Source organism: Prionailurus viverrinus, chromosome D1 (assembly GCF_022837055.1).
Source record: "Prionailurus viverrinus isolate Anna chromosome D1, UM_Priviv_1.0, whole genome shotgun sequence".
Classification (NCBI taxonomy): domain Eukaryota; kingdom Metazoa; phylum Chordata; class Mammalia; order Carnivora; family Felidae; genus Prionailurus; species Prionailurus viverrinus.
The window spans coordinates 107,314,913-107,418,096 of NC_062570.1; the positions used below are offsets into that span (position 1 = coordinate 107,314,913).

The following is a 103,184-nucleotide window of genomic DNA, read 5'->3' on the forward strand; positions in this document are numbered from 1 at the left end:
AGTGGAAGAGAGCCAAAGCATAAGAGACTCTTAAAAATTGAGAACAAACTGAGGGTTGATAGGGGGTGGGAGGGAGGGGAGGGTGGGTGATGGGTATTGAGGAGGGCACCTTTTGGGATGAGCACTGCATGTTGTATGGAAACCAATTTGACAATAAACTTCATATATTGAAACAAAAAAAATAAAAAAATAAAAATAATGCTGCTTTTTTTTTTTTTAAATACACAACCCCTAGCTTAGAAACATCTCAGGGGCAGTTCTGTGGCTCTGCAAAACCCTAGTTAAAAACTTTGCCCTAAAAGGAAGGAAGGAAGGAAGGAAGGAAGGAAGGAAGAAAAAGAAAGAAAGAAAAAGAAAGAAAGAAAGAAAGAAAGAAAGAAAGAAAGAGAGAGAGAGAGAAAAAAAGAAAAAAGAAAACTTTGCCCTAGAGTGTTGATCCTATCTGCTTCTTATATCCACACTCTAGTCCTTGGGAAGGGGGAAAACGGAGGTTTACATACCCAGCACAGGGCTGGATCCCACAATGACCTGGGATCATGACCTGATCCGAAACCGACTAACCACTCAGGTGCCCCTGCCCAACACTTTAAATCCAAGACTGGGAAGTTCTCACATTGTCTCTGCTCTCTTTAGCCACACCTAGATGAAAAGCTCACTGGGAAATGTACTGTCTAGTTGGGAAGCCATGTTCCCAGGAAGAAGAGGAGAATGGATATTTGCTACAACTAGCAGTCCTACCACAAACTCTTTCCTTGTCTGCTGTTAGCAATAGATGCTGAGCTCCTTGAGTCCAGGGACCATGTCTCTTTCATTACCGGGAACACGGTACCCAATGCCGCTGTGCACCTGGCTGTGCCCAAGCACTCAGGAAAGCAGCTGTAGTCAAGAGTGATCCATGAGCTTCCAGAAGAGCTGCACCAAGCAGAATGAATTCAGTGTGTGTGAGAAGTAAGGGAGATGATTCATTTTTGGAAGTACCAACTAAAAGCTGTACTGTCTAATTAACAATAGGCTTGCAACCTATTGGAAATATGTACGACGCCCCCCCACCACCACAATGGAGTGAGTCCCAAACCCTTAGACACTTCACTTCCTGGTTCTTCCTCTCTCCGTTTTGCGAGCTTGTTTTGGGGGGCTTTGCAATGAGCATGCACCAAAGAACAGCAGGAGGAGGACTGAAAGTCTCTGCACCACCTCAGGGAATGTTTATTTGTTCCGATCAGATTACTCTTTGCCTTACATGGACATAGGCGCCCTCTGGGTGAGGCTGGAACCCCTGTAGTACTCAGCCAATGAGGAACCAGGGGAGGGACTTACATGCTAGGAGATAAATGGTCTGTTGTGGCTGCCCCCAGTGTGCCTGTCCATCAGACATCCTCTCTTGCAAGAACGTTGATTAAAGCCTCACTTCATTGTGCTCCAAGTCTCCATGTCCCTCCTTTAATTGGGTCAGTGGGCTTGTTTCTCAGTGTACAGGAAAAGGTTTGCAGTGACTTTCATCAGGAAGACAGGACAGCATGGTGGTTAAGGGGAAAGACTTTGGAGTTAGCACTGACTTGAAATTCGTATTCACTGGGAACTCATATATACTGAGCCACAGCACCTTCCTCTGTAAAATGGAGAAAAAAAAATATCCATCATGTGGGATTATTGTGAAGATTAAATTAAAGTACATGAAGTAGGTGCTCAATAAATAATGGCTGATAGTTTTATTTTAGTAATAATGTAAGAGGGAGGTTTCCATCATTGTTAAGGATGGAGAGAATAGTAATACCAATTAACATTTATTGTGCTTTAGTAACTTAACTTTTTGATCCTATGAAATAGGTGTTATTATCTCCATTTTACAGAAGAAGAAACTGAGGCATAGGAATATTAAGCAATTAGCCCAAGGTCACATACCTATTTACACTGGAGCTAAGCAGTTTGAACCCAGAGCCAACTGGTATCTAGGTAGGACTGCGAGCCACATGGCCTCTTAAAGTTCTTTCCACCAACAAGGCTAACCCACTGAACCACCCGAAGCCCCCCTTTTCTTTTTATTAATTTAATTTTTACAATCATGATAAGTATATTCTTTAATCTCTGTCATCTATTTAATGCATCACCCTACCCACCTCCCCTCTTGTAATCATCAGTTTTGTCCTCTGTAGTTAAGAGTCTATTTCTTGGTTTGTCTCTCTCTCTCTTTTTTTCCTTTACTTGTTTGCTTTGTTTCTTAAATCCCACATACGAGTGAGATTATATATTTGTCTTTCTCTGAATGACTTGTTTTGTTTAGCACTCTCTTCTCTAGCTCTATCCATATCGTTGTGAAATAGCAAGACTTCATTCTTTTTTATATCTTTTTTATATAGTATCCCATTATATTTATACCACATATCCTTGTCCATTCATCTGTCAATGGACACTGGGTTGCTTCCATAGTTTGACTATTATAAATAATGCTGCAATAAATATAGGGATGTAGGAATCCTTTTTAACTAATGCTTTTGTATTTTGGGGGTGAATACCCAGTACTGCAATTACTGGGTCATAGGGTAGTTCTATTTTTAATTTTTTGAGGAACTTCTTCCTATACTGCTTCCCATAGTGACTGTACCAGTGTGCATGCCCACCAAGAGAGCATGAGGACTTCTTTTTCTCCACCTCCTAACCAACACTGCTGGAAGCCGAGCTATCCCAGCCTGAGTGGCAAGGCCTGGGCTGTGGACCGATTGGTGACTGCAGGGTGGCCCTCCGACAATGAAGCTTCTTGTACTCCTGCTTTTAGGTAATTCGGCCTTAAGACTACCTGGGGTACTGTCTGCTGGGGAATTGCCCCCGGCAGGCCCCCTGGGAAAAGAACCATTAGGGAAGAAAGTAAGGTTCTGCAAGAAATTGTGCGGCCTTACATTTAGCCCTTGCCATCCCCTATGGAGACTCCTCTACTTACAGGAAGGATAGCCTCATACCTTTGCCAGCAAAGAGGGCCTGTAAAGAAGAGACATACGGATTTGAAAGCCCCACTCTGGCAACTAAGGAGTGTATCTCTGGGCACAGGTGACTTCAATCCCTAGGCCCACCTAGCCGAGGCATTCCAGATGGTGACTGAACCTAGTCGGTTCATTGGCTCCTAGGTGCATTGTCTCTCTGAGAATGTATGAGGCATGGGTTTCTAAGGCTTTTTCAGCCCCTTTGTGGCACCTCGGAAGGAGGCAAACACATTGTTCTTCTGGCCTCATGTGGTTAGGAGGTCATGTCCCTGTAACTCTTCCACTTGAGGTGTTGAGAAATGGAGGGCCTTTCACAAGAACAGCAAAGCAAATGCTTTGTAGATGATAGATAAACGCAGATGCATAGTGGAATAATGTAAGAAATTAATCTATAATCAAAGGGTATGCAGGAAAGTTAGGGGAAAATCGCCATGTTATTTCTTAAATGTTGTTTACACATAGGAACATTTTCAAAATTAGGTAATGTTAGAAAAACACAGATGACATATGCTCCAAGGAAATCACTAGCATATCTAATCCCACGTTTACTGCAATAAACCGGCCAGTTCAACACACTGCTGTTGTCTGTGTCCATTTTTATCTCAGTTTTAGTTTTTTATTTTAGTTTTGTTTTATTTTCACCGACGCTGTTCTTCCTTCCACGCTGTTCTTCCTGGATCTGCTGGTGCTGGACTCCGGCACAACACGTGTTTCTTATTTTAGCCATTCTGACAGGTGTGAGGTGACATCTTATTCTAATAGGTATGAGGTTTTGACTTGCATTTCTCTGATGATGAGTGATGTTGAGCATCTTTTCATGTGTCTGTCGGCCATCTGTGTGTCTTCTCTGAAGCAATGTCTGTTCATGTCTTCTGCCCATTTTTTAATTGATTGCTTGTTTTTTTGGGTGTTGAGCTGTCTCAGTTATTTCTATATTTTGGATACTAACCCTTTATTAGGTCTGTCATTTGCAAATATCTTCTCCCATTCGGTGGGTTTTCTTTTAGTTTTGTTGATTGTTTCCTTCGCTATGCAGAAATTTTTTATTCTGATGTATTCCCAATAGTTTATTTTTACTTTTATTTCCTTTGCCTCAGGAGACACATCTAGAAAAATGTTGCTATGGTTGAGGTCAAAGAAATTACTGCCTGTGCTCTCTTCAAGGATTTTTATGGTTTCAGTCCTCACATTTAGGTATTTAATTCATTTTGACTTTATTTTTGTGTATGTAGTTTCATTCTTTCACATGTTGCTGTGCCGAGGTCCAGCCCCAACACCATTGGTTGAAAAGACTGTATTTTCCCCATCATATATTCATTCCTCATTGGTTGAAGATTAATTGACCTATAATTGTGGGTTTCTTTCTGAGTTTTCTATTCTATTCCATTTATTACGTGTCTATTTCCATGCCAGTTCCATAGTTTTAATTACTACTACTTTGTAATATAACTTGAAATGTGAAATTGTGATACCTCCAGTTTCGTTTTTCTTTCTGAAGATTGCTTTGGCTTTTCGGGATCTTTGTGGTTCCATACAAATTTTAGAATTATTTCATCCAGTTCGGTGAAAAATGCTGTTGGTATTTTGATAGGGATTGCATTAAATCTAGATTGCTTTGGGTAGTAGACATTTTAACAATATTTGTTCTTCTAACCCATGAGTGTGGAATGTCTTTTCATTTCTTTGACATTTCTTGAATTTCTTTCATCAGTGTTTTATAGTTTTCAGAGTACAGGTCTTTCACCTCTTTGGTTAAGTTTATTCCTAGATATTTTATTGTTCTCAGTGCAATTGTAAATGGGATTGTTTTCTTGATTTCACTTTCTGCTGCTTCATAATTGGTATATAGGAATGCAACAGATTTCTGTATATTGATTTTGAATCCTGTGACTTAATGCATTCATTTATCAGTTCTAGTATTTTTTTGATGGGGTTTTTAGGATTTTCTATATATGATATGTCATTTGCATATAGAGTTTTGCTTCTTCCTTACCAACTTGGATGCCTTGTATTTCTTTTAGTTGCCTGATCACTATGGCTAGGACTTCTACTACTATGTGGAATAAAAGTGATGAGAGTGTGCACTTGTCTTGTTCCTGATCTTAGGAGGAAAGCTTTTAGTTTTTCACCATTGAATATGATGTTGGCTGTGGGTTTTTCATAGAAGGACTTTATTACGTTTGGTATGTTTCCTCAAAACCTACTTTGCAGGGTTTAAAAAAATTTTTTTTAATGTTTACTTATTTTTGACAGAGAGAGAGAGAGAGACAGAACATGAGCAGGGGAGAGGCAGAGAGAGAGGGAGATGCAGAATCCGAAGAAGGCTCCAGGCTCTGAGCTGCACAGAGCCCGACATGGGGCTCGAACTCACGAACTGTGAGATCATGACCTGAGCTGAATTCAGACATTTAACCGACTGAGCCACCCAGGCGCCCCTGCAGGTTTTTATCATGAATGGATGTTGTACTTTGCGAAATGCTTTTTCTGCATCTATTGAAATGATCATATGGTGTTTAATCCTTTCTCTTATTGATGTGACATATCACGTTGTTTTGTAAATATTGACTCACCCTTGCATCCTGGGAATAAACCCCACTTGATTGTTGTGTACACTTTTTAAAAATATGTTGTTTGTCGGGTGCCTGGGTGGTTCAGTCAGTTGAGCATCTGATTTCGGTTCAGGTCATGATCTCACAGTTCATGACTTCGAGCCCTGCGATGGACTCTATGTTGACATCTAAGAGTCTAGAAACTCCTTCGGATTCTGTGTCTCCCTCTCTCTCTGCCTCTCCTCCACTAGCATCCTGTCTTCCTGTCTCTCTCAAAAAAAATAAACATTTAAAAAATATATTGTTGGATTTGGTTTGCTAATACTGTGTTGAAGATATTTGCATCTATACTCATCAGAGATATTGGCATCCTGTAGCTCTCTTTTGTGTGTGTGTGTGTGTGTGTGGTGTCTTTATCTGGTTTTGGTGTCAGAATACCTCATGAAATGAATTCAGAAGTGTTCCTTCCTCTTCTATTTTTTGGAATAATTTGAGAAGAATAGGTATTAACTCTTCTTTAAATGTTTGGTAAAATTTGCCTGTGAAGCTGCCTGCTCCTGGACTTTTGTTTTGGGGGAGTTTTTATTATTATTATTATTATTATTATTATTATTATTATTCTGCTTCAATTTAATTGCTGGTAATTGATGTGTTCAAATTTTCTATTTCTTCCTGCTTTAGTTTAGGTAGGTTAACGTTTCTCGGAATTTATCCATTTCTTTTAAGTTGTCCAATTTGTTGACATGTAGGTTTCCATAATATTCTATTACAATTGTTTGTATTTTTGTGGTGTTGGTTGTTATTTCTCCTTTTTCATTAATGATTTTGTTTATTTGGGTCCCCTCTTTTTCCCTTTCTCTCTATCTCTCTTTCTCTCTCTAGCTAGAAGTTTATCAATTTTGTTGATCTTTTCAAGGAACCAGTCCCTGGTTTCATGGATGTTCTATTGTTTTGTTTTGTTTTTAGTTTCTATATCATTTATTATTTCCTTCCTTTTGCTGGGTTTGGATTTTGTTTGTCCTTCTCTCCTAGCTCCTTTAGGTATAAGGTTTGGTTACTTGAGATTTTTCTTGCTTCTTGAGGTAGACCTGTAGTGCTACCCTCTACACCCTCTTAGAAACACTTTCCCTCTTAGAAACACTTTTGCTGCATCCCAAAGATTTTGGACCATTGTGTTTTCATTTCCATTTGTTTCCATGTATTATTTTTTAGTTTCTTTCTTTCTTTTTAGTAATCTCTACACCTAACATGGGGCTCAAACACAACTCTGAGATCAAGAGTCACACACTCTTGATTGAGCCAGCTAGGTGCCCCTGTATGTATTTTTGCTTCTTTTTTTTATGTTTATTTATTTTGAAAGAAAGAGAGAATGAGCAGGGAAGGGGCAGAGAGACAGAGAGAGAATCTCACGCAGACTGCACTGTCAGTGTAGAGACCAACCTGGGGCTCAAACTCATAAACCGTGAAATCATGATGTGAACTGAAATCCAGAGTCAGATGCTCAACCAGCTGAGCCACCCAGGTGTCCCTTTTATTTATTTTTTGATTTCTTGGCTGATACATTCATTGTTTATTAGCATTTTATTTATCTCTAGGTTATTTGTGGTCTTTCTAGATTTTTTTTCCTGTAGTTGATTTCTAGTTTCATAGTTTGTGGTCAGAAAAGATACATGATATGACTTCAATTTTTTTTTGCATTTGTTGACACTTGTTTTGTGGCCTAATATGTGATCTATTCTCAGGGATGCTCCATGTGCACTTGAAAATAATGTCTATTCTGCTGTTTTATGATGGAATGTCCTAAATATGTCTGTAAAATTCATCTGATCTAGTGTGTCATTCAAAGCCATCGTTTCCTTGTTGATTTTCTGTTTGGATGATCTGTCCATCAATATAAGTGAGGTGTTAGGGAACCTGGGTGGCTCAGTCAGTTAAGTGTCCAACTTCAGCTCAGGTCATGATCTCGTGGTTTGTGGGTTTGAACCCCACATCGGGCTCTGTGCTGACTCCTCAGGGCCTGGAGTCTGCTTTGGATTCTGTGTCTCCATCTCTCTGCCTCTCCCCCACTCACCCTCTGTATCTCTCTGTCTCTCTCTCTCTCAAAAGTAAATAAAACATTAAAAAGAATTTAAATATAAGTGGGGTGTTAAAGTGTCCTACTATTATTGTATTACTGTCAATTATTTCCTTTGTGTTTGTTATTAACTGTTCCTTTTCTTTATTTTTTAATGTTTATTTATCTTAGAGAGAAAGAGAGACAGACTGTGAGCAGGGGAGGGGCAGAGAGAGAGGGAGACACAGAAACCAAAACAGGTTCCAGGCCCTGAGCTGTCAAGCACTGAGCCTGACACAGGATTCAAACCCACCAGCCATGAGATCATGGCCTGAGCCAAAGTCAGAGGCTTAACCAACTGAGCCACCCAGGCGTCCCTGTTATTAACTGTTTTATGTATTTAGGTGCTTCCACTGGGTGCATAAATATTTACAGTTTTATATCCTTTTGTTGGATTGTCCTCTTTATTATTATATAGTGTCCTTCTTTGTCTCTTGTCACAGTCCTTGTTTTAAAATCTCTTTGGCCCAATGTAAGTATTGTTACTTCAACTTTCTTTTGATATCCATTTGCATGATAAATGTTCCTCCATCCCTTCACTTTCTTTCTTTCTTTTTTTTAAAAGCTTCTATTTTTAAGTAATCTTTATACCCCATGTGGGGCTCAAATCCACAACTTCAAGATCAAGAGGTGCATCTTCAAGATCAAGCTCTTCCAACTGAGCTGCCCCTCCATCCCTTGCCTTCAATCTGCAAGCGTCTTTTGGTGTGAAATGAGTCTCTTATAGGCAGCACATAGATAGGTCTTGTTTTTTTATCCACTGTCATCCTATGTCTTTTTTAATAAATCACCCTATGTCTTTTGTTTGGAGCATTTAGTCCATTTACATTCCAAGTAATTATTGATAGATACGTATTTATTGCCATTTTGTTACTTGTTTTATGGCTGTTTCTATAGATTTTTTCTGATCCTTCCTGCTCTCTTTCATGGTTTGTTGACTTTCTTTAGTGATATACTTGGATTCCTTTCTCTTCATTCTTTGTATAACGACTACTGGTTTTTTGATTTGTGGTTACCTTTTGGTATATAACTATCTTCTGCATATACCAGTCCATGTTCAGTTGATTGTCACTTAAGTTTGAACCCATCCTTTACTCCTCTCCCCAACACATTTTAGGTATATAGTATCATATTTTACATCCCCCCCCCTCATTTTTTTATGGATCCCTTGACTGATTTTTACAGAAATACTTATTTTCACTGCTTTTATGTTTGTTTGTGTTTTTTTGTAGGGCTGGTTTAGTGGTCATGAATTCCTTTAGTTTTCGTTTGTCTGAGAAACCCTTTATCTCTCCTTCTGTTCTAATTGATAGCTTTTCTGGATAGAGTATTCTTGGCTGAAGATTTTTCCCTTTCAGTACTTTGAATGTATCATGCCACTCCCTTCTGGCCTGCAAAGCGTCTGCTGAAAAATCTACTGCTAGCCTGATGGGGTTTCCCTAGTGTGTAACTGTCTTCATGTCTTTTACTGCTTAAAAATTTTTTTTTCTTTATCACTACTTTCACCATTTTAATTACCATGTGTCTTGGTGTGGACCTCCTTGGTTGAATTTTGGGGTGATATCTGTGCCTCCTGGATCTGGCTATCTGTTTCCTTCCCCAGATTAGGGAAATTTTCAGCTATTTCTGCCCCCTTTTCTCTCTTCTTCTTATGAGATCCCTATAATGCAAATGTCATTACCCTTGATACCCTTGATGGAGTCACTAAGTTCCCTAAGACTATTCTCAATTTGCATAATTTTCCTTCCTCTCCTTTGCTCAGCTTGGCTACTTTCCTTGACTCTGCCATCCAGGTCACCAATTCATTCCTCTGCTTCATCTAGTCTGCTATTTATTCCATCAAGTGTATTTTTAATTTCATTTATTGTGTTCTTGATCTCTGATTGCTTCTTTTTTATCTCTGTGTTAAGGGTCTTACTGATGTCCTCCACTCTTTTCTCAAGTGCAGTAAGTATCTTTATGATCATTACTTTAAATTCTCTATCAGGTATATTACTTATATCCTTTTTGTTTAGGTCTCTAGCTGTGATTTGGTCCTGTTCTTGCATTTGGAACACATTTCTCTGTCTCCTTGTTTTGTATAACTCTCTGTGTCTGTTTCTGTGTGTAAGGAAACTCTGCTACTTCTCTTGCCTTTAACAGTAATAGCCTTCTGAAGAAAAGGTCTGTAGTGCCCTGCAAGTGGAGTGTCCCATTCCCTAGGGCTTGGAGCTTCAGGGAGTAGGATCTCCTATGTGTGTTGTGTGTGCTCTGCTTATTGAGTCCTGGCCTCTTTTTCCCTCAGTTCAGTTGTCTGCACAGGTTCTCTTTGCCTATTATTGGTAGTGTTTGGTCTCCAGCAGGAGTGGGGCACGTTTTAACAAGGTGTGAAGTGGTCTGCTTGCAAAATGAAAAGTTCCCCTGCTGTGACTGGACCCAAGGTCCAAAAAAATGTGCAGGTAGGGAGATGAGGTATTGGTGGGGTTTGCACTGGTCTCCTGGGGGATGGGGCACACATCAGGAGCATTAAGGTCAGTGTATCTGGGAAGGGCAGATTCACCAAAGTGTGAGGCGGTGGGGCTTGGTATAAGCAATGTAGGTAGTGAGTGTTGGCTGCGCTGGTTCCCACAGGTGTCTGTTGTTTATGCTGAGGAGTTGGGAGAGGGAAATTACACCTTCCAGCCCCTTTGTTCCTGGAGGGGTCTCCCTGTGATCCCTGTGTCTCTGGGTCATGCTCTGAAGTGAGCAAATCACTCTCCCTCCCATCTGCCCCCCAACCACTGGTACTTTTTCAAGCTTCTGTATCTGCATGGACTCTTTGTCGTGCTGTCTCTTTAAGGGCAGGGACTCCACTTCCTAATGCCCTCCAGGTTCTCCCAGAGCAGAGCCTGCTGATTTTTAAAACACCCCAGATTTGGGGTGTTTGGATGGCTCAGTTGGTTGAGCTTCTGATTCTTGATTTTGGCTCAGGTCATGATCCCAGGGTCATGGGACTGAGCCCTGCATCAGGCTCTGTACTGAGAGTGGAACCTACTTAGGATTCTCTCTCTCTCTCTCTCTCTCTCTCTCTCTCTCTCTCTCTCTCTCCTCCCTTCTGTGGCCATGCACTGAAGAAGAAGTTCTCAGACACCAGATTGAGCAGATGTGCAGGACTGCCTCTGTGAGACAGCAGCAGCAGCTGGGGTCTGGGGTCTACGCATAGCCTTTATTTCATGCTTTCATTAGATATAAGTATCAAAGCATATCAAAGCATGGAAAGAGAACACAAAGGATCTTTAGACATAAACCAGACATGCACCTGCTGACTACATGAAGACATTCAGGGAGTGGGTGTAGTTTCAAGGAATGTCAGGGAGTTACAACGGGTTTTGTATCTTAACTGTCCTCTGGGGGGATCAAGGGGCTCTGTATCTCATAATGTTATCACATTTGACAGCCTTGAGACATTGCGGATGTTTCAGTTATTGCCCCATTCACCCTCTAGGACTTACAATACATTCTAGAAATAACTCCACACTCTCCCTCTGCCCCTCTCCCCCACTGGTGTTCTCTCTCTCCCTCTCTAAAAACAAACAAACACCAAAACAAACAAACACCCAAAAATTCCAGGCTTTTAGTCCCAATTGTTGTAAGAACTCATGAAATTTGGCACCTCTTGCTTTCTAGGACAAATATCATGGGGATTCATGCTCTCTGTTCATGGGCTCCCTGGTGTGAAAGTCTGTTTTCACCCTTCTCTGCACCACTGGTTGTCTCCCCACCATTGATGGCTATGGTCTGTTTCACTCTCAAATCATGTCTTCATCCTTCCTAACTTCTTTGATGTGGCCTCTTCTCTACCTTTAGTTGTGAGTTTGTTCTGCCAGGCTTCAGCTTGTTTTCTGGGTGATTTACCCTGATGTGAGTGTTATTTAGTTGTACCTTTATCATGAGGTGAGCCTAGGGACCTCCTATTCTGCCATCTTCCCAGCTGACCCTGCGGAAATAACCCCTTCCCTTTTCTTGACCTCAGTTTCCTCATTTTACAATGAAAAGACTAGACACAATGATCCTTGATTCTGAACTATAATGTTAAGGAGGAGACATTTTGGAATTAGACCTGGGAAGGGGCTTGCTGGTGACATCATAAAGGGAGAATTCCGTGTGAAGACTCGGGCTTTCCTAGAAACCCCAGTGCCACAGCTTAGGTGGGAGGAACAATTCAGGAAGGAGTCTTTTGGCCCACATCTTGAGCTCTCCTCATTCCAGAGGTCCCAGCATAGTCATGGATCAACACTCGTTGGCTAAAACAGCTCAAAATGAGGCAGACACCAATAATTTGGATGTGTTATCTCACCCCAACTCACCAACGCCACAGCACAGACCAGGCCATAGTGGAGTCCACCACCATCGTGGGTCTCATTACCACGGTGGGTCCCACCACTATGGTGAGTCCCACCACTACAGTGGGTCCCACCACCATGGCGGGTCCCACCATCAAGGCATAGTCCACCATCATCATGGGTCCTCCCATCACATGGGGCCCCACCACCATGGTGAGTCCCACCACCACGGTGAGTCCCACCATCACGATGGGTCCTCCCATCACAGTAGGTCCCACCATCAGGACAAGTCCCGCCATCATGGCACATCCCAGCATTATGGCATATCCCACCATCATAGTGGATCTCACCACCTTGGTGAATATCCAGACTCCCATGACAATGCCTCCTCTCACGATTCTGGCAATTCCCACCACCCCCGCCATTCCCACCACCATGGTGAGGCCCACCATCATGGTGGAGCCCACCACTCCACATCCCTTGCCCTGGCTCCTTCTCATGGCACTGTTCATGGTGATTACCACCATGGTAGCAGGAGACATCATGATAGGCCCCGCCACCGTGGTGATTCCTACCACCATGATGGGCAGTCTCACCACCATAGGGGGTCCCACCACCATGGTGGATCTCACCACCATGGCGAAGTTTCCCATCATAGTGGGCTCTATCACCAAGGTGAGCCTTACCACCGTAAGGATTCCAACCCCTATGGTGGCTCTCACCATCACAGTGAGGTCCATCAGCATGGTAAGCATCATCTTGAAGTCCACCACCACAGAGGGCCTCTTCATCATGGAGAGACCTATTCCCACCATTCCTATGCGGGGTCCCACCAGGATCGCATACCTCGCTCCGGCAGACACCACAGTGAGCACCACCACGGCCACCATAGCAAACGCCACCATGGCCACCATGCAGAGCGCCACCATGGTGAGCACCACCACAAGGAGCATCACCATGGCAAGCACCACCATGCTGTACGTCGTCATGATCATCTCCCTGGTGATCACCGCTATGGGGAGCACCATCATGGTAGCTCCCAAGTCTTTGGCCCACACAGGTCTCACAGTGTGGCCAGACCGTCTTTCCATTCTAGCGTAATAGCCCTCCGCCCCAGCATGGCACAAATACAGCACTCAGCCTTCAGCTTGAGACGTTCCCTCAGTGTAGTGTACTCGTGTGCATCCCAGATATCCAACAAAGTCCATCCTCAGGATTCCTCCTCTACAACTTCCTTGGAAACCTGGTCCAAAGAAGATGAGCAATTTCAGAAGCGTAAAAGTGAGTCGCTGCTCCCCGCAGCCCCAACTCCCGCTGCCTGGCCCAGATTTCAGGCCTGACTCGGGCCCTGCACTGACCTTCGGCGGATCATGAGGCATGACTCTAACCTGCACGCATATTCCATTGGCTATCCGCTCACCTGGCTGTCCATCATCCATCTTTTGTTCCTTGAACGATGCACCTCTTGAGGCCACCTGCTACTTGTTCATCCAGTCATTGCCTTGCATATGTACACTCCCTGATTGAACATTTCTTCTTGTGTCGTACGGGTGCCTGGCCTGCCTGGGCCCTGGAAGCACAGAGAAAAAGAATCCTGCCCTCAAGGGGCTCCAAGACTGGGGGTGGTCACTTAGACAACCAATCCTAGACTAGCCCACCATATCAGGGCAGTTACCACTGTGGATTCTATTTGTCCACATTTGCCCCCACTCAACCATGAGCATCTTGACAGAGATTGGGAACCGCTGTCTGAATGAGGGCCTTGAGGGCAGGAGGGACCTTAGCTATTAATTCACAGTCCCCCAAGCTTGGCCTCTAATGGTTCAGTAAACAGAGCAACAGCCTCACAAACAAGCAGAGAGGGGCAGGTGCCTAACTGGATAGCAGTAGGGAAGGCAGCTAAAAGGAGGGGATGTTCCAGCAGGATCTCAGAGGGAGAGGGAGAGTTTACCCAGACGATGGGTTAGGGACGAGCATGGGGTTTTCCGTGCTTAAGTTGCCATGTGGGTAGAGAAAGGCCTGGAGGTGTAGAAGCATGAGCCTGCAAGATGCGCCTGAGTAGACCACAAATCCCAAACAGGCCGGCATCTGCCACGGAAGAGGTCAGGACGGTGGCCGCAGGACCAGCACAGGACTAGTCTACGGGCACTTCAGTGAGTCAATGGTAGGCAAGCAGGCAGGCATGAAGACGAACCCCAAGTCAGTCTGGGAGTATGCCTCCTCCTCCAACACAGACTTGACTTTCTGTCCCCCTTATAGCCGCCAGAACTCAGCGGGCCCACAAGAAGCTGCACACCGTGAATCTCTTCTACAGGCTGTGGGAAAAATTAAGCCACCTCACTCAGCGCCTCCGGGGAATGCTTAGGAACCTGACTGAGTCCTTACCCTTTGAAGCCTTCATCTTCCTCGTCGTCAGCCTCAACACTATCATGCTTGTGGCCCAGACTTTTGCCGAAGTCGAGGTCCGGGGTGGTAAGAGTTGGGGAATCCCCTTTCACATGGAGCCGGCCATAGATCTTGTTCCAGGCCTCCTGTGGGCCTAATCTAGTGTCGGGCGGTTTATGTAACTTAGCTCATTTGATTCTGACCCGTGGGAAGTCGACAGCATTGCCCAGTATTCAAGATGAGCCTCAGAGATTTTGCTGAGGTCAACCAGTCAGCCACAGACAGGCCCGCAAAACTGGAGGACGTGCTGTTCGTGATACAGACACCAGGTGGCGCGCCAACCCTAAACACGCCGCTTTGCGGGACAGCTGGTGGAACCCAGGTCGCCCAGAAGGGCCCGGAGACCCTGGAATGCGGTGGAAGGGTGAGGGTGGAAAACTGGGGAAGGTGGGCCCTAGGACTCCTGGTAGCAAGGTGAAAGAAAGGCCTGCCACAGCACACATTACCTAAAGAGAGAATAAAAGTGGCTGCATTCTTATTCTGTGTGAAATGAATGTAATATTCACAAAAATGCTACGAGACAGACCGGTATCGTCACCGGACCAACGTGGGTCTGCTGCTTGGTGAGTTACAGGCAGACTACACCAGGCTGAGTTAACTCACAAGGTCATCTTTATCTGTAGAAATAAGGACATCAAGGGGAATACTTTCTTTTCTTTTCTTTTTTTTAACATTTATTCCTTTTTTGAGAGACAGAGAGAGAGAGAGAGACAGCGTGAGCGGGGGAAGGACATAGAGAGAGGGAGGCACAGAATCTGAAGCAGGCTCCAGGCTCCGAGCTGAGCCGTCAGCACAGAGCCGGATGCGGGGCTCAAACCCCCCAACCACCGTGAGATCCTGACCTGAGCCACCCAGGAGGCCCCAAGGGAAATACTTTCTAAAGCTGTGATTCCCCTAACAAGGGAAAGCAGACTCCTTTTACTGGGGCTGGGGATGAATATTCAGAGGAGGATTTTAACATTATAATGAGGGTGAGAGGAACTTTCTGGCAACTCTCGGATTCTGTGCCGGCAGTCTTTCTCAAATGTTTCTTTTTTCGGTTCCGGCAGTTCCTTCCTTAGTCTCTAAAAGGTAAGACTGACTGACAGGTAGAAGCTTCTAGAAGTTTCCTGAATTCCGAAGATCAGTCCTGAGTTCAGGGGGGGTCAGGCCAGGGACGGTGTTATCACTGCTTTACAGACAAGAAAACTGAGGCACAGAGCAGTGAAGACACACAGCCATCAGGGCAGAGCCGGGTGCTCCCTGCAGGGCTGTGTGAGATTCCAGAGGGGAGGTGGGGAGAGGGGCTAAGGTTGCTGGGGGGTGGCCCCCAGTGAGCCGCTTGTGTCCGTGCAGAGTGGTACTTCATGGCCTTGGACTCCGTTTTCCTCTGCATCTACGTAGTGGAAGCTGTGCTCAAGATCATTGCTCTAGGCCTCAAGTATTTTTCTGACTCTTGGAACATTCTGGGTGAGTGAGGATGGTGTGTGTGTCTGTGTGTGTGTGTGTGGAGGGAGCCACGGGACTGCTAGAGGAGGCTGAGGACGAAAGCGGACTGGCGGAGGGCGTTGGTGTCGGGAGGACAGGGGGTCTGGGAGCCAGGTGCCTGGGCAGGAGTCAGTGACACCCAGCCCCCCCGCTGTGCCCTCAGACTTCTTCATCATGATCATGGCTATGCTGGACTTCATGCTTTTGCAGTTCAACTCCTTCTCCTTCGTCTACCACCAAAGCGTCTTCCGGATCTTCAAGGTCTTCAAGAGCCTGCGGGCCCTGAGGGCCATCCGGGTCCTGCGGAGGCTCAGGTCAGCTGGGGCCATGGTTGCCCACCCTGGTGTGGGGACTCCGCAGGAGATGGGGACACAGGCCCGGGCAACCAGCGTGTCTCCTGTGACCTGTTTAAGGGATGGGGGATGAAGAGACTACAGGCTCCAGCCCACTTCTTTTTTTTTTTTAATTTTTTTTTTTTCAACGCTTATTTATTTTTTGGGACAGAGAGAGACAGAGCATGAACGGGGGAGGGGCAGAGAGAGAGGGAGACACAGAATCGGAAACAGGCTCCAGGCTCCGAGCCATCAGCCCAGAGCCCGATGCGGGGCTCGAACTCCCGGACCGCGAGATCGTGACCTGAGCTGAAGTCGGACGCTTAACCGACTGCGCCACCCAGGCGCCCCTCCAGCCCACTTCTGATAAGCCTCCTGCCATCTGCTCAGACCAGTCATTTTCCAGAGAGGGCTGGACTGTCCCAAGCCCCGGGCAAAACGGGGACCTCCTGCCCGCCCTTGCAGTCTCCGGCTGCTGGGCACAGATCCCCACCCCTGCTCCTTCGTTCGGCCTCGCTCTCAACTTCTGCCCACAGCTTCTTGACCAGCCTCCAGGAAGTGACTGGGACTCTGGTCCGGTCCTTGCCGTCCGTCACTGCTATCCTTATCCTCATGTTTACCTGCCTCTGTATCCTGTGCTGTGGGGCCTGGGGTGGGAGCCTGAGGTGCTGCGGTGGAAGGGTTTGTAGCGGTGGGGGGGGGGGGGGGGGGGACGGGACCCTGTGAGCCTGGTTTGGCCCTGAACAGCCAGTCCTCTTCTCCGTGGTGCTCCGGGCTCTGTTCCGTCAATCTGACCCCAAGCGCTTTCAGAACATCTTCACCACCGTCTTCACTCTCTTCACCATGCTCACCCTGGACGACTGGTCCCTCATCTACCTGGACAGCCGGGCCCAGGGTGGGACAGGCCCCAGGCTGGGTGCAGGGCAGGGGCTTGGCTGGGAGGGCAGACCCCGAGGGCTCCGTTACCCCGTATGCGAAGTGGGGCTTCTGATGCTGGCAGGGGTGTAGGGAGGGCCGTCAAGGAGCTCACGGCTCGAACGACGCCCTCTCTCCCAGGCGCCTGGTACATCATCCCTATTCTCATGATTTACATCATCATCCAATACTTCATCTTCCTCAAGTAAGGACTCCACCCCTACCTTGCTCCCCAGCTTCACCCCCAATCCCCACCTAACCTGGGGCACCCCTGCCCAGCCTCTCCAGCCATCTCCCCTTGGTTGTGCCACAAGGAACCCGGAGGAGGGTTGCAGGGCCCCTCCTACATACAGCCTCCTCCTTGAGAGTACCCGCCCCCACTACCCACCCCCACCATCCCCAGCCTGGTGATCGCCGTCCTGGTGGATAACTTCCAGATGGCTCTGCTCAAAGGCCTGGAGAAAATAAAGCAGGAGGTACTGAGTGCGGTGGGGCAGGTGGGCCAGTGAGGGAAGCCAGAAGGGGTGGGCACAGAGGCTGGAGGGAAGGGTGGAGGGTGTTCCAGAAAAAGGCAGACAGGGGACTCTGGCAGGACAAAAGCCTTTTCTTCCCAGAGGGCAGCCCGGATCCATGAGAATCTACTGGATGACTCACTGACCGAACTCCGAAAATCAGGTGCTGGCCCTCCTTCCACGGTCAGACACAGAATTCCGGTCTCAGTGGCAGAGTTTGAGAATCTGAGACTCGGGAGAACTTACAGAGCTTAGACCTTTGGTCCAAAGAGCTCTAAGGCGATCCTCTAAAAGCCAATTAAGCGGATAGTCAATTCTTGAAAGCCCCCTTTATGAAATGACTAATTAGCCAGATTATGATTTGCCAAACAGTCATTTCTTCTAATAACTTATAAAGGTTATAGCGGTTGGTTTTACATGGGATGGTTTTGACTGCCTACGCACTTGTCCAGACCCACTCAAAGTGGATTGAGAGTAAAAATTGAAGTTTCCTGTACGTGTTCATTTTTACAAAGCCGATTTCCTGAACGATGGACGTTGAGACAGTTGATTTGCTTCCTGCTTAAAGATCTTCAGAACTTTAGAATCTGAGCTCCAAGAATCCCACTCTTGGGCTCATCAACACTAGAGGACTAAGGATCCCCAGGGGTCACCTGGTCCCTCACCTGCCCCCTCCATCAGGGTTAGACGCTCAGGGCAAAAGTGCTTAAGGAGAAAGAGGAATTAATTGGCTCAAATTACTTAGCAAGTTCAGGGTGTGGGGGTTTTCAGGAATGGCTGGATCCAGGACTCGAATGCTGGTCAGGAGCTCGTCTCCTTCTACCTCTCTGCTCTGTAGTCCTCTGTGTGGTTTTGTGCTTCGGGTGGTTCTTCCCTTGTGTTAGGAAAAGGGCCACCTGCCACTCTAGCCCCAAATCCTTGCAAATTAGCATCCCTAGCATGCCCAGCAGAGAGGTCCTCTTCTTCCAACTGTTCCAACAAGGACCCAGAAATGAGGCTTCTTTTCTTTGATCATCTGACGATTTTGGAGCCAATCACTATAGCCAAAAGAATAGGCTGTTCTGATTGGTCAGGTCTGGGTCACATGTCCTTGGAGGTCGGGGGACAGGGTCAACCCCTGCTGGATGGTGTGGACCCAAAAGGCGCAGGAGTGGTTCCTCAGGAAAACCGGGGGACTTTTTCCAGAAGGAGAGACAAACGAACAAACAAAACTGATACCCACTCTGCGTGGAGAGGCCATCTCTTTGGGGCCATCATGGACAAAAACTCCTTTAGCCCCATTTGATTTTTGTTTTTGAATGTTTATTTTTTGAGAGAAAGAGAGAGAGAGCGCGCGCGAGTGAGGGGAGGGGAAGAGAGAAAGGGAGACACAGAATCCGAAGCAGGCTCCAGGCTCTGAGCTGTCGGCACAGAGCCCGACACAGGGCCTGAACTCACTAACCGTGAGATCATGACCAAGTTAGACGCTTAACCGACTGAGCCACCCAGGCGCCCCATCCTTTAGCCCCATTTGAACATCTCTGTGACACACAAGGTTCCTTCTACCTCCTCTCGATCCAGGCATCTCTTGGACGTTCCCCTTTTTTACATCCAGAGCCTGAAGAGGTGGTGAGTGAACATACCAAACAGAAGCAGCTCATTGAGAAGAAATTTGGGACCATGACTGAGAAGTAAGGAGGCGCAAAGGGAGGGGCGGCCATGGTCTGGCAGGGAAAGGGACATCGCCCACCTCTCTGGAAGGGGGGGTGGAGCGCCAAGGCTCAGGTAGAGCCCACGGGTGGAGGTGGAGACCACAAGTGACCTCTGCTCACCCCAGAGCCATCTTGTGTCGCCAAGAGAATCCCACGAGCGGTGCCTAGAGGGCCATGAGAGCTCCTCGAGGCTGAGGACAAGCGCAGGGCATCGGAGAGGTCCCAGAGAAACAGCGATCCTGCTCATCTGTTTACTCAAGGAGCATCCCTGACCCTTGCTCTGGGTCAGGCCCTGCGAGGGTTCCAGGGACCCAAAGATGACACGGACGAGGCCCGCCCACGACAACCCTATTGCTAAGGACCTGTGCTGGGCCATGGAGAGCAGTGGTCGGTTAGGTGGAGGGATGAGAAGGATAGGTCGAGGAGCGGCTTGGGAGAAGGCCTGGGAGGCAGATGGTCAACACCCCATTCTCGTCGAATCAATTAGCCAATTGGTCCAGGACGGCTGGGGACTTGTGGCTGTGCTCCTGGCTGGGGGACCTCGGCACAGACTCCCGCTTCCTGGCTCCCCAGAGAACCTTCTCTCCGAAAGCTGGGCCCCCCTCTACCTCAGCCAGTCTGGCTCTAAGCCAGCCGACAGGGCAGCCTGACTCCTGGAAGCCTCCAGCCTCTCCTCACCCACCATCAGAGCTCAAGCCCCAACAGGCCCTCTGTGATCAAGCCTTTGCCAGCCTCCCTCGTTGCCTCATGGCCACTCCCATGCTGGCACATCTAGGCCTTTGCCCACACTGTCCTCTCTAACTGGAGTGTCCTCTGGCTGCCAGTGCCAGGCTCAAGTGACCAAGATTTGGGAGAGCTGAGTTCCAATCCGGCTCGCTTCACCTCCCGGCCCTCCCGGCCCCTCCCCCCACGTTCCAGCAACTTGGCCCCTGGCACAGCGGACCCTTGGCACCTCTGTAACACTCTCCTTGGGGGTTTCTTGGCCTCCAGACTCTTCCCCACTGGTCCACCTCCACTACGAGTGCTCTCTGTTTGTGTTTGTGTTGTTGTCGTTCATTTGTTTTCCTCTTTCCTTTCTTAGTGGTCTGTGTTAAAAGTAGTTTGGGCTTTTCCTTCATCGTCAGCATTTAAGACGCTACAAGACGCTTGCCTCCTTTAGGCATCCACTCTCTACAGCCTCCTTCCCTGAGGCCTGCCCTGGCCCCCAGCGTAACCCCGTTCTTCTGGAGTAGGGGACCAGGAACCTTGCCGAAGCCTGGCAAACCCTCACGTGTCTTTCAAACTCAGCTCCATGGCACTTCCTCTGGAAGCCTTTTCTGATCCCCGGTACTGGATGGGGTTTTCCTCCTCGGGCACCCTCAGCACTCTGTGTTTGCACTTATCCCGAGTGGAAGCACTCAGTTTGCTTTCCTGGCTCTGCTACAGGCTGAGCTGCTTAAGGGCGAGGAGGGTTTCTTGTTCATTTCTGTGTCCTCAGAGCACCTGGCAGTGTGCATTTATTTCAGTGTCATTTGGTGGATGGATTTATAAAACAGGCAGGTGATGAGGGGGTTGATGGGTGGGTAGTCGGCTGGATGCATGGTTGGGGAGGGGGGTTGTGAGGTGGATGACTGACTGCACAACACGGCGAAGGGGTGGGTGGCTGGGTCCAGGGACGAGCAGGTAGATGGGGGCGCGGGTGAGCAACTACAAGGTTGGGGTGGTCGGATGAGTGAGTGGATGGCTGGGTAGGTGGGGGCATGAATGGGCCGATGGGTGAGTGGGTGCCTAGAGAGGTATGGGGTAGTTGGAGGGGCAAGCAGACGGGTGGGTGGAGGGAGGGAGGGATAATCGGGAGGGTTAGCGTCCTCCGTGGCACAGGCACGCGCGGGGCTTTTTACTCGTGGAAGAGAAGCACCACGAAAGGCCACGCTCAGAAGAGCCGTGAGGGCGGGCTGGTGGGTGTCAAGCACGAGGAGCTGGAGTGGGGGGAGGGCTCTGGCAGCCCAAAGGGCCCTGCCAGACAGGTCAACTCAGCCTCTCCTCTGCCCCCCTCCCGCCCCCAGGCAGCGAGAGCTCCTGTTCCGCTTCCTGCAACTGGTGGCCGGGGTGGAACATCATCAGCAGAAATTCCGCTCCCAGGCATCCGTCCTGGACGAGATTGTGGACACAGCGTTTGAGGTGAACAGGGCAGGACCAGAGGAGAGGGGCCGGCATGGGAGGACCCCTGAAGGCAAGGCATGGGAGGCTCGCCCCCAGACGTGCCCCTAAGGGTCACAGGGGCAGGTGAGAGGACAGAGGCCAGTACTGGCTCAGTCAGCCTCCCATCCTACCCCTGCAGACTGGAGAAGAGGACTTCAGGAAGTGACCCCTCGATGGAGAGAGACATGGGATGAAAGCCTTCGGCCTCTGGCAAGCTGCCCACCAGGGTGGGCCAGGACAAGTTCCTACATCTGCTGGAGTGGTTGTCGGGCCCACAGGGCTGGGCCCTAACAGAGTTTTAAAACCCCAAGTGGCTCTGTGTCCTCCCTGGGTAAGCCAAGGCACAGGGCAGGGGAACTGTGTGCACTGGCGGGTGTGCATGTGTGTGTGTGAGTGTTGTGTGTGACAGGCGCTGTTCATGGTCCCCTCCGGCCCCCCACCCCCACCCCCAGGGCCTGTATCCTGGCTTGGGCCCACAGTGCATTAGCAGCAGCCAGAGAGGTGACTCAGAAAGGGGGCCGGGCTCGGTGCTGGAGGGGTGAGTGGGCAGTCACCTTGCTTCGGGGAGGAAGGTCCATCTGGCCCCAGAGTTGGGAGAAAAAGAACCAGCTGGACCAGCCCCTGGTTGTGAGGGCCTGGGGGATCAGTAGGTTCCAGGGGCTCAGAGTCCAGGAAGCCGGGCCTACCGAGACCTTCAGAATCCAGTACAAGAGTGCCGACCTGATGGCGATAACATGCACTCAGAGGTCAGAGGTCATTGCCATACCCTGCCCTGCCTGGGGTCACATTAAAGAACCCAAGTGAGGGGAAGCTGGGTGGTGGCTGTTCAAGTCCTCCTGGCCTCAGGCTATTGGTAGGAGTGCAGGTGGGGGTGGGTGGGAACACAATGTATGTGTATATGTGAGTGTGAGTGTGTGTGTGTGTGTGTGTGTGTGTATTGAGGGGATAGATGAGCCTCTGTTGGAGGAAAACAGAGAATGAGACTAATGGCCGCCCCCACCCCCAACCCTGCCTGGTCTAGGGCTTAGATGAGTCCCCTTACTTTCAGCCTGAACCTGGGCAAAATGCCCAGAGCCCGTCCCCATGGTCTTGTTGGAGGTAAGGCTCTGACCCAGGTCCCCAAGGGCCTGGGCCCGGTGCCGGAGACCTAGCGCTGAGTCAGGCTCGAGCCCAGCCTTGGCACTTCACAACCGGAGTGGGGCGTTGCACCGTCTACGGCAGCCACCTCGTCCCTGGTAGAGAGAGGCCAGGGCACAGTACGGGCTGGAGGGGGTCAAGTGCAGGATGGTTTTGCCAGTCTCCCTCCCCCTCCACCACCTCTAGGCTGGGCCAGACAGAGGTGAAGACTCCAGGCCCTCGGGCAGAAGCAGAGCCTCACTCCCTGGCCCGGCCCGGGGTACCGCCTGGCCCGAGGCCCGGGAATAGACTGTGCAGACGAGATGCCATCTGGGATCCGGGCACTGATTCCGGGGGTGGAGAGGCCACCTGGCAGATATCCGCAGGCCTCGCCTCACCCACCACCTCACACATTCATTGAGTAAGCATTTCCTGCCACTTCCCCTGCCCAGTGTCAGAGGCTCCTGCTAGGTGGCCCACGGGAGCCCTTCCAAGCAGAGGCCGACCTCCACACTCCATGGCCCTGGGCTGTCTGAGCTGTCTCGTCTGACAGGCTCAAGCAGGGCTGAGGTTTTCCGTTGCACCCCTAGTTCCCATCAAACTCAGCCCCTTCGCTCCTCAGTGTTCCAGGTGGAAGTTACCTCTATTTTCCGCCTCCCCATCCCTACCCCTACATAGCCTCTGGGAGCAGAGGGCAGGGCCTGGCACCGGGGGCTGCTCCTCATTCGGTCCTAGCACTGGGCAGGGGACTGGAGGCAGGCACGATGGGGGCGGTGAGGGACAGAAGACCGGGGCAGGGGCATTCCCCAGGTCCACAGCCACCAAAGTTCAGCCCGCCAGGGCCTGCTGGGGCCCACACCTAGTGCTCCCAAGGGATCTAGTTACTGCTCGTCCTGTTCCAGGCGTGTGCGTGTGTGCGTGTGTGCGTGTGTGTGTGTGTGTGTGTGTGTGTGTCTGAGGCACAGCTCCCGGTGGGGGATGTGGGTCTCTGGGGTTATGTGTTTGGAGGTCTGTATACATGTCCAGGCTGCTTGGGGTAGAGGGTGTTACTTCTGTGTGCACCTGTGTTTCTGGAGCATCCAAGTGTGAATTGTGGTGTGTGTGTGTGTGTGTGTGTGCGTGTGTATACAGTGAGGACGAATGGTAGCCACATATGCAGTTGTGCATAAAATGTTGCAGTTCCATTTGCTTTAAACGACATCAAATTGCCTCTGTCCCCTCATCCCTCCTGTGGGCAGATGTGACCTCGGTCCCCTTGGGGCTTCCTGTCTGTCCCCTTCCAGGAGTCTTGCCTGGGGCAAAGCACTGGGGAGTCCCTCTGGCGTATAGCCCACAGTGTATACTTGAAAGCCACTGTCCCTGCCCTCAAGGTCTCATGGCCTGTGGGGACTCTGCCATCTCTGGCCCACGTGCGGGGATGGGATGGTCACAGGCTGGGAACTCTGAGTCCTGGGCGGCGGGGAGTGAAGCACTCAGGAGAGTCCAATGTGAGAAGCCGGCAGCACTTTATTGTGACAGATACATCCATGGATGTGTGCCTTCCGCGCTGCACCTGCTCCTTCCGGTTCCCGTGCCTGAAGGGGTCTAGGTTATGGTCACACAGTTATGCTTTAGAAGTTGGGAGGAATTCTGCCAGGGGACCACCAGGATCTCGAAGTCACAGCGCAGTTTCTGCGGGGAGAGAAGGAGAGGTGGGTGGGGCCCCAGGCCTGACTCCTGGCAACTGCCATCCTCAGCCTGCGACGCTGTGCTCTGGGGTTCGAGAGCAGCGGTCACTGGCCCAAAGGGACAATGACTCAGATGGCCGGGACCAGATCCCAGATCTTGCTAGCCCGCTCCTGTGAGGGAGAAGCCCCAGTCTCCTCCTCTGTGTACCCCACCCTGGCCTGGTGAGTGAGTCATCCAGGTGACAGGGACAGGTTCAGCCAGACATCAGCCTGGCCAACCAGACCAGTTCGGGCCGGACAATCGAGGGCCTTGCGTGCTGGGCAGTGGGGTGCGGGGCTGTTACCTCCTCCTGCACGCCTGTGGCCAGGGGGCAGGTAGTGACATCTACGCCATCTCCGGTGGCCACGTTCTTCCGGCAGGCTGTGCTCCCCATCTCCAGGGTCAGGTAGTACTTGATGCCGGCCACCAGCTGGGGAGGGAGGGCAGGAGCGGGTGAGGGGCACCGGAAAACTACCCCAGACCCAGACCTCTCCCCTCTCTCCACATTCGGCATGCTGGGCTGGGCCTCGGGATTCAGACCCTGGATGGGGAAGTTCTGGTGGCGACCCCTGGGGAGAGGGGCGGAGGCCCGGGCCACACAGGAAGCTGAGACCCAGGTGTGCACATGTCCTGAAGCCCACCGCCCCATCTCCCTCACTCCCCTCTCCCCAGTCCGCCCCTCAGGGCGGGGGGCTACCGTGAGGCTAGTGAGACAGGGCTGGATCCCGTCCACCGAAAGCTGGATAGGTCGTTCATAATGAATTCTTGGCATGAATCCGATTTAAAAAATACATCGTATGAAAATGTTCCGATTACTCTCGTGGCACCCCCTCAACCTGGCCACCGGCTGAAAGCCCTGCTGGCCTGGTGGGAGGCTGCCTCTCGCCCCTGACCCGCCCGCCCGTCCACACCTGACTCTGGGCCTTGAGGATCCTGGTGTCGCGGAAGTAGTAGAGGCTGTTGCTGCCCATGTTGTAGCTGGCCACGGCCGCCTGCGCTGCCTTCTGCACCTGCGGGTCACTGAGTGACAGGTTCTGGCGTTCTCCGACTCTGCGTTCCGCCGGGCGGGCACGGGCGTCACCGGGCAGCGCCAGGAGGCAGAGCGCGAGCAGGCCCAGGCCCAGAGCCCGCGAGAGGCTCGGGGGCGCCATGGCCACGGTCGGTCGTCAGTGTCAGGCCCTCAGGGGCGCGCCGTTTTTATAGGCTAGCGGCCCCGCCCGCCCCGCCCACCCCGCGGCAGAGGCAGAGCCGGGGAGGGATGGGAGCCTGGGCGATCTGAGAGGCCGCCGTCCTCGCGCCAAAGGGGGCAGTCCGTGGCCCCAGCATACCTGTGTCCCCCGCGATGCTGCCCTGCCCTCCAGGGACACACCCAGTTCGAGAAAGGACCGTGACAGTCCCCGACAAGTGCCACCATTCAAACAGTTTCATGGAAAGCTCAGCCGGCATGAAATACCGACAACCATTGGCGAGGTCTTACTATTGCCACCGTTTGCTACCTGTGTTACCTGGAAGGAATGCCTTAATCGCTCAGTTCCTCAGTTTCCCTCTCTGTAAAATGGGTTGCTGTGAGAACTCAACAGGCAAAGTGCTTGGAGAAGCCCTGGTCCTATGAATATGACAGGAAAGGAGACCAGTGCACTGAGCTGGGCACCGTTTGACCCTCCCGGCCAGCATGAAATGGGAATTGGTAATGTTTCCACCTTACGCAGCGAGCCACAGGACGCAGAGGGGAGAACTGATTTGCCCCAGGATGTCAGCTAGTAAATAGTAAGTGATGATGCTGGCTTTTGAGCCCAGGCAGTCGAACTCAAATCTCAGACCACCATGAGCCCAAAAGATGAAGACGGGCCAGAAAGAGGGGTGTGTGTCGTACCAGCTCTGCCCTTTACTGACTGGTGACTTGGACAAGTCCCATGGCCTCCCAAGGCCTCTGTGTCATCATCGAGGATAGGTGACCACTCTTACCTGCTAAGGTTACACTGGCATTAACACCCGGGACTGGGCCACCCATAGGTAAAACTGTGCGTGCTGGAGGTAGCAGCCAAATAGGGCACTAGGAGTTTTTTTTTTAGAAAAATCTGGTAATCAATGAACAGCACTGAAGCAGCTAACACGGCAAAAGTCTGAATCTTGGTGGACTTCCTTATTTGTGTTTTAGAGGTCAGTGTAGCTTGTACTTTTAATCACGAGTTGTGGGGGGTAGGGGTGCATTTTGCTCTGGGGCACGAAGATCTTGTTAGTGCTTAGGGCCTCCAGGGATCTCGCTTGGGGCTTGTAAGGGGTAGTGGGTTATAGTACCTGACAAACCGTTGGGGGCTATTTCGATGGTGAATATTACGAGCAGGTACAATTCCCGGTCGGTCGCAGAATCCCAGGGCCAGGAAGGGCCGTGATGTCCTCCCAGGGAGACCCAGACCAGCTGCTCCCCACCCCCTCAGCCCAGCTGTGAAAACCAATCTGGGATTCCAAGGAACAGTCACACAGTCACAGGGTAGGCTCAGGTGTCTGCCTTAAAGGGACAGATGCCCGTTTGTGGGAGAGCCGGCTCACTTGTGGCTTAATGAGGCAGAAACCCAACCTGAGAGAACCTGGGAGGGGGTGGAGTAAGAGGCTCAGGGCAGAGGAGGGAGAGGCAGCCCCAGGGGGCCAGGAGCCTCCCCAGGCTCTCCCGGTCCCGCTCTGCCATTACTTGGAGCTCAGCCATGGCCACACTTACCTCCAACAGCTCCTTGGAAAACTAGCCAAGGCCTCGTCTCTGACCCACCAAGGGCCGGTGGGTCCCTAGCTCGCTGGCCCCTACCCTCCCCCCCACTCCTTTGCACCGGTGCGAATGAGTGCCACAGGTTGCACCACAACCTAACAGTCTCCGAAGATCTTTCACCCACTGGTCTATCCCAAGCACTCTTAGGTAGTAAGCATCGAGCTTGTTTTTCAGATGAAGAAAGTGAATCAGAGAGCTCAGGTCATTTGCCTAGGGTCACACAGCTAGAAGCGGTGTCTTGGTGGGAAAAGAGGGATGGGGAAGGCTAAGTAACAATTGCTGGGCTTCTGGTGTGTGCCGGGCCTTGCACCGGGGCCTCGACACACTCTCATCCTCATAACTGCTCTGCGGAAGCCGTTTTACTAGGGAGAAATGGGGGAGGTCAAAGGAAAAGTGTCAGGGGTGGAGCCCGGTGCGTGCCAGCGTCCTGGTGCGTGAGTCCTGGACGTGAGTCCCACGTCTCCACGGGGATATGAGGTCTGCTGTGTAGGCGGAGGCTCCCTGGAGGCAGGGGGACCCCAAAAGGATTTTCCCAGGGCTGGGTCTCATCTGGAGAAGAGCCCTCGGCCTGGGCTCCATCCTGTCGGGACCACTCTGGCTTCCAGAAGGAGGCATGGGCCAGGTGTGAGCTCAGGGTTGGCCCTCCCTACCGGCCACAGGGCACAGTCTTCATTTTTGCTGTGGCCCAGGGATCCCAATCCAGGTTGCCCGTGGCACCACCCTCTTGCCTCTGGCCGATGGGTCTTGCTGACCAGGGTGGGCTCTCGACATCTTCACCCTGGGATCGGCCTACTCGGGCCCTCGGTGCTGCCCCCAGAACCCTCTTCCCTGGACTTCCAGTTGGGCCACGGATATTCCCTCCCCCAGGGCTTCGCTCCCCTTGCCCTAAGCACATCTGGGAAAAGAGACGTTAAGGCAAAGAAAGCTGAGATCCAGGAAGCTCCCATCGGTGGAGGAGTGCCCCAGAGTGCCCGGGGCTTCAGGTTCATTAGCTGGTTGAACCTTTACCAACCTATACCAGGTGACAGAGGAGAGAAGTCAGGCTCAGAACAGTGAGCAGCTGGCCCCAGGTCACACGGCAAGTCGAGGAGGCCCTGATTCAGAGGCGGGTCTGGCTGGCTCCTTCAGGCTGTCAGCAGTCGAGGCCACGAGTGACAGTAGAAAGAGCCTTGGGTCCCTGAGGGGGTGTGGGCAACGGGGAAGGGGGTTGATAGGCAAGAATGTATCCTCTGAGCCTTTCACACCGTCTGGGCTGCCACTGGGCCAGAGTGGGGAGGCATGTCTCAGGCTGGGGTTCATCCCGTAGCCTCCCATTTCCCTCCGGGGACAGCAGGACCCCTTCCGGACTCCAGAGCGTGGAAGTTGGGTTCACCCCAAGCTCTGGCCACATCTGAGTACTCATAACTAGAGTGGCCGAGCGGGTCAAGCTCTGGCTGGGTACCGCAGGGGAGGGAGGAACAGGGGGCAGTATCTGCTGACTCCCGTGCCCACCCATGCCCCCTGGCCGGGCACATCCTGTTGAGCAGTTTGGGTTGACATTTAGATAACCTCCTACCCGTCCCCACTCGGGTCTGCTTTCTCCAACATTACAGGCCTTGGTCCCTACGTCCTGCAGGCTAAGTTGGGGCTGGATCTCCGAAGCCACCCTGTCACAAAGTACATTCTAGATGCCTTCTGTCTCCTGCTGCTCTAGGACTGAACCAGGAACTTGTGTGGGATGCACTAAGGGACCCAGATAAAGGGTTTCGACCTTTAACGTGTCACAGACGCTGCCTGAGCCCCAAGTGAGAGGTGAGATAGCAGGTCCCAGCCGCTTCAGAGACAAAGACTGTGGGTGAGGCAGGGAAGGGCCCACGAGACTGTGGGTGAGGAGGAAGCAGAGCGGGCAGTGCGGCCCACGAGCTTCTGCTGGGCGGGCCCCCTTGCCAGAACCATGAGAGGCAAGACCTGCCAACCGGCATGGGCAGGAGCCATTGGAAGGGTGTTGTGGGGGAGGAGGGAGTCTCCACTGCCTCCCGAGCGTCAGCAGCCATCTGGCAGCGTCAGGATTGAGGTAGGGGGAGGGCATGGCCCTGCCGAGCCCCTGCCTGAGCACCCCAGGCCCGTGTGGCAGTGTCACACCGCAAAGGGTTGAGGCTGAGGGGACTCTGAGGTGACCCTGGACCCATCCAGGAAAACATCTGAAACTTAGCCTGAAACTCCACGGACGGCCTGAATTACCACCGCGGTCTGGGAGTCAGGCTGGCATCCTCCCAGAAAGTGGTCTGTAACACAAGCTGGGCCCTGCTCTGGCCACCTGGTGCCCTTCCAGGAGGGCTGCTCACTTTCCAGACCCAGCCCCGCACTCACCCCTTACCCCGACCAATAACCACCCTGTTTTCCAAGTAATCACATACTTGCTCTATCCCTGGGGCCTTACTTCTGGTTTCCTTTTTATCCTTCCACTGTTCTGAGATGTAGCTTATACCGGAAAAGCACACAGTGCGTATGTGTTAACAAATTAGTGAATGCCTGTATTGCCACCCCCGCCCCCAAGCCCCCCGCTCCTCACACCTCCTTCCCCCCAAGGGAACTACTCCGCTTCTGCTATTGACTTTTACGATAAGCATTTCCTCGTCTTTTTTCTAGAGTCTTACCACCTATACAGGGATCCCTGAGCAGGGATCCACTTAACTTTACGTGAACGGCATCACGGCATTTGACATTTGGGGCGCTCGGTTCACCTGTCATTTGTTCACGTTCACTGGTACCGACAGCCGTTACGGTTGGTCCAGTTGGGGGTTGTTATAAATAAAGCTGCGGTGAACACGCATCCGTGAACGCGCATTCAGGTACGGATATGCGAGAGTCCTTGGCAGTGGCCCCGGGAGCAGACGTGCAGGGTCACAGGATGGGTCTTATCTTTAGTTTTACTAGAAAACGCCCAACTGTTTCCCCAAGGGCTCATACCAATTTACACTCCCACCAGCTGGATGGAAACTGTTGCTTCACTCCCTCATCAGCACTTAGTATTGTTTGACTTTGGAATTTTTGCCAGGGAGTGGACAACGGCATCTCATTTGCGTTTCCGACTCCTGTGATCGAGCACCTTTTCCTAAGCTTATCCGCCATTTGGGGTATTCCTTTCATGGCTGCCATTCAAGTCTTTTACTCTTTTTCTGTCTTGTCTGCTTCGTCTTCATCATAGTCAAGTTCTCTGCATGCAGCCCTGTTGTGTATGTGTGTGGCCCGTATCCTTTCCCACCCTGGGGTAGCACTGCCCCTCTCTTTGGTACTTCAGACAAAGTTGCTATTAGCGGAGTTGAGTTTCTCAACTTTTCCTTCATTTTTCCCTTCCCCGGGATCACGAGAACCTTCACATAGTATCCCAATTTTTTGCATTTAATACCTGTCACGCTCCCTTCACCAGACTGTAAGTCCTGCGGGGAGAAGTCTGCAAGCAAGGAGTTCCTCATTAGTGGTCCGGGGAAAGAAACAAAGCCAAGCAGGGCTGGGTGCCACACAGCTAGCGTTATACCTGCTCCTTACAACCACCTCATTTGCCAAGTGGGAAAACAGAGGCTTGGAGAGGCCAAGTGACGTGACCAGGGAACAAAGGGCCCTCAGGTACGTGGGTTTTGAGCTACATTTTGAGGGCCAATCTGGCACCTTCCGAGCAGGAAGTCCATGGTCAAATTACTTAGTCTCTCTGAGCCTCTGGTTTCCTCACCTACAAAAGAAAAAACAATGACCTCTTACCAGGGGAGAAAAATATGTTTGCAAAGATCTTAGCTGCGGGCCTGGTTAACACTGAGCGTTCAACAAAGACCAGGACAAAAATATACCCAACAAAAGTATAACTCACTCAAGCCCGCGTAGTTGTGATGTCCATGTTCTGGCTCCCTAACCTCCCTAAGAGAGCCAGAGGCCTGGCCACTCCTCCCAAAGGCCAGGAAAGCACCCGATGATTGGCAGGTGAACTCTTACCTACATCTGATTCACCCTCTTCCCGGTACCCTGGACTCCCACTGACTTTTCCACCAGGTGCTGCCTAGCCCAGATGTTGACTCGGATGACATCTGGAACATCACAGCCCACCCAGATCCCAGGGAGATATCAGCCCACACTCCCTGCCAGGTTACTAAGGGACACGCCAAAGCACCTGGCTGAGGCCTACGTGGCTAGGGTGGCTACCCTCCCGGGTAGGAAGGAAGCCGCCAGTTTCGATCTGCGCTGATAAGGAGTGTCGCAGACCTGGTCAGTCTGTGGGGAAGTCCCAGCCCACCTGCTTTTCAACGCACAACGCCCAGTCAGGAAGGCCACTGACTTTATTGATTTAAAAAACTTTACAAGGACAGTGACTGTTTTGCCAAAAAAGAGCCAAATAGCATAAAACAGACCAGAGGTGGGGGTGGGAGTGGGGGTCAGGGAAGGGCCTGGAATCCACTCGGAGAAGCTGGTAATTGTTGACATGAAACTGGCAGGGGAAGGCGAAGGGAAATGCATGCAAGGGCGAGAATTTCAAAAAGTTGAAATGGCGAGTGGAGAGAACTCCCAAAAGACCTTGGAGTACATCAGAGGTGGAGCACGACGACAGCAATCTCTTCCTTTGTAGAGGACAGGGGAGGAGTCCCCACGCGGCTGCAAACTCTGGAGACTCCATGCTGGGGCCAGGGGCTGGGGGCTCCCCGGAGAGCCTCACAAGAAGGCGTCGCACCACTCCCGAAGGCACCCGAAGCAGTCCCGGGACTGCTTGGCATTGGCACCGCACGTGTCCTTCAGCCATTCCCGGAAGAGATCTTCGTCTTTCTTTAGCACCAGGAACTGGCCAAGGACCACGTAGGCCTGCACAACGGGCAAAGTAAAGGGCATGCTGCTCAGTGCTCGAAGGCCACTACTGCGGCTTCAAAGCACGCGAGGCTGGCAGGTCCGACAGGCTCTGGCTACCCCTTCAGACCACACACCGCTGTCCACCCCCAACAGTTACTCTCGCTTTCCTCACCCCTAACTGCCAGGAAACATGGTAGTCTGCCCTACCCACGCCCCCCCCCCCAGATGCATGCAGTCACCCCGCACCTTGTCAAAGCCCCTTTCCTCCAGCTTCTTGCCCAAGACTTCACCAATCCCGGCCAGGCTCCCCACTGGCTTTTCCCCCATGGGCTCTGCCACGAAGTCTCGGTGCTTTTGGGAGGTTGTCATCTTGATCAGCTTAATCTAGGAATCCCAAGAAAAGGGAGTTAGGGCTGAAAACCGGGAACTCCCAAGGGCCCAGGGGCCCTGTTCTAGTAAGAGAACGCGAAACCAGCCATTGCGGCGGCTAACCCGATCCTCCTCCTTTCACGGAGGAGAGAACGGGGGTCCAAGAAGAGTGTTTTCCCCGCCAGGCAAAAGAACCTTTCCCTGCGGGATCTGGGTTTTAGCGCTGCCCAGGAGGAAAAAAAACTCTCCTGCCCTCACAGGTGGCGCACTCGGGGCAGCGGGAGGATTCCCAGAGTCGGTGGCCGGGGCCCTCCCTGAGCTGTCACTCCCTGTGTGACCTTGGCTGGGCTAAGAAGGCACTGACCCCGCCAGGAGCGGCTCCCCTGGGCCGAAAAGCAAACCAAGGGTCGCTCGGCCCCCACTCGCCCGCGCACGCCGCTCACAGAGCGAACGCGCTGGCCGGAGCGCGCGCACCCGCTCCTCCCGCGCGGCGGGGTCCACGCACGCGCTCCCGCCCCGCCCTCCGGCCCCGCCCCACGCGCGCCGCCCCGCCCCCTCCACGCGCCGCCGCGCCCCGCCCCGCCCTCTCCCCGCCCGGCGGCCGAGCCCTCTCCGAGGGCGCATCCTCTAGGCCGCTCCAGCGCTCGGGCTCCTCTCCACCCCTCCTCCCCGCGCCTCCTCCCGCCTCCGGCTCCGGCCCTGCTCCGCAGCTAGCGCTCACCGGCAGCTCCCGCTCCCGTAACGGCTCCTCCCGCCACCCGGCTGCTCCGAGCGATACCTCAACCCACTAGAACTTTCTTCCACTTCCGCTTCCGGGTCGCCTCAAGAGCCGCCTGTGAAAAAAAATTCCGAATTGGGCACTTCTAGCCGCCTCGAGCCATAGAGATGAGGCGCTCTCGACCTCAGTGGCGCCTTTTAGTAGGCTTGGCTTTCGGGTTGCCTCTCGGGAAGCCCGGCTGCCTTCTGTGGTCTCGCTTCTCGGGCAGGATGTCCGGTCTCAGGAAGCTGGGGCGTCGGAGAAAACTCCATTCCCCGCTGCCCGCATCGGGAACTTAAAAACTTAGCCTCGGCTGACCTGGCGGTGGGAAGAGTTAAAGAGACGGACGAGGCGGGGGAGGGTAGCCAGGAGGCTTCCGAGGTAGCACCGGAAGTACGGTGCTCGGAAGGATCCGACCCAGGAGGGCTCGCGTAGTCCTCGTCGTCACTGGGCTTGGAGGAGTCGGCTAGAAGTCAGAGGCGCGGGGGACCTGAGTATACGTCCACACCATCGTCGTGACCGCCGGCAGGCCCCTTTTCTGTGCCTTCGTTGGCTTAGCTGCGAAGTGAGTCGTGGGCGAGCTGCTCTCAGCGTCCCGGAGAACGAGGTCGTTCGGGCAGCGCCCGCGGGAGACGAAGGCCAGAGAGTAAGTGTGGGTCTCGCTCTCAGCGTCTTTCCTCCGGGAGAGGGAGGGAGGAGGGCAGGGGACAGCGGCTAGAGGTGACACTTTGGAGTTTCCTTTGGAAACCTTCAGCCTTGGTGGAACGAGCCCTGCCTTCTCAGTACCCAAGTCGGAAATCAGATGCCGCAGACCCAGCCGGCTTACCCGGCCTTTTATGAACTTGTTCCTGGCTCGGACCATCGGTCTCTGACTGTAGTGTGTTGAACAATTGAGCATCTGTGTTGTGTGGCTGTGCTAGGGATGTACGGATGTGTTGAGGGACATACAGTTAGGTCCTCTCACACTCCTTCCCCGGGCCGTTGCTGGAGTGACTTCTTTCTGTAGGACATGTATTTAGTTTCTGATTGTGCCCGCACATGTGGTAACAGGAGGGGTTTTTTTATATTTACTTAAAAATGTTTACTTAAAGTGTTTATTTCCGGGGGCGCCTGCGTGGCTCAGTCGGTGGAGCGTACAACTTTGGCTCCGGTCATGATCTCGCGGTCCCTGAGTTCGAGTCCCTGAGTTCGAGCCCTGCGGCGGGGCTCTGTGCTGACAGCTGGGAGCCTGGAGCCTGCTTCAGATTTTGTGTCTTCTCTCCCTGCCTCTCTCTTGCTCGTGCTCTCTCTCGGTTTTAAAAGTAAATAAACATACATACATACATAGTTAATTAATTAAATGTTTATTTAGAGAGAGAGAATGAATCCCAAGCAGACTCCTAAATAAGTAAGTAAATAAATAGAATGTTTATTTAGAGAGAGAGAGATTGAATCCCAAGCAGACTCCATGCTCAGCACAGAGCCAGACTCCCGGCTTGATCTCACAGCTGCGAGATGAGGACCTTAGACGATCTCAAGAGTTGGACACTTAATCTACTGAGCCACACAAGCACCCCAGTCAGTTGTTTTTATGTGTCATATGCTGTGCTAAGTACTTTGCTTGCCTTCTTTTATTCTACTAACGGTGATCAGAGTTAGCTATTATTGTTCTCTGAAACTAGGGAAGTTGAACAGCCGGGACATAGCCAAGATAGAATTTGAACCCTAGTAATTAGATTTTAAAGGTCATGTTCTTAACCAGGACATAGTCACTCGTCAGTAAAAGGTCTTTCTCCGTCTTCAGAACAGTCCTGGGTTCTGAACTTGCCATCGAAGAAACCCGGGAGGAGGAGTTGGCAGTCTCCCCATCCCTCACCCCCCTGGGACGGGCCCCAGCATGTCTCAGGCCACCAAGAGGAAGCATGTGGTGAAGGAGGTGCTGGGGGAGCATATGGTGCCCTCTGACCAGCAGCAGATCGTGAGGGTGAGTGGCATTGGGCATAAGCGGCTCTGCCTCCCCATCCTTCTGTTCCCCTTGGGCCCCTAGCACGGCGGTAAGGTGCAGCACAGCTCACTGAGTATTTGAGCTGGCTGATGAGGCTGACTGGTTCTTGGTCTCTCTTGGACCAGGTACTCAGGACCCCAGGGAACAATCTGCATGAGGTGGAGACAGCCCAGGGGCAGCGCTTCCTGGTGAGCATGCCCTCCAAATACCGGAAGAACATCTGGATCAAGAGAGGTGAGAGAGGTAGCCCTGTAGGAGACAACTGTTTCCTGGGGGCTTGGTTTCCCCCGCTGCGAGCAGGATTTATTGTGTCTTTTCTCCTGTCTTACCTGCAGGCGACTTTCTCATTGTTGACCCGATTGAAGAGGGAGAAAAAGTGAAGGCTGAGATCTCCTTCGTGCTCTGCAAAGACCATGTGCGCTCTCTGCAGAAGGAAGGGCTCTGGTAGGGTGGTCCCCTTGGTCACTGCCTGTCTCATTTTGGGGGATATTGACTTCCTAGCTGTGGAGGTGGGGGAGGGAAGATGGCATCCCAGGCAGGGACAGCTGGAAACAGCTTTTTTGCTGATAGATTTTTCTGTCTTTTCTGACCCTGGTTCTTCTCTTGGTACAGGCCTGAGGCCTTCTCAGAAGTGGCTGAGAAGCACAACAACAGTAGGAACAGGTGAGGAACAAGCCTTAGGACAGAAAATAGGGGCTAAGGCCTTGGAGACTTGAGGGGAAAATAGAGACCTTCTTTCTGTCTGTGTAGAGTCCCTGGTGAGAGCTCCAGGATATGTGTTTGCGAGTGTGGCTTGAAAGTCAGATGCCTGGGGTTAAAATCATGGCAATTGCACTTGTAAATGACTGGTTTAAGCAGGTTACTTCATCTCTTAGGCTTGGATTTCCCCGCCTGTAAGATGGGAGCTTTGTGAGGATTAAAGGAGTTAATGCTTGTAAAATTGGTTAGTATAGCACTTGGTATGTAGTGTGAGTCCATTGAGTGTTGGTGATTGGACTCCTTATTAAAACCAGTGGTTCTTGCAGACTTTTGATGTGAGGTGGGAGGCGGTCTTCAGACAATTTTTCTTGGCCTTATGCCCTCCTTTTTATGGGGCTCCTTGATTGCCAGTCTAGTTTTTCCAGAAGCCATTGGGTTAACCCTGTCCCTTTCCCCCATGCAGACAGACTCCGCCAGAACTCCCAGTGGAGCCACAGTCATCAGGAGAAGAGTCCAGCTCTGAAGATGATTCTGACCTCTTTGTTAACACCAATCGCAGACAGTATCATGAGAGCGAGGAGGAGAGCGAAGAGGAAGAGGCAGCCTGAGTCCCTCCACCCGCTTCTCTTGCCCAGAGACTAGGATTGGCTCCTCTGAGCTCAGACATTCCTGGGGTGCTCTGCAGATCTTCCCCCTCTGGATGGGGGACAAGGCAGGGCCCCTCTCTGAACTGACCTTCTGCTCAAGGAGAATTAAACCCCTGGTGGGTGACGACTTGTGCTGGTGTCTGAGTGGCTCTCTGGAGGGAGGAGGGATTCGTGAAGTTACAGACTGCTCCTTGGCGCAGGTCCTAAACGGGCAGGAAATGGAAATGGCTGGAACCTTTCCTAGATTCTCACTGGGCACTCAGTAAGCGCCAGGCCCTGTGCTGTGCCTTCATGCATGTATTTACTAACTGGGAGCAATCCTTCTCTGTTGCCTGCTGCCAAGTAATACTGAGTCAGGCATTCAGGAGCACGGCGGAAGGATCTAGTGCCTCCGCCTCTAAGAGACACTCAGGACAAATTTCACAGTGCCTCGTAAGCTGTTTTCCTGGCATGCCAGTCACCACGACTGCAGGAATGCCCACCTCCGTGCTGCGGTGTACATCCTCTGCCTGGTGGCGGCCTTGTGGCTACACAGACCATTACTCCTCAGCCCTCTTGCAAACCATCCCACTTGTCCTTTGAAGCTCATACTTCTGGCCATGCACTCCCTCTTCACTATTGGCCTTGACCTAATCACTGTTCAGACGTTGAAGAGTTTAACCCCCTGGCTCAGAGTCTTCTATTCCTGCTTCTGTCGTCATTTTCTACCTCCTGGGGGTGGGTCTCTTCAACACTGTGTGTGGCCCCCTACTTCTTTGTCTTCCACTTCAGGCCTGCTGCCTGTGTCTTCGGTCCCTCCCTGGATCCCTGTCATTGGTAGGAATTGCCCTTCTTGAATTCATACATCTGTGCAGTCACCACCTCCTGGCTTGCTTGCTTGCTTGCTCAACTACCTCCTCTTTATCTTTATCTGCAGGCCTCCCCCCACCCCCCACCCCGCTCCTTTCCCTTCTTACTGTTACTCTCCTATCTCCACTTCCCTACACCCTCCCGCTGCCTTGTTTCCCTCCACTGTGTTCATCTAGTAAAACCTAACCCTGGCCAACCCGTTTACCTCTCTGCTTATGCTCAAGTAACTGCTAGAGAAAACAGCCAACCTAGCTCACTAGTTCTACCTTAAATTCATAATTAACAAAACCTCAAGTGGACACTCAGCACCGCCTAGCAGATCTTCTCTGGGATGTTGTATTTCACAACTTTTACGTTGTCTGCCAATTCCTCCTCCTCCTCTTAGGTGTTGACCACATACTTCATTAAATCATAGCCTTTGGAGGGAACTCTCACCTCTCCGTTACCAAGCGTACAAATGTGCTCATGGATTGTCTTGTCTCTCATTTCCCCTTGTAATCCAGTGGGACTAAAACCTTTTCTGTTGTGCTTTGGAGCTTGTCTGTCCTCCTGCTCAAGGACTGTATGGAAGTTTTGGTTTTTGTCATCCTTTCTGCTGGATGTGTTAGCATCAAAGATGCTGTAGACTCTCCCATCCAAAACAGCCTGAAACACCTGTCGCTGTTCCCACGTCCTCTCCAGCTACTGCTTCATTTATCTGCTTGTTCACTTTCCTTTATAGCATCTTAGCATAGCTTTAAACGTATACATGTGTGTGTGTTTGTATGTCTGTGTGTACAAAAAATAAACTTCAGGTGAGTTAAGGATATGTATGTGTGTGTATATTGAACTTGGCTGAAATTTATTTTTTATGGGAAGTGACTTTTGCTAAAGGGATAGTCATCTGTATACCATCTACTGAAGGAGTCATTCTTCACAGATTTAAGGTATCTTTTTAAAATAAACGAAATTCCTGCGTATTTATGGGTCTCCTTTCGGAATTTCTAATCTGTTGATGTAGGTGCACCTACCACGTTTTATGGCAGGATTAATAATCTCATAGCTCCCTCATCTCTGCCTTACTATTCCTTGAAAATTTCATATTTTCTCTTACATAAGAACTCTAAAAGGAACTTGTTAATTTCCACTTAAAAATCCTCTTGAGATTTTCATTGGCAGGGTTTTAAATCTAGCTTGAGGGGTGCCTGGGTGGCTCAGTCAGTTAACTGTCTGACTTCAGGTCATGATCTCACGGTTCATGAGTTCGAGCCCCACATTGGGCTGTGTGCTGATAGCTCAGAGCCTAGAGCCTGCTTCAGATTCTGGGTCTCCTGCTCTCTGTGCTCCTCCTCTGCTCATTCTCTCTCTCTCTCTCTCAAACATTAATAAGTGAATAAATCTCCTAGCTCAATTTGGAGAAAAGCACTATCTTAACTCATGAACCATGAGATCATGACACTTAACAGGCTGTGCCACCCAGACGCCCCTGAATTCTTCGGTTCTCGTGGTTTTTCAGTTAATTCTCTTGGCTTTCTGGGTAGTCCAGTCATGTCCCGCTGGTGGTAGTTTTATCCTTGACACTCTTTTTTTTCTTTAGGGATTATAGGGATCAGGACCTCCAGTGTAACGTTAGGTGGCATCCTTGTTTTTCTCCCAATGGGAATGGTTCTCATGTGTCATCACACAGTTCCTGCTCTAAGTTTCTGCTAGATAACTCCATTAGGCTGAAAATGTTTCCTTCTGTTCCCAGCTTGCTGAAGGTTTTTACCCTTTATTTAACAGTGATGGATTTTGCTATCTACTGAGTTAACCAAAAGTCTTCATTTTATTACTGTGCTGCTGTCCATGAACAGACTTCCTCAAGCTGTCCTTGGGTTTGCTTGTAAGCCCTGTTTAGTTTTAGAGGATTTATTCATTTCTTTAGGATTTTTATATTTACTTCTGGGCCAATTTCACTTTTTGTTTTAATGATGTCGCTGTTCCATTTTGATAACAGCATTATGCTAGCCTTGTAGAATGGATTTGGAGATGTTTAATCTTTATCTTTTTCTTTGTTCTGCAATAATTTGTAGAACAGGAGTAATTTGTTGCCTCAAAAGTTTGGTAGGCTTTATTTCTAAAAATATCTCTGTTTGGTTCCTTTTTAAGGGGTAGATCTTTGCTTTTTAATTCTGTGCCATTTTATTCAGGTTTTCTATCCTTGAGTCCATTTTGGCAGTTTATATTTTGTGAGTCGTATTTCATGTGTATTTAAGCTGTTTGGGGCATCATTTTGGACTTTCTTACTTATAAGCGACAAAATCTAACTCCAACTAGCAGAAGCAAACCAGAGCTCGTTGACAGAGGTCTAAGAATACAGCTCTAGGCAGAGCTGATCCAGGTCCGGCATGATTTCGTTAGGACTCTCCTTTGTTTCTTGGATTACCTCTGCTTCTGTAGGTGGACGAATCTCTTTCTCCCTACCATTGTTTTCTGCAGGAAGCTCCGGTTTACATTCAGTCCTTACAGGCAAAGAGTTCCTCCCTTAGCATCTGTGTATTTCACAGACGATCAGTGGGTATTCTTGGGTCACTGGCCCTCCTGAGCAAGCGCTGTGGCCAGGGCTGAATAGGGAGGATGGGGGTTTGGTGGGAGGCGAGATGAGCCAAACCTGATTCATATGTACCACGTGCTCCATAGAATAGAGAGGTTCTTTTACCAGAATAAGGAGACGGGGTGAGAGCAGTTAAAACCAACAAACATTTGTCCTGTATTCTGTGCATTTTATTTTCTTTGACTAGCTTTGCAAGATGTCTGCCTACTTTATTGGCCCTTTCCTTCTGTTTCTTTGGGTTTATTTGCTCAAAGCTACGTTATTGAGTTGTGTGCTTAATTTCAGTCGTGTTTTCTAACATTTGTGGCTACCAGTGTTCCTCTGAGTACTCCTTTGACTGTCACCCGCTTGGTCATATGTATCTGCGATTTTTTTGGCATTGTATCTGTAAGCCTGGGCTTAGATATTTTTCTAGCTTTCAGTGATTGTGTGATGTACCTAATAGCCCCTGTTTTCCCCCTAAAACCTTTTCATCACCATTTCTCCATCTCTTCTCAGTCTTTTAGCTCCTGTGGGTCGTAGCTAAGCTTCCTGATGCAGGTACAGTCCTGTGTTCTGCATAGTACTCCCCTTTGCCATTCTCTGAAGTTGAATGCCCCCTCCATTTCCCAACTTAGCGGCAGAATCCAACCATGAGTGAATAGATCTCCCAGAATGAGCTGAGTATTCTAAGAGCTCCCCTTCCGCCCCCCACGATGCCATGGTCAGTCCATGCGATTGGATGCCCAATAGTAGTAACTTGTTAGGTTTGAGACTTGTGGCCCTTCGGGCTCTGTGCCTGTATCACTTTAGCATCAGCCTTACGGCAGGTCATTTCCACTAGAACTTCCCCACCCGCTTCCTCCCTCACCATGCGGCCACTGGCATACAGGTGCCAAGGAGCACACCTGGTAATCTGAGCGAGCCACGTGTTTTTTCTCCTTTAGCCTGTGACTGCGGTAAGCCACCCTGACAGTTTTCTCACCTTAAAACATCCTTGCATTCCTGGAATAAAACAGTCATGATATATTTTCCAATATATTGCTGGACTTGTTTTTCTGATATTTGGGGACATTTTGGCATGCACGCTCAGAAATGAGATGGTTTAAGTTTTTTCTTGCCTGCGCTGCCCTTGTTTTTATATTGAGATTATTCCAACTTCATAAAATGAGTTAGCGTTCTATTGTCATTACAAGTGTTTGTACAACATTGGAATTTTGGATTTCTAAAATTTTTGGTAAAGTTTGCTGTAAAACCACTGTGCCTGGCATGTGTAGGGTGGGTGGGAAGTTTTTTTGTTTTGGTTTGTCTTGTTACAAGAGCAAGAGATTACGAGCTGGGGAGAGGAGCAGAGGGAAAGAGAGAGAATCCCAAGCAGGCTCCAGGCTCAGTGTGGAGCCCCATGTGGAGCTCGATCCCATGACCCTGGGATCCTGACCTGAGCTGAAATCAAGAGTCAGCTGCTCTACCGACTGAGCCACCCAGGCACCCCGGGTGGGGAGACTTTTAACTCTAGATTTTTGGTGATAATAGATCGTTTAGGTTTCTCTGTTCTGGATTCTGTGATACTCTTAAGGAAAAATGTTTTCCTATTTTCTTATCTTGTCTGTGCTTTCAAATTTATCACGGAGTTCTTTGTAGAACTGCCTTATGTTTGTAATCTTGACTATCCACATTGTGTCTCCTTTTTTATATCTAATATTGTGCTTTCTTCTTCTTTGTCAGTCTTGGTAGACATTTCATTATTCTTCAGCGCATCAGTTCTTTGTTGTCATTCTTCGCTATTAGTTTCTGTTTCACGAATTAGAAATATGAATTTCCCTTTTTCTCACACTCGCCTGAGTTTATCCTGTGGCTCTTATTCTAACCCTTGTGCTTGGGCACTTCGACTCGACCTCACTCCTTTCTACACACAACATGCGTAGGTTTTACATCGAGTTGTTATGTCTCTTTAACCTCTTTTAATTTAGAACAGATACCTTAATGGGCTTTTTTTTTTTTTTTTTTTTACAAGTTCAAGCCAGTTATCTTATTACAATGTACCATGTTTGGATATCTGTGATTCTTTATGCATACTTAGATTTGGGTTAAACAATTTTAGCAAAAATAGCTTAGGACTGATGTGTTCCTATTGCTTATCTAAGGCGCATGGTGGTGATGGAGAAGGTCCCAATCACTGGTGGTGCTAATTTTGATCACCTGGTTAAAGAGATGGCTTCTAGATCATTTTTCTACAAAGGTACTCTTTTCCCTTTGTGGGACAGTCTTACCCTTTAAGGCCAAAATGTCCTTTGATGCAGGTCTATATGCATTTGTATTTAGTTATTATTATTAAAAAAATTTTGTGTAATGTTTATTCATTTTTGAGAGAGAGCACAAGCAGGGGAGGGGCAGAGAGAGAGGGAGACACAGAATCCGAAGCAGGTTTCCAGGCTCCAAGGTGTCAGCACATGAGGCTCGGACCCACGAACTGTGAGATCATGACCTAAGCTGAGGTCAGAGACTCAATCAACTGAACCACCCAGATGCCTAGTTTAGTAATAAATTATTTAATTAGTAAGTTAAAATGTACATGCAATTTCCCATCATAACCATTTTTTTTTTTCAACATTTATTTTTGGGACAGAGAGAGACAGAGCATGAACGGGGGAGGGGCAGAAAGAGAGGGAGACACAGAATCGGAAACAGGCTCCAGGCTCTGAGCCATCAGCCCAGAGCCCGACGCGGGGCTCGAACTCACAGACTGTGAGATCGTGACCTGGCTGAAGTCGGACGCTTAACCAACTGCGCCACCCAGGCGCCCCACCATCATAACCATTTTTAAAGCATTTTTTTTGAATGTTTATTTTGAAGAATGTGAGTGGTGGGAGGAGGGGCAGAGAGAATCCCAAGCAAGCTCTGTGCTGTCAGCTGGCAGAGCCCGGTGTTGGGCTTGATCCCACAAACCATGAGATCGTGACCTGAGCTGAAATCAAGAGTTGGATGCTTAACCAACTGAGCCACCCAGGCGCCCCATCCCATTGTAACCATTTCTTAGCATACAGCTCAATAGTGGTAAACACATTCACAATGTTGTGCAAACGCTCTCCTTTTCTGACTGGCTTATTTCACTTAGCATAATGTCTTCAAGGTTCAGCCATGTTGTTAGCGCATGTCAGAATTTCCTTTTTACGGCTGAACCTGTCCCATTGTTTGTGTATACCACAGTTTGCTTATCCATTCAGCCATCGGTGGACTCCTGGATTCCTTCCACCGTTTAGCTATTGTGAATAATGCTGCTATGAACGTGGGTGTACAGGTGTACAAGTATCTCTTTGAGGCCTTGGTTTTAACTCTTCTGAAGATATACCCAGAAGTGGAATTGCTGGATGATAAGGTAATTCTATTTTTAATTAAAAAAAATTTTTTTAATGTTTATTTTTGAGAGAGAGAGAGAGAGACAGAATCCCAAGCAGGCTCTGTGCCGTCAGCACAGAGCCTGATGTGGGGCTTGAACCCATGAACCATGAGATCGTGACCTGAACCAAAACCAAGAGTTGGTTGCTTAACCAAATGAGCCACCCAGGCGCCCCTCTATTTTTAATTTTTTTAAGGAACCATCAGCATACTGTTTTTCATAGTGGTAGCATTATTTTACATGCCCACCAACAGCGCATAAGTTTTCCAATTTCTTCATATCTTTGCCAACACATTATGGTTGGTTTTTTTTTTTAATAGCTATCCTGGCAGGTGTGAAGTGTCTAGTGTTTTATTATAGTTTAGTTTTGAGTGTTTTCTAATTTCCATATGATTCCATTTTTGGTCCATAAATTATTATATATAAATATTTGATTAAAAAATTTTTAACATTTATTCATTTTTGAGAGTGAGAGAGACAAAGCATGAGCAGGGGAGGGGCAGAGAGAGAGGGAGACACAGAATCCAAAGCAGGCTCCAGGCTCCGAGCTGTCAGCACAGAGCCTGACGCAGGGCTCGAACTCACAAACCGTGAGATCATGACCTGAGCTGAAGTTGGACGCTTAACTGACTAAGCCACCCAGGCGCCCCTAGTTGATTATTTTTAATAATGTAAGCACCTTCAAACTCACCACCACAAAACAAAGACTCCAACTGACTATACAACAACCCAAGCTATCATTTGCCTCCACCCTCCCATCCTAAACCCTGTCCGTCCCATCTTCCGTTCCTCCACCCAAGGCAACCAACTTGACTCTGTATGCCCTTGTCTTCTTCCCATGTCATTTTCTTCTATCTACGTGCGTTTTCTAAAAGGTTTTTTTAGGGGTACCTGGGTGGTTCAGTCGGGAAGCATCCGGCTCTTGATTTTGGCTCAGCTCATGATCTCAGTTTGTGAGTTCGAGCCCCACATCAGGCTCTGTGACAGTGCGGAGACTGCTTGGGATTCTCTTTCTCCCTCTCTGCCCCTCCCCTGCTCAGTCTCTCTTTCTCTAAATAAACTTTTTACAAAGGTGGTTTTTAGCCTTATGAAAAGGATAACATGCCAAATGTCATATTTAGGGGCTGATGTTTCATTTAATATACTACTTTGATTCTCCTAGTTGCTGTAGTTCATTTGTTTTGACTGCCAATAATATCTCCTTGTGGGACTCTCTCACAATTTATCCATTCACTCTTCTGCTGGTGGCCCTTGGGGTTCTTCCTCCCCGCCTCCCCCTCCCCCAGTTGTAAACGTTCCGGTAGATACATCTGTGTCGGTGTGAAAGTTCCTCTTAGGACATTTCTCAGGCATGGAATTTGTCAGAATTTTAGGCAATGCCACCAAATGTTTTCCAAAGTGGCTACATCGATGGACATTCATCAGCTGTGGATCCCTGAGGGGATTGAATGATTTCTTCCTGTAGTCTGTCACCTTTTGCTTAATCGATTTTGAGTTTATGGTATTAAGTACAACACATTTAAAATTGCCGTCTCCTTTTGTGAGTTGAACCCTTTCTTTTTTTAATTTTTTTTTCAACGTTTTTTTTTTGGGACAGAGAGAGACAGAGCATGAATGGGGGAGGGGCAGAGAGAGAGGGAGACACAGAATCGGAAACAGGCTCCAGGCTCTGAGCCGTCAGCCCAGAGCCCGACCCGGGGCTCGAACTCCCGGACCGCGAGATCGTGACCTGGCTGAAGTCGGCCGCTTAACCGACTGCGCCACCCAGGCGCCCAAATTGAACCCTTTCTTATGGAGTGATGCTTTCCATCCCTACAGATGCTTTTTAACCTTGTTTATGTGATGTTAGCATAGCTCCCCCCAGTTTCTTTTTTTTTTTAATATGAAATTTATTGTGAAATTCGTTTCCAAATCCCAGTTTCTTCTGCTTAGTATTTTTCTTTCTGCCTGGTAAGTGCTCTTCCATACTCTTACTTTCAGATTTCCTTTACTTTCAGATGCTCTACCCATCTCTACATCGTAAAAGTTGAATCACGCATCACTATTTTTCTTTTAAATGATACACTCAGCTCATTTAACTTCTTTTAGTAATTGGTATAGGGGACCCATCTGTCCTATTTGGCAGTTTGGATGGATATAAGTTTCTAGATTCTAAATCTTTTCCTTCAATACTTTGAAAATATTACTTGATTGTCTTCTTGCTTTCAGCGTTGCGATTGAAAACCCTGACATTGGTCTCGTTCTCATTGCTTTGGGTGTGGTATGCTCTTTCCTATCTGTGTTATCTGTGCTATTCGTAAAGTTCTAGATGGTGTGTGTAGATGTGAGTTATTCCTTTTTCTTCTCCTGGCACTCTTTGGGCATTTTGTGATCCCAGGTGCTTTATGTTTATATGATTCCAGGAAGTTTGTCTCCACTATTTCTTCAAACATCTTCTCCCTCCATGTTCCGATTTCTCTCCAGAATCCCTGTTTTTCAGATTTTAACATCTTTATTTCTACCTTCCATATCTTAGCTTTTCTTGTGCAGCTGTTTTCTTTAGTCCTTCCTCTTAGATCTTCTCAGTCTGGTATTCTGATTTCCCTGTTTCATGCCTAAGAGGTATCCCTTCTGTTAAACATCCCGTCTATTATGTTCCTTGTTTTTTTTTTTTTAATCTTTTTTTTCAACGTTTATTTATTTTTGGGACAGAGAGAGACAGAGCATGAACGGGGGAGGGTCAGAGAGAGGGAGACACAGAATCGGAAGCAGGCTCCAGGCTCCGAGCCATCAGCCCAGAGCCTGACACGGGGCTCGAACTCACGGACCGCGAGATCGTGACCTGGCTGAAGTCGGACGCTTAACCGACTGCGCCACCCAGGCGCCCCTGTTCCTTGTTTTTTTAATGTTTATTTATTTTTGAGAGGGGGGAGGGGCAGAGAGAGAGGGAGACACAGAATCCGAAGCAGGATCCGGGCTCTGAGCTGTCAGCACAGAGCCCAACACGGGGCTCAAACTCATGGACTATGAGATCCTGACCTGAGCTGAAGTTGGACACCTAACCGACGGACCCACCCAGGTACCCTCCATCTGTTGTGTTCTTTACTTCAACTCAGGTTGGCTTTTCCAGCAGGTTGAAACTGCAGCTGACCATACTAGAAATTTCCTTCCTAGAGAACTCTGGGAGCCAGCATCTAACCCTTCAGCAATAGCCCGAGGGCAAGGCAGCGAGGGCACTTCCCCATCAACTCACACCCGTCATTGGTGGAAGAGGGCTGCTCCTGGGGGGTTGGCTTCCAGCCTGCCCCTGTGTGGGTACACAGACTTCGGTGGCCAGGGAAAGTCCTCAGGCAGAGAGTTGCGTGTGATGGCCATGGAAATCTGGCCAGTACGCACGCATCTGTCATGTGCTGAGGGGATGCGTGTGGGGGTTCTACAGAAGGCACATCCCAGCGGCAGGGAGAAGACCCTGAGAACTGGTGGAATGGAATTTCCGAAGCTGAGACCGTCATTCTGTGGGGTGTGCAGGAGACGGGGCTCAGTGGCGGCGCTGGGTTCGCAGCTGCTTGATCTTCCAAAACTTCCTGTTCCAGAGGCCCTTCAGGCACGGTCTCTCGCCTGCTGGCCTGGTGCACGGGCTTCAGTAAGGTTCTTAAATGTGGAGTCTGCTGCCTTCAAAATACAAAGAAGCTAAACTGGCATGGGGCTTCTTTCTTTGTAGTTGGAGGCATAAGGCCGGCAATTTATCCTCACTAGGTGCCCAGACGTCCCTGAAGGAAGTTACCTGGGTTGCAGGACCCCGGATTTTGCCCTCACCCAGAACCCAACCATCTCTGCTTATCTGTATCTGAGCGGCGTGTGAGGCAACATGGACAGTTGGCTCAGTAGGAACCGGGGTCCGTGCCATCGACGTAGTGGAAAGTCAGGACAACAGCAGTAGCTCATATCGTGCTCCGGCCTGATCCACTGATGACACCTGCAAGAGACTCCACCGCCCCTACGGAAGGCGTAAAGGCACTTTGCGCACCTTGCCTGGTGACGCAAGAGGAATAAAAGCAGTGGCCGAGGCTGTCCGCTGCGCGTCAGCAATGACAGCAACTTCTCAGCTGCTGTTGCGATAGAGTCCGATGATGCTAACTACCAAAGTGTGTGTGTTCAGTAACCCTCACTGGTTCGCAGTGAGGTGCCAAGGGCCAGAAACCTTCGTTCCCAACCAGTCCCGGTTGTTAGCCATGGAGGTGGTCGTGGGTACCACAATGCCTCGGTGATTTTTGTTTGAGACCAGCACTCTCTTTTCCTCCCTGTGGTATGCACTCTGGTTCCAACTGTGTGACCCGGGCCCAGGGCCCACATGAGGTTGCTGGCTCCGTATTCCGCCCACATTTCTAGAAGCTACCAGCAGAGGTCACGATGAGCACGTCCAAGCGGCAAGTCAGCACCCACGCCTGTTGGGCAGCAGCCGCACCATCCGTCCTGATTGTGGGATCCAAGACCAGCCACAGCAGGCCAAGTTCAACCGGGGACTCCAAGTTTCTCAACAGTAACTGCAACACAAGTCCCACGCCCCACAGGGAACTCACAAGGCGCTATCAGTCCCCTCCCCTCCAGTGTATATGAAACAGAAGACGTGCTTGGAGAGAGGTGGGGAGCTGCCTTCGTCTTTCAGTTTGAAAGTATCCAAATCAGGGTGCCGGGGACTCAGCAGTATCTGTCCCCCCAGATTTTTCAGAAAATGGCATGGAATCCAGGAAACCATGAGAGGCCGAGGAGGGGGTGAGACCTCGGAACCCTACAGGGGTACTCTCCCGAGAGACCTCCTCACCCCCCCTATTTTGATTGTTTCCCTTCTAGAAATTGCTGGAACTTTCAGACTCTTACTTTCCTTGCTCCCTTCATTTGCCTTGTCTCTGAACCCTCCAAGTGCTTTCCTCCTTCATATGGGTCCCCTGTCACCTTATGTCTTCCATAATCTAGCATTTTGATAGTCAAGTTGTGCCTTATTTTTTTTTTTAATTTTTTTTTCAACATTTATTTATTTTTGGGACAGAGAGAGACAGAGCATGAACGGGGGAGGGGCAGAGAGAGAGGGAGACACAGAATCGGAAACAGGCTCCAGGCTCCGAGCCGTCAGCCCAGAGCCTGACGCGGGGCTCGAACTCACGGGCCGCGAGATCGTGACCTGGCTGAAGTCGGACGCTTAACCGACTGCGCCACCCAGGCGCCCCTAGTTGTGCCTTATTAAACCGTCCGTGGCCACGCATAGCTTTGCGAGAGGGGGCCTTTGCAGGGAGAACCTCCCCTTTCTTGGTTCTCTGTCCAGACACTTTTTGGACCCCCTACCTCCCCGCCAGCTGTCTCCTCCCCACTCCCCAAGGCAGAGCATATCTTGGCACAGAGAACTATTTTACTTCTCTCAGTGTCTCCCAGAGCAGGTGCACCGAGGAAGGAAAGGCCAGGGGTCTGAGGAAGGGCAGGTAACGTCGTGTGTCTGCGCCGGGCAGGGGCATGGTAAGTCTGGAAGGTACGGGGCTTGGAATGCCAGGCTAAGGGGCTTTGACCAGAACTGCTTGAGGTGGCAAGATCTGGTACATCGAGTCTGGGAAGGGGAGACAGATGGCTAGAAGCCAGCCCAGCCCGTGTGCAGACCCTGAGTGAAGGGACTCCGACTTCCCAAGGTGTGGGGGCTTCCGAGAAATGGCCGAGGAGGAGAGACTTTGACTCGCCCCAGTCCCGTGAGCTAGGACGGCCATCCCTATCTTATACCAAGGTGAGGGCATTCAGACCAACTGGATGTAGGAGTTTATCACCAACAGACAGGAGGAACTTCTAGAAGATGAACTTCAGAAAGAATGAAAATGACTTCAGAGAAGAGATCTGAGAGGGAAGAAGGAATGAGGAGCAAATGAGTGACTGAGGATGATGTCCAATTTGGGGGTGGTTCTTAAAAAGTCAAAATTGGGAGAACAAAAACCCATAAGAACAGAGAGCGATAATAATAAAGTGTTCTAAAGGCTTTGTATAGGTTGAAGGGAGATAGATCCATTGACTAAGTTTAGATTTTTGTCAATACACTTGGTGAAACGTAAGAGTACTCTCCAAAAGAATAGAACTTGTAGGGCGCCTGGGTGGCTTCGTCGGTTAAACGTCCAACTCTTGATTTCGGCTCAGGTCATGATCTCACAGTCGTGGGATCAAGCACGGATCTTGTTCAAGATTCTCTCCCTCTCTCTCTCTGCCTCTCCCTTGCGCTCACTCACCCTGAAAGAAAGAAAGAAAGAGAAAGAAAGAAAGAAAGAAAGAAAGAAGAAATGAGTGTATACCTTCTGAGTCAATAGAAAGAAAACGTACTGGGGCGCCTGGTTAAGTGTCGACTTTGGCTCAGGTCATGATCTCATGGTTTGTGAGCTCAAGCCCGGCTCCAGACTCTGCACTTTCTCTCTCTCTCTCTCCCTGCACCTCGTGGGAGTCTCTCTCTTTCACTCACACACTCTCAAAAACAAATTAACTAATTAACTAATTAATTTTTAAAAAAGAAAAGATATTTAAAACCCAATCATTAGAAAAGAAAGCAAGGAAGCAGAAAATCAATAGAAAAGCAGGACAAACCGAACATACAAAGGTTGTGTGGAATAAAAACAACTCTGGTTTTGTTTCAGCAGAAAAAGAATTTTGGAGACTGTTTTAGGTGACACGTTTTGATGTTAATTTTCTGCGTCAGCTTGACTGGGCTAAGGGATGCCCAGAGACGTTTTATTTCTGGGTGTGTCTGTGGGGCTGTTTCTGGAAAAGACTAGCATTTAGATCAGCAGGCGGAGTAAAGAAGGTCCCCGCCCCAGTGCTGGTGGGCACCATCCAGTCCGTTGAGGGCCCGGAGAGAAAACCGGAGAGGGAGGGTGAACCTGCTCTCTGAGCTGGGACCGCCACCTTCTCCTGCCCTTCTGGACTGGGACTCACGCTGTCGGTTCCCCTGGTTCTTGGGCTTCAGACTTGGACTGACTTACACCACTGGCTTTCCCAGTTCAGTCCACAGACGGCAGACGGTGGGACTTCTCGGCCTCCGTAATTACGCGAGCCAATTCCTATAATAAATCTCAGACATATGGGTATATCGTGTTCATTCTGTTTCTCTAATCCACTCATGGAATCTCAGGAAGCTCAGAGACTCGGAGGTTCCATGGCCAGGAGAAACACCACTTCGAAGCGTCCAGTGGCCCCAACTGGGGAAGTGTTGCCCCTGGAGGTGTCTCACGGGGCTGGCCCGGGACCTCAGCATCCATACCCCACCACTCTTTCTTCTGGAAGTCAATAAACATCAGAACTGCTTTCAGCATCATTGCCACTAGTTGACTTAGAGCTTTCATTCGATGTTTATTTATTTTTGAGAGAGAGACAGAGAGACAGAGTGTGAGTCGGGGAGGAACGGGGGGGCAGGGGGGGGAGACACAGAATCTGAAGCAGGCTCCGGGCTCTGAGCTGTCAGCACAGAGCCTGACGTGGGGCTCGAACCCACGAACCGTGATATCATGACCTGAGCCGAAGTCAGACGCTTAACCGACTGAGCCACCCAGGCGCACCCCCAAGAGCTTTTTTATTTGAAATAGATGATGTATTTTTATCAAACAGAATGAATACAATTGCATGGTTTGCTTATTTAATTGTGCATGTAATGAATGATGTCAATAGATTCTCCATGGAGAATCACCCTTACTCTTCTGAAATAAACCTCATGGTGTATTATTCTTTTGATACACTCCTGGATGAGATTTGGTATTTTATTTAGAGAGTTTGCATCTATATGATTTATAAGCAACATTTTTTTTTTGCAGCATATTCCTCAGAGTTGGCTATTCCCATTTTATCAACATCATAAAGTATGCTAGAGTGTTACCATCTTTCCCTGGGGTCTGGAGCAGTGTAAATAGCATATGAATCATCTGCTATTTATTTTTTTAAATTTTTTGATGGTTATTTATTTTTGAGAGAGACAGAGCGTGAGCAGGGGAGGCGCAGAGAGAGAAGGACACACAGAATCCGAAGCAGACTCCAGGCTCCAAGCCGTCAGCACAGAGCCTGACGCGGGGCTCGAACCCATGAACCGCGAGATCATGACCGGAGCCGAAGTCAGATGTTCAACCGACTGAGCCACCCAGGCGCCCTGGAATCATCTGCTATTTAAAGGTGAGACAGAACCATCTGGGTCTGGTGCCTTTTTTGATAGTTCAAAGAATAACCACAACAAAGATTTACACTGTGTTTAGATTTGGAAAATTAATAGTGGCTCTTTGTTTGAAACAACTATAGCAGGAAGACAGGAAGTTACAGGCCTGGGAAATGATAGACCCTTAAGAGAAAAAGGAGAAAAGTGAGCTTTCTACTAGTTGTTTACCCCTCAAGTGAATGGAAGAATTCATGGACTTTCCTCAGTTCTCAAGCTGGACATTTTTGTTACTTATGCAATTATTGAAAACAATGCTTGACATATCTTTTTTTTATGTTTATTTTTTTATTTTTGCAAGAGAGAGAGAGTGAGCGAGCACTATGGGGGTGGGGCAGAGATAGGGGGACAGAGGATCTGAAGCCTGTTCCGCGCTGACAGCACAGAGCCCGACGCAGGGCTCGAACTCACAAACTGTGAGATCGTGACCTGAGCTGAAGTTGGACGCTCAGCCCACTGAGCCACCCAGTGCCCCCAATGCTTGACATATCTTAATGAACTTAATGACCATGAACTTTTTATTTCATAAGAGAAAAAGATGAACTTCCCGGAATGTAAGAGCCAACTTACAAAATAATACGACGAGCAACAGGCATTTTAGCTGAACAAATTTAGCTAGTGAAGCAATTTACAATCTTATAAAGGGAGCCAGTATTTCTGACTTTTTGCTCCTTCACAATGAAGGGCCTTATATATATTTTTTTGCCTTCACTATCTTTAATCATCTTTCCAATCTCTTGTTTGGTCATTAATCTATTCCTGAATTCTAATGGTTTCAAGGTCAGTCTTGGTATTTTACATTATCCTAGGAAATGATTAATTTCCTTTGAATTTTCCAGCTGGTTGTTGTACTTTTTCTCAAAAACATTCCCTAGTGATTATTCTGATTTCTTCTGGATCTGCAATAATGTATCCTTCCTCTTTCTAAGCCTGTATATCCTTTTTTTTAATTGAAGAATATTCATACAATAAAGTAAAAAAATAAGTATACAGTTCAATATATTTCCACAAAGTGAGCAAACACTCCCGTATCCAGCACCCAGAAGAATAAATAAAACGTGTCCAGCCCAGCTCCCCTAGTGGCCTCTCCTTGTCAGTCTCTACCCCCAGAAACAATATACTGACTTCTAAGGGCATAAATTAATTTTCCTGGTTTTGTAAAGCGGAGGCGGCGTGTATGATTTTATGTTTTACTTCTTTACTTCTCTACTATGTCTTGAGAGCCATCCATGTTATTCGTTCCATTATATGAATATCCACTGTTATTTATCCATTTTACTGTTGATGGACATTTGGCTTGTTTCCAGTTTGGGATGGTTATAAATAGTGCTGTTCTGAACATTCTTGTTCATGTTTTTGGCTGAACATATGTACATTTTTCTGTTGCTAAGCCAACATTTTTGCTTTTTTTTTCTTAATTTTTTTTTTTTGAGAGAGAGAGAGAGAGAGAGTGCAAGCGGGAGAGGGATGGAGGGGGAGGGGAGAGAGAGAGAGAGAGAGAGAGAGAAAATCCCAAGCAGGCTCCATGCTGCCAGTGCAGGGATCGATCACACAACCCTGGGATTATGACCTGAGCCCAAATCAAGAGTAGGACACTCAACTGAGTGAACTACCCAGGCTCCCCTTTGTTCTTTTAAAAAAAAATTTTTTTTTTTTAGTTAATTTTTTGAGAGAGAGAGAGAGAGAGAGAGAGCGGGGCGTGGGGCAGAGAAAGGGAGAGAGAGAGTCCCAAGCAGGCTCCGCACTGTCAGCACAGAGCCCAGTGAGGGGCTCAAACCCACAAACTATGAGATTGTGACCTGAGCCAAATCAAGAGTAGGACGCTTAACCAACTGAGCCACCCAGGCGCCCCGTGTTCTCTCTTTTTAAACAAACTTTTACAATAGAAGTTTTCAAATATATTCAAAAGTAGATGGAATGGAATAATGAACCCCCTTGTGCCCATCACCCAGCTTCGATAACAATTACCTTGCTACCCCTGCCTCATATATCCCCACTCCCCATATTTTTATTTATTTGTTTTTTAATTTTGGAGTAACTTAAAGCAAATCCCAGATCTCAATGCGTACTCCTGGCGGTTGTATACATTATAACACACATACCATATATATAATATATACACATGTATATTACATGTTTCTCTAGCAGATAAGGATTTTTTTCTTAGCATAATCATCTGATGGTATCATGCCCAACAAAATTAATAGTTGCCTTGATAGTATCATCTAATACCCAGTCTGCATTCAAATTGCTCTGATAATCTTAAAAATGTTTTTCTAATCCTGTTTGAATGAGGGCAGACAGGGTCTACATTGTGCTTTCCTGTGGATGTCTTTTTTTGTCAAGTTTTTTTTTTTTTCTTTGAAAGAGAGTGAGTGGGGGAGGGGCAGAGAGAGAGAGAGAGAGAGAGAGAGAGAGAGGGAATCCCAAGGAGGCTCTGTGCTGTCCTCTCAGAGCCCAACACAGGGCTTGAACGCACGAACTGTGAGATTGTGACCTGAGCCAAAACCAAGAGTCAGATGCTCAACTAAGTCACCCAGGCGCCCCATCTGTGTCTTTTTCATCCACCACATTCACCTCTCACCTTTTCTTGTGCCTTTTATTTTTGGTGAAACAGGTTCACTTGCCTGTGGACTGTCCATGCGTGATTTGGCTGCGTCCTAGTGGTGATGTCTTTTTTTTTTTTAATGTTTATTTATTTTTGTAGGAGAGAGAAAGCATGATGAGGGGAGGAGCAAAGAGAAAGGGAGGCACAGAATCCAAAGCAGGCTCCAAGCTGTCAGCACAGAGCCCGACGCGGGGCTCGAACTCACAAAGCGTGAAATCACGCCCTGAGCCGAAGTCGAGCGCTTAACCTACTGAGCACCCCCCACCTGGCGCCCCCTAGTGGTGAAGTCTTAACGTGCTCTGCCGTTGCCCGTTTTTCGTGCAGACTGGTAGGTAAATTTAGAAGCTATTGTTTTGGAAAGAACACTTCACGGGTGATGCTTCTGCATCACATCAGGAGGCATGTTCTGCTTTTAAATGTGAAAATTGTGATTTTAGATGTGAAAACTGACCCGCGTGTTCAGGAGTTGGCAAGACGCATCTGTTATAAAGTCTCCTATCGACCTTCACGTGATGGTTTTAGCAGCTGTTGGTCGAGTTCATCATGATCGTGTTGATCAACCTTCATTAACCAGGCGTTGCAAAAGGGTGATTTTTTTCTCAGATCATTAGTTCTGTATTCTCAGCTGGAATTTTTCTAAAAGGAAAAGCTTTTCATTATTAGCTATTTGGTTACCCTCAAATATAATAATCAAGTAGAAGAGAAACAAGAAAAGTCTTTTTTCTTTTTTTAACATTAATTTCAGCATTATCTGGCGCCTGTACCAGCCAGAGCCCAGCAAGGAGATAGAAGGAGCCACTTCAACGGTGAGAATGTTGTTTAAAGAACCGTTCAGCAAAGTCTTTAAGAACTGAGAAGGCAGGGGCACCTGGGTGGCTCAGTCGGTTGAGCGTCCGACTTCGGCTCAGGTCATGATCTCGTGGTCTGTGGGTTCGAGCCCCACGTCCTGCTCTGTGCCGACAGCTCAGAGCCTGGAGCCCGCCTCGGGTTCCGTGCCTCATTCTCTCTCTGCCCCTCCCCCACTTGTGCTCTGTCTCTGCCTCTCAAAAAATAAATGTAAAAAAATAAAAGCGAGCAACTTTTGAGAGCATGATTATGAACTCATGATTTTTTTTAATGTATGAGTGTGTTTGAACCCAAGTCATTAATATTTTTGATGCTTAAATCGTCCTATCTCTGGCTGGCGGTGGTCCCTTACAGGTGGCTCCTGTGTCGATCTGACAACCCCCATCCTAGGTTCCTTGCTATCCAGCGTGACAAGGTATTTCAGACTCAGCTTGTGTATTTCCTGCCCCAGACCCAGAGTCCACCTTCTCTAAAGATACCTGATTCCTTTTAGTGGTAAGTGGTTTTTGTTTTTGTTTTTGAGAGAGAGAGAGAGAGAGAGAGAGAGAGAGCATGAGCAGAGGAGGGGCAGAGAGAGAGGAAGAGAGAATCTCAAGCAGGCTCCACACTGCCAGTGCAGAGCCCCACCCTGGGCTCGATCTCACGAACTATGAGATCATGACCTGAGGCGAAATCAAGAGCCAGATGTTCAATGACCGAGACACCCCAGAGCCCCGTGATTTCTTAATTGTTAATTCATTTCTTAATGGCTCTTTTTATCCTTAGTTGATACCCCAGTAGGGGGTGTAAAGTCAAAATGTATCTTTTGTATCATTCAAAAGAATTTTTTGCTATGTTGCTATGCAATCAACTTGATATAAAATTCGGTTCACTTATTTAGGCTTTTAGGGATTGCTTTTATATTGACTTACATTTAAAAAACAATGTAAAAAACTTACCTGGTTTCCAAAGTCAAAATGAGAAAACAAGACACATCAGAGAAGTCCAGACGTCTTCCGAGTTTCCACTCAATTTTTTTTCTTCCATTGTTTATTTTAGAGAAAATAAGATTATTTGCATGTATTAACATCCCTCCACTTTGCTCAAAAGTTCAGAGGTCTGTCTAGCTTTAGCAGTCTCAATTCTTCAAGCTTTTGCTCTGTTAGACACCAAACCAGCTTCCAGGGGCTCCCACTGGTAAAAACTTGGGACAATTTGAGGTGGGAGCTTTTGTCTCCGTCTGGGAGCCAAGGAGGCGGGGCTCAGCGGGGGCACGCAATGCACCCAGGGTCCCCAGGGTCGTGTAGATGATGAGCTGGGCGAGACCTGGCCTAGTGACCAAGGAGGGAAAGGGAATTTGAATGTTCCTCCCGCTGTTGCACCCCCTCCTCTGGGAAACAGCCCCTTCTGGGCACTTGACATTGAAGCCTCAGAGGCTTGACAACCCAGAGCCCTGCTCAGTAGGCTCCTTAAGCCACCTGGCTCCTTCCTGAGGATGCCAAGGGACGATGTGGGACCAGCTGGGAAGGGTGGGGCAGGGAGCATAGCTCCAGGGGGCAGTCATGGGCTTGGCGCTGAGGGGAACCAAGGATGGTGCCTCGGGGGGCAGACAGGTAAGAATTCAGCTCACCAGCCTGTGCTCCGAGGACCTACTGCTAACAGCCCAGAGTGGCACCTCTTTCCGGTTGCATCGGGATGCCTGGGCCGGCCCTGCCTGAGCTGTTTCCGGCTCCGACAGTGACAGCCTCCTAAGGGACCGCTGCCTACGGAGTGAGGCCTGAGGTCGGCACGGGCCTGGGCCAGGGCGGGAGCCGCACGAAGTACGGTGACCGTGCACACCGCCAGCCGGGTCTCACGAGCTTCTGGGAGAAACGTCCTGAGTTCCAAACGCTAGACCCAGCGTTGGCGCCCCGAGCCCGCGGGCGGCCTTCCCCAGGGACCGGAGGGGCAGCCGAGGTGGAAATTCAACCCGGGTGAGACCTCACACGAGGGAGACCACGAGCTCAAAGAAAGCGTGATGTGACCGCTTGCTGGGCTTGTCGGCAAAACCGTCCCCAAGAGCAACCAGGGCAACTGCGTGTCGCCCGAGCTCACACTTCCTGCGAGACCGTTTGAAACCATCCTTCTCTTCTACTTCGTGTTTGTCGGCCTCAAAAAAAAATCTGTGAACCACCTGGTATGTGTTTGGGCATCGGCGGCAGCAGGACACCAGCTCTCCAACGGGAGCCTCGATTCAGGGCTCTGGTGCGTCCCATCGTGGCACGTCCAAGCCTCCTTCAGAGCTCACCTCCCTGGGGAACCACACGCGGGACACGTCCCCAAGCAGACGGGGGCGGCACAGGGGCTCGAGGAACGCGGCGTGGAGCCCGGCCCACTGGCCCACGAGGTCCCAGGCCCCCGTGGGCAGTGATTCATGGGACATGAGGCTGGAGAGACCAGGGTGACGGAGGCTCTAAAACCACCTCCACTTCTCACCCGACAGCCATCCCTGGCGAGGGTAAGGTGCGACCTTTGACAATCAGCCACGACCTGAACCACCACGCCGGGGGTGGAGGACTGTCCTAGAGGATCTGGACAGTCTCTCCCTCGTCTCTTTATCTGTGTCACTGGACGGCTGGGTCATACCTAGCAGATGTCAGACTCTGAGGCATCTCTGAGGGGTCCTGCTCACCTCTAAATGCCAGGTGGGTGGGTGGGTAGATGGATGTACGGATGGATGGATGGATGGATGGATGGATGGATGGATGAACTCATTTAATCCTCACAAGACAGTCTATGAAGCAGAGGTGCTTTGACTGTACAAATGGCAGAACTAAGGCTCAGAGAGATTCGGGGACCGTCCTGAGGTCACACAGCAACCAGAGCCCGCCTGAGGGCAGCGGATGCCCCGCCCAGCACTGCCTGCCCCTCCTCCCAGGTCTAACCCTGGAATCTGCACCATGACGAAGGAGGAAAAAATAAGGAGGGAACTTTATTTAATATTAAAGTCGGGGAGGGGATGGGAAGGGAGATCGGATTCACTTGGTGATGGTGTTCCTGCGGAGAGAAGAGAAGCATGAGGCTGGACACCCGCTCGGGCCTTCCCACCGGTCAGGTGGCCCCTGCCCCAGCCCCGCCCCTGCCCCGGCCCCGCCCCTGCCCCGGCCCCGCCCCTGCCCCGGCCCTGCCCGCAGTGCTTCCCCACTCACGCGTTCATGCTCTTGCCGCTGCCACTGAGCACGATATACGGGGTCTTCTGGGCCTTTTGCTTCTCCTGGAGCAAAGCCACGGTGCCCAGGGGCGTGTCGCTGGAGCTCATCTTCTTCAGGAGCTGCAGGACAGGGGCCAGTCAGCACAGGGCAGGAGTGGGCCCCATAAGACCCATCACCCCAGCACCGGCAGGTACCGAAGCCACCCCACGTCTCCACGGGCCACCCACCGCCTCTTCATCCAGCTTCTTCATCCGCCGCTCAGTCTTCATCTTGCCTGAGCCTTTCCCGTGGAAGCGGTGGGACAGCTGCCGGAAAGCCTGGGGACACGGGGCAGGAACCGTGTGAGAGCCGCCTGTGCCCCAGAGGGCAGGGGAGGGGTGGCTGGGATGGGGCTGGGAGGAAGGCAGCGACCTGGCGCCCCCCAGGGGCTCCGCAGAGTCACAGAGACGGACTCGGGGGCCGGAGGTGCCGCGACAGGGACACTGAGGATCCTCAGTGAGACCTGCGTGCGGAGGCTGAGCCGGCCAGGGGCTGGGGCTGGGTGGGCCGTCCAGATTGACGGTGCACCCCGAGGCTGGGCTGGGAGCACGTGGGGAAGAGCGCCAGTGGGGCGGGGGCCTGGACACCAGCCACCAGAAAGGCGGCCCCCAGGGTAGGTCAAGCCACGAGGGGGCAGGCCGGCAACGGGCCCGTGATGGAGCCTGCTGTGCCCCCCAGAGATGGAAACTGAGGCACAGGGGCTCTGACACTTCACCAGCACTCCAGCCAAGACCCCGCGGTGCAGCTCTGCCTCCTCCGGGAAGGGCAGGGGCCCCACCTCTCCGTGACTCAGTCGCCCACAGCCCTGCTCACCTCCTTGGGCGTGAGTTTCCGGCCCGTCTCGTCCACATACTCTATCTTAACGTCGGGTTTGTAGCCGTCCTTCTCCTTGAAGTCCTGGGTAAAGCCTCGGTACTCCTCCCGCCGGCTGTACTTGTCGTCGATGGCCCTGGGTGCGAGACAGGGGGGGCCTCAGGGCCAGCACCGCCCACCCCGCCTGAGTTCCCCACAGCCTCCGGCCGGTGACACCCCCGTGACCCGCTGCCCAACCGCCCCACTCACATCTTGTCTTCGATGCAGTACACGGCCGACGGCAGGGACTTGTTGGGCGCCTTCACCCGGGCCACCTTCTGCACCGTGGTCTCCAGCAGCCCTGGGGAGAGGCGGTGGTCAGACTCCAGGAGGCCCGCCGGGTCCTCAAGCCAGGGTCTCTCAAGGCCACGGCCTGACCACTTCCACTGCCCCGGTTCTCCCCAGAGATGCCTAGACTTCAGGGGCGAGTGGTGGCTTTGGGGGGGAGGAGGGGGGGTTGGGCAAAGCCATCAAAAATGGGGTGACACGGTGCAGAAAGGCCAGATGCTGCTATGACCGCCCCAGACCTGGGGGCAGGGGGGCAGCTCGCGGGGCCCGGGGAGTGGCTCACCCTGCCGCCCCCGCAGGGCTCACAGCCCTCACCTTTGTTCTGACACAGCAGCAGGGCAGCTGCCAGCCCTCTATTCACGATGGGCTCCTCGTCCAGGATGGTGGTGGAGGAGGCAGAGAACTGGGGGGCAGCACACGGGACGAAGGTGGTGAGCGGGCCGCGCGGACTCTTCTCACCCCTCACCCCCCACCCTCCCCCCACCGTACACAACCGCGGTCCTTCCGGTGACCGGCCCCACGCCAGACGCCTCGCTGAATCCTCACCACGACCCTGTGAGCATCACAGGCCCCATCGCAGAGGGGGACGGCGGGGCTCTGAGACAACGGGCCACTGCTCCAGGTCCCCCGGCCCCCAACCCCGCTGCGCCGTGGGCCCCTGCTCCCCCCCCCATCCCCCGCCTCGCTCCGCGCCCCTCACATCCTGCTGCTGCTTCTCCTCGTCCAGGTTGACGGTGCTCCAGCCGATGTTCTCCTCCCCGTCGGACTCAGAGCCGCCGTTGGCCGAGCGTTCCTCGTCTCGTTCAAAGTCCTGGGGGTCAGGAGGCCAGGGTCAGCCCAGGGAGCCCCAGCCCCTCCCCGCCCCCAGCCTCCTAACCCACCGGGGCCCTGAGGCTCGTTACTGGGGAGCTGACCAGAGTGGGGGGGGCCCAAGCCGGAGCCGAGGGGAGCAGGGGGGAGAGGCAGGCCGCCCGAGGACCCACCATGAGCTCTTCCTGCTCCTCCCGGTTGCCCGCCAGCCCGTAGGTGGGGATCTCTCCCAGCGTGCGGCAGAACTCCGACGTGGCGTTGAACACGATGGCCCCCTTCCGCTCGGGGTCCTCGTCTTCCTCCCAGCCCCGCTGGCGGGCTTCCAGCTTCTTCACAATCTCCACCACCTGGGGGAGGGAGCAGCTGTGGGCAAACCCAGAAGTTTCTGGGGAGGTGCCGTCGAGACCCAGAGGCCGCTCCTATGTCCACAGCGGACCTGGCTGGTCTCTGCTTCCTCCCTGGCTCCCCGTCCGCTCCCCCACTCTGCACCTACACCCATCTCGCTAGGTCACTCCTCTGCCGCAAAGCCATCGATGGCTCCCTTCTGCCCTTTAAATTAACATCCGGAATTCCACACGGCCGTTCTCCAAAGCCCCACAGCCTCACGTCTTCCTCTGGGACCGGGGCACCCAGGGCCTCTCGGCCACTCCGCCGCCACCCACCCTTCACCCCACAAACTCCAGTTTCAAACACCTCTTCCAGAACCCTTCCCTGAGACCACAGGGTGGGGAGACGCCCGTGGAACTCCCACAGACTTCTGGCACCCACCGCCCCCCCGCACCGCCTGCCTCGTTCCTCCCTCAGGCCACCCTCTGGCCCAGCATGGCCCCAAGGCCCCTCACAACTCCGCTCCCGATGCCGCACTCCCATAAGCACCCAGGACCGTCTAGGATCTCCCCTCCTTCCACCCCACACTTTCGTGCTTTGCCCCGACAGCAAGCTCCTCAGAGAAGTTTCCAGTCACCACATCCACTTCCACACCCCTCCCTTCCATCCTGTTTTACTACGTTTATTTTTTTTAACGAATATCACCATAAACATAAAAGGGTCCTGGCACGTGCATGTTTAAAAATAGTAATAACTAAACACACACCCAGGCACCCATGGCCCACTCTCAGATATATCATTAATATCCTTTCAAGCCTGACGGTCTCCTCGCCCCTTTTTGGGCTCATGATTCACTGGCTTTACTCTCCTTTTTAAATAAAGTTTATTTACTTATTTTGAGAGAGAGGGAGAGAGATGGAGACAGCTACCAGGGCAGGGGCAGAGAGAGAGAAAGAGAGAGAAAGAGAGAGAAAGAGAGAGAATCCCAAGCAGGCTCTATTAGTGCAGAGCCCGATGGGGGGCTCCAACTCATAAACCACAAGATCATGACCTGAGCCGAAGTCGGACGCTTAGCCAACTGAGCCACCCAGGCGCCCCTCACTAGCTTTTCTTTACGGTTTTACCACACAAGGACCCATCCACAAACAGGGTATTATTTTGTTGTACTTTTTTTTTTTTAAGTTTATTCTGAAAGAGAAAGAGCACATAGTAGGGGGAGGGCATAGAGAGAGGGAGACAGAGAATCCCAAGCAGGCTCCATGTGGCCAGCACAGGGCCTGACACAGGGCTTGATCTCATGGTGTGAGATCGTGATCCGAGCCAAAATCAAGAGTCAGACACTTAACTGACTGAGCCACCCAGGCGCCCCTGGTAGTGTGTTTTTGTTTTTTTGTGTTTTTTTTGGGGAGAGAAAGAGAGACAGAGACGGAGGGCGCAAGTGAGCAAGGGGCAGAGAGAGAGACAGAAAGAGAAGCGGGGCTCACTTGAAGCAGGGCTTGTGTTTTACCTAAGTGGGGGGCTCATGTTTTACCCGAAGCAGGGCTTAAGCTCACCCGATATGGGACTCGAACTCACAAACCGTGAGATCGTCGGGACTCGAACTCACGAACCATGAGATCGTGACCTGAGCCGAAGTCAGATGCCTAACGACTGAGCCACCTAGGTGCCCTGGTTGTGTATTTTTTTTTTTTTGAATGCTTTATTTTTGAGAAAGCACAAGCGGGGGAGGGGCAGCAAGAGGGGGACAGAGGTTCCGAAGCAGGCTCTGTGCTGACAGCAGCAAGCCCGAGTGGGGCTCGAACTCACGAACTACAAGATCATGGCCTGAGCCGATGTCGGACCCTCAACCTACTGAGCCACCCAGGTGCCCCCAGCTGCACGTTTTTAAAACATCATACAATCTGAACCGTGCTGTAGATTCCTCCGTGATTTGCTTTTTTTTTTTTTTTAATATGTTTTAAGATTCATCCTGACACGAGCAGCTGTACTTCGTTAGCTTTCACTACGGAATCGTATTCCATGATGTGAACGTACTTAACCTAGGCACCTGGCGCTGCGGACGGCCCTTCTGTCTTTCCACACAGGACGCGGCGACCAGCGACGTGACGCCCGGGCCCCCGGAGCGCGCGGGCAAATGCATGTGAGGATTCTGGCTGCTCCAAACCCTGACACTTGATCCCATCAGACTCGGACATTTCTGCCAAACGGTGTGGGCGGGACCCGATCGACGTCCTCGTGGCTCGCCTTTCCTTGACCACGAACGAAGCTGGGCCCCCCTGGGTGTCCTACTGGCTATTTCCCCTTCCGCTTCTGTGAAGTGCCTGCTGGGCTCTTCTGCCTGTTTCCCCGTTTTGCCCGTTTTTGTTGTTCGGGTATTCTCGACACCAACCCTTCTGTGACGGTTACGTGTACGTGGGCAGGGATCTTCTTCTGGCCCATCTTGGACTCCTTGTGACACCTTTTCAAATAACTCCAGTTCTTAATTTCTAAGTAAATATTAAGGTTTTTTTTTTCTCCCCTCATGGTTTACGCTTTACGTTTTTATCGTTTAAAAATCTTTCTCCTGGGGCGCCTGGGTGGCGTAGTCGGTTAAGCGTCCGACTTCAGCCAGGTCACGATCTCGCGGTCCGTGAGTTCGAGCCCCGCGTCGGGCTCTGGGCTGATGGCTCAGAGCCTGGAGCCTGCTTCCGATTCTGTGTCTCCCTCTCTCTCTGCCCCTCCCCCGTTCATGCTGTGTCTCTCTCTGTCCCAAAAATAAATAAACGTTGAAAAAAAACAAATTTAAAAATCTTTCTCCTAAAATCATCCAATCACAAAAAAACAAAAAGCAAAAAAAAAAAAAACCTGTGATGCCCCCGACAGGAGGTCCCTAGAGAAGGTCAAAATCACAGGGACAGGAAGTAGGGCGCGGCTGCCTGGGGCCGAGAGATGAGAGTGTTTAATGGGAACGGAGTTTCAGGGTTCCAAGACAGGAAGAGTTCTAGGGATAGACGAAGGAGACGGCTGGCTGCACAACCACGTGAAGGGATTTAACATCACTGAACTGAACATTTAAAAATGGTTAAGGGGCGCCTGGGTGGCTCAGTCGAGCGTCCGACTCTCAATTTTGACTTGGGTCACCATCCCAGGGTCGTGGGATGAAGCCCCAGGTCGGGCTCGGTGCTGAGGGGAGCCTGCTCGGGATGCTCTCTCTCCCGCTGCCCCTCTCCCCCGTGCACTCTCTCTCTAAAATGTATATATATTAATAAAGGCCCAAGTGGCAAATTTTATGTTCTATGTATTTTAATGCAATTAAAAAAAGGAAAAAAATTTTTCTCTGCTACAAAGTCACAAACATAATTTCCTTAACTTTGTTCTGAAATGTCCTATCCGTTAACGCAGCTGTTATGGACTGTGCTGCGTCCCCCCCAAATTCCTATGTTGAAACCCTACCCCCAGTATGACTGTGTTTGGAGACAGGGCCTTTAAGGAGATGGTCATGGTCAGAGGTCATAAGGGTGAGGCCCTAATCCAGCAGGTTGGTATCGTTGTAGAGAGAGAACGACACCCCAAGGACACAGGCACACAGGGAAAAGGCCACGAGAGGCCACGGTGAGAAGACGGCCACCGACAAGCCTCAGGAGCAGCCAAAACTCCCGAACACCCTCCCGAAATTTCAGACTCCAGGACTTTGAGAAATAAATTTCTGTTGCTTAAACTACCTTGTCTGTGGCATTTTGTCACGGCAGCTCTGGCTGCCTAAAACAACAGTGTACCTGTCTTCTTTAATGTCTTTTGAAAACAGACTAGGATCTTCCCCGTACAGATCTTTTTTTTTTCTAATGTTTATTTTTGAGGGAGCCGGAGTGCAAGCGGGGGAGGGGCAGAGAGAGAGGGAGACACAGAATCCGAAACAGGCTCCAGGCTGACAGGCTGAGCTGTCAGCACAGAGCCCGACGTGGGGCTCGAACTCAGGGACCGCGAGATCGTGACCTGAGCCGAAGTCGGACACTTAACCGACTGAGCCCCCCAGGCGCCCCTCCCCTCCAAATCTTACACATCATTTACTCCTTTTTATTTTGTTGCTATCTTCCTTATCTGTTACCCGTTTAGAAAAGATGGAAAACATCTGTTTAGCAAGCTGTCTATTGCTTGCCCGTGTTACTTCACCACCTGTAACGCCTTCATAAGCAGTATCTTTTTTTAACATATCTTCTGTCTCTTGCTGGGGGACAGAAACACGACCGGCTGTCCTCTGGTCATCTCGTATCACCAACCTCACTACAGCCTGCCTGATCTGCCCGCATTTCCCACCGAGGCCACTTCGAGCAACAGCACGGATGACCTCCGTGCTGCCCAATCCAGAGGTCAGCGCTCATCCCGGATACCCTAATCCTCCATAGCATTTGTCACAGATGCCTCCTGTCAAGACCCTCTCGGCACGTGGCTTCCAGGACAACACCCCATCCTCCCGGTCAATTCCACCCTCAAGATGCACTCCACACACAGCGGCTTCTCCTGGTCTCCACGGTCCCCAGCGGGCCACCATCCCACCTGGTCTTCCTCCGACAGAACCGCACCGGCTAAACCTACCGCGAGAGCAAGCCCCCGCCTGACGTGGCCTCTGCCCACCTCCTTCCCTGCCACTCTCCCCGTGGCTCACGCCACACGGGCCTCACCCAACTTCCTGAGCGAGCCCAGTCGCTCCTGCCTCAGCGCCTCAGGTACCGGGTGCTCCCTCGCCTCGGAACCGTGCCCTAGGATGTGGCTGAGGCTCACTTCATCTCGTCTCAACCGTCACCTCCTCAGGGAGGCCCTCCCTGACCAGCCGACTGAAAACGGGAGTGCTCCTTTACTCCTGATCTCCCCACCGCCTCGCCTTTTCCTCTCTCTCCTCTCCTCACGGCGGTTCTCACCGCCAGATGTTGTTCTGCCCTCTCTCATCTCCTCTCACTAGAACAAAAGTTTCACGAGGACAGACACTCCTGTGCTTTCAGCTGCCGTGTTCCCTGCTGGACGCTGGGCGCTTGGCAAGTTACTCGCCGCGGAATGACACTAACATCCCGCGGCACCGTGAACTCTGTGAAGGCGCAGAGAGCAGCTCCGCCTCATTCCCGACGTCCCGCGGGGCGCAGGCCCTGGCATGTGGGGGGCACCTGCTGCTCCCATCACCTCCCGACCTCCTCGCTTTCACTGTGGATTCCAGCACCCAGCTTCCTGCCTTCCCTCTGCTCCTCCTCTCGTCTGCACTCTCGGGGACCTCTGCCTCCAAAGGACCCATCCAACCACTACCCCAGAGGTTTCCTGAACTCCTGACCGATAACAACCGTTCCCCCGGCCTCTCCTCCCGTACCCTCCCCCGCCAGGGCTCACCCTCCCAGCCCCGGCTTATCATCACCGACATCCACAGCCCCGCCCCGTCTCCTCTCCATCTGCTGCCTCCCATCTTCCCAGCTCACTTACCCTGTAAACCTCAATCCAGTAACTCCCCCACCTCACCAGGACTCCAGCCCCGTCCTCCCACCCGTCGCCTCTCCTGGTGCGTCCGTACCACCCAGCGTGCATTCTGTGCGTCAGCGGGGTCCCTCCTCTGCAAACACTTTACCTTGTCTCTCCCTCGACAAACCCAACCCGGATTCATCCCAGACATCACCTACTTGGCTGACAACACGGAGCACCTGGACGGGCTGCAGAAGCCCTTAAACGCGCAGACCCACTTCCAACTCGCGACCCCTTGTTGCAAACGCGGAGTCTCCGCTTATCTGCCCAGCAGACCTGCTTTTCGCCCTGTACCCGACTCCGGGCTCCAACACAGCGCCCCACCTCCCCAAGACCCCGCGTCCACCCCCACCCTCCACCTCCTCACTGGAAAACAGACAATCAGACGGGGCTCCCTTAACTTCTTCCCCCCACCAGCCACCTGCACCTGCTGTGCCCGCTCCTGCCCTCCCTGAGACAAACCACGACGTGACCTGGCTCCACTCAAAGGCCACCCTGACCAGCACTCCAGGTCCCACCCCTGCCTTGCTCCTTAAGGGTTTGCTCCTGAAAATAGCTCTTCCCTTCTCTGGCTCCCTTGGGTCGGCAGCGAGCACACTTGTGAATCGCCGTCACTTAAGAAAACCTGAGAATTTAAAACTGGATTAGACATTGGTTCAAACCCAAAAGGCGTTGGGGGCATAACTGGGAAGTTTTGTCATGGACTGCTATCAGAGGATTTATGGGATTTTTCCTCCAGGGAAGGTGGGGTCCCCTGAGCCTGGGGTTCAGCAAGTACTGTATGGGATTTTTAAGGGAACACAGCTACGTAGAGCAATGTCCTCATTTTTAGAGACGCCTGTTGAAGTGCCTCGGGGGAAAGAGTCACAGAGTCCGCAACTTACTTTCAGGGATTCAGAAAAAACGGAAAAGAGAAAGCGAGGCGAGAGCACTGTGACAAAATGTTTAAAACTACTGAATTAAGAGGACATATAAAAAAGCTCATCATGGGGGCACCTGGGGGGCCCAGTCTTGGTTAAGCGCCCGACTTCAGCTCAGGTCACGATCCCGTGGTTCGCGAGTTTGAGCCCCACGTCGGGCTCTGTGCTGACCGCACAGAGCCTGGAGCCCGCTTCAAATTCTGCCGCCCTCTCTCTCTGCCCGCCCCCCCCCCCGCCCCCCCCCCCGTTCTCTCTCTCTCAAAGATAAATAAACATTAAAAGTAATTTAAAATTAAGAAGTTCATTATGATACTCTTTCAACTGCCCTGCACCTAACTGCTGCAGGGTGCGGCCCACATGTTTACAAACACCCCCAGGTGACTCGGGCTCAGCCCAGGCTGAGAACCATCGGGCCACGTGACCTCTGCGCAGTCCTTCCAGCCACAAACCCTACGATTCTTAGATCCGATCTGTAAATACTAACGCTATTAACCACTAAGTACAGAAAAAAAAAAAAACCCTACTCTCCATCACGCCCCCTTCAGCTACTGCCCATTTCTCTGACCCTCTTTAGGGCAGGGTGGACAAAGTACCGGCCACCACCTGCTGCCACAAATAACGTTTTACTGGGTCGCAGCCATGCCCCGCTGCAACGGCCGAGCGCCTGAGCCCCTGCCCTCCAGTGTTCGTGCGGTCCACCTGCTCCCGCTCCCAAGCTGCCGCCCTCGCTTCCGTGTCTCCTCAGTCTTGTTGACACACTGTGCCGCACCTGACCCGCCTGTCCCTCCTCGAAAGTCCTTCTTGGCTTCTGTGAGCCTCACTCCCGCGGCTCTCCTCGACCTCAGGGGCTGCTGCTTCTCGGATCCCCCCGCAGGAGCTCCCACTGCTGTGCCCCACCGGCTGGGCACGCAGGGCTCCCCGTCCCGGCCTCTCTCTCTCGCTCGCTCCAGAAGTGGGAGGGGTAGGATTAAAAGCACAGACTTTGGAGTCAGGCTGTTCAAACCCACGTACCAGTCACGTAACCCTGGGCAACTTGCCTAAGTGAGTCGACAGAGCACGCGAGCGGTGCCCACACACGTTAGTGCCCGCGGAGGGTCAGCAACGACCGAGGCCATACGGACCACCGGCCCCTCTGCTCAGCTCACACCACCGGGTCCTCAAGAGTCCTAGGCCAATCCCTGCGAGGCTGGCTCCTCGTGTTAAGAAGTCTCAGCTCAGATGCCGCCCCCTGCGAGATCTCCCCCAAACAGGTGATGCAAGACGCCAGCCCCCCAGCCGTCGGCTCCGTCTTCCTGGGTTCGGTCTGCCCGGCTCGAGGCACCACCAGAGCGTGTTCGTGCACGCGTGCCGGCCTCCACCCCCAGCTAGAAACGCAGCTCCGTGAGCACAGGGCCCCTCGCGGTCCCGCTCACCTATGACTCCCCAGCCCTCGGGACGATGCCTTACTCGCGGCAGGCACGCAACACCCAACCACAGAAGGGAGGGAGGCAGGGAAGGCTCCAACCCTACGCCACCTTAGAGCAAAATCACCGCTCAAACCTAGGGATCTGCTAACGACGTGATGTTAAACAAAAAAGAGGATCCTGGCCGGAGTGCAGGTGCCGTGCTCACGGGGACAGGGCGCCACGGCACACCCGTCCCCGGAGACCCCAGCCCTGGAGAGGCCAGCACCCACCCGCTCCCGCCCAGCCCCGGGGCGCCCTACCTTCTCGCCGCTGTCCCGCAGCTGCTGCAGCTGCCGCAGGCGGCGCCCCTTTTCCAGCTGCTTCTGTAGCTCCAGCTCCGCCTCGTCCTCCTCCAGCGCCTCTGGGGACCCGGCCTGCGCGCCTCCAGCCTCCTCTGGCGGAAACACGGGAGGCCTCTGCTCGAATCATCCCCTTGCCCCAGGGTGCTTGTCCCTGCCCTTGACCCCCCCTCTCCCCCCCCCCCGCCAGCCCCCAGCCGGCAGGGCGCCTCACCCTCATCACTGATGTCCATGTTCTCCACGCGGGTGTCATCCGACTGCGAGGGCTGAGGCGCCGGCTCCTTCTCCTCCTCCTCCGGGGCCTCCTCGTCTGCCTCAGGCACTCGGCGCCGACCCCGGCCCCGCAATCTGGGGGGAGAGGCCTCTCGGGTGAGCACGGGCCCCTGGGCCAGACCAGCCCCCACCCCGCACCCCTCTTTCCAAGCGCACCTGGAACCAAAGTCCCCGTCTTGAGTCTGGTCCCCAAGAGGCAGTAAGTCATCGGCCCGCACCACCACCTCCTTCTCTTTCTTGCGGATCTTCTTCACCCTCCGTTTGGTCTTTTTAAAGGTCACCTAAGGGGAGGAGAGGCAACACCTGAGACGGGGAAGGCGGGCGGCCACGAGCCCCCGAGAACGAACACCTCCTTGGTGCTCCTCCGTGCCAGCCTCTGTCCTAAGCTCTTCCCGCGCACAGACAACACGTGAGGGAGGTGGGACTTCATCCCACCTGTGAGATGACGAGAACTGAGGACAGAGAGTCTGCGTTCCTTGCCTCCGGTTGCCCAGCTGAGAGGGACAGCCAGGATGGCGAACCTCGTTCTCGTGGCTCAGGGGGGTCCTGCTCTGAATCACGTGGCCAAGCAGTTCACCGAGCCCGGCGTCCACCTCTGCGTTCACAATCCTCCCAAACGCCAACTCCCCACACGGCTGTGAACTTACACTCACCCACGCTGTCACTAACCCTCGCAGTGGCCCTCAAGACGGGGGCTCCTGCCATTCCCATTCCAGACGGGGAGCCTCGGCCTCACGGTGAAACGACTCACCCAAAGCACGAGCTGGCTGGGTGGCAGAACCTGAACACGAACCCAGGACCATCTGTCTCAACGGTCCCCGTTCTGCTGGCAGCCCCTGGCTCCCTGCAACACCGCCCTGCTTACCCATGAGGGCCAAGGCCCTCACACTTGGTCCCCCACAGCTCATCTGGCCGCACGGGACCCGGGAGGAGGGGGAGGAGGCCCCACCCCATCACAAGCCGTGGCCGGAGGGCTCGGGGCTCACCATCTCCTCGGGTGTGAGGTACTCAGAGGCGAGCCGGGGCCCGACTGTGCTCAGGGACTGAGCCTGTAGCCGCAGCTTGGCCCGGATCTCCTCCAGCTCCCGTTCCCGCAAGCCGTCGGCCGTGCCGCCCTGCTCCAAGCGGAAAGAGTGCGGCCGCTCGCCCTCGAGCTCCTCGTCGTACTTGGACAGGATGGAGCGGGGCTTCTGCTGCAGGACAAGAGGGACAGGTCGGGATCCAGCCTGTTCCCGAAAAGCCCCAGCGCCCCCACCTCACAGCCCCGTGCTGCCCGGCCTGCCTGGGCCAAGCCGTCCACGCTCTCTTCCTCCGCATACGGCAGGTAGTCGGGCTTCTTCTTCCGTAGCTCCACGTTTTTCTCTGCCCGCTCCTTATCCACTAGGTTCACGTTCACCAGGACATCCTCCTCCTCCTGCAGCACGCCTGCGGACAGGGCAGGAGCAGCGGCCACTCACGTCTGCCCTCAACTCAGCAGCACCTACGTCCCCAACCAGAGCACCCGAGCTCAACCCACCTTTGTCCTTGAGGGTGAGGATCACAGTCTCCCCCTCTCGGAAGGAATCGATAGCGTGCTCCACGGTGAGGCCCTGGAGGTCCCGGGCACTGTACAGGTCCTACAAGGCAGAGGGAACGTCCAGACAAGTCAGGAGCCCGGACTCCCCGAGCCCCGGGACCCCAGCACTAAGGACAGCGGTGCGTCCACCCCTCCCAGCCCTCGGCCGCTGCAGCGGCCTTACCTGCCGCCTCTGCCCAAACTCCTCCTCCACCAGAGTGCTGACACCAAACTCTTGGTCCATCTCCTCCAGCAGTTTGGCCTATGGGATGGGAGGGGGGTGACCTATGACCTCACGCCATTCGGCATCACTGGAAGACACGTGGGACTTTACCAGGTGGGAGTGCAGAAAAAGCAGGCCATTGCAGGGAATCCAGAGCAGACGGCATTGACCGTGGGCCTCCTACCTCTCTGAGCCCGGTCACCTCCCAAGAACAAGCCTCCTGCCTCACCAGCCGGTCGGGCTGCCAGAGGCCCTGAGTAACCGCCCCCAGCTTCCCCGGGCGCTCACCCTCTTCTCCGCCAAGTCCTTCTCCTTCTGAAGCTGCCGGCTCCGCTCAATCCAGGCCGCGGTGTCGTCCAGCCACGGGTCATCCTCCCCCAGTGTCTTTATCTTCCTGAAGAGGAAAGAAAGTGGCCTTCTGGAGAACCCCTTTCCTGCTCCCCCCACCTGACTCAAGAGCTCCCTGGCAGCCTCCTCAGGTCCTTCCCTTGTCCACCCCGGCAGGGACCCCCTCACCCCAGCTTCTGGTTCAGGAGGCGCTTTTCTTTGGCGGCTGCCAGCTTCTCCCGTAGCTCCTCTCGCTGTCTCAAGGCCATGGGATTGATGACATCGGCTGCCACGGGCTCCTCCTTGGTGCCCGCCTCTGGAAGGGGGGCCCAGACGTGAGGCTATGCCTGCCCGTGGCTGGTGGGGAGAGGAGGGAGCCACTCACCCTGCCCCCTTCCAGCTCAGGGGGCCAGAAGGGGCCAGGAGAGGGGGGAATCGAACCCTTCACCTGCCTCCTCCCACTACATCCCCACACTTCCGTGTCACCCCGCACAGCATGATGGGACCCTCCACGCCTTACAAGCCCCCCAAGTCATGCTTTAAAAAACAAACACACCTGACACGTGCACAGCTCAGGTCAGTTTGTAGCAGCTACGCATGTGTCTCAGCCTGGTTAATGCTGCCTCACAGCACAAGGCTAGCACGTGATGCGAGCCATTTGAACTTAAAGAATAAGCTGATTCCCAAACCCCCATGACCACTGTAGGGAGAAGCCTCATGTCTATCGGCAACTATGTACACACACACACACACACACACACACACACACACACGGACAGCGCCACTAAATGGAGCTGAACCTGTGCCATAACCCCACCCTCCTCAGAGACCCCTTCAGATGGTCCTTTTCACCAAAATGCCCTCCCTCACCCCCATCCTCAGCCCCACGCTCACCCTTCTTGACAGCGTTGACCTCCAAGGGTTTCAGCCCCAACTTTGCCCGGAGTTTACTGAGGGCAAGAGATGCAACTGTTAGGAGCCGTCAACGAAACAGGTGCACGGAAGGCATTTCAGGACAGACGGGGTGAAAACAGGATGAGACTGAGAGATCACGAGGGTCCCCAGAACAGGACCTGACCCAGGCAGCCTAGGACAGTGGGAAGGACACTGGCCTCCAATATGGGGAACACAGGCACCAGGCCTGGCCTGCCCCTTAACCAGCGGGCCATCCTTCCTCTCAGGCCTTAGCGTCCTCTTCTGTAACTCAGATGGTCATACGGCACTCGTGATTTCAGTGAGAATGCTTTAGTGTGGGAAAGGCCACCCCCAAGAAGCTGTCCCAGAAAACAAAAGCAGAAACATACGGGAGACGGAACTTACTTGGTCTCCTCGATGCTGAGTGACGAGGCATCTCCTGAGCTCGTTTTGGAGCCGGCGGCTAGAACAAGAAGAAGCCTGGCTCAGGTGCCGAACACAGGCCCAAAGATGAGGGCCTCTTCCAAACTCCTCCATTTCAGGAGACGACACAACCACCCACCTAGCTGCTCCAACCAAAACTCAAGGAGTCATCTTCATGTCCTTCCTCTTCCCACCCTCATCCAAGTGCTAAGATGTCTTAAATTCCTTCCGCAAAACACGATTTCGATCTGTTCGGGTCTCTCCATCCTGCTACTGCCTCGGTGCAGACCACTCTCAGCCCTCACGTGGCCTCCACTCTTGACTACTCTTGAGCCAGTTCTCAATGCGGTGACACTAACAACATGATCAACTCACTCCTCGGCTCAAATCTACGGCTCCCGACCACCCTCAAGACAAAACTCAAATTTCTACAGGGTCCTTTGCGTTCAGACCCGTTTCTTATCCCTGCTATGAGCCCTGCACGATCTGCTCAATACCAGATTTCTTCCTGTCTCTACACACGCTGGGACTACTTCATTCATCTGTCCACTCAACACATTTACTGAGGGCCTGGGACGTGCCAATTGCAAGGAAAACAAAATCTCTGCCCTCGCGGAGCGCAGTGGAGGGAGACAACCCTCAACCCCAAATAACCACAGAAGGCCCTTTAATGAGTGCCGACGAAGACAGCCTGGGGGTGCCCAGGTCCAGAGTACTCGGCCTGCACACACCCAGGCCCTCCCGCTCCGGGGCCCCGGGTACGCCCCGCCCCCACGGGCCACGCCCCTCACCGGCCTCGTAGCCGTCATCGCGCTTCTCCCGCTTCACGCGCCGCTCGGAGGGCTCTGCCTGGCTGCGCTCCCGCCCGTGCGCGCCGCTGCGGGCCTCGACCTCGGCCCCGCGCCGCCCGCTCCCGCGCTCGCCCCCACGCTCCCGGCTCCGCTTCCGTCGTTCGCCGCCGCTACTGCCGCCGCCGCCGCTCCGGTGCTTGTGTTTTTTGTGCTCCCGGTGCCGCGGCGGCTGCTCGGTGGCGCCTCCGGTGCTGGCCGCCGCCGTCGTCCCGGCCGCCTCCTTCTCCCCGCGATGCTTCTTCGACGACCCCATGGTGGCACGTCCGCCCCGAGCCCGGCCGCCGCCGAGGCCCGACGATGCAAAATGGGAACACTTCCGGGTCGCCCGGCAGCCGCCGTCGTGTTGCCGGAAACCAAGAGCGGCCGCTTCCGTCGTTCGCGCCGGAGCCTGCCCCAGAGGTTCATGGGAAGGCTGGGATCGGAGCCCAGCGGCGCAAGAGCGGCCGCGTCGGTGGGGGTGGCGGTCTTTAAGCTGGTAGCCTGACTGCGCATGCGCTCCGGGGGTTGCGTCGACCGGATGTGGTGGTTACGGGTCTCCGCTGGAAGCGCTCTACGCCCGGCACCCGGGAGCTGGAAGCGCCCGCCCGGCACCGGACGTTCCGTGTCATAGGGACTTGCTGTGGACGGCGCCCGGCGCTTCTTGGGCGTCCTCCTAGTGGACTCCCCAGGGTCCTGGCTCCATCGGGTGTCGGACAGCGCAGCATGGTCTCCTGACACCCGTGGCTCCACAGTCCAGCCTCCAAGTCCCTGCAACCAGTATGGTCAGCAGACGCCGCCTTCCCACGAGCCTTGGATTGGGCTTTTTAACCTGTACTCTGGAACCCCCTAAAACTGAGTGTAGAATTTCGGCACATCTGTGTATGTGAGCCTCGCCCCCCCCTTGGAGGGCGTCTCACTTGAAATTAAGTTAAAAGCCCAATTGGGGCGCCTGGGTGGCTCAGTCGGTTGAGCGTCTGAGTCTCCGACCCTCGGCTTCGGCTGGGGTCGTGATCTCAAGGTTCCTGAGTTCCTGCACTGGCAGTGCAGAGCCTGCTTGGGATTCTCTCTCTGCCGCTACCCTGCTCGCGCATGTCCCCTCTCTCAATAAATAAACTTAAAAAAAAAAAAAAAAGGCTCAATTCACATAATCCCTCCTCACACTCCCACCACCCCACAGTTGCTCCGTCTGGCCTGTTATGGTGTGATGTACCCCATTAAAGGTCCAACCCCTACCCCCCACCCCCCCCTCCACCCCACACACGCACCAGGAGTTCTCAAAAGCCAGATCCTATTCACTCTTGAGTTCCTAAGACCCAGCATAGATGGAAATGGGGGTGGAGGAGCCGCAGCTGTTGCCCTATGCGACGACCCACTCGGGAGCAGAGGCAGGGCTGTGTGTGCTGGGCGGGAGCAGCTCCTGGGCGGCAGCCAGAGCTCCTGGGTGATGGGACAAGCTAAGCCTGCTGCCTACCCACTTGCCACCTCCTACTCCCAACCTGCAGCCTCTTCCCAGCACCACCAGAAATTACACAGTGTGTTTCCATAAAGCCTTTAATCATTATCTTAGGAGCTGGGCTCAGTCTGGGCTTGGAGTGGAGTGCCTGTTGGGCTGGCTTCCAGTGGGTTCTGCTTTTGGGGGGCTTTCAGAAGAGTGCTCCATCCTTACCCCCACTGACCTGTGGCTCCTTAAAGGTGAAGACATAGGTAGAGACCATGGGTTTCTAGCTCCCCACCCCCATGCCCAAGGAGACCTGGGCTGTAGGAGGCGAATGGCCATTATTGACATGTGGGTTCAAATCTGGCTCCTATGCTGTGAGCCCCCGAGCGAGTGATTTCCCCTCCTGAAGCCTCAGTGTCCTTATGCATGGGCCTCATAATCCCTGCTGTGCATCGCCTTGTTCTAAAGCACAAGGGACAATATACAGGGGGTGACTTGTGGGGCCCCACCCCACAATGGGGTCTTGGTGTGTGGCCACTCATTTGGCCACAGATTCCCAGCCCGGCTCTGCTGCTTATTTGCTCCTGTGTCTTTGGACAGGACCCTGCCCCTCAGGTCCTTAGTTTCTTTAGTGGGACCTGGAGAACATCACCCCGGTCCTGCCTTCCTCGGGTGACCTGGGGGACAGGGCCTAGGGAAGGACCGATTGACTGCTAGAGCTAGGCAGTGTCCTTCGGGCCGAGGGGTTGGGCCACCAGGACTTAGATCCAGGGCGGATCAACATGGCCGCTGGTGAGTTTTCTCAGCTTCTTCCCAGATGGTCCAGCCCAGGCTGGAGATGGGCAGGGCCACAGCTAGGGGAGACCCTGTAGGGCCCAGAGTACTGGCGGTGGCTCCCCCGCTTCCCTTCTCCCTGTAGCTGTGCAGAGCCAGTTCCTTGGCTAGCTAGACGGCCTCACCTGGGTTTCCCGGAGGCGCCCTCTGTGTTCCCCTTTCCTGCTTCAGCCAGTAGCTGCTCCTCATCCAGTCCCAGTGCTGACAGCACCTGGGAGAAGCGCCGGGTCACCGTGAGCCGGGCATTGGCCTGAAGAAAGAGAAGCGTTCCTGCTCTGCAGGCTGCCGGGGACGGGTGGTGCCGCGTGTGAAGGTCCCAGGGCTTCTGGATGGGCGGTGGCCCCGGGGTCCTGTCTAAGGGGGCCCACTCTCACTTACATCCCTACGCAATCAGCCAATGAGAAGCGCTGCTCTCGGGGAGGCTGATGCTCGTCCAGGGGCTAGGCCTCACCTGCATGGCCTGCTGGAACAGGTAGGGCCGGGCCTGCACCCTGTGCTGAATGCCCTGCAGCTCTGCCTGGTACTGAGCAAAGCGCTGTCGCTCCTGGCGCCTGCAGGGAGACGGACCTGTGGGCAGCCAGCCGCGAGCACAACCCATCCCCGGTCCTGAGTCCACTCCTCCTCGCTAGGGACGTGACGTCCTCCCCGCCCTTACCTTGCAAAGCCATTTCATTCCCAGCCTCGCCCCGGGTTCCTCCTGAGGTCAGTGGGGTGGAAATTATTTGCTCCATTTTACCCATGATGAGCCGGAGGCCCAGGGGGGGTGAGGGACTTGTCCAAGGTCGCACAGCTGGGAAGTGAGAGACTGAGCCCCGAGCCCAAGTCTGCATGCAGGCTGTGCAGCCGGGAGCTCATCTAGCATCCCGGCCACCCCCAGGCGGAGGGACCAGCTCCGGCTTCGGAGCAACTGGGCATCAGCTTGCAGGGCCTCTCCCCTCCCTGCGTTTTTATAAGCACGCGGCTTGGAAAATGGGAGGGAGGAACAAAAGAAATATGTTGCAGATGACAGACTGCATCCCGAAAATACCAGGATTGCACGGGGGAAGCACAAATCCATTTACAAAAACCCAGTCTGTGCACTTGTCTGAAATGTGTCTGCTCTTCAAGCCGGGTATCCTGGCAGCAGGAGGGGCCCCCTGGCTGTACTAACACCCGAGAGCAGGAATCCTGCGAAGCACGCAGGAGAGGTCTCGGGAATTGGTGGCAGCACCCACACACAGGACGGGAGGGGAGAAGCAGACAAGACCCCAGGACCCACTTGGGACCTCTAGCAAATGTACCGGGGCCCCGTGGAAGAACCCTGCCTGGCACGGCCAGGATCTTTGGCTATGTGCCAGGGAAGGAAGCTTCCTCCATTCGAGAAGAAGAGATGAATTTGAAAACCCTTGGCCAGGAACAGGAGTTATTGCAAGATGGAGTCTTCGGCATTCAAGAGGTCATTTCAGCAGCTACAGAAGGCGGGGGTGGGGAGCGCCAGCTTGCGTTTGGTCTCTGTGTCGCCTGTGAGGTCTTGCATGTTTTTCCTGCTTGATTCTTGAGGCTGTTCGTTAGAATGGAGAGGAAGTCCACATCTTGGAGCCCCAGGCAGAAAGGAAGCCTTGGGAGTGGATGTCAGCCCTGTCCAGCATCTGGGAAGGAAAGGAAGTCACATAGCCTCCCTACCACCGGGTGACCTTAGTTGAGCCAGCCTCTCCTGCGCAGGGCAGAGTCTTTGCGGCTCGGAGAGAGCAAACTTCACGGGCTGTAAGGGCCGAGAGGGCCCCTGGCATATATCTGCTCTCAAGTAGAAAATGAAAGGTGTGCGGGAAACACTTCTCTCACTGACATCCGTCCCTTGGAGTTCTGAACTTTAGGCTTCCCGCCTTATTTAAAAAACAATGAACCTGAGGTCTGGCACGGAGAAGGCCTCTCCTCCATCACTGGCCAAGGATTCCTTTAAAACACCCTCGACTTCTTAGAGTCCCGGTTTCCTCATCTTCGAAACTGGGGATGATAAGACTGAGCCTCAAAGAGTAGGTGATCAGAACCCCACTGAGTCCTTGGTGGGTCGCTGCAGGACAGAGACCTTCTGGTCTCTCCGCAGCACTCCACTCAACCTTGACCTAGCCCTTCTCCCAGGATGAAAGGAGATGAGTTGTGGAAAGATCTACCCTGCTGCCAGATGCACCCGGTAGGTGCTCAATGTCAACGGCCCTGGTGGCCATATTTATTTGTGTTCTCTGTTTCACTTTATCTGCAGATTGGGTATCCGAGCGCTCCGGGACCACGTAGCAGCGCGACTCAATGGCTGCCCAAGTTGGAATCCTAGCTGTGCAGCTCACTTGTGACCTTTGGCCAATTATTCAAGCTCCCTGAGCTCAGTTTCCTCCTCTGTCGAATTATCGTTCTGATGCTAATGCCCCCTTCATGGTCCTGTTATGAGTCTAAAAAACTTTTAAATACTCATCTGCCCGTTTCTTTTTAAGCGTGAAAATATAGGGAGAGAATGAAACAGATGACTCTTCACCCGATGGCAAAGAACGGTTGTCCCCAGGAGTGAGATCCCAGGCTCGCTTTATGTGCCATGGTAACTATTCCGGTAATGGCGCAGTTTTTTTGTAAGAAGCATCCCTGGCTTTTGAAATCGGAAAAGATTAGAACGAGTGGGAATGCAGGCAGAACGTTTTAACCGTGAACTTTTGCCAGCTGCCGGGATCGGTCTTATTAGCCGGTGACCTCGCCTCAGCTCCTCCTCCGCCAGTGCCTCGGCGTCTTCACGGGTAAAGCGCGGCCAAGTGGCCTGGAAGATGGTTGTGGAGACTCAGCCCTGAGGGGAGGGGAGGTCTGCATCTCCTCTGTCCTTCGTCTGACATCTGACATCTCTCGCGCTGCCTCCCCTGCCCTCTCCCCACCAGCCCCTCCCCGGCGCCAGGCTTCCTACCTCAGCTCCTCCAGCTTGCACTGGGTGGCGCCCGGCCCCCGGCTCCCTCTGGGCGCGTAGGCCGCCAGGCAGCGAGCCACCTGCTGCTGTACCCGCTGCTCCCGGGCCCTCCGCAGCTCGGCCCGCTGCAACTCCTCCTGCTGCTGCCGCTCCCAGGCCTGCAACAGGCTTCTTGGGAGGGGGGAGGGAAAGAAGAAGGTGGGAGAAGTCTGGGGGGAGCAGCAGTCTCGTGGAGACCAGGAGCAGGCCGAGGGGTGTGGGGGCCTGAGGGAGGGATTGCAGGAGCCCAGAGAGCCAAAGGCCCGGGGGAATGGCGTTCGTCATGGAAGCGTGCCATGATGAGGGCCGCATCTGGCCCACCTCGGGGCCTTTGGCTACTCTTCCTGGAGGCCTCGTCCCGCTCCAGCCAGCTGTATGCCCCGACGGTGGACATCCTCCGCCCTGTGGGGCTTGGTGCACCTGTGACCCCACGTGTATTGCTAACCTCCCCTCGCAGAGCAGCTCTCTTTGAGGGCAGGGGCCAGCTCTTGTTCTCCCTGACCCCCATCTCTGGCAGGAACTAGGTTAATGCCTTTGGGTTTGAGGGACAGACAGATAGATGAACGGATGGGAAACAGAAACAAATTGGTGATGGGATCAATGGGTGGATGACCGGATGGATGGATGGTGTGGACGGTTGAATAGACAACATCTAGAGCCATGTGGAACATTCTTCCCCCAGCTCTTATGGCCAGTTCCTTCTTGTCAATTGGGTCCTTGTTCAAAAGTCAGAGAGAAGGAGAGTCCCTGACCACCCCTTCCTCTAGCTATGCATCTTGTTCATTTCTTCATTAATTATCCTTCTTCCCAAGGAGAATGTAAGCCTCACGAGAGCAGGGTTCCTTATCTCTCCTCTTCACCACCCGTGTCTCCCCAGCACCTAGGACAGTTCTTAACCTAACTAGAAACTCAGTGTTGGTGACTTCACGCATAATTCAATCATGGTTGGACTAATAAAAGGGAAGATGCGGTCACTCACTCAGCACGTATTTATTGAGCACCAGCTGGTGCCAGGTCCTGTGTAGGGGCACCAGAGAGACCATGATCAATAAGATCTGGTACCTGTCCTCAGGGAGCTCTGTACACGGGGATAGACAGGTACCCCAGGACCCCAATGCAATGCCGCGTGGCAAAAGCTATGGCGGAGGCAAGCACAGGGGAGAGCTTCCTAGAGGGCGCCTGACTTGGAAGTTGAAAGATGCATCCGAGTTACCCAGGTGAATGAGGAAGAGGGGCAGTCCCGGTAGAGAAGGGAGGGAGAGCATGGGGCATTCTAGCACTCTGACTGGCTGGCATGGGAGACAGGAGCCTCCTTACCAAGAAATCTGGGCTTTGTCCTAAGCACACTGGGAAGCATGGGAAGCAAGCAGGGGATGGCAGCAAGAATTGGAGGGTGCTATTCGAGTGCTGAGTGGATTCTCACCTGCCACTTCTAACCAGTCACCAAGACCTGCCGAGCCAGCCCCCAAATATCTCTTAAATGGATCCCCCCGTCTCCATTCACATGACCACCTGGTTTATGCCCTTAGCATCCCTCACCTAGACAATGCAACAGTGCCCCCTTTCCAGGCTTTCCCCCTCTGTTCCCATTGTCCTTTGTTTAAGCCCCAAGTATAGCGATTGTCTAACTCTACTGCCCTCATTGTTGTCTTGCCCATCCGTCTCCTTTTCCAACAGACCTTGAGCTTCTTAGGGCTAGGACCAAGTCTTTTTATCTTTACATCCTGAGGACCCATGAGTAGATACTCAATATATGTTGCATTAATCACTTAGTTAATAGATTCATTGATGGATAGAAGATGGGAAATGAATGAAAAGTAGTTTGTATCGATAGATAGCTGGCCAAGAAGACAGAGATGGATGGATGGGTGGGATGGATGGGAGGGAGGACGGGTGGGGGGTGGATGGATGGATGGATGGATGGAGGGGAGAGAGGACGGGGGGTTGGATGGGGGGGTGGATGGATGGATGGGAGGGAGGACAGGTGGGTGGGTGGATAGATCCAAAGAAGATTGGATGATCAGAAGATTGGAGAATGGATAAATGAAGGAATGAATGAGACGATGAATGATTCAATGTCTCTAGAGAACTGGCTCTTCTCTACTTCCTGTCCTTTCTGCCCACCCTCCTTTTTCTTCCACCTTACCTGGTGGCCTCCTGTCGTTTGTGGAAGGTACGGTTAGGAAAGTTGGCAAACTGGAAAGTCTCTTCATCTCCCAAGGCATAGGTCTTCCCACTCCGGTTGGAGGCCTGCACAGCAGCCCGCAAAGCCTTCCAGGGCTGCTTTTCAGGGCCTGTACACAACGGGACAAGTTAGAGAGTAGCCCCCCTCCCAGCCCATCGGGTGATCCTGCCTAGTATGTGGAGCACACCACAGCCCTGTCTGAACTGCTGGCCCAGGGTGCCGGCTCCCCAACCTGTCTCCCCGCTGTGTAGTTTCCTGGGGGACCCAAACGTTGAAGTCCACACTCACCGCCGTCCAACTCTTGCTGTAACTGCTTCTGCAGCTTCTCCAGCTCCTTGGCCCTTGACTTCCTCGTCTGCGGCCCTCGAAGGTTGGAGCTGCTCGCCTTGCGCTGTAGGTCACCCTCATCCAAGGCCTCCTCGCCAGAGTTCTGCCCCTTTCTCTGCGAACCAGCCCTCCTTCTATGGGGGGCCCTGTGCGCCCCCTCCTCAGCTTCCTCTGTCACCCCTACAAACCGCTCCTCTTCCCAGATCGACCCCCTCTTGAGGAGCTGGGACAGTTCTCCAGGGCTCATACCCCTCTCGACCTCCTCAGCACGCAGGGCTTCCGGCTCAACGCCCTCCTCAGACTCTGATCCTGAGCCTGACCTCTTCCCAGGTGGCTGGAGGTCACACTCACTGGGGGCCTCCAGTTCTTGGCTCCCCCCTTTGCCAGAAGGGGTAGGGATGCCGTCCCAGGCCCTGAGCTGCTGGCTCCTCTCCAGGTTTGGCACCTCTGTCTTCCAGCAGAAGCCGTGGGCATCTGGGAGGGTGGCTGTGGACTTGAGCCTGGCCTTGTGCTGGGTGACGGCTCGGGGCAAGGGCGGGGCTTGGTGGCCAGGCCGAAGCAGGGCCCGACCATCAGTGAGGAAGCTCTCCCAGGCCCACTGGAAGGGAAAGGAGGGTTTCCGAGGAGCAGAAGGGATGAGACTGAGGAAGGAAAGGACAGGGAGCAGGGGTCAAGGTCAGGATGCCGGCCCCCCTATGGGGCCTGACACCCAACATCCCACCCAGCCGGTCGCACAGCTGCTTACTCTTCAGCCTCAGCAGGGCTATGCCCTTTCTTGTTCCGGGCCTTGGGTCTGCGGTCCTTCTTTGCCGTCTGCCCAGCACTCCGAGACCTCGGCTGCTGGCCCTGAATTACACCATCACCGCTCCCAAGCCTCCCCTGAGTGGAGACAGGAGAGGAGGCCCAGCTCCAAGCAGGCTCCTGGACCATCTCACACCTCCCTCAGGGGATCTCCCTCTTCTGTGCACCCCGAGTGGCCCCCTGGACTTTTTTTTTTTTAATGTTTATTTTTGAGAGAGAAAGAAACAGACTGCGAGTGGGGGACGGGCAGAAAGAGAGAGACACACACAGAATCCGAAGCAGGCTTCAGGCACTGAGCCGTCAGCACAGAGCCTGACGTGGGGCTCGAACCCACGAACCACGAGATCATGACCTGAGCCGAAGTTGGACGCTTAAACGACGGAGCCACCCAGGCACCCCCTGGACTCTTGTTACCAGTATAACCGACTGATCGCCATCTCAGTGTTTAGTATTCAAATAGCAACCACTGCTCCTTACTGAGTACCTGCCAGCTGCTCAGGATTTTCTCTCAGTAACTCATTTAACCTTCCCGGGGACCCTATATTCCACTATTACCCCTATCCTGCAGGTGAGAACACTCAGCCTCAGAGAGGAGAAATCACTTGACTTAGGTCACCCAGCGGGTAAGCGGAGCCAGGACCTGATCATGTTGAGTCTGTCCCCAGAGCCCAGATCTGTCACCACGTGCAGTGCTGCCTCTGGGCCCCGGGCAGCTCTTCTGAATGGCCCCATGGGGTCCTGGACTTGCGGAGTCAAGGTGGAGGAAACTCATGATCTTTCCCAAAACCCTCCTCCTCCTGCAGTGTTCCCCAAATCACTCCACCAGAAGGCTGGGAGTCATCCCTGGGTGTCTTCCTCATCTTCACCCTGGACGACTTAGGCCTCCCTAGGGTCCCTGTCCCCTTCCCCTCCCCCCCGCCCCGGTCTCTCACCTGGGCCTCGGCTCAATCTCATGGCTTCTCCAGGGCCTCCCTCAGCCCTGGCCTATGTGGACCCCAGGCAGCCAGCCTGCCTCCAGGCAGTTGGAAGTCCTCCCACAGGGCCTCCCTCACCTGCTCAGCCTGGGGGATGTCCGACAGAAACTTGAGCAGCCCTGTGGTCGTCACTGGAGCCTGGAGCCGCGTGTCCCGCCCTGGTCTCCCCGAAGTAGTCCTGATCAGCTGTTGGTGGGTGTTTCGCATGTTGGTGTCCTGCCCCATCCCCCACCCCCATCTGCCGGCCTTGGAACTGCCCTCCCCACCATCTCTATGGCAACCAGTCCTCAGCCAGTCTCAAGGGCTCCGGCAAAAAGCAGGCCAGGAAGGGTCAGTCAGGGTATGTGAGGCCAACTTCCTTCCAGGAGGGAAGGTATAGGAGGATGCTGAGGAATGATCCGGGGCTGGGGGGTCCTGGGACCCAGGGCCAAGCCCTGCCCCTGTGGGACTCTTTGTCGACCTGCTGTAAGTCCCCTGCCCTCACTCAGCCTGTGTTTTCCCATCTGGCTGTGAAAAGGACCTCAAGACCATTTGGGAGGGTCCTCACATCCTATGAAGATGGCCGGGCAGCGCCTGAGGTGGGCCCTCTCCCTCCTCCTGCCTCCTGGGTTGTCTCCCAGCTCAAATGAGGCTTTATGGGAGCCAAGCTGAACTCCACAACAAGATCTCCTTCGAACCACGTGGCCCCCCAGGTCCTGGCAGGACAAGAAAGGCCAGGAAGTTGCACACCAGGCCCAGGAGGGAGGCAGCAGGCAGATCCGGGCCCAGAGGAGGCTCCGGAGGGATGTAGAGCCTTTAAATCTTATCCCAAACTTCTAAGCATCGCCAAAAGGCCCTGTCGTGGCAAATCCCCATGGGACACCACCACCACCAGTGCAGGGATGTGGCGCCAAGCTGAGGCCCTAGAGACCGAGCGGTCTGGCCGGAGGCCCACACTCCACACCCCACGCACTAGCAAACCCTGCTGGTGCCGCCTTCAGGATTCATAGAGAATCCAGCCACTTCTCCCCACCTCCACTGTGAACATGCTCCCCCACCCCCACCCCAAACCACCACCACTGCCTCTCCGCTGGATCACTTGGCCTCTTCCTGGCTTTTGCTCTTGCCCGATCCTGTTCTGTACTCAGCAGCCAGAATCATCCCGTTAAGACCAGATCCTGTTCAAAACTCTCCGATGGACCCCATCTCTCATAGAGCAAAAGCCAAAGTCCCCACCATGGCCTCCGAGGTCCTGTTTGGTCTGTCTGCTGCATGATTCTGCAGGTCCCATCACTGTCCCCCTTCACTCACTCTGGTACAACCACACGGCTCCTTCAGGATACCAGTCAGTCCCACCTCAGGGCCTTTGCACTTGCTGCTGCCTCTTCCTGAAATGCTCTCTTTCCAGAATCCCTATGGCTCACTCTCCCATTTCCTTCAGGTTTCTGCTAAAATGTCCCCTGCCAAATGTCCCCCTAAAATGTCCCCTGAAGTGCCACTGTGCCCTTACTCTACTTTACTTACATATACACTTCATATATATTCATTTATTGCCTGCTCAAGGGCGTGGCTCCGGTAATCGGCCCCCTCTCTCCTGGGCAACTTTCACCGTCTTTGGAATCATTTCCATCAACGCAAACGTGCTGTGATTTCTCTCCTGACCTCACTTCTCCTTCCCCAGTACTGCCCTATTTCTCAATTCCCCTTGGCAACAGAACCTCCTGACAGAGCTGATCTGTCAACTCAGTCTCAATTGCCAACATGAATCTCCCCCTCCTGTTCTCTCTTGGACCCTCTCCCATCAGGCCGCCCACCTGCTGCTGCTTCAGTCACCAGCCACCTGACCTGTTGTTAACCCAAGATGCCCTGGATCCTCCTACCTCTCTGGTCTCTCCTTCCCAGCTCCTTTGCTGGCCCCTCCTCCCCTCCCAGGAGCCGGCTCAGCCCATGGTCCTTTGTGTCCACGTTCACGCTCCTGGTGGTCTCATCCAGGCTCGTCTTTGAAATACCATCTATCTGCAAATGAGTCTCAAAGTTATCAGTGCTCCTGGCATCTCTCTCACACTTGGAACTCGATTCCTTGCTCCCAAATGACAAATTTCTACTCCACTCCTCTGCCTGGATGTCTACTAGGCATCTCAAGTGTACTGGGTCCCAAACTGAGCTCCCTATCTTCCCCACAGGCCTCCCCATCTTGGAGGAGTGGTTATCTATCCTTCCAGTTTCTTAAAAAAATTTTTTTTTAATGTTTACCTATTTTTGAGAGACAGACAGACAGAGCCCGAGCTGGGGAGGGCAGAGAGAGAGGGAAACAGAATTTGAAGCAGGCTCCAGACTCTGAGCTGTCTGCACAGAGCCTGATGCAGGGCTCGAACCCACAAACTGTGAGATCATGACTGAGCTAAGTCAGACCCTAACCGACTGAGCCCCCTCAGGCACCCCTATCCTTCGAGTTCCTTGAGCAAATCCTGGACTCCCCTTTCTCTTCTCCATCCTATCTGACAGTTAATCCTCATGTCAAAGTGTATTCAGAATTGGAACACTTTCCACCACCTGAGCTCAAACCACTGTCAACACTCACCTAACTTTACCATTTTAACCACTTTTAAGTGGACAATTCAGTGGCATTAGTATACTTATAAAATGTTGCGCAACCATCACCGTTATCAATCTCCGGAACATTTTTTATCACCCTACACTGAAACTCTGTCCCCATTAATTAAATAATAACTCCCCATCTCCCCAGTCCCTGGCAATCACCATTCTATTTTCTGTCTCTCCGTGTTTGATTATCCTAGGGGCCTCATGTAAGTAGAATCCTATCATATTGGTCCTTTGGTAACTGGCTTGTTTCACTCAGTGTGATGTCCTCAAGATTCATCCATGTTGCACCATGTGTCAGAATGCCCTTTTTCAGGCCGAGTACTATTCCATGACTGCATCTAGCACATTGCATTTACCCATTTACCTATTGATGGGTGCTTGGGTTGTTTCCAGCTTTCGGCCACTATGAACCACGCCGCTGTGAACGTGGACGCGCAGCTCTCTGTTCCAGTCCCTGCTTTCCATTCTCTCGGGTGTGTCCTCAGAAGTGGGAGCACCAGGTTATATGGTAATTCTATGTTTAATCTCTTGAGCAATCGTCACACTGTTTTCCATAGTTGGTTGCACCATGTTACGCTCTCAACAACAACGCACAAGGTACCAATTTGCCTATATCTTTGCAATACTTGCTATGTTCTGGGGTTTTTTGTTTGTTTGTTTTTGTTTTGCTTCTGCATTTTATTTTGTTTTGATAGTAGCCTCCTTGCAGATGTGACCTGCAATGGTCTTGAAAACTCAAAGTCAAAGTCCTACAATGGCCTATGGTCACCCGGCCCCCCACTCCACTGGCTCTCCCACTTCGTCCTCAGCTGCTTATCCCATCTCCGACCCTTCGCTTCTAGCTCTTCTTTGGGATACATCAGACAGGGTCTCACTTCTGCCCTGGCCCTTCCCCCTACCTGGATGCTCTGTCCCCAGATGTCTGTGTGGCTCAGGCCTTCAACTGCTTCCAAGGTAGTGCTCAAATGTCTACTTTACAGAGACCCCACCCTGACCACCCTATTTAGAACTACAACCTGCACCAAAAACACGCATTTGACCCCTCTTACTCTGCTTTTTCCCATTGCACGTATCACTTTCTATTTTTTAAATTTATTTTATTTTTAGAGAGAGAGCACACACAAGCAGGGAAGAAGGGCAGAGGGACAGAGAAAGAGAATCTTAAGCAGGCTCCACACTCAGAGTGGAGCCCAACCCAGGGCTCGATCCCACAACCCTGGGATCGTGATCTGAGCTGAAACCAAGAGTCAGATGCTGAACCGACCGAGCCACCCAGGTGCCCCAGCACGTGTCACTTTCTAACCTTCACTGTTTGCTATGGGCTGACATCCTTTCACCCTTAAATTCAGACATTGACATTCTAACCCTCAGTAGCTCAGAATGTGACTGTATTTGGGAATAGGGCTCTTAAGGAGGTGATTAAGGGGACGCCTGGGTGGCTCAGTCAGTTAAGCATCTGACTCTTGATTTCAGCTCAGGTCATAATCTCACGATCTGTGAGATTGAGCCCCGAATCGGGCTTGTGCTGCCAGCATGGAGCCTGCTTGGGATTCTCTCTCTCCCCCTCTCTCTGCCCCTCCCACACTCACTCTCTCTCATAAAGCAAATAAATATTTTTTAAAAGAAGCGATTAAGTTAAAATGAGATCATAGGGGTGGCCCTCTCCCTAAAGAGGAGATCAGGACACAGACACACATGGAGGGAAGCCCATGTGAGGACACCAGAAGAAAATGGCCATCTACCAGCCAAGGAGAGAGGCCTTAGAAGAAGCCAAACCTGCCAACATCTTTTTTTTTTTAATTTTTAATTTTTGAGACAGAGAGAGACAGAGCATGAGCAGGGGAGGGACAGAGAGAGAGGGAGACAGAATCCGAAGCAGGCTCCAGGCTCTGAGCTGTCAGCACAGAGCGCGACACGGGACTCAAACTCACAGACTGTGAGATCATGACCTGAGCCGAAGTCGGACACTCAACCGACTGAGCCCCCCAGGCGCCCCCAAACCTGCCAACATCTTGATCTTAGACTTCTGGCCTCTAGATCTGTGAGAAAATAAATTCTTGTGGTGGAAATTTCTGCTGTCTGTAGTACCTTGTCATGGCGGCCTCAGCAAATGAATACAGCTTCTATTGAATCCACTTATTTGTTCCGCTTGATTGTCCTTCCCACTTAGCTCTCAGCTCAGGGAGAGCAGGGCCTTCATTCGTGTTCACAGCTGTATCCTCAGCACCAAGGACAGAGCCTGCCCATCGTGGACCCTCAATAACTAGCCTGTGAGCCAATGGACGAACAAGGATACACTGCAGGGGCACCTGGGTGGTTCAGTCGGTTAAGCATCCAGCTTCAGCTCAGGTCATCATCTCGCAGTTCAGGAGTCCGAGCCCCGCGTCGGGCTCTGTGCTGACAACTCAGAGCCTGGAGCCTCCTTTGGATTCTGTGTCTCCCTCTCTCTCTCTGCCCCTCTCCCACTCACATTCTGTTTCTCTCTCTCTCTCCCTCTCTTTCTCAAAAATAAACATTTAAAAATTAAAAAAAAAAAAAGAATACACTGTAGATTGCTGTCATCTTAGGCTGAAACCCAGTGAGAATAACTTCCAGATGTTTTCAGGTTGTTGCCTCTCATTAACCTTCCTTCGGCTTCCAGATTGGGACCCAATAGTGGTTAGCAAGGTGACGTGAACACAATACCTTCTTTCAATAGCTGATGGGCACATACATGAGCATCTTCTTTTTTTAATTTTTTAAAAGTTTTATTCATGTTTATATAATCTCTACACCCAATGTGGCGCTTGAACTCATGACCCTGAGATCAAGAGTCGCATGCTCTTCTGACCGAGCCAGCCAGGTGCCCGAAACATTTCCCTTACTTTTAAAATCAAATTAAGGGCACCTGGGTCACTCAATCAGTTAAGCATACGACTTCGGCTCAGGTCATGATCTCACAGTTTGTGGGTTCAAGCCCCGTGTCGGACTCTGTGCTGACGGCTCGGAGCCCAGAGCCTGCTTCGGATTCTGTGTCTCCCTCTCTCTCTGCTCCTCCCCCACTCATGCTCTGTCTCTCTCTCTCCTTCAAAAATAAATAAAAACATTAAAAATAAAATTAGATTTTAGAGTAGGTTCTGTGCCCAACATGGGGCCCGAACTCATGACCCCAAGATCGAGAGTTGCACTTTCCACTGACTGAGCCAGACAGAAGTCCCCCAGCATCTTTTTAAATATATACATACTTCACAGGAATAAATTACATCTCCCCTGAGGTGGAACTCAGAAAGGAAGGAGGAGCAGAGGCCATGGAAGGCACTCTGGACCGGCAGGACCCATCTTGAGGCTTTCTTTTTGGGGCAATTTATGGGTGCTCCAGAGACCCTTCTGCGAACTTTCAGCCACAACCCCTGGCGCCAGAAGCTGCCCCTGCTCTGCACCCAGAATTTCTTTCTCTGCAAAGTCCCCATCACCCCCATCACCATCGGGTGCTCCCTTGGACACAGTTCCTGTCAAGCTAGTCCTGACCTGGATCCCTACCCACCGCGTCTTCTGCCCCTTGAGGTTGGAGGCTTGCTTCACTCTTGGATCACAGGCAGTCCACTCCCTAACCAGCCCCTTCGCCTGTCACTAGGAAGGCAGCGGCTGCCCAGCCTGTCCCCTTGCCATTTCCATTTCCTTGGGTCAGACTCCAACGCTTAGCTCTTTCCAAATTTCTGGGAACACAGTTCTCTGAGGCCCTGTCAAAGTCTGAGGAGAGAGGAAGCCCAGCCCATCACCCCAGGTTTCTCTTCCTTGCCCCCTCTTGTACATCTCCTGGGGTTGAGGTGGGTACTGGGTTGGTGTTACCTGCTCTGTTCCCCTCCTGTTCTGCCTGCAAGGGGGTCTGGACCCTAGCAAGGGGGGCCCTTGAACTATAGCTTTACGCTTGGCTTTCAGTGCAAAAAACTGAGACCCAAGGGGTGCCTAGGTGGCTCAGTCAGTTAAGCATCTGACTTTGACTCAGATCACGATCTTGCAGTTTGTGGGTTCAAGCCCCACATCAGGCTCTGTGCTGACAGCTCAGAGCCTGGGGCTTGCTTTGGATTCTGTGTCTCCCTCTTTTTCTCCCTCTCCCCTGCTCATGCTCTGTCTCTCTCTTTCTCAAAAATAATAAACATTAAAAGAAAAACTGAGACCCATGTCAGTGGGTCATTATAACATCTTCTTTTTTTTTTTTAATATATGAAATTTATTGTCAAATTGGTTTCCATACAACACCCAGTGCTCATCCCAAAAGGTGCCCTCCTCAATGCCCATCACCCACCCTCTCCTCCCTCCCACCCCCCATCAACCCTCAGTTTGTTCTCAGTTTTTAAGAGTCTCTTATGCTTTGGCTCTCTCCCACTCTAACCTCTCTTTATTTTTTTTCCTTCCCCTCCCCCATGGGTTCCTGTTAAGTTTCTCAGGATCCACATAAGAGTGAAACCATATGGTATCTGTCTTTCTCTGTATGGCTTATTTCACTTAGCATCACACTCTCCAGTTCCATCCACGTTGCTACAAAAGGCCATATTTCATTTTTTCTCATTGCCACGTAGTATTCCATTGTGTATAAACCACAATTTCTTTATCCATTCATCAGTTGATGGACATTTAGGCTCTTTCCATAATTTGGCTATTGTTGAGAGTGCTGCTATGAACATTGGGGTACAAGTGCCCCTATGCATCAGTACTCCTATATCCCTTGGATAAATTCCTAGCAGTGCTATTGCTGGGTCATAGGGTAGGTCTATTTTTAATTTTCTGAGGAACCTCCACACTGCTTTCCAGAGTGGCTGCACCAGTTTGCATTCCCACCAACAGTGCAAGAGGGTTCCCGTTTCTCCACATCCTCTCCAGCATCTATAGTCTCCTGATTTGTTCATTTTGGCCACTCTGACTGGCGTGAGGTGATACCTGAGTGTGGTTTTGATTTGTATTTCCCTGATAAGGAGCGACGCTGAACATCTTTTCATGTGCCTGTTGGCCATCCAGATGTCTTCTTTAGAGAAGCGTCTATTCATGTTTTCTGCCCATTTCTTCACTGGGTTATTTGTTTTTCGGGTGTGGAGTTTGGTGAGCTCTTTATAGATTTTGGATACTAGCCCTTTGTCCGATATGTCATTTGCAAATATCTTTTCCCATTCCGTTGGTTGCCTTTTAGTTTTGCTGGTTGTTTCCTTTGCTGTGCAGAAGCTTTTTATCTTCATAAGGTCCCAGTAATTCACTTTTGCTTTTAATTCCCTTGCCTTTGGGGATGTGTCAAGTAAGAGATTGCTACGGCTGAGGTCAGAGAGGTCTTTTCCTGCTTTCTCCTCTAAGGTTTTGATGGTTTCCTGTCTCACATTCAGGTCCTTTATCCATTTTGAGTTTATTTTTGTGAATGGTGTGAGAAAGTGGTCTAGTTTCAACCTTCTGCATGTTGCTGTCCAGTTCTCCCAGCACCATTTGTTAAAGAGGCTGTCTTTTTTCCATTGGATGTTCTTTCCTGCTTTGTCAAAGATGAGTTGGCCATACGTTTGTGGGTCTAGTTCTGGGGTTTCTATTCTATTCCATTGGTCTATGTGTCTGTTTTTGTGCCAATACCATGCTGTCTTGATGACTACAGCTTTGTAGTAGAGGCTAAAATCTGGGATTGTGATGCCTCCTGCTTTGGTCTTCTTCTTCAAAATTCCTTTGGCTATTCGGGGCCTTTTGTGGTTCCATATGAATTTTAGGATTGCTTGTTCTAGTTTCGAGAAGAATGCTGGTGCAATTTTGATTGAGATTGCATTGAGTGTGTAGATAGCTTTGGGTAGTATTGACATTTTGACAATATTTATTTTTCCAATCCATGAGCAGGGAATGTCTTCCCATTTCTTTAAATCTTCTTTAATTACCTTCATAAGCTTTCTATAGTTTTCAGCATACAGATCCTTTACATCTTTGGTTAGATTTATTCCTAGGTATTTTATGCTTCTTGGTGCAATTGTGAATGGGATCAGTTTCTTTATTTGTCTTTCTGTTGCTTCATTGTTAGTGTATAAGAATGCAACTGATTTCTGTACATTGATTTTGTATCCTGCAACTTTGCTGAATTCATGTATCAGTTCTAGCAGACTTTTGGTGGAGTCTATCGGATTTTCCATGTGTAATATCATGTCATCTGCAAAAAGCAAAAGCTTGATTCATCTTTGCCAATTTTGATGCCTTTGATTTCCTTTTGTTGTCTGGTTGCTGATGCTAGAACTTCCAGCACTATGTTAAACAACAGCGGTGAGAGTGGGCATCCCTGTCGTGTTCCTGATCTCAGGGGAAAAGCTCTCAGTTTTCCCCCGTTGAGGATGATGTTAGCTGTGGGCTTTTCATAAATGACTTTTATGATGTTTAAGTATGTTCCTTCTATCCCGACTTTCTCGAGGGTTTTTATTAAGAAAGGGTGCTGGATTTTGTCAAAGGCCTTTTCTGCATCGATTGACAGGATCATATGGTTCTTATCTTTTCTTCTATTAATGTGATGTATCACGTTGATTGATTTGCGAATGTTGAACCAGCCCTGCATCCCAGGAATGAATCCCACTTGATCATGGTGAATAATTCTTTTTATATGCCATTGAATTCGATTTGCTAGTATCTTATTGAGAATTTTTGCATCCATATTCATCAGGGTAACATCTTCTGATTGTGTGTAAGTGTGTGTATATATAATTTTTCAACAAAACAAGATCTACTTTTCTTACTTAATAGTATGTTATGAAACAGATGAACATAAGGGAAGGGAAGCCAAGATAATATTAAAAAAGGGAGGGGGACAAAACATAAGAGACACTTAAATATGGAGAACAAACAGAGGGTTGCTGGAGGGGTTGTGGGAGGGGGGATGGGCTAAATGGGTCAGGGGCACTAAGGAATCTACTCCTGAAATCATTGTTGCCCTATATGCTAAGTTGGATGTAAATTTTAAAAATAATTAAATTTAAAAAATAGTATGTTATGCTCGGGGCACCTGGCTCAGTTGGTTAAGCATCTGACTCTTGATTTTGGCTCAGGTGATGATCTACAGTTCAGATTGAGTCCTACATTGGGCTATGCACGAACAGCGTGGAGCCTGCTTGGGATTCTCTTTCTCTCTCTCTCTGCCTCTCCCCCACCTGCCAGCGTGCGTGCTCTCCCTCACTCTCTCTCTCTCAAAATAAATAAATAAACATTAAAAAAATAGTATGTTATACTCATTGTTTTGGGTCAGTACATGCAAAGCCACCTCAGTGTCACCACAGTCATTGGGCATCACAGCACGACTGACATAATGTAACCCTAACCCTATCTTGTCCCCCCTTCTGTCAAAGACACATGTGGCTCCCACTAGCTTCCCTACTACAGACATTGCAGCAGTGACATCCATGTAAATGCACCATTGCACATCGGATATTTCTGCAAGATAAATTCCTATAAGCAAACTTGCTGGCTCTAAGAAACTTACATTTTGATAACGCCCAGTCACTCCCGGCAAATGCTCAGTCAATGTGGATTTCCACCAACAGTGTTTACATTCTCCCCAGCAAAGTATATCATAATTTTTAAAAGTCGTTCATGTGATGAAAAAAATGGGATCTCATTGTTGCTAAAACTTGCATTCCCTTTATTATCTGTAAGACTAGTAGTGTATTTCTATTTCTTTTTTTTTAATGTTTATTTCATTTTGAGCAAGAGAGAGAGAGAGAGATGGAGCGTGAGCAGGGGAGGGGCAGAGAGAGAGGAAGACACAGAATCCAAAGCAGGCTCCAGGCTCTGAGCTGTCAGCACAGAGCCCAGTTTGGGGCTCGAACTCACAAGCTGCGAGATCATGACCTGAGCTAAAGTCAGACACTTAACCGACTGAGCCACCCAGGCGCCCCATGTATTTTCCTTTCTTTAGGAGCCATTTGTGCTTACTCTGTGAACTGTCTGCTTGGGATCTTTGCACATTTCTCTTTTTCCCGTCCTCAGGAGCAGAGAGCTGAGTTTATGGTGTTCCCCATTTTACAATGAGCAAGAATCATCAATGGATATAAGGCCACTTCATTGTTTTTATTTCATTTCTGTTCTCCTTTATCCTCAGTCCCCATTCCCATCCCACTTAAATATGAATGGGTCCTTGGGAAATATCTAATATCATGTTTATGCATTTGTAGGTTTAGCTTATATAAATGGTATTATGCTATCGATCTCATCTTTGAACTATGTATTTTTTTTTTTAATTTGAGAGAGAGTATGAATACGGGAGAGGGGCACAGAGAGAGAGAGAGAGAGACAGACAGAGAGAATCCCAAGTAAGCAGAGTCCAACTGGGGGCTCGATCCCATGACCCTGGGATCATGACCTGAGCTGAAATCAAGAATCAGATGCTCAACCGACTGAGCCACCCAGGCGCCCCTGTAACATTCTTTGACATTTGATATTTTATTATTTTTTAAGTTATTTTTTTATTTATTTGTTCACTTGAGTAATCGCTATACCCAAACGTAGGGCTTGAAATCATGCATGCACTTCTGACTGTGCTTCCCTGATATTTGCTATTTTATTTTTGAAAGAGGGAGAGAGAGAGAGCACGAGCAGGGAAAAGGCAGAGAGAGAAGGAGACAGAGGATCTGAAGCCGGATGCGGGGCTTGAACCCATGAACCCTGAGATCATGACCTGAGCCGAAGTCGGATGCTTAACCGACTGAGCCCCCCAGGTGCTCCTACCCTGATATTTGATATTTTAAACTTTTGTGGGGGTCTCAGCGGTCAGATCATATGGGGCCTGGTGGCCGTGGGAACGACTGTAAATTTGTCATTAAGTACGATGGAAAATGTGACAATATTGGAAAAGCCCATTTAGCCACTCTTGCAAACCCTGGTCCCACCTCAAGAGTATAAAGAGATGGAGGACAGTGGACCCTGAAAGAGGAGCCCCGACCCTGCCTTCCGGGGGTGGGACTGGGGACTGCCCACTAATCTCCAAGTCAGTCTCCGCCCCCGGAGAGCTGGGGAGGGGCTCCCGGAAGCCATGGCCGCCCGGTGGGTCAATGGTCCACGAGACTTCCGGGGAGACTGTGGCACCACAGTGGGAACTGGCCTGCGGCAAGGTAGCAGGAGGTCCTGTCCAGAGGGCTTCTGTTATATTTAGGTGGGTGTTTGCCAGTCAAAAGAAAACCAGAGCCAGCTGAAAGAGTCCCTCCCCACTTTCCAGGAGTTACAGTCAAGCAAGTGGCCCATAAAGCCCCCACAGAGCAAGAGCCCACTTTATTATTTTTTTTAATGATTTTATGTTGTTAAGTAATCTCTACACCCAACACGGGGTTTGAACCCACAACCCTGAGATCAAGAGTCGCGCGCTCCCCCAAGAGCCCACTTGAAACAGCTGCCACCCATAGAGTGACTCACCATCTTACTCAGAGCCAATCAAGGAAGAACCCTCTGCACCCACTTCCCTCCTTCATCCCTGCCCTCCAACAGCAGAGGGTTCTGAAGCTGGGGGAGCAGGAGGGAAGGCAGAGAGGCAGACCTGACTTCCCCCGCATCCATCAGCAGGGGCCAAAATGGCTGGGGAGATGGAAACGATCTCATCAAGTGTAGAGATCTGGCTACTACACAAAACTGGGCATTCTAACGGAACTTATTTAATGGCTTCAAGTGATCACAGGGCTGTAAGCAAAGTTGGCACAGAAGGTCATGACTTCATTTGTGGGCAGAGAGGAGAGTTCCCTTACGAGTTTTAGAGGGACACTGGGAGACAAAAATAATCTTTAATTATATCCCATGAACTTTGTTTGGTGAAAGGAGCCATCAAGTAGAGGACTTTGAGAAGGGGAGTGATGTGAGCTGATTTATGTTTTTAAAAGGCCCCTCTGACTGTAGAGAGATAGACTGGAGGGCGGGGAAATGAGGGGCTGTCATCTAGGAGAGGCACCGGAAGACTTGGGCCAGGAGAGACAGGCAGAGGGGAGAAGAGGAGAGGCCTGGAGACTAGACCTGGGCCCACCACCATTTAGAGGTCAGGAGAGGTCAGGGAGACATGGCCATGGAGACCAGACAAGAGCAGCCAGTAAAGAGGAAGTGGAGAGAGCAAGGGCTCCCAGCCAAGTGAAGAAAGTGTTTCAAAGAGGAGGGAGTGACCGACTGTGACAAGAGCCACTGAAAGTTCAAGGCAAGGCTGACAGAATTAACAACAAAATTTGGCAACCTCACTTGTTCCCTAGGCCCCAATTCAAGGACACACGAGGTCCTTACAGATTTTGGCTGTTGGAATGTGGGTGGAGATGGCCTCTATCACACCACACAGTATCTCCTCATGGAGTTCCATATGAAACTTTTCCTTTAGCCTAGGAAAAATGTGGTTTTTTTCCTCCGAAGAAATTATAGGTGCTATCTTTGGGGGGAGGGGGAGGGGGGAGGAGCTAAGTTACTATATCTCCCTTTTTGCTTTGGCTGCCAGGAAGCTCAGAGATGAATGTGATACTCAGTTAATAGAGCTGAGAACACTTTATGGGCTACATATTTATTTATTATTATGTTCTTGATCCTGATGTCCATGTTGTCTCTTAAATTATCACATTTTTGGTTTTCCATTTCTATTTTTAGTTTGTCTTCTTAGTTCTTGCTGGAAGCTACCTCAGGTGCCTTGAGCAGTCCAATGGGGGAGGTAAAATGTGCACTGACAATTATGCTGGAATCAGAACATGGGAAGAGTCTTGGAAGAGGAACAGGCGAAGGAGTCGGGGTATTCCAAGGAGGGCGAGGGACTGCTGATTCTGGCCACAAGGAAGTAAGTTGAACCGAAACGATTCTTTCCCCATGAATAACTAAGAAACTGGACAAAGCATAAGAAACAACTGCGTTCAGATTAGAAAACTGGTAGCACGGACTGTAATCCCTGAGAAAAAGGAAGCAGACAAGGTGAGCCCTACCATCATCCGGGCCATTGACATCTGAGATCTGCCTAAAGGCAAATGCCCTACTGTGTGCAGGGAGGGGAACCCAAACAGCGTCCCTCAGTCTCACTGCTTAACGAGTCAGAGACCAGTTTGGACAGGCAAAAGGCAGCTAGAATTTGGGAGGTAGAACATTTAAGAGGAGGAGCCTATGTAGAGAAAGATCCCCAAACCCAGTAGAGGGGCTTTAAGCTTTTAGGAAGCTACTTTAGGAAGAATACTAACCTGCACACGGTGTAAGGTGAAGCCCCACAAAGCTGGACAAAAACACATTTCAAGAGAACAATTACTGCAGAGCTGAAGACAGGTAATTCCCAGAGCTCATACAAGACTTTGTAAGAAGATTCTCTCCAGGGGCACCTGGATGGCTCAGCTGGTTGAGCGTCTACTTTGGCTCAGGTCATGATCTCACGGTTCATGGGTTCGAGGCCCATGTTGGGCTCTCTGTTGTCAACGTGGGGCCCACTTTGGATCCTCTCTCCTCCTGTCTCTCTGCACCTCCCCAACCTGCTCTCTTTCTCTCAAAAATAAAATATTAAAAGAAGAAGATTCTCTCCAGTCAGAGTAGAAAAATCTCACTAAGTACGTAGAAAATTCAGTAGAGAACCAGACAGACTGTGTCTTAGAGGTGGGCCGAAATCAGCCCTTAATGAAAGCCACTCTAGACCCACCATAAAGGAGCTTGAAACAAATCTTGCAATGATCAAACCTAACCCACAAGTACTAAATTACCAGGGAAAGTCCAATACTCTTTAAAAGAATTCAATCAAATTCAGATTAATAGTGTAAAATTCACAATGTTTGGCATCCAATAAAAAATTAGTATACATACAAAGAAGGAGGGAAGTGTGATGAATAACCAGCAGAAAATCTGCCCACGAAAACAAACCCAGAAGATGGCAATACTATCCAAACCGATTCAACCCAATCCCCGTCCAAATCTCTGCTGCCTTTTGCAAAGATTGACAAGCAGATCCTGAAGTTTATGTGGAAAGTCAAGGAGCCTTGCTAAACAATCTTGAAAAAGAAGAACAAAGTTGTAAGACTCTGATTATTCCAATTTCAAAACTATTATAATCAAGACAGTGTGGTACTAGCATTGGGACAGATGTGGACATCAATGGAATAGAACTGGGAGTTCAGAAAAGAGAGCTCTTACATTTATGGTCAATTGATTTTAGACAAGGGTGCCAAGACCATTGGATGGGAAAAGAATAGTCTTTTTAATAGATGATGCTACGACCGCTGGATTTTTATATGCAGAAAAGTGAAGTTGGACCCCTTCCTTGTCCCATATATGAAAATTAACTCAAAGTGAATTATAGACTTAAGTGTAAGAGCCAACACTATAAAACTCACAGGGAAAAAAACATAGAAATGATCTTGGATTAGGCAATGGTTTATAAATTACATCAAAAGCACAAGTAATAAAAAATAAATAAATTAGGTTTCATGAAAATTAAAAACGTCTGTGCTTTGGGGCGCCTGGGTGGCTCAGTCGGTTGAGTGTCCGACTTAGGCTCAGGTCATGATCTCACGGTTTGTGGGTTCGAGCCTCGCGTCCAGCTCTGCGCTGACAGCTCAGAGCCTGGAGCCTGCTTTGGATTCTGTGTCTCCGTCTTTCTCTGCCCCTCCCCTGCTCTCTCTCTCTCTCTCTCTCTCTCTAAAGGGTAAATAGTAAATAATATTAAAAAATTATAAAAAAAAAACTTCTGTGCTTCAAAGGACACCATCAAGGAAGTGAAGAAGCAACCCACAAGATGGGAGAAAATACTTGGAAATCATTGATTTGATAAAGGACTTGTATACAACATATATAGAGGACTCTTAACATTCAACAATAAAAGGCAAATAACCCAATATAGAAATGGGCAAAGTGTGCACACAAACCAAGCAACGAGAAACAGAAACAGACTCATGAATACAGAGAACATACTGGTCGTTGCCAGAGAGGAGGGAGGAGAGGGATGAACAACATAGACAAAGGGGATTAAGAGGTACAAAGTTCCAGGTACAAAATAAATAAGTCACAGACATGAAAAGTATAGCACAGGGAATATCATCAGCAACATTGTAATAATATTGTATGGTGACAGATGGTCACTACGCTTATCACGGTGAGCATTGCGTCACATCACCTATAGAACTGTCAATTAATTCACTATGTTGTAAAGTAACGTAAACCTGCAACTAACTGCAATATAACATTGTATGTCAACTATACCTCAAGGGGGAAAAAAAGACGTTAAAAAACGGGCAAACGATTTGAATTGACATTTCTCCAAAGAATGCATTCAAATAGCCCATAAGCACATGAATGGCAAGTAAGGAGGTCAAGTTCAGGGTTTTCCAGGAAAGAGAAGGCAGTTGTGAATAGGGGGATGGTGATCTAGGAGTCAGAAAGCTAGCAGGGCCCAATCACAGAGCCTTTTATGACACTTCAGTAAGGAAGTCAGATATTTGCTTTAAGTGCAACGGGAAAGCCATTGAAGAATTTGGAACAAGAAAATAGCGAATGATGCTGAGCTACAAGAAAAATGCAAAAAACAAAAAAAAAAACAAAACCCAAAACCAAAAACAAAATAAAAAATAAGTATCAGTGGGGAGTTGGAGAAATGGGCACCTTGTGCTTTGCTGGTAGGAACAAAAATGGTGCCCCTATGGAACACAGTGCAGGGGTTCCTCAGAAACTTAAACATACCATTGCCAAAGGATCCAGAAAATTCCCCGTCTGCATAAGTATCCAAAAGAATTGAAAGCAGGGACTGGAAGAGATATTTGCATATCCACGTTCATGACAGCAGTATTCACGGTAACGGAGAACAGGAAACAACCCAAATGTCCCTCGATGAATGAATGGATGACCAAAATGTGGTATATACATTAATGGGCTATTATTCAGCCTTTTAAAAAAGGAAATTCTGGGGCACCTGGGTGGCTCAGTTGGTTAAGCGTCTGACTCTTGATTTCGGCTCAGGTCCTGATCTCATGGCTCGTGAGATCGAGCCCCACGTTGGGCTCTGCTCTGACGATATGCAGTCTGCTTGGGATTCTCTCTCTCTCTGCCCCTTCCCTCTCTCAAAATAAATAAATAAATAAACATTTTTAAAAAGGAAATTCTGACCCACGCCACAATACAGATAAACCTTTTTTTTTTTTTAATTTTTTTTTCAACTTTTATTTATTTTTGGGACAGAGAGAGACAGAGCATGAACGGGGGAGGGGCAGAGAGAGAGGGAGACACAGAATCGGAAACAGGCTCCAGGCTCTGAGCCATCAGCCCAGAGCCCGACGCGGGGCTCGAACTCCCGGACCGCGAGATCGTGACCTGGCTGAAGTCGGACGCTTAACCGACTGCGCCACCCAGGCGCCCCACAGATAAACCTTAAAGACGTGATGGTAAGTGAAATAAGCCAGACATGTAAATATACATATTGTGTGATCCCACTTCCATAAGATACCTGGAATAGTCAAAGACAGACAGAAAGCAGAACCATGGTTACCAGGGGCTGGGGGTAAGGGAGAAATGGGGAGTTGGTGTTTAATGGGGACAGGGTTTCAATTCGGAAAGAGGAAAAGGTTCTGGAGATGGATGCTGGTGATGGCTGCACAACCATGTGAAAGTACTTAATGCCACTGAACAGTACACTTAAAAGTGGTTAAGATGGTAAATTGCATGTGTATTTTGGAACAGTAAAAAAAAAAAGTAAATGGTATAAACACGCCAATGAAAAAGAAGAGACTGTCAGGTCGCATTAAAAATGCAAGACTCAAATCACATTCTGCCTACAAGAAACCCACTCTAAATGTAAGGACACAGACAGGTTTAAATGGAAAAGAATGGAAGAAGGTATATCATGCAAACACTAACCCACAACCGAAAGGAAGCAGAAGCCACTGTCAGCCAGGCATCCAGGAAGGCTTCCTGGAAGATGTGACACTCGAGCTGAGTTGTTTTGTTTTGTTTTGTTTTGTTTGAGAGAGGGGGAGAGAGCACAAGCAGGGGAGGGGCGAGAGAGAGAGAGAGAGAGAGAGAGAATCCCAAGCAGGCCCCTCACTATCAGCATAAAGCCCAATGTGGGGCTCCCTCCCACCTGAGCTGAGGTCGGAGCCTTAACTGACTGAGCCACCCAGGTGCCCCACCCCTGAGCTGAGTTTTAAAGGCCGTGTAGTATTAGGGACTGTGAAGACCGAGAAAGCCCATGTGGCAAAGGCAGGGCCGTGCTGCGAAATACAGGGAGCATCACCCCAGAGCCCAGACTCTTACGGGGTCCTCCACTCTCGAGCGTGGTGGGGGTGCGGATCCTGAGGGACCTCCCGAGAAGGTCCCTACCCCATCATCAGCGTCCCGCCCCCGACTGACCCGCTTGCCTGCAAGGTCAGATGTGGCTCCAAGCAGAGGAGGCAAGCAGGGGCAGAGAACCCACGGGGCAGAAACTGAACTTGAAGCACTTAGGGGAAAGGGAAAGCGAAATGTGGCCAGCACGGGGGCACAGGCCACAGCGGAGACTGTGGCTGGAGACCAGACAGCACATCCCCTCACAGGAACAAGGAAGGGGGAAGGGTCACGTGGCCCCGGGGGCTCCCCTGAGCTCCTGGCACAGCGGGCACACTCACGCCCGCCTCTCTCCTCCCCGCCCCCGCTTCTTTCTTTCCCTTCTTGACACCCACCGCCCAGCCCTTCGGTGGGTGCTGTTCTCGGTCTGCCGGTTCGCCACCCCGACTAGAATGGAAACCCCCCCGCCCCCTGGGAGCAGGTCCTCAGGTTTGTTTTGCTTTGTTTTTGGTTTTGGTATAGAGAAGGTGGTTAGTTTAACCACATAAAAACAAAACAAAACAGAAAGACAATCAACCTGAAGCCCCTCTTACTGGTCAAGGTACTAATCCCCCCCCCCACCCCCTGGCTTCTTGCCCAATCATCCGGCTCTTTAACACACACACACACACACACACACACACGCACACAGAGTCTTCCACTTTTCCAATGAGTATTTATTATCAGCTAAGCCATGATTCAGATCCTAGGGTGCAAATCACCATGTACCCAGGTCACCCTCCAGCACCCTGGATGGAGGACAGAGGAGAGGTGGGAGGAGCCAGTGAAGATCTTCCCAGGAAATGTGCCTTCTGCCCTGCAGTTGTGCCAGGCTGGCACTCAGGATGTGGGACAGAGGGACTTGTACACACGCCAGTGCCATTTGCACAAGGAGCCATCGCCCCTTGAACAGTCATTGCCCTTGGGACAGCGCTACAAGTCCAGGGAGTTCTGGCAGAAGTTCCTGGTCTGATTCTGGCGGGGAAGCGGCTGTCAAAGGGGCAGTCTGGTAGTTCCTGATTATGATCTTGATGTCTTCTGCCGTGGTGCTTGCTGAGTCCTAAAGACACCCCTGAAAGCAGCTCGAAGGTCAATGTGACCCTTCAGCGAGGACACCAGAGTCCGACCAGAAGCCGCAGGTTGTGAATTCTTTTGTGCCTTCCTCCCCAGAGCCTAGACGGGGCCTGGCATGGAACAGGTGCTCAGAAATATTTGTTGACTGAGTGAATGAGAAAAACATACATGACCCCATAAACACGGCAGGGCCACTGTTTCCCTGTGGGTTGAGGCCACCTTGTGGGTTGAGCCCATTTTGGAAGACAACAATTAGCAATCTTTTTTGTTTTTATTTATTTATTTTTTTTTTTTTAATTTTTTTTTCAACGTTTTATTTTATTTTTTTGGGACAGAGAGAGACAGAGCATGAACGGGGGAGGGGCAGAGAGAGAGGGAGACACAGCATCGGAAACAGGCTCCAGGCTCTGAGCCATCAGCCCAGAGCCCGACGCGGGGCTCGAACTCACGGGCCGCGAGATCGTGACCTGGCTGAAGTCGGACGCTTAACCGACTGCGCCACCCAGGCGCCCCTCTTTTGTTTTTATTTAAACTTGGGAGCATAGGGGCGTCTGGGTGGCTCAGTCGGTTAAGTGTCCGACTTCAGCTCAGGTCATGATCTCTCAGTTCGTGGGTTTTAGGCCTGCATCGGGCTCTGTGCTGACAGCTCAGAGCCTAGATTGAGCTTGTTTCAGATTCTGTGTCTCCCCCCTCTTTCTGCCCCTCTCCCACTGGTGCTCTGACTCTCTTCTCTCTCTCTCAAAAATAAATAAACATTAAAATTTTTTAAAAATAAATTAAAATAAAATAAACTTGGGAACATAGACAGGAGCAGCCCATGCTTCTTAGTTTGGGACACTCTATGCATCACAAGCTTCCCAAAAAATGAATCACCAGCCTCCGTTTGAAATGAACTTTCCCCTTCAGCCTCTCCCCAGTCCTATTCCAGCTTCCCATAGCTCCCCACTCTTGCGTTTGACGCATGCCCTTCCAATCTGCTTTCCAGGCATTGAACTCCATATACATCAGTGATGGGAGGCACCATTTATTAGGTGTTTACTATGTGCTGGGCACTGTGTCAAGCACTTCGTGTATCAAATCTCATTTAAACATCACGTGTCCGGGGTGCCTGGGTGGCGCAGTCGGTTAAGCGTCCGACTTCAGCCAGGTCACGATCTCGCGGTCCGTGAGTTCGAGCCCCGCGTCAGGCTCTGGGCTGATGGCTCGGAGCCTGGAGCCTATTTCGGATTCTGTGTCTCCCTCTCTCTCTGCCCCTCCCCCGTTCATGCTCTGTCTCTCTCTGTCCCAAAATAAATATAAATAAAACGTTGAAAAAAAAAATAAACATCACGTGTCCTTGAAGGAATTGCTACTATTGTCCCTACTTTACAGATGAGAAAACTGTAGCAAAGAGACCTTCTGTCAGATGCCCAAGGTCACGGAGTAATTGGCAGAAATATACAAGATGGTTGTGCTCCTCTGTGTTTGTAGTTTCCATAAACACAGCTGTGCTGTAGAGGTTGGTCTGTATTTTTCTGTTTTTCACGCAACACTATGTGTTGAAGCTTTGTCCACGTTGCTATCTGCCATGCAGTTCCCCAGGGACAGATACTTAGCCTCCGGCTCTTCGCCACCTCAAATCACACCCAGGACACATCTTTCTATTTGCGAGAGGTTTTACCCCGGAGTGGACCTGCCAGGGGGCACTTAGCTGTCAAACCTCCTTTTCTGACATCCTCACTGGTTTACACTCCCACAAAAAGCACCAGACTCCCATTTACCGACTCTCCACCAGCTATCTTTTTTTTTTTAATTTTTAATGTTTACTTATTTTT

At 51.3% G+C, this 103,184-nt stretch overlaps 6 protein-coding genes and 1 non-coding gene across 10 annotated transcripts; 2 read left to right on the top strand and 5 right to left on the bottom strand.

Annotated features, from left to right (window-relative positions):
- Window positions 1–11,811: 11,811 nt before the first annotated feature.
- On the top strand, window positions 11,812–21,737 carry CATSPER1 (cation channel sperm associated 1). The gene is made up of 12 exons (XM_047878816.1): window positions 11,812–13,219; window positions 14,198–14,410; window positions 15,719–15,832; window positions 16,014–16,164; window positions 16,719–16,810; window positions 16,934–17,077; window positions 17,239–17,302; window positions 17,501–17,573; window positions 17,712–17,772; window positions 19,204–19,279; window positions 21,346–21,460; window positions 21,621–21,737. The coding sequence occupies exons 1-12, from the start codon at window positions 11,881–11,883 to the stop codon at window positions 21,645–21,647; spliced, it is 2,469 nt and encodes an 822-aa protein (XP_047734772.1). The 5' UTR covers window positions 11,812–11,880; the 3' UTR covers window positions 21,648–21,737.
- A 2,346-nt stretch (window positions 21,738–24,083) lies between these two features.
- Window positions 24,084–25,495, bottom strand: CST6 (cystatin E/M). Its single transcript, XM_047878872.1, has 3 exons — window positions 25,216–25,495; window positions 24,609–24,734; window positions 24,084–24,268 (listed from the first exon to the last, which is right to left on the bottom strand). The coding sequence occupies exons 1-3, from the start codon at window positions 25,453–25,455 to the stop codon at window positions 24,182–24,184; spliced, it is 453 nt and encodes a 150-aa protein (XP_047734828.1). The 5' UTR covers window positions 25,456–25,495; the 3' UTR covers window positions 24,084–24,181.
- Window positions 25,496–31,354: 5,859 nt separating this feature from the next.
- Window positions 31,355–33,120, bottom strand: BANF1 (BAF nuclear assembly factor 1). Its single transcript, XM_047878873.1, has 3 exons — window positions 32,965–33,120; window positions 32,121–32,258; window positions 31,355–31,889 (listed from the first exon to the last, which is right to left on the bottom strand). The coding sequence occupies exons 2-3, from the start codon at window positions 32,241–32,243 to the stop codon at window positions 31,743–31,745; spliced, it is 270 nt and encodes an 89-aa protein (XP_047734829.1). The 5' UTR covers window positions 32,244–32,258; window positions 32,965–33,120; the 3' UTR covers window positions 31,355–31,742.
- Window positions 33,121–33,374: 254 nt separating this feature from the next.
- EIF1AD (eukaryotic translation initiation factor 1A domain containing) lies at window positions 33,375–38,138 on the top strand. The gene is made up of 6 exons (XM_047878871.1): window positions 33,375–33,646; window positions 34,784–34,963; window positions 35,110–35,218; window positions 35,320–35,428; window positions 35,597–35,647; window positions 36,147–38,138. The coding sequence occupies exons 2-6, from the start codon at window positions 34,877–34,879 to the stop codon at window positions 36,289–36,291; spliced, it is 501 nt and encodes a 166-aa protein (XP_047734827.1). The 5' UTR covers window positions 33,375–33,646; window positions 34,784–34,876; the 3' UTR covers window positions 36,292–38,138.
- A 12,453-nt stretch (window positions 38,139–50,591) lies between these two features.
- TRNAR-UCG (transfer RNA arginine (anticodon UCG)) lies at window positions 50,592–50,676 on the bottom strand. The gene has a single exon. It is a non-coding gene; the product is annotated as a tRNA-Arg (tRNA).
- A 7,029-nt stretch (window positions 50,677–57,705) lies between these two features.
- On the bottom strand, window positions 57,706–73,363 carry SART1 (spliceosome associated factor 1, recruiter of U4/U6.U5 tri-snRNP). 2 transcript variants are annotated; one of them, XM_047823465.1, is made up of 20 exons: window positions 72,911–73,363; window positions 72,102–72,159; window positions 71,676–71,731; window positions 70,971–71,097; window positions 70,743–70,848; window positions 70,416–70,493; window positions 70,193–70,292; window positions 69,959–70,101; window positions 69,663–69,866; window positions 68,833–68,957; window positions 68,618–68,751; window positions 68,365–68,498; window positions 60,108–60,281; window positions 59,825–59,935; window positions 59,440–59,527; window positions 59,047–59,137; window positions 58,798–58,933; window positions 58,173–58,262; window positions 57,943–58,064; window positions 57,706–57,790 (listed from the first exon to the last, which is right to left on the bottom strand). In XM_047823465.1, exons 1-20 carry the CDS (start codon window positions 73,221–73,223, stop codon window positions 57,772–57,774), a joined length of 2,409 nt encoding a protein of 802 aa, XP_047679421.1. In that variant the 5' UTR covers window positions 73,224–73,363; the 3' UTR covers window positions 57,706–57,771. The 2 variants fall into 2 exon arrangements, with proteins under 2 accessions (XP_047679421.1, XP_047679420.1); XM_047823464.1 differs by having other exon boundaries at window positions 69,663–69,869; window positions 72,911–73,359.
- Window positions 73,364–74,486: 1,123 nt separating this feature from the next.
- On the bottom strand, window positions 74,487–82,692 carry TSGA10IP (testis specific 10 interacting protein). 3 transcript variants are annotated; one of them, XM_047878880.1, is made up of 8 exons: window positions 82,546–82,692; window positions 81,438–81,571; window positions 80,654–81,333; window positions 80,327–80,474; window positions 78,142–78,309; window positions 75,673–75,772; window positions 75,347–75,471; window positions 74,487–74,634 (listed from the first exon to the last, which is right to left on the bottom strand). In XM_047878880.1, the coding sequence occupies exons 1-8, from the start codon at window positions 82,690–82,692 to the stop codon at window positions 74,526–74,528; spliced, it is 1,611 nt and encodes a 536-aa protein (XP_047734836.1). In that variant the 3' UTR covers window positions 74,487–74,525. The 3 variants fall into 3 exon arrangements, with proteins under 3 accessions (XP_047734836.1, XP_047734835.1, XP_047734837.1); XM_047878879.1 differs by having other exon boundaries at window positions 78,142–78,312; XM_047878881.1 differs by lacking the exons at window positions 74,487–74,634; window positions 75,673–75,772 and having other exon boundaries at window positions 75,356–75,471; window positions 78,142–78,312.
- Between the last annotated feature and the right edge of the window lie 20,492 nt (window positions 82,693–103,184).

Bases quoted from the DNA above. Each gene is read 5' to 3' on its own strand.
- CATSPER1 (XM_047878816.1), top strand. From the start codon at position 11,881: ATGGATCAACACTCGTTGGCTAAAACAGCTCAAAATGAGGCAGACACC. The intron at 16,811-16,933 runs GTATCCTGTGCT...CTGAACAGCCAG, and splicing joins CCTCATGTTTACCTGCCTCT to TCCTCTTCTCCGTGGTGCTC. The intron at 17,574-17,711 runs GTACTGAGTGCG...TTTTCTTCCCAG, and splicing joins TGGAGAAAATAAAGCAGGAG to AGGGCAGCCCGGATCCATGA.
- CST6 (XM_047878872.1), bottom strand. From the start codon at position 25,455: ATGGCGCCCCCGAGCCTCTCGCGGGCTCTGGGCCTGGGCCTGCTCGCG. The intron at 24,735-25,215 runs GTGTGGACGGGC...CTCCCTCCCCAG, and splicing joins TCCTCAAGGCCCAGAGTCAG to CTGGTGGCCGGCATCAAGTA. The intron at 24,269-24,608 runs GTAACAGCCCCG...CTCTCCCCGCAG, and splicing joins CCACAGGCGTGCAGGAGGAG to AAACTGCGCTGTGACTTCGA.
- BANF1 (XM_047878873.1), bottom strand. From the start codon at position 32,243: ATGACAACCTCCCAAAAGCACCGAGACTTCGTGGCAGAGCCCATGGGG. The intron at 31,890-32,120 runs GTGCGGGGTGAC...CCCGTTGTGCAG, and splicing joins AGGAAAGGGGCTTTGACAAG to GCCTACGTGGTCCTTGGCCA.
- EIF1AD (XM_047878871.1), top strand. From the start codon at position 34,877: ATGTCTCAGGCCACCAAGAGGAAGCATGTGGTGAAGGAGGTGCTGGGG. The intron at 35,219-35,319 runs GTGAGAGAGGTA...TCTTACCTGCAG, and splicing joins GAACATCTGGATCAAGAGAG to GCGACTTTCTCATTGTTGAC. The intron at 35,429-35,596 runs GTAGGGTGGTCC...CTCTTGGTACAG, and splicing joins CTGCAGAAGGAAGGGCTCTG to GCCTGAGGCCTTCTCAGAAG.
- SART1 (XM_047823464.1), bottom strand. From the start codon at position 73,223: ATGGGGTCGTCGAAGAAGCATCGCGGGGAGAAGGAGGCGGCCGGGACG. The intron at 69,870-69,958 runs GCAGGCCGGGCA...CTTGTCCTGCAG, and splicing joins GCGTGGACGGCTTGGCCCAG to CAGAAGCCCCGCTCCATCCT. The intron at 59,528-59,824 runs GTGAGGGGCGCG...GCTGCCCCCCAG, and splicing joins AGGAGAAGCAGCAGCAGGAT to TTCTCTGCCTCCTCCACCAC.
- TSGA10IP (XM_047878879.1), bottom strand. From the start codon at position 82,692: ATGGGGCAGGACACCAACATGCGAAACACCCACCAACAGCTGATCAGG. The intron at 75,472-75,672 runs GTGAGGCCTAGC...CTCTTTCTTCAG, and splicing joins TGTTCCAGCAGGCCATGCAG to GCCAATGCCCGGCTCACGGT. The intron at 74,635-75,346 runs GTGAGGCCGTCT...TTCACCTTTAAG, and splicing joins GGCGCCTCCGGGAAACCCAG to GAGCCACAGGTCAGTGGGGG.